Below are 144,179 nucleotides of genomic sequence, written 5' to 3'. Positions count from 1 at the left end.
TTTTGAGGGAAACAAATTAAGAAGGAACTCCACCACCACTAGCATAGCTAAAAATTAAACTGATAATAGCAATTGCTGGCGAGGATGTCAAGCGACATTACTGATGAGAAAGCAAATGGCATGGCCCCTTAGGAAGACTCTCTGGCAGTTTCTCACAAAGCAGAACATAGTCCTACTGTATGACCCGGCCATCTTGCTCCTGGGTATTTACCCAATGGATTTGAAGACAGCCTACTAGAAAAACCTGCAGGCAAATACGTTCATAGCAGCTTTACTCGAAATCACCAAGAAACTGGAAGTAACAGAAATGTCCTTCCATAGAATAAACTGCGATACATCTGTATGATGGGATATCAACCTGTAATCAAGAATGAACCATGAAGGAGCACCAAGACAGATAAATCTTAAGTAAATATTGCAAAAGACATCAGTCTGTGAAGGCCACATACTACCAGATTCCAACCATTTGACTTTCTGGAAGAGACAAAATTGTGGAGCCAGTCAACAGATGGGTGGTTGCCAGGGGGTTGTGGGAAGTTTGAGGGAAGGGGGTAGTATTCAACAAGAGAAGCAGAGAGGTATTTTGCCAGCAACACTCTTCTGTATGATCCTGCAAAGTCAAATGCGTGACACTAAGTTTGTCCAATGCTATAGCAATTAACCTCGCAAAGAGTAACCTTTAATGGACTGTTAGAGAAAATGAGGCACACTAAAATTTACCAGTTTATCTGTGCAGCCATGGGTTCAAACTGGGCAGCATCTCACTGGGAGTGGCTGCGAGCCCTCCACCAACAGAAACCACCGGAAAGGTTTTTACAGAGGAGACGCGGAAGCGAGTCAAGGAAATTATTCGATTGCTTATAGCTTAAGGGGAAGTGATGCTTTCCTCCATTATTGCTAAGGGAACTTAGCTATGTCCCCTGCATGTGACAGGTATCAAATGCGAGTAAAAATCCACTGCAAAGTGGAAGGGCGGGCTAATAAAGTAATGAAATAAATGCGGAGATACTTTATTTTTACTTCGGCATTAGACCAACTCTTGGGAGCAGGATGCGGCCAAGGCCATAGCTGGAAAGACGTCTGTGTGACTGCACCCCGGGCAGAGCCCGCTGGCAACGCTTTGGGAGGAGAGGTGCTACCTCGTACAGGGCAGGGCAGGGCAGGGGCAGGACGGGCTGCATGGAGAGACTGGAGAAACGTCCACGTGGGAAAACAAATGGAAAAGTTATTACCCTGCAAAGGAAGTTCCTCCTGTGCTGTGCTCCTCGATTCACCTCACTGGAGTCGGGCAATCTTTTTTTCTTTTCCAAGAGGAGAGAAACTGGCTCTGTTCCGTCCTAAACCGTCTTGATAATGTTCTGTTGTGATGGACCCCAAGCGAGGGAGTGGGAAGAGGGTCTCTGCCTCCGCAAATCAGCCTGTCAGCTCCAGCGGGTGAGGTGTGGAGGGGATCTGCAGCTCGGGGCAGTTTTCTAGGGTAGCCAAGTGGGAGGCTGGCAGCAGAGCACCTGAAATCCTATCATCAGGCTCTCGCCAGCCGACAGTCAATGTCCCACACATTCTCTCTAGGTGTCAACACAAGTTGGAATTAGTTAGTTCAGTATCATCTCCCGTTTTGCAGCAAAATCTAGCCAGAGCTGGTTTTAAATTGGATTTTCCGTCTCTTCCGTTGAGACAGGAATTCATAGTGTCCTCTCGTCTCGTCAGGTCACTGGCACCGCCAGAAGCCAGAGTCTTGCTCCCTGGAAGTCAGCCTCTCCTTTCTTCTTCTGTGTGGACCACTACATCATCCTCTGCAGGCAAAGGCACACAGGCTCTTTTCCGCGATCAACACCCACTGCTTCTACCGACCTTTCTCGTGCGTTAGGGTCATGCAAAGAGGGGAACGGGGCTCAGTGAGGCCCAGAATGAGAAAGGAAAGCAGACGAATGGGCATGACCTGTTCTCTAAGATCAAAATAAATAATTTAGGATACGATTAATTACCGATAGGCCGGCTGCTGAGAAAAGGAGCTTATTTTTAGTTTACAACGTAACCCTGCAAGACAATTATTGGAACCCCTGACTGGGTGTGTGTATGCTACATGCTCTTCTGGCGACTTTTGGACACTTACATTAATTTTCATAATAACCACAATGTAGGTATTGTCAGGGTCAGCACAGCATAGTGCAGGGGTGAGCAAAAGCGGAAAGGGCCGGATACTGAAGTATTTTAGGTTTTGTGAGCTACAGGGCCCCTGTTGCAGCTACTCAACTGTGACCTTAGAGCGCAAAAGCTCTCTTAGTCAAGAAATTGACATAGGTGGTACGTCCATGAGTGGTTCCAGTTGTGTTCCGATACAACTTTACAAAAACAGGACATGGGCCAGATTTGGCCCAGATCAGTCCTTTGAGAATCCCTCGTGTAGTAGCGAAAAGCTTAGATCCATGAGCCAGACACTCTGGATTTGATTTGTTAGTCTACCTCTTACTAACTCTAGTATTTCCTCTCTCTTTGCCTCCATTTTCTCATCCGGAAAAACAGAACTTAACTCGCACAGTAAGTGCCTCGTACATTGGTGGTACTCCATCAACATTTGATACCCGATTCCCAATGAGGCTAAATTTTTCTATTTTCAAGTAAATTCTGTTTTTCAACTAAAAATGGGAATACAGAGATGGGATTGGGATTCAGACACGTTAACACAGATCTAGTGAAATCTCTTTCCAAGTGTTGCTCCACCATCGTAATTCTCGTCGAGGACAAAAATCTCCCTGAAATATATTCAACTATATTCAGAGGAAAAGTAAACAAGCCATTTTTAACACAGAAGATGACGAATCAGGCGTCTGCTTTCATAGGCCATCAGAACGGGTAGTTGGATAGTCAAGAAGTTTATTAAAGGGAAACCAAACAAAAGGTTGCTTGCACGACCACTGCATTTGTTGGAGAGAAAGCTAAACAAAAGCAAGCAACAAGGAGGAAAAGAACAGACCTAGAGCAGAAATAAATAAAGAGAAAAATAAAAGGATCAACAAAAGTATTTATTTGAAAATATCAATCAAACCAACAAGCCATTAGGGCAACAAGAAAAAAAGTGAAAAACTCAAGTTACTAAAATCAGGACTGAGAGAGGAAACATCACTACCAATCTTACAGACCAAAAAAAAAAAAAAAAAAAGATTATAATGGAATACTATGAACTATAGGCAACAAACTAAATAATAGAAGATATGGACAAATTCCCAGAAAGATATAAAGTACTGAAATTGACTCAAGAAGAAATGGATAATCTTAACAGACCTCTAAATCAAGGCATCAGCAGTTTATTTTTATTTTTATTTTTTTAATGTTCTTAATGTTTGTTATTTTTGAGAGAGACAGAGCTTGAGTGGGGGAAGGGCACAGAAAGAGGGAGACACAGAATCCCAAGCAGGTTCCAGGCTCCAAGCCATCAGCACAGAGCCTGATGTGGGGCTTGAACTCATGGACCAAGAGATCATGACCTGAGCCAAAGTCAGACGCTCAACCGATTGGGCCACCCAGGTGCCCCAAGGCATCAGCAATTCTTAAACTTTGACAAAACCCAAAGCAAGCTACAGATTCAATACAATCTCTATCAAAATTCCAATGGCATTTTTTCCACAGAAATAGAATAATCCTAAAATTTTGTACGGAACCACAGAGGATCCCAAATAGCCAAAGCCATCTTGAGAGAGAACAAAGCTAAAGGCGTACAAACCTACAGTCATCAAAATAGTGTCATGTTGGCACAAAAACAGACACACAAATCAAGGGAACAGAATAGAAACCCAAAATAAACCCACATACACAGTCAATTTATAACAAAGGAGCCAAGAACATACAATGGGGAAACAATAGCCTCTTAAATAAATGGTGTTGGGAGAAGTGGACAGTCACATGCAAAAGAATAAAACTGGACCTGTATCCTACACCATACACAAAAATTAACTCAAAATAAAGACTTAAATATAAGACCTGAAACCATAAAACTTTTTTCTAGAAAACATAGGCAGTAAGCTCCTTGTTATCAGTCTTGGTGATGCTTTTTTGGATTTGACACCAAAAGAAAAGGCAACAAAAGCTAAAATAAGTAAATGGGACTACATCAAACTAAAGCGTTTGCATAGCAAAAGAAACCATCAACAAAGTGAAAAGGCAACCTGTAGAGTGGGAGAAAATATTTGCAAATCACATATCTGATCACGGGCATTAACAGCCAAAATATATAAAGAACTCCTAGAAGATGGCCAGCGTAGGAGGACGCTGGTCTCACCGCGCGTCCTGCTGATCACTTAGATTCCACCTACACCTGCCTAAAGAACCCAGAAAACCGCCAGAGGATTAGCAGAACGGAGTCTCCGGAGCCAAGCGCAGACGAGAGGCCCACGGAAGAGGGTAGGAAGGGCGGCGAGGCAGTGCGCACTCCACGGACTGGCGGGAGGGAGCCGGGGCGGAGGGGCAGCCCGCAGGCCAAGCAGAGCCCCCGAGTCTGGCTGGCAAAAGTGGAGGGGCCAGATGGAGTGTGTTCGGACAGCGAGCGGGACTTAACATCTGGAAGGTTATAAGCTAACAGCTCTGCTTGGAGAAGGGAGGGCTGGAGGACAACGGGAGGGAGAGTTGTTGAGCCCAGGATAACAGAGCTCAGCTGGGCGGGGAACAAAGGCGCTAGGAAGCACCATCTCCCTCGCCCATCCCCCAGCCAAAATCCCAAAGGGAACCAGTTCCTGCCAAGGAACTTGCCTGCACTGCACAAATACCCAAAGCTGTGCCTCTGCAGATCCATCCCTCCAGCGGGTCTGATTCCCTCCCGGTGCCACAGGGCCCCTCCCGAAGCGGATCTCTGAAGAAAAAGCGAGCTGAGCCTGCCCCTCCTGCCCCCGTGCACCTTGCCGATCCACCCCAGCTAATATGCCAGATCCCCAGCACCACAAGCCTGGCAGTGTGCGAGTAGCCCAGACGGGCCATGCCACCCCACAGTGAATCCCGCCCCTAGGAGAGGGGAAGAGAAGGCACACACCAGTCTGACTGTGGCCCCAGCGGTGGGTTGGGGACAGACATCAGGTCTGACTGTGGCCCCGCCCACCAACTCCAGTTATACACCACAGCACGGGGGAAGTGCCCTGCAGGTTCTCACCACTCCAGGGACTTATCCAAAATGACCAAACGGAAGAATTCCCCTCAGAAAAATGTCCAGGAAATAACAACAGCTAACGAACTGATCAAAAATGATTTAAACAATGTAACAGAAAGTGAATTTAGAATAATAGTCATAAAATTAATTGCTGGGCTTGAAAACAGTATAGAGGACAGCAGAGAATCTCTTGCTACAGAGATCAAGGGACTAAGGAACAGCCAGGAGGAGCTAAAAAATGCTATCAATGAGTTGCAAAATAAAATGGAGACAACTACAGCTCCGATTGAAGAGGCAGAGGAGAGAATAGGTGAACTAGAAGATAAAATTATGGAAAAAGAAGAAGCTGAGAAAAAGAGAGATAAAAAAATCCAGGAGTATGAGGGGAAAATTAGAGAACTAAGTGATGCACTAAAGAGAAATAATATACACATAATTGGCATTCCAGAGGAGTAAGAGAGAGTAAAAGGGGATGAAGGTATACTTGAAGAAATAATAGCTGAGAACTTCCCTGAACTGGGGAAGGAAAAAGGCACTGAAATCCAAGAGGCACAGAGAACTCCCTTCAGACGTAACTTGAATCGATCTTCTGCATGACATATCATAGTGAAACTGGCAAAATACAAGGATAAAGAGAAAATTGTGAAAGCAGCTAGGGATAAACACGCTCTAACATATAAAGGGAGACCGATAAGACTTGTGAACCATCTCTCTACTGAAACTTGGCAGGCCAGAAAGGAATGGCAGGAGATCTTCAATGTGCTGAACAGAAAAAATATGCAGCCGAGAATCCTTTATCCAGCAAGTCTGTCATTTAGAATAGAAGGAGAGATAAAGGTCTTCCCAAACAAAAACTGAAGGAATTCGTCACCACTAAACCAGCCCTACAAGAGATCCTAAGGGGGATCCTGTAAGACAAAGTACCAGAGACATCGTAACAAGCATGAAACCCATGGACATCACAATGACTCTAAACCCGTATCTTTCTATAATAACACCGAATGTAAATGGACTAAATGCTCCAACCAAAAGACATAGGGTATCAGAATGGATAAAAAAAAACAAGACCCATCTATTTGCTGTCTACAAGAGACTCATTTTAGACCTGAGGACACCTTCAGAGTGAGAGTGAGGGGATGGAGAACTATTTATCATGCCACTGGAAGTTAAAAGAAAGCTGGAGTAGCCATATGTGTATCAGACAAACTAGACTTTAAATTAAAGGCTGTAACAAGAGATGAAGAAGGGCATTATATAATAATCACAGGGTCTATCCATCAGGAAGAGCTAACAATTATAAATGTCTACGTGCCGAATACGGGAGCCCCCAAATATATAAAACAATTAATCACCAACATAAGCAACCTTATTGATAAGAATGTGGTAATTGCAGGGGACTTTAACACTCCACTTACAGAAATGGATAGATCATCTAACACATGGTCAATAAAGAAACAATGGCCCTGAATGATACATTGGCTCAGATGGACTTGACAGATATATTTAGAACTCTGCATCCCAAAGCAACAGAATATACTTTCTTCTGGGGTGCACATGGAACATTCTCCAAGATAGATCACATACTGGGTCACAAAACAGCCCTTCATAAGTATACAAGAATTGAAATCATACCATGCATACTTTCAGACCACAATGCTATGAAGCTTGAAATCAACCACAGGAAAAAGTCTGGAAAACCTCCAAAAGCATGGAGGTTAAAAAACACCCTACTAACGAATGAGTGGGTCAACCAGACAATTAGAGAAGAAATCAAAAAATATATGGAAACAAATGAAAATGAAAATACAACAATCCAAATGTTTTGGGATGCAGCGAAGGCAGTCCTGAGAGGAAAATACATTGCAATCCAGGCCTATCTCAAGAAACAAGAAAAATCCCAAATACAAAATCTAACAGCACACCTAAAGGAAATAGAAGCAGAACAGCAAAGGCAGCCTAAACCCAGCAGAAGAAGAGACATAATAAAGATCAGAGCAGAAATAAACAATATAGAATCTAAAAAAACTGTAGAGCAGATCAACGAAACCAAGAATTGGTTTTTTGAAAAAATAAACAAAATTGATAAACCTCTAGCCAGGCTTCTCAAAAAGAAAAGGGAGATGACCCAAATAGATAAAATCATGAATGAAAATGGAATTATTACAACCAATCACTCAGAGATACAAGCAATTATCAGGGAATACGATGAAAAATTATATGCCAACAAACTGGACAACCTGGAAGAAATGGACAAATTCCTAAACATCCACATGCTTCCAAAACTCAATCGGGAGGAAATAGAAAGCTTGAACAGACCCATAACCAGCAAAGAAATTGAGTCAGTCATGAAAAATCTCCCAACAAATAAGAGTCCAGGACCAGATGGCTTCCCAGGGGAGTTCTACCAGATGTTTAAAGCAGAGATAATACCTATCTTTCTCAAGCTATTCCAAGAAATAGAAAGGGAAGGAAAACTTCCAGACTCATTCTATGAAGCCAGTATTACTTTGATTCCTAAACCAGAGACCCAGTAAAAAAAGAGAACTACAGGCCAATATCCCTGATGAATATGGATGCAAAAATTCTCAATAAGATACTAGCAAATCGAATTCAATAGCATATAAAAAGAATTATTCACCATCATCAAGTGGGATTCATTCCTGGGATGCAGGGCTGGTTCAACATTCACAAATCAATGTGATACATCACATTAATAAAAGAAAAGATAAGAACCATATAATCCTGTCAATCGATGCAGAAAAGGCCTTTGACAAAATTCAGCAATGTTTCTTAATAAAAACCCTTGAGAAAGTCGGGATAGAAGGAACATACTTAAAGATCATAAAAGCCATTTATGAAAAGCCCACAGCTAACATCATCCTCAATGGGGAAAAACTGAGAGCTTTTTCCCTGAGATCAGGAACACGACAGGGATGCCCACTCTCACCACTGTTGTTTAACATAGTGTTGGATGTTCTAGCATCAGCAATCAGACAACAAAAGGAAATCAAAGGCATCAAAATTGGCAAAGATGAAGTCAAGCTTTCACTTTTTTCAGATGACATGATATTATACATGGAAAATCCGATAGACTCTACCAAAAGTCTGCTAGAACTGGAGGACAACGGGAGGGACTGATACATGAATTCAGCAAAGTTGCAGGATACAAAATCAATGTACAGAAATCAGTTGCATTCTTATACACTAACAATGAAGCAACAGAAAGACAAATAAAGGAACTGATCCCATTCACAATTGCACCAAGAAGCATAAAATACCTAGGAATAAATCTAACCAAAGATGTAAAAGATCTGTATGCTGCAAACTATAGAAAGCTTATGAAGGAAATTGAAGAAGATATAAAGAAATGGAAAAACATTCCCTGCTCATAGATTGGAAGAATAAATATTGTCAAAATGTCAATACTACCCAAAGCTATCTACACATTCAATGCAATCCTAATCAAAATTGTACCGGCCTTCTTCTCGAAACTAGAACAAGCAATCCTAAAATTCACATGGAACCACATAAGACCCCGAATAGCCAAAGTAATTTTGAAGAAGAAGACCAAAGCAGGAGGCATCACAATCCCAGACTTTAGCCTCTATTACAAAGCTGTAATCATCAAGACAGCATGGTATTGGCACAAAAACAGACACATAGACCAATGGAATAGAATAGAAACCCCAGAACTAGACCCACAAACCTATGGCCAAATAAACTTTGACAAAGCAAGAAAGAACATCCAATGGAAAAAAGACAGTCTCTTTAACAAATGGTGCTGGGAGAACTGGACAGCAACATGCAGAAGGCTGAAACTAGACCACTTTCTCACACCATTCACAAGAATAAACTCAAAATGGATAAAGGACCTGAATGTGAGACAGGAAACCATCAAAACCTTAGAGGAGAAAGCAGGAAAAAACCTCTCTGACCTCAGCCATAGCAATTTCTTACTTGACACATCCCCAAAGGCTAGGGAATTAAAAGCAAAAATGAATTACTGGGACCTTATGAAGATAAACAGCTTCTGCACAGCAAAGGAAACAACGACAAAACTAAAAGGCAACCAACGGAATGGGAGAAGATATTTGCAAATGACCTATCGGACAAAGGGCTAGTATCCAAAATCTATAAAGAGCTCACCAAACTCCACACCCAAAAAACAAATAACCCAGTGAAGAAATGGGCAGAAAACATGAATAGACACTTCTCTAAAGAAGACATCCGGATGGCCAACAGGCACATGAAAAGATGCTCAACGTCGCTCCTCATCAGGGAAATACAAATCAAAACCACACTCAGATATCACCTCACGCCAGTCAGAGTGGCCAAAATGAACAAATCAGGAGACTATAGATGCTGGAGAGGATGTGGAGAAACGGGAACCCTCTTGCACTGTTGGTGGGAATGCAAATTGGTGCAGCCACTCTGGAAAACAGTGCGGAGGTTCCTCAAAAAATTAAAAATAGACCTACCCTATTGACCCAGCAATAGCACTGTTAGAAATTTACCCAAGGGATACAGGAGTACTGATGCATAGGGGCACTTGTACCCCAATGTTTATAGCAGCACTCTCAACAATAGCCAAATTATGGAAAGAGCCTAAATGTCCATCAACTGATGAACGGATAAAGAAATTGTGGTTTATATACACAATGGAGTACTACGTGGCAATGAGAAAGAATGAAATATGGCCCTTTGTAGCAACGTGGATGGAACTGGAGAGTGTGATGCTAAGTGAAATAAGCCATACAGAGAAAGAGAGATACCATAGGTTTTCACTCTTATGTGGATCCTGAGAAACTTAACAGAAACCCATGGGGAAGGGGAAGGAAAAAAAAAAAAGAGGCTAGAGTGGGAGAGAGCCAAAGCCTAAGAGACTCTTAAAAACTGAGAACAAACTGAGGGTTGATGGGGGTGGGAAGGAGGGGAGGGTGGGTGATGGGTACTGAGGAGGGCACCTTTTGGGATGAGCACTGGATGTTGTCTGGAAACCAATTTGACAATAAACTTCATATATTGAAAAAAATAAAAATTAAAAAAGTAAAAAAATTAAACAAAAATAAAAAATGCATAATTATGTTGCCCCCAAATTATAACAACTCTATGCCCAATGACAGTTATTTAGTTTGATCCCTCTCCTTTTTCTTAGTGTTATTCTGTAGGTAATTCAGTAGACTTCCCCATTGTTGACTTTCACAGTATTTTTAAATTTATTTTGTATATATTGAATAAATATTGGTAAGAGAGGCAGATTGTAATTTCTAGTTTAACTTTTTTATTAGATACCTCCAGTATGTAATAAATTAAAAAGATTAGGAAATTAAAAAAAAAAAAGAACTCCTAAATTTGAATAGAGAGAAATCTGATTTTTAGAATGGGCAGATAATCTGAATGGATCTTTTTTTAGAGAAGACACACGGATGGCCAACAGGTACATGAAATACTCAATATCACTAATCATCAGGGAAATGCAAATCAAAACCACAATGAGATATCACCTCACACTTACTAGAATATTATGAGAAAGACAAGAAATAACAAGTGTTGATGGAAATACGGAGAAAAGGGAACCTTTATGCTGATAGCAATGTAAATTGGTGCAGCCACTGTGGTAAACAGTATGGAATGGAAGTTTCTAAAAAAATAAAAATAGAAAAACCGTATGATCCAGCAATTCCATTTCTGGATATTCAAAGGAAAAAAAGGCATCAATTCAAGAAGATATCTGTACTCCCACATTTATTGCATTATTTATGGAAGTCAAGTATGGAAGCAACCTAGGTGTCCATTGAAAGACGAATGGGTAATAATGTGGTATATATACACAGTGGAGTATTATTCAGCCATAAAGAAGAATTCCTGCCATTTAAAACATGGGTGGATCATGAAGTCATTATACTAAATGAAATCAGATGAAGACAAATACTGTATGAGCTGACTCCTATATGGAGTCTAAAATAAAAAGAAACCCATAAAACAAAAAAACTAAACTCATGGATTCAGAGAACAGATTGGTGGTTGCCAGAGGAAAAAAATGGTGGTTTAGGGGGTGGGAAGTTGGCAAAATGGGGGAAGGTGGTCAAAAGGTACCAACTTTTCACTGCAATACAGACAAGTCATGGGGATGTAACATACAGCATGGTGACTATAGCTAAGTAACACCATATTGTTTATTTGTAAGTTGCTAACGGAGATCTTAAAAGTTCTTAACACACACACACACACACACACACACACACACACACACACACACACACACAATTTGCAGTTATGTGTGGTGATGGATGTGAACTAGATCTATCGTGGTGATCATTTCACAATATATATAAATTTTAAATTGCTACACTGTACACTTGAAAATAACACAATGTTATAGGTCAATTATATTTAGATTTAAAAAATTTGTCAGTTCTTCAAAAACATTCAACATACTTTTACTGTATAACCCAGCTATTCCACTTCTAGGTATACATCTAAGAGAAAGAGAAACGTACATCAGCACAAAATCTTCTACACAAATATTAATAGCAGCATTATTCGTGGTAGCTAAAATGTGGAAGCAATCCAAATTTCATCCACTGATGTATAAACAAAATGCACATCTATACAGTGGAATATTATTCAGTCATAAAAAGTAACCAAGTACTGATACATGCTGCAACATGGATGAAACTTGAAAACACTGTGGCAAGTGAATGAAGCCAGGCACAAAAAATTTACATATCGTAGGATTCCATTTATGTGAAATGCTCAGAACAGGCAAACATATAGGGATTGAAAGTACATTAGTGGTTGCCTCGGGCTAGGGTAGATGGGGAGACCAGAGGTGGGATGGTAAATGGCTGCTAATAGGTATGAGGTTTCTTTTTTAGAGTGATGAAAACGTTCAGAAATTATATTGATGGCTGGACTACCCTGTGGATATACTAATCATCACTGAAATGTACACTTTAAATGGGTGTATTCTGTGAATTATCTCTCAAATTTTTTTTCTTAAAGAATCCATACTGTCACTGATGACTTATTAAGAGGACCCATCACCGATGATGATAAACTCATTCACCTGGCTGGTTTTGAACTGTGAAACTACCTTCTCATTCCTCTCCATACTCTACCCACCAGAAGCAATTTCCATGACAGGAGGAGTAGCTCCATAAGTTATCTGGAATTCTTTTGTGTAGGAGATTTGCCTCTTCTCATTTTTATATTTATTCAACAATTTTTTTTAATCATTCTGAACTCATGAATAGGTTTTTTTTTGCTTTGGGATATAATCCAATACTATATGATTCATTTCATTACTCAAATTGTTTCAGCTTCGGTCATGGGAACTCTTTTGGTTGGGGCGTATGGAATTGTAAGTAAATGACTTCTTTACGATAACTAGTTAAAGTGATCTGGACATGAAAACAAACAGCCGATTCAGAAGCTGCCATTCAACTGAACGGAATAGAATCTCATGTGTGCACTAGAAAGTAGCCTGGAAGCCATGAGCATTTCATGCGTGGCGGAATCAGTGAGGGATGTTTTACAGTAGGTGTGGGGAGTGCTTGATGTGAGTCTGAAAGTCATTTAAGAACTTCAACTCAGGGAGGGGCCAACATGGCAGAGCAACATGGAAGTTTTCTGCTTCTCTCATCCCTGAAATGCAGCTAGATCAACACCAAACCGTTCTGCACACCTAGAATATGAATCTGAGGATTAACACACCCATCTGCATAACTTGACCCACAGAACTCGGCAGGTATGGGCGTGGAGAAGGGAACTGGAGGAGAGAGAAGTCGTGGAGGGCGGGGCACTGTTTTTGGGCAAAGAGGACAAGAAAGGGGGCAGAGTGCAGGAAAAGCGCTCCTCCCAAAAGTCGCTGGAGAGAAAGAGTGGAAACACCCGCAAGTGACTGAACAAGAAAGAGGAGAAGGACAAAGGAGAGGGTTTTAATACCACTAGGATTCTATAAACAGGGCAGAGAAGCATTGGAAATTCCACAGCCCAATACCTGGCAGCGTTCTGGTGGGAAGGGTGAATTCCCAGGAGAAGGCAGCAAGGTCTGAGGGGTCTGCAAGCCATACAGGGAGAAGCAGTGTCCCTGTTAGGAGGGCATTTTGTAGAGGACCTATGGCCTCCCCACACACAAAATTCCCAGCACACCCTAGATAACAGCCATGTTTTCTGGTATTGGAACAAAGACACCAGGGTGCGGTGAAACCCGGCACCAGCTCTGTGTTGTGATTCACCTTAATCCCAGAACTGCTGCTGCTATGCAGTCTCATGAACTTTTTCTGGGGCAAACTGGCCCCCAACCACAACCTCTGAGCCTCTGTGGTAGTACGATTGCAAGAATATTCCCGGGGGGCAAGCTGGCACCTGGCCAATGCTTGGGAAGACCCTCCCCCAGAGGGTCAGAGTGGGTCCAAGCCACAGGGCCCTCAGAAGTGAGAGATCTGGAAACACAGCCCCATCTGAGATAAAATTTGGGAGGGAGGTACCACCTGGCAGGCTGATGGCTTGGACACGGACAGTGTAGAAGCAGGAGGTGGACAGAAACCTGAGACAAAGGAGAGGTGCTTGACTGCTGGTTGGTGAGAGCACAGGGTTCTGGCACTAGAGACTGGGAAGCTGGCTGATGCCATTTGGACCTTTCCCAAACATGCACATACGTATGAATGCACATCGCAATGGTCCACCCTAGTAACCTAAGCAGTACCTAAGCATTAACCTGGTGGAGAATGAAGCCCTTACACCAAGCCATGTCCAACTGCACCAACCAAGTCCTAGAGGACCACAAGTGTCTCCATCTGCAAAGTATACAGACTATAAAGTGCTTCATAGTTATATTCAGCTTCCTCTAGACGTCAAACTTCATTCAGACTTCATTCTGTTCACTTGTCCATCTACTAGTTCTTTTTTTCTTATTCTTAGATACAGGAAAAGAAAAAAAATTTATTTTTATTTTCCATTTTTTATAAAAATGTTTTTAATTTTTACTATATTTTATTCTTTCTCTTTTCTGTACATTTTTTATTCTATTTTACTTTCTTCTTTGCATTTTATTCTATTTTATTGTATACTTTTTAATTTTTACATGTTTTCTTTTTTCTTTTCTTTCTTTCCCTTTCTTCTCTATTCTATCAACCTTCTTTCAACAACCAGACCAAAACTCATCTAGGATCTAGCTTCCTTTATTTTATCTTGCGTGTGTTGTTTTTAATTTTTTATTTTATTAATTCGTTTTCCTCCAAAATGAGGAAATGCAGGAATTCACCCCAAAAGCAAAAACAAGAAGAAATGACAACCAGGGACTTAATCAGCACAGATATTAGCAAGATGTCTGAAGTAGAATTTAGAATCACAATGAGAATACTAGCTGGGATTGAAAGAAGCATACAATCCCTTTCTACAGAGATAAAAGAAGTAAAACCTAGTCAGGACAAAATTAAAAATGCTATAACTGAGATACAATCTCGAAAGGATGCCACAGCAGCAAGGATGGATGAAGCAGTCAATCAGCGGTATAGGAGACAAAATCATGGAGAATAATAAAGCAGGAAAAAGAGAGGGAAACTAAGGCAAAAGAGCACAATATAAGAATTAGAGAACTCAGTGATTCATTAAAAAAGGAATAACATCTGAATCATAGGAGTCCCAGAAGATGAAGAGGAATAAAAAGGGGTAGAAGGTTTATGTGAGTAAATCATAGCAGGGAAAACTTTCCTAACCTGTGAAAAGACATATATATCAAAATCCAAGAAGCACAGAAAACTCCTGTTAAATTCAACAAAAACCAACCATCAACAAGGCATATCCTCGTCAAATTCACAAAATAGACAAGAAAGAATTATGAAAGCAGCAAGGGAAAAATGTCCTTAACCTATAAGGGAAGACAGAGCAGGTTCATAGCAGACTATCCACAGTAAACTTGGCAGGATATATTCAACATGCTGCATCAGAAAATTATGCCGTCAAGAATTCTTTATCCAGCAAAGCTGTCAATCAAAATAAAAGGAGAGATTACAAGTTTCCTAGACAAACAAAAAGTAAAGGAGTTCAGACCACTAAACCAGCGCTGCAAGAAATTTTAAGGGGGACTCTCTGAGGGGAGAAAGGACAGGGAAAAAGGGAAAAAAAAAGACCAGAGAACACCACCAGAAACTCCAATTCTACAAGCAACATAATGGCAATAAACTCTATCTTTCAGTACTCATTCTAAACATCAATGGACTAAATTCCCCAATCAGAAGGCATAGGGTATCAGAATGGATAAGAAAATAAGATCCATCTATATGCTGTCTACAAGAGACCCACTTTAGACCTAAAGACACCTTCAGATTGCAAGTAAGAGGATGGAGAACCATCTATGATGCTAATGGTCAACGAAAGAAAGCCGGAGTAGCCATACTTATATTGGACAATCTAGACTTTAAAGACTGTAACAAGAAATGAAGAAGGGCATTATATCATAATTAAGGGGTCTATCCACCAAGAGTACCTAACAATTATAAACATTTATGCCCCCAACGTGAAAGAACCCGAATATATAAATTGATTAATCAAAAACATACAGAAACTCAACAATACCATAATAGTAAAGGACTTCAACACCCCACTTACAACAATGGACAGATCATCTAACAGAAAATCAACAAGGAAACAATGGCTTTGAATGACACTGGACTGGATGGACTTAACATATATTCAGAACATTTCATCCTAAAGAAGAACACACAGTCTTCTCGAGTCCACATGGAACATTCTCCAGATCAGATCACATATTGGGACACAAATCAGCCCTCAACAAGTACAGTAAGATCGAGATTATACCATGCATATTTTCAGACCACAATGCTATGAAACTTGAAATTAACCACAAGAAAAAATTTAGAAAGACAACAAATACTTGGAGATTGAATAACATCCTACTAAAGAATGAATAGGTTAACCAAGAAGTTAAAGAGGAGATTAAAAAGTACATGGAAGCCAACAAAAATGATAACACCACAGCCCAAAACCTCAGGGATGCAGCAAAGGTGGTCATAAGAGGAAAGTATATAGCAATCCAGGCCTTCCTAAAGAAGGAAGATCTCAGATACACAAAGTAACCTTATACTTTAAAGAGCAGGGAAAAAAAATGGCAAATAAAACTCAAAACCAGCAGAAGACAGGAAAGAGTAAGATTACAGCAGATATCAATGCTAACAAAACAAAACAAAAACAGAAGAGATCAATGAAACCAGGAGCTGGTTCTTAGACAGAATTAACAAAATTGATAAACCCCTAGTCAGTTTGATCAAAAAGAAAAAGGAAAGGACCCAAATAAATAAAATCAAGAATGAAAGAGGAGAAATACAAACAATATTAAGAGGATATTATGAGCAATTATATGCCAATAAATTGGGAAATCTGAAAGAGAGGGATTAACTACCAAAACTAAAACAGGGAGAAATAGAAAATTTGAACAGACCCATAACCAATGAAGAAATTCAATTAGTAATCAAAAACCTCCCAAAAAACAAGAGTCCAGGGCTGGATGGTTTTCCAGGGGAATTCTACCAGACACTTCAACATGAGTTAACTCCTCTTCTTTTGAAGCTGTTCCAAAAAAAATAGAAATGGAAGGAAAGCCAAACTCATTCTATGAAACCAGCATTACCTTGATTCCAAAACCAGACAAAGACCCCACTAAAAAAGAGAACTATGGACCAATTTCCCTGATGAACATGGATGCAAAAATTCTCAACAAAATACTAACCAACCAGATCCAACAATACATTAAACGAAGTATTCCCCACAATCAAGTGGGATTTATACCTGAGATGCAGAGCTGGTTCAATATCCACAAATCAATCGATGGGGTACATTACATTAAGAGAAGAACAGATAAGAACCACATGATCCTCTCAACAGAGGCAGAAAAAGCTTTAGACAAAATACAGCATCCTTTCTTGATAAATACCCTCAAGAAAGTAGGGATAGAAGGATCATACCTCAAGATCATAAAAGCCATATACAAAAGATCCACCACTAATATCATCCTCAATGGGGAAAAACAGACCTTTCCCCCTAAGGTCAGGAAGAGGACAGGGATGTCCACTCTCACCACTGTTATTCAACATAGTATTGGAAGTCCTAGCCTCAGCAACCAGACAACACAAAGAAATAAAAGGCATCCAAATCGGCCAGGAGGAGGTCAAACTTTTTCTCTTCACAGATGACATGATACTCTACATGGAAAACCCAAAAGATTCCACATGAAAACTGTTAGAACCAATCCATGAATTCAGTAAAAGAGCAGGATATAAAATTAATGCACAGAAATTGGTTGTATTCCAATATACCAATAATGAAGCAGCAGAAATCAAGGAATCGGTCCCATTTATAGTTGCACCAAAAACCATAAAATACCTAGGAATAAACCTAACCAAAGAAGTAAAAAACCTGTATGTTAAAGACCATAGAAAGCTCATGAAAGAAATTGGAGACACAAAAAAATGGAAAAGCATTCCATGCTCCTGATAGGAAGAACAAATATTGTTAAAATATCTGTACTATCCAAAGCAATCTACATATTCAACACAATCCCTATCAAAATGCCACCATCATTCTTCACCCCACTGGAACCAACCATCCTAAAATTTGTATGGAACCACAAAAGACCCCAAATAGCCAAAGCAATCCCGAAAACAGAAAACCAAAGCTGCAGGCATCCCAATTCCAGACTCAAGCTGTATTACAAAGCTGTAATCATCAAGACAGTATATGGTACTGGCACAAAAACAGACACTTAGATCAATGGAACAGAGTCGAGAACCCAGAAATGGACCCACAAACATACGGCCAACTCATCTTTGACCAAGCAGGAAAGAATATCCAATGGAATAAAGACGGTCTCTTCAGCAAGTGGTGCTGGGAAAACTAGAGAACATGCAGAAGAATGAACCTGGACCACTTTCTTACACCGTACACAAAATAAACTCAAAACGGATGAAAGATCTAAATGTAAGACAGGAAACCATCAAAATCCTCGAGGAGAAAGCAGGCAAAAACCTCTTTAATCTTGGCCACACCAACTTCTTACTCAACACATCTCTGGAGGCAAGGGAAACAAAGCAAAAACTATGGGGACTTCATCAAAATAAAGAGCTTCTGCACAGTGAAGGAAACAATCAGCAAAACTAAAAGGCAACCGACGCAATAGAAGATATTTGCAAACGACATATCAGATAAAGGGTTAATACCCCAAATCTATAAAGAACGTATCAAACTCAACACCCAAAAAACAAATAATGCAGTGAAGAAATGGGCAAAAGACATGAATAGACACTTTTCCAATAGACACATGAAAAGACGGTCACATCACTCATCATCAGGGAAATATAAAGCAAAACCACAACGAGATACCACCTCACACCTGTCAGAATGGCTCACATTAACAACTCAGGCAACAACAGATGTTGGTGAGGATGTGCAGAGAGAGGAACACTTTTGCTCCGCCGATGGGAATGCCATCTAGTGCAGCCACTCTGGAAAACAGTATGGAGGTTCCTCAAAAAATTAAAAATAGAACTACCCTACGATCCAACAACCGCATTACTAGGCATTTATCCATGGGATACAGGTGTGCTGTTTCGAAGGGACCCATGCACCCCAATGTTTATAGCAGCACTATTGACAATAGCCAAAGTATGTAAAGGGCCCAAGTGTCCACTGACAGATGAATGGATAAAGAAGACGTGGTGTATATTTACAATGGAGTATTATTCAGTGATCAAAAAGAATGAAATCTTGCCATTTGCGACACTGTGGATAAACTAGACTGTATTATGCGAAGCTAAATTAATCAGACAAAGACAAATGTCCCATGACTTCACTCGCATGTGGAATTTAAGATACAAAACAGATGAACATAAGGGAAGGCAAGCAAAATAATCTAAAAACGGGGGGCGGGGACAAAACAAATTCTTAAATATATAGAACTGAGGGCTGCTGGAGGGGTTGTGGTGGGGATGGGTTAAAAGGGCAAGGGGCATGTAGGAATACACTTGTTGGGATGAGCACGGGGTGTTAGAAATAGGGGATGAATCACTGGATTCTACTCCTGAAATCACTATTGCACTACAGGCTAAGTAACTTGGATGTAAATTAAAAAATAATTTTTAAAAAAGAGCTTCCCCTCAAATGTTACTCATAAAACAAGGTCTACCATGCAGAGAAAAAGTACTAATGCCCCCAAATGCAATTGTCCAATTCTCCCCTGACATGATTGGTTACTACCCAGGCAAAGTATCCTAGGCTTTCACACCACACCTCCTTTTCTCCCCTCCACTGGACAGCAAAGGACTCAGATCTTCAACAATCCAGACAAACTAACGAGACTTTTGCATTAACGCAACCTCTTTCTAGAACTACAGATATTATCTTGGGTGAAGAGCACAGCCTGGGCTCCGGAGAGAGTTATTATTCTACTCTGCTTTGTTTCTAAGCACATTTCAGACCCGCCCCAAGCTTTAAACAGCAATTTATTAAAGAATCTAAGTAAATCTCAACATCTGGTTGACCTTTGATAAAGTCCCTCTTGGAGAACAGAAGAACCTATTCAGTTGTTTGTTTACCACGTTAACAGTAATGCTTTCATTTTCGACAGATGCCTGTTCCAGGGGACAGATCTTTCAGGGCGATTATGTTCTATTAGGGAAAATTACACAGAAACTTGAATTTCTGGTACCCAGCATGGGAAAACAGAAGAGCATTGTGAATTAAAATGTTATGTTTCTCTGGTTTTATAAATGTATGTTTATGATAAATCAGCAAGAAGCAATTGGCTTTCTGCATGTTAACTCATTCATGGATTCAGCAGTTATTGAAAATGAACTATATTTTAGATGCAAGTAGGAATTCTAGTCTATGATAGAAAATAAACCCATGTAAAATATATATTTTTAGGTTTATTTAGAGAGCAAGAGAAAGGGAGGGGAGGGACAGAGGGAGAAGGAGAGAATCCCAAGCAGGCTCTGCCCTGTCAGCCCAGGGCCTGATGCGAGGTTCAGACTCCTGAGTCATGAGGTCATTACCTGAGCCAAAATCAAGAGTCAGATGCTTAACTGACTGAGCCACCCAGGTACCCCAACAGAAGATATATATTACCGTGATAAGGTCATGTATCACTGAGGATTCCTGTCATGGTTCAGTTTGTGTGGATGAGCAAGACTTCTCCATAGCCGTGGGTTTGGAGCGGAGACTTAAAATCTTAAGATCCACTCAAGTGAAAACTGAGAATGGTACCTTCCAGAAAGACAAGCCAGTACCCAAGACCTAAGCAAAGTGCACTGCAGTGCGGAGCAGTGACAAGGATGGGGAGTGATAGGTAATGTTCGAGAGGGAGGAGCCCAACACATCAGGCTTTAGAAGTCTCAGGTAATGAGTCGGGATTTAGGTAAAAATCAAAGACCTAGAGGGATTTGATCTAGAAGTCCAATAATCTGCTTTCTATATTGAAAAGCTCTGCTTACTTGCAGAGAACAAACTGTAGGAAATCAAGAAGAGATGGCAAGCACACCCCTTCACAGACTTGCATTCGTTCAGGCAGGAAAGAGGTGATTGCGACTCGGTGTTGTCTGACAGAAAAGATGTACTGAAATTGAAAGCAGAGACCTTGCTGATCAATCAGATGTGAAAAGAAGCTCAGAGCTCCTGATTCCAGGGAATGGACTTGCACCTTCTAAGATTACCATATATTCGACCCAGAGTAGAGAAAATATCAGAAGTGGGTGGCCACACGGACTGCAGGCGAGGTAGGACCACTTTGCCCAGATTTCCTCACTCCCTAAGAGAGAAATTTACAGTTTTACTAAATGTCCACCATATTTTTCTTGCAGGAAGGGAAGAGGCTCTATTTGAAAGAAGTTATTTTTCCTCAGAAGCTGTACATTCATGAATGTGGGAAACAGAGCAAAGCCAAATCTGTCCGGGCCAGCATTGTCTTCCCACAGTTGAGCAAAATCAGCTGTGCACTCACCCGGGTGCATAAATAATGCTAACAAGTGCTTGGGGGACAAAAGCAATGAAGCAACAACATGGCTGACCTTCGCTCCATCAGCTGCCCACAGGATAGTTCAGAGTGGAGGCTGAGCCCTCTCCACTGCCTCCCTTTGCTTACCCTGCACACAGGGGAGCCTCACACAACTTTGACAACATCATTATTCTTGGGGCACTGAAGAAAAATTTGCCAATACAGAGGGTGTCCTTGCATGATAGGGGTTTGGATTCAGGGCAGACTCTTAGCAGCAATAGAAATTTGCCCCCATTAAGCAATTTTTTTTTAATATATGCATTTGCACTTTTAATTATCTTCTACAATAAAGCAGCCATCTCCACCTACAGGGAGGTTCTTCAAACCATTTGCATTAATTTCCTATTGCTGCTCTAACAAATTACCGCAAACTTAGTAGCTTAAGACAACACGAATTTATCATCTAACTTTTCTTGAGGTCAGAAGACTACATTCAGTCTCACCGGATTAAAGTCAAGGCATCAGGAAGGCTGCAGTGTTTCTGGAGGCTCCGAGGGGAATATCCCTTTCCCTGCCTTTTCCAGCTTCTAGAGGCACCTGCACTTCTTGGCTGGTGGCCCTTCTTCAATCTCTCCAACCTGTTGCTTCCAAGGTCACATCTATTACAGGCTCTGGTCCTCCTGTGGTCGTTCTTATGAGGACCTCGTGATTGCATTGGGCCCACTGGGATAATACAGGACAACCTCCACATCACAAGATGCTTAACCACCCCAGCGACATCCCTTTGCTATCTAAGTTAACACAGTAACACGTTCTGACATCTTTAGGAGGCGGAGACATTACCCAGCCCTCCGTACCCCCTACAGTCAAATTTCACATCCTGGTCTCTGCAATGTCCCAGAACTCCGAGAGGTCAGGCAAATACAACTGGAAGTTTCCAACTTAAAAAAACCCCAACTTATCAGAAGTAAAACTAAGTCAACAGACAAGAAATTTTAAAATGTGCTCCTCCTGTGTTTAAATTATCTCCAGATTAATTCAGGAGCCGCTTTAGGGCAGTCGAGAAGTTTTTTCTTCTGCCAATTTATCAAAGCTAGGGAATTAAGAGTATTAGAGAAAGGGGTTAAAAAACAAACTCATCGGGAAATGTAACAAAAACTCTACTATGTTGCCTAGATGGTAGTTTATATTAAAAATCTTTCCATATCCATCGGCTCTTTTGTTCGGTTATTCATACAAAAATATTTGAGTCGTTCCCCCGTGTATGCCGGGTGTGTGATGTTTAGGGTCCGATAGGCCATTACATGATGGCGCCCTGTGCTCGGAGTTTGATGGGGAGAGCCACTGGAGGCTTTGGAGCAAAAAAGTAACATGATTAGATGTAGGTGTTAATGGGGTCACTTTGCCTCTTGGGTTGAGACCGGATAAAGGGCGGGAAAGATTAAATGGAAGAGACTCGTGTCAACGGTGTGATGTATGTGTGACAGGTTACCCTCAACAATAACAGGAGTGCTTACTTAGCATATGATGTACTCTCATCAGAAATCAGTGACCCACATGATCTCATGGTTTGTGAGGTCAAGTCCCACCTCGGGCTCCCGGTTGACAGCACAGAGCCTGCTTGGGATTCTCTCCTTCTGCCTGCTCCCCATTTTCTCTTTCTCAAAATATGTAAAAACTTAAAAAAAAAAATCAGTAACCCAGAGGTAGTTAAATAGCATTTCAAAGGATGCCATCAGAATCTATACCAGAGCGTTTGGTTCCTTAGCAAAATTAACAAAGAAGCAGGATTGTGTTTGTTTAGGATGAGGGAAGGCTAGTTAGAAACATCTGCACAGGCCCCCTTACCCTCGTAGAGCAGAAGGCTGCAGGTCCCACACCTGTGTCTTGTGTTGCCTTCAAGGTCCGGAGCTGGAGCCCCACTGAACCCCAATTCAAGGTTGACTAGTCCTTCTACCAGAATTCTATGTTCCCCTTGCAGTGAACCTAAAGACACCCCAAGACTACAAGGATAGGTTGTGTAACTTTTTGTTCCTGTTTGCTAGTAAACATTCATATGTTTGGTAGAATTTGGTCTAAGACTTGCTTTCTAACAGACCATCTTAATGGGCAGTTATTCAGAGAAGAGAATGTAACACAGCCAACCTTCCACTAAGCAAGGAGAAACTATTTACTAAAAGCACGTGGCATTTTTGGAGCGGTCAAGTCAGTTTAGATCCATTTCCATCTAATAAAATGATTCACCTTGTTTTTTTTTTTAAAGCCAAATCTGGATTCTGAGGGCTTGTGTTCCACATTGGAAATTTCTGTCTATATTCAAATACAACAATGCTCTGAAGTTTCCCTTTCAAGCCATCTTTACTAGGTTCTAGAAATATAAAAATGACTGATAGAGTTCAGTCCGAGTGTGAACAGTGCATTGGGATGATGGGTGAGTTTTATTCGTATCTCTGTATTTTGATTTTACAAATTTCCTTCAATAAACAGATCTTAAGTTTATGGTCATAAAATACCACTGCCAATTCTTAAACATTTTAAAGAGCAGTAAGTCATTGTTTGTGGAGGTGCCTGGGTAGCTCAGTCGGTTCAGCATCACACTTCAGCTCAGGTCATGATCACGGGGTTCATGAGTTCGAGCCCCACAGCAGCCTGCTGCTGTCCGCCCAGAGCCTGCTTGGGATCCTCTGTTCCCCCACCTCTCTGTGCCCCTCCCCCGCTCACACTTTCTCTCTTAAAAATGAGTTTTTAAAAATAAAAAATAATTCATTTTTGGTCACTTGAAAGTGAACTTAGGCCAAAAGCTTCCATTAGAAGATGACAGAGCTTTTCAGATAACATAGTATTTAACAGAAAGTTTAGATGATTTTACTTAACTACTTTTTTAGATATAGAAAATCAACAAAACATCTTTAAAGAATTATTTTAATATTAGTTATATTTTAAATCCATCCATTGATTTTTAGAGAAAAAAATATAAATATATGAAAGCATTTTCAATTAGTTCTCCCGATAAAACACCATTTAACATTTCTCATAAAATTACCAATTGTGTCTTACAAGTTTCTTTCCCACCTCCCACCCTCCATAATAGGTCACTTCCTATTAAATCATTTTTAATTTTTAATTAAAATTTTTAATTTTAATAACCATTTAAATCAATTTTAATGACTCTTGTTGGAGGAATTGGATAATGGGTGAGACAGTTTTGTTAGTTTTTCTCTGAGAATTTGAATACTTTTGATGTTTGCATCTTTGAGTCCTCATCCCTTAAGTTTAGAAAGAAATGGTTGAGGTGAAATTTACTCCAAGATAAAACTTATGTGTAGAAGTGGGCTCTTTATGCTGATAGAGACTATGATCTCTTCTTTAGGTACACAATTTAAAGGTTACGTTTGAATAAAGTAGGACTTCTTTTTTTTTTTAACATTTATTTATTTTTGGGACAGAGAGAGACAGAGCATGAAGGGGGGAGGGTCAGAAAGAGGGAGACACAGAATCCGAAACAGGCTCCAGGCTCTGAGCTGTCAGCACGGAACCCGACGCGGGGCTAGAACCCACGGACCGTGAGATCATGACCTGAGCCGAAGTCGGCCGCCCAACCGACTGAGCCACCCAGGCGCCCCTAAAGTAGGACTTCTAAAGCTTTATTTCCCGTCCCTTTCCCCCCCCCCCCCCCCCCCCAACCCCACACACAAATTATGTGGCTCTCCAACAACTCTCTGCCCATCAGGCACCTTTTACCAGAGGGGCATCACCTGAACTCACTTTCCGAAGGGGCCTTAAAAAAAAAAAAAAAAAGATTCCACAGGTGATTTTAACTTAATGGCTTAATGGTTGAACTGGGGAGGCGTTTCAAGCACATTCCAGCAATGGCCAGGCGTGGCAGGATTCTCTCACCAGGCTTCACGGGGGCCAGATGAAAACGCATGGGATCTGCAAATTTTCAGGGGCTCTGCACGTGACCTCCCGCAACACCTAGATATCTCCGGGGGTAGCGCTGAATTATCATCTTGTTGTTGGGAGTCCAAGGCGAGCCCTTGTGGTGAAAGCATGAGGGCCACAGACTGAAGACCTGGTCAGGTGGGACTGAGCGGGGATGTGATTTTGAGGCTACCAGCAATTTCTCACGCTCTGGAAGCTCTAGAGCCCGGCGTTGGTCTGCAGTTCACGGGGTAACTGCACCCTCTGCTGGGCCCCTTTGGAAGCTATGAAGATTTCACACTGAGCCCCTTCAAGAACTGCATCCTTTTTTGCGGTTCTTGTTTATTCTGCGAGTTTGCATGCACGAGTTGGGGTGGGGAGGGGACAAAGAGAGAGGGAGACTCCCAAGCGGGCTCCAAGGTGGGACACGACCCGAGCAGGTATCCAGAGACTGTGGCCCAACCAACCGAACCCCCCAGGCGCCCCTCAAGAGCTGCATCCTTAATCCCCCTTGCCCGCACTCTTTCCACTGGTTTTTCATTTTTTCTTTTTTACTTTTATTTTTTTCAAGCTCCCAAGCCGGCTAGCCAGTACCTTAGACATTGTGCCCGAGGCAGGGAAGAGCCACACCTCGGGCCTTTGCTCCCTTCCCACGAAGGGGACCAACCCAATACAGATGAACGTTCTGGCCCCAGGAGGCTTTCTGGGGCACACAGTCGTATCCCCAACCGCGGGGGTCATTGCCACACCTCCAGGGGACGCCTGAAACCGCAGCTGGTACCAAACCCTCTGTATACTATGTTTTTTCCTGTACGTGCCTACCTGCGATCAAGTTTGCTTTACAGACGAGGCACAGGAAGAGACCAACAGTAAACCAATAAGCTACGACGACGATAACAACATACTGAAATAAACGTTACGTGACCGTGGCCTCCCTCTCTCTAGACATATCGCCCGCGGGTACTCACCCTTCTGCCTGGGATGCCGCGAGAGGATAAAATGCAGACCAGAGCGGAGGACGTGAGGTGAATAAATACCTGAGGCTTCCTGACCGAACGCAGCGTCGTGACGCAGAGTCAAACGAGGGGCACCTGCTTCCAGGCCAAGGGTAACCGCGGGTAATGGGACTACTGCGGTCCCGGAGCAGTATACGCTTCTGCCCCACAAAAGCTGGTTCTGATCCCAGGGGCTCTGTGGTTGGGGTGTCCTTAAGCCGGGCCTTGCAACACACAGCCAGTAGGGAAGCCTCCATGAAGGAACTTGACCAGTGGAGAAAATGATAGCGTCCTTGTCTACTTGGGAATGGGGGGGGGGGGGGGGGGGGGAGGGTGCCTGTATGTGTGCTTGTGTGTGTTTGTGGAGGTGGCATTCTGTTTTCTCCTGTTATCATCAAGCCTCTAGTATTCAAAGACTTTGTTTTAAATATTGCCACTTGATGGTAACAGCCCGAGCAATCAAGGGAGGAGATTCCCTTCAGGTGTTCAGCAGCGCAGGGGTGAGGGAGAGGCAGGGGGTGACCGGAGGGTTGGTGAGTGGTGGAAAGGTGGGGAGGCAGGAGGGGCTTGGAGGAATCCACAAAGAAATGGCAACAAGCGGTGCTGAGCCATGTGACTCAGCAGGGAGTGACCCTGCTAAACGACAGCAGGGATGGGTTGGTGGGACCCAGAGAGGACCCCACCCTGCAGTCGTAGAGGTGCCCGAGGAGGACACCTGGTACGCTTGGACCCCACTGTTGGGGACTCACAATAGCCACTAAAAGGAAGCGAGGTCCCCAAAGCTGAGGAGCCTGGGACATATTGCTTTAGGGACAACTACTGTCTATAGACAAGCGATTTATAACAGTTCTACTGGAAAACACAAGCATATTTGAACGGAAGCAGTTGAAGTGATCTAATGTTTCCAGATATTGTATATACATAGAATTTGTTTAGATAAATTAAGTGCATTCGGTCTGGATGCTATGGTTTAAAACGTGAACAAAAAGAGGTAAAAAGGGCCATCTAGTGGGGCAATGGAGAATTAACCTGAAAATATTTACAAGTTGATGTTTCTCTCCCCCCGCCCCCCGCGTGAATACACAAAAAACACGATATTCTGTTGTAACGGAGATAATAATACCTTATCATACATGGTGGTGATAAGGCCAATGAGGTGATACCAGGGGTAGAGCAGACAGGACCCTCTACAACAGGTAGATCTTGTAATTTCTTATTTGTATTCTTGTTTTTGTTGATCAAAATGATATTACTATGACTAATATGACAGATCACTGAATGTTGGCCTACTGAATTTCGTGTTCATGATATCCATTGACAATAAGCCGTTCGCTTAACTCTAGAACGTCAGTTTTGACTCTGGGGATAGGCTGAAATGATAATGATGTGATAGCCTTCCATGGGATTGTTTAAAAGTCTGCTCAAGAAGCTCCGAATTTATTTTAACACACACTTTTCCCCAACACTGAACTAGGAGGTGGACTTTGGAGGAAAGAGGGAGAAGAACATACACCTCCTGAGAAAGGCAGCCTACCCTCGAGGCCGATGGTGTGGGTACGGGCTCATTAGCGCCTGGGTGTAAAATGCCTGTGGGTAACGTGGAACACCTCAGAAGTGTTTCTAATATGTATGTAGCAGCAGAAGGACATGCTGAGACCAAGGGACCGCCTTCCCATCTGTTATCTGACTTCCTTTCGCGTCTGAAATGGCACCGGGAGAACCAGGCCTTGAAGTTAGAAGATCTGGGTTTTCCAGGCTCCGCTCTTGCTGTAACTCGCCGTGTCAGCCAAGGGAGATCTCTTGACACTCTGGGCTTCACTTCTGCGCGTATGATCACCAGCCCTCCGCCCTCACTATTGTGGGCCCCCAAGAGTTTGTGTGCCAGATGTGACCCTCCACTGGGCTCAAGCATACAGACCCTAGAGCGACGTTGAACTTGATCTTCTGATCCCGCAAGGCAGCAGAGATCGTGCTCTTCACGTGAGGTTTAGTAGGCTGAGCAGCTTGGGGAGGGGGTGAGGCGGGACTGGAAACATAGATATCGACGTAAAAATGCTCGGAATTCGGATAAATTGGAAGAATGAGCAAACTGAGCGCCTGAGCCTGGAATGGAGCTGGACACCGTTTTTATAACCTCCAGCACGGCCGTCAATATGCTGCTCAACTCACGTGCTGGTGGCAGGAGGTGAAAGCGGCCGGTCATACCTCTGATTTTTCATTTCGTTTCTCATCTATGAGGTAGAATCTGAATAAATAAAAATTAACTTTCAAGTCTGAAAAATAGACCTACCCGGATTACTGCCACTTTATAGACACATTGAAATATATATATATATAACGCAGTAATATCATTCTTTAATTTTTTTTTTTTTTTTGAGAGAGAGAGAGTGCACAAGTGGGGGAGGGTCAGAGACAGGGAGGGAAACACAGAATCCGAAGCAGGCTCCAGGCTCCGAGCGGCCAGCACAGAGCCCGACACTGGGCTCGAACTCACAGACCACAAGATCGTGACCTGAGCCGAAGTCGGACGCTTAACCGACAGAACCACTCAGGCGCCCCCAGAAATATCATTTTAAAATAGCTTCATTAGGGGCGCCTGGGTGGCTCAGTCGGTTAAGCGTCCGACTTCGGCTCGGGTCATGATCTCACAGTTTGTGAGTTCGAGCCCCGCGTCGGACTCTGTGCTGACGGGTCGGAGCCTGGAGCCTGCTTCGGATTCTGTGTCTCCCTCTCTCTTTCTGCCCCTTCCCCACTCATGCTGTCTCTCTCTCTCTCTCTCTCTCTCTCTCAAAAATAAATAAACATTAAAAAAAAATAAAATAAAATAGCTTCATTAATCCTTCCTTCAACTAAGTGAAGTAATGACTTGAAAAATACATCCAAGTCCACTAAGCCAAGTGCAAATCAATAGTTTGGTCATACAGATATTACTGAGGAAGGAATTCTTTGTCTTGATTTCTCTTCACTGTTTGACCATTCTTATCATGGGGAAAATTATTTTAAGTAGTGGCAGCAGAGACCTGTCAGGAAACCCCTCCTACATGGTGGTTGATGCTGTTTTCCACGTAATGACGAAGGTTTCGTATTTTGTATACTTTGTTAAGGTATCTTGCCAAGCAAGATCGTGATCGTGAGCGCCACCCTGGCTGTTCGGACAACCTCCAAGCATTGACCTTACCTACAAATCCTCACAAACGTTACAAATTCCTGCCTGGGTAGAGCACAGCGTGCTTTGAGAGTTTCAGTGTGGTTACAAAGCGTGTGCACGGTCGCTGGGGAAGGGCGTGTCGGGAGAGGTGGGAAATCGGCCTCGGGGAATAAAAGACAACACCGTGTTAGGTAAAACACACACACACACACTTGGACAATTATCATCTCCATCTGGAAAGCCCACCGTATAGTAATACATTCGTGACAAAATTGCCCGGTACAAGGGAAAAGGGGAGGGAACTACTGAGTAATGATTGGGGTGAGTATCTGTTCACTGAGTATCTGTTTGGTGCCAGTTACTGTAGGACTCATCTGAATACAGTCTCTCCTCTGAACGTTTGGATGAAATGGATACTGACAGTAAACGATACACTATTCGCGGTATATACTCAACCCGGGAGGCGGGCTCCTAATGCGACAGGACTGGTGTCCTTATGAGAAGAGGGGAAGAGACACGGGGGGAGGAGGCCACGTGAGGACGGAGGCAGAGATTGGAGGGGTGCAGCCAGAGGCCGGGGGCCACCTGGGGCCACCAGCGGCTGGAAGAGGCAAGGAAGGAGCCGCCCCTGATGGCCTCAGAGAGAGTGAGGCCCTGCCGACACCTTCATTGTAGGTTTCCAGTCTTCAGAACCATGAGGGAAGACATTTCTGCTGTTTTACAACAGTTTGTGGCAATTTGTTACAGAAGCCCTGGGAAACAAAAGCCACATGTGAAGAAGGGGAAGCTTGGAGACGCAGAGAGGCAGTGAGGCTGAAGGGAGTGTTAAATATTCATTACATTCTCTCTCTCTCTCTCTCTCTCTCACACACACACACACACACAGAGGTACATCCCTATGGGATGGCTTTGGAAATGGCAGAAATGTTCTCCCAGGAGGGAAGAGAAAGAAGCTGGGACTGCTCTGGTTAACGGGCATTGCACGCACACCCGAGTCAGAGTTGGGAAGAGCCCGCGGACCACCTGTTCCTGACACAGAGAGAAGCCCTCCCGAGGGCAACAGGCAGGCCCACAGACGTCACGTAGGAAGGCCCACTGACAGAGGAACCTACTCTGATGACACACGGTCACCATTAAGCGCGGCTGGAACGTCAGTGTGGCTGGTGAACTCTCTGAAGGTGACCTTCGAGTCACTGTTAACCAGGATGTGGAAAATCCTCGGGGCGGCCGGGTGGCTCCATCCGTCAGGGGTCCGACTCTTGGTTTCGGCTCAGGTCACGATCTCATGGTTCGTGGGGTCGAGCCCCGCATCAGGCTCGGTGCCGCCGGTGGGGAGCCTGCCTGGGATTCTCTCTCCCTCCCTCTCGGCCCCTCCCTCACTCACGCTGTCTCTCTCTCAAAATAAGTGAATAAACTTGCAGATATAAATTAATTTATTAAATGTTTAAAAAATTGTGGAAAATCCTCTCACAGAAGGAAAGGGGAAGGCCCGTTCTAACCCAGGCTGGTAGAGGGTGTGGAAAAGCACACAGGCAAGGGATGTCAGCACAACAGAGAGCCCAGAGAATGAACAGAGAAAAGGGACTGAACAGGACCAGAGGGAGAAATGCCTCCTTATCAAAATGGATCAATTTCCCCGATGCTTTAATGCGGCTGAACAACAGGTAAGGCCATAAGTGGGTCATATATAATTAGTTTTTGTAAAATCTTTCGTAAATCAAGACCTTAATATTATACATGATCCTCATTCCAAAGTAGGGGTTCACGTCCCAGAGTCTGTGACAATGGCAGCCTATGGCCGCCTGTGAGAGCCACAGTAGGCCTGGCCGGGTGTGGCCTCATTATTGGCTGTGCAGGAGAGCCACTCATCTGAGAAAGCCAGACAGCTCTAACAAGAGTCGCAACCAACCTTTCTTTGAATGTTGACAATCAAAATTATTCAAGAAAACAGAACTTTTAAAATTAGAAGGAATGCACCGAACTGTTTTCCACAGAAGAGTACAGCTCCACATGCTTAATATCTGTGGGCTAAACCGAACTGAGTCAGGGTAACACTGCTACTTTAGGTCATTAAGGGCCAGTGCATTCCAGCGTTTCCATTGCAAGTAATAGAAAACCCAATTTGAAGCGGCTTAAACATGCAAGGGGATTTATTGCTATAAAACAGGAAAGCCCAGAGCTCGGTCAGGCCTCAGGCCTTCTTTCTCCGCGTCTCCGTGGGCCCCAGGCTGGCTTTTCAAGAGTGCTTGACCACAACCGAGATCAGTGCCTCCTCATTCACGTGGAGGGGAAGGAGAAAGGCATCCTCTGGACAAAGTCTTTTTTTTTTTTTTTTTTAATTTTTTTAAGTTTATTTATTTACTTTGAGAGAGAAAGAGTGTGAGCTGGTGAGAGGCAGAGAGAAAGAGAGAATCTCAGGCAGGCTCTGCAGAGTCAGCTCGGAGCCCGACGTGGGGCTCGAACCCACGAAACCACGAGATCGTGACCTAAGCCGAAATCAAGAGTCGGACCCTTCACCAACTGAGCCTCCCAGGTGCCCCTGGACAAAGTCTTAAATGTTGCTCAGAGTGACATCTCTGAGCCAATCACAGTAGCGGGGGGGACGTCACGTGCCAGCTGTCTGGAACCTGCTCACTAGTAGACTAATTCCCAAGGCAAGGATACCTCGCCAGAGGCACCCAAATCAGGATCCATACCTGGAACTGAGTTAATTCTACCCCCAAATTAATGTCTGTAACATGCAGGGAGGATAGGCAACCAATATTTTCACAGCACGAAGTCACTGTCCAGTTTGAGCCAGAGAAGCTCTGGAACTTTTATTTTCTTGCAAGAATTCTTAACATGTTTATAAAACCGCAAGGATCATGCTCTATTTTTGTCAACATGGTAACGACTAATTTTAACAGTTAAATAAGAAATTAAGCTGTTAGTAAGTTGACAGCCTTATACATGTGATGTTTAGTGACTTTCATATCAAGAAAATTGCAAAAATAAAACTACAATGAGACACCTTTTTCCACCTGTTGGGCTCCCAAGTTTGAGCATCCAACTTTGAGTCAGGTAATGGCCTCACAGTTCGTGAGTTTGAGCCCCACATTGGGTGAGCTCAAGCCCCACTCGGGATTTTCTCTCTCTCCCTCTTTCTCTGCTCCTTGTGGAATTCTCTCTCTCTCTCTCTCTCTCTCAAGAATAACAAAATCAAAAAATTAAAAAGCAAATTCCCAAGTGTAATGTCATAACGTTAGCCAAAGCGTGACCCTCTCTTACATGGCTAATGGCGGAGACAATTGCCGCAAGTTTTTGGAGAAAAATTGGATAATAGGTATCAAAATTACAAATGCAGTCATGCTTTTTGTTTTGTTTTCAGAAATTCTACTTCTGGGATACATGCTGTAAATTTACCTGCATGCATGTGGATGAGTGAAGAAAAAACTGGAAACCACCCAAGTGTCCATCTGGAGGGGCTGGTGTGTGGAATCCCCGCCCTGGGATACCATATTTTTGTAAAATCACAGACTCAGGAAGCCCTGTCCGTCCCGATCAGAACTATTTCCAAGGCAAAACATTACATGGAAAAGAGAGCAGTGCTGAACAGTATACAGAGCGTGTCATCTTTTGGTGCGGACCAGGGGACCTTCTCACTGTATTTTTTTATACCTTCTTTCCATGATTTCATTTGTGAACCGTGGGCATATACTCACTGCTCAAAAACTGAGGTCTTTTGCAACGTTAAGTCTGACAAAACTAACGTGTGTGCTTTTCTCAAATACTTTTCAGGAAAGACTTTGCAGAAAGCTCTTTCCTCTCTGTCTCTCTTTTAAAGAACACCAAACGTGTATTCAGAAATGGATCAGTGACACGTGTTCCCCTCCAACTTGAAGGCTTCTTCCTCTCCTTTGGAACAACAAAAAGACACAAATGGGGAATATAAAGGAAAGATGTCTTCTTCCGAGGAATTATATCCTAACGTTTTTTTTTTTTTCTTTACTGTGAAGTGTTACATCAAGACTACTAAGGTAAATAAACAGATACTGAGACGATTATTAGTGCTGTTTGGTAATCTCAATGGCATTCGAGTTTCCGTTCCAGTCCTGTTTGAATCTGCAAGTGTTTCAGATCTGGCCCCCTTATACCACCCCAGCCTTTTTGACGTGGGGTTTTGTTTGCCCTTGGTTGTGTTTTGTCTTCCTCAGCACAAACTCCTTCTTGTCCCAATCTTTGAACCTGCCCCCAAATGCTCTTTCTCTCTCGTCATAGAGCCCTGTGCATCCCTCTCGTTCAAGTGTAAAATCATTTTATACTTGTGTAATTGGCTTATTCGCATTGTTCATGCTAACTAGACTGAGGCTCCGTGAAAGTAGGGACATAGTTACATATGCTAACCACGGCGTCCTCATCGTTCAGTGTGCTCAATAGATATTTTTCATCTTGGACGAGACGTATAGTTGTTGACACAGGGTGAAAATTGCAGTGGAGACAGTGCAGATTCTAGTCAATGCACCTCATCAGAAACCATAACCGGGCAAATACTCACACTAAAGGGAAAACCCCAGTACTTAGTATACAGGGAGCTGTTTTGAAGGTAATGAGGGCTCTGTGATAACCATCCACTTGTTCCCAAAGTGGTTTTTCCCTGTAGTATGGATGTATTTTGTATTGAATTCTGTCCAATCCCTTTGTTATCTGTAAAGGTCAATTTGTAAACTTACACCCACAGTGGCAGCTTCTCTTAGGAAGGTTCTAGCTTACTCCCTTCATTTCTATCAGCCTCCCTGACCCAGAATCACACTGACTAAGTATACAATCTACACACCTATAATTTTCTAGGCAAGTACAACTTTTAAGATCCGTCCCCTAAGACGGGGTGGCTGGGTTACTCAGTTGGTTGAATGACCAACTTCGGCTCGGGTCATGACCTCACGGTTCGTGAGTCTGAGCCCCTCGTCGGGCTCTGGGCTGACAGCTCAGACCCTGGAGCCTGCTTCGGATTCTGTGTCTCCCTCTCTCTCTGCCCCTCCCCCACTCATGCTCTGTCTCTCGAAAACGAATAAATGTTTTAAGAAATTAAAAAAAAAGATCCTTCCCCTAAGCTACCACTTCCAGGTAAACTACTATCTTTAATCCTTTCCCATACAGAAATTCTGGAGTCCACATTCATGCTCGCTGATGGCTTATGTCTACCCAAACTAATTCAGAAACATATTAAAAGTTGAAATGACAAAGATTCCTGATCATTCTGAAAACATGCCATTGAATCTCATCAAGTTCCTCCTTTACAGAAGGAGGATACTCAATTAGGCAGAGTACGGATTCTTGCAAGTTGATGGTGACGGTCCTTGTCCCCATTCTCTCCAGCCCCCATTTCTCACCTAACAAATCTCTTTATGGTGGTTGCTTTGGCCGTTCTACCCAAGCCTCCGGTGACACAACTCGCTTCTTTCCTGGTATATCTGGCAATCCTTTAATCTTAAAAAATACCACCGTCTCGGATTTCTTTGGCTCAGTAAGGTGTGATCAAAAGGCAAGAGACTGGATGCTGAAAACAAACTATGATTAGCATACAATGGGAATTGTGGAAATGACAGCTTGTGTCTTTTGACGTGTGGCTCACAAATACCAAGGCCCCTCAACGCCTTACTGTCTTGACCCTGGATCGCGCGGAGGAACATGGCGGCTCGGTGTCTGTCTTCTTCAGTCAAATCAAAACCCTCCTCCCGGGAAGACTCTGGTTTGCCTTTCAGGGGTCAAATGACATCTGGGGACTCTTTCACACCGCTTGAGTTTTCTCCAAAATCCAGTCCACGTACTCAACCACATTGGTGTAAACCCCGGGCCGTTCCCTCTGACCGCAGCCTTCTCCCCAGCTGGTGATGCCCACCAAGTGCCAGACGTCGTTGTGTTTACAGGACAGGGGGCCCCCCGAGTCTCCCTGTGATGGGGGGGGGGCAGAAAAAAAAAGGTGCACGGATCGGTTCAGATGCTTCTCGTCTTAGATGCATGGGTCTCAGAGTGATTTCATTTAAAATTCTGTTCTTGGCCCTTTGATAAACTTCACTGTAAGCAAAACAAATTGGCCGTGGTTCCCTGCTCTGGGAACCATTTAAGAAGACTCCTTCTTAAATGCATTAAACATTCTCATGTGAATATATTCAATGGCCGAAAACACTCTTACCTTACAAGCATCCTTCCCTCCTTCTCGGTAGCCTGCACAGAGCATCTTATTGGTTATTTTGTGCCCTCTGTATCTTGTCTGGCACTCTTCGGTTGTCACCAAGGGTACGTTGGCTTTCTGGAGAGTATTTTGTATTTTGTCTGAAAAAAATTTTTGGTTTGTGACTGGAATAATCACATATATAATATAAACACGTATGTTTAAAATCAAAAGCGTACCGATACAAAAATCTAGAAAGAAAAAAAAAATACTAGGTTTACCTCCTAGACCTTTTATAACTACAGAGTTATAGAGAATATATTGTTTCTTAACATTCAGTTTAAAACTAAGCATGGGTCTGACTGGAATTACCTCCCAGAGAAAATAATTGGATAACAGGCTATGACATTTAATAAAAAAGTGCTAGGTTTCACACTAAACTTCATTACAAAAAATTAGTCATTAAAGAGATTGTCATATTTAAAATTTCCAATCAAACAGACAGGGGATCCTCCTCACTTGGGTAATTTTGTCTCTTCATTCTTCATTAGCATGCTTTCTGTAGCTGAAGAATGTGATTATTTTACTCACATTTTAGCTGTGGGACTTGACAGAGCAGAAAAGGTTAAGACGAGACCATGTTCTTTATCTTTAGGGTGGAACACACACAGAAACATGGTTTCTTACCTCCTAGTTTTCTGTACCCCCATCCAGTCACCCAGCACTCAGCGTATATTATACTTCGATCTCCTTTGGAAGGTAGACATATGGGTCTCTGAGCATCTAAATTTTAAAAGTCATAGTTTAGTCATCAGAAACAAAATACATCTTCTCTCCCAGGAGAGACTCCCTTCTTTCACTTTCTACTATTCAGTGTGTTCTCTATTATATTCGGGCTGTGCCTCATCGTCATTCACTTTCTCTCCTTGTGTTCGGCGTTCTACATCACGTATCCTGGGAGGAGGGAACAAGGAAGAGAAAAGGCACAGCCCTCCCTCCTAACTTCGTCTCTTTAACCAGGTCTGTTGACCCTGTAGAAATTGCCTACTCATTCTGACCCTTGCCCCTAAAAGGGAGATATAGGTCATTTTAATATTCCAATATATTATAGAGTTGGGTCATTCTGTGAACCTGAAGAATCCTGGAGAAAACTCAGCGCTTCACCCACACCCCATAGTAAGATTTAACGATCAGGGAACAGCACCGGTCTTAGCAGACTAAAAGAGTAGCTTAGTAGCCCCTCTCTCATGATCATACCACCTGGAGATTGTGGGGCTCAGGCCATGAACCTGGCAGTGTTAAACAATACATCTAGGCCATCATTGTAGACAACTTTCCATTTAAAATTCGACACACCTGTATAATTCATTGCCGTTTCCAGTTTCAACAAGGCAATATCATACCCACTTTCTGCCATTTCATATTGATCATGAATTATTATTTCTTGAACCCCAAAGAAAGCTGTGTCCTTTTTAACTTCTGATTGATTTAAAATGCCACTATAGACACGCAAGATTTTAGGTGACTCTAACCTAAGGAATAAACAATAGAGGAAAAGAAATTTTCATTACCAAATGATTCCCAAACATTTGAGCTATACTGTTATTTACCTAGCTATTACTAATATTTTCTGCCGGCGGCAGACTTTTTGTCGGAAAGAAGTGATTTCATGCTAAAATTTTTCACTCACATATTCCTCCTGTAGAAGGTCCTGGGTGAGCATTTACTATATTAAACACATAAAAATGAATGAATGCTCTTTTCACCCTGCAACACACACACACACACACACACACACACAAACACACTCACGCTCTTTCTCTCTCCTCCTCCCTTCCGCCCCCTGACTCCCCCCGTCCCCCACCATGAAGAGTTCCGGGTGTTAGTTTCAACCCTACCATTGATTACCTATCAACCTGAGAAATTCACTTGGATTTTCTTGTACTCCATTTTCCCATATGGAAAAGGTAAAAGGTAAAGGAGGCTATTGACTTCAAACATATCTTTGAGTTATAACATAAGTATAAACAAAAACAAACACACAAAACCATGTCTGGAAACTCAGAGAATACCAAAGTGCAAAGAGGAAGTTTGGCCAACTAAAATTCCCTGGAATACATATACTCTCCTGATGGAGCTTTTAGGTTTGGCCAATATTAAAATTGACCTAAGTAGGGAATCCAATCTGAGGATACGTAATGAACTCTTCCTTCTGTATTTGGAAACGTGGCAGTGGGGTTGGGGGGTGGAGAGAGAGAGAGGAGAGAGGAGAGAGGAGAGAGGAGAGAGGAGAGAGGAGAGAGGAGAGAGGAGAGAGGAGGAGGGGGAGGGCAAGAAGGAGAAGGAGGGGAGGGGAAGGGAGCAGAGGGAGAGGGGAGAGGAGAGGAGTGGAAAGATGGAGAGAGAGAACGACAAATTTAGAGAAGGGGAAATTTTCATTGTGTTTGGCTCTGGACCTGATGCCAAGACAAGCACAGATGATATGTTCTGATGGGAAATAACAAGAACACCCCTGGGCATGTGGATGCATTTAAATGGGAAAGCAGAATAATATGCCATCATATTCCTACACCTAATCTGATGCTGGTAGACCATAACTGTTCTTTCTTTTTGCCTTTTTTTTTTTTTAACTACAGAGATTTAATGTAGCAAATAGGGTAATTTACATTTTTAAAATATTTACTAAAATGCTAATGACAGATTTCAGTATACGGGCGATCCCCGGGGAACTAATAAAATCGGTAATGGTACTGACCCAATCAAACAGTGGGCAGCTGTTAGTATCCACTGGTTTCCAATGATGGAGCCTCCACACAGGTGTCTCTGGGCAGGTGATGTGATATGCAGAGTTATCTGCCATGGCCACTCACCATGAACAGATGCCTCTCCTCCAACAATTCTGGGCTTGATTTTGGTCGTACACACTACAACAGAAGGGTTGCAATGAGTGGCTTCCTAAGTCTTCCTTTTCCATCAGCAGTTATGTCCCTTCAGGCAGAAAGAGAAGAAAACCTGCCCTCGATTCAGTACCTTATCACGACCTTGACTTGAAGAAATTTTATAATCAACTCAGCAAGCAAAGCTTGCACAGGAAAATTGCATGACTAAGTCACCTCCTAATGACATGCTCCCAAAGAATGTCTCATCCGGTCCTGCGTGGCAGTCTTCTCCTCCCTCATCTGCTAACCCTGATGGTTCTCTTAAAGCAGTTGTCAAGTGTGGCCCTTGGACCCATCGCAGCACTCGGGAATTTCTTAGAGATGCAACTTCTTGAGCTCCCCTCAGACCCAGTAGATCAGAAACTTGGACAATGGAGCCTAGAAATCTGAATGTCAACCCGCCTTGCTGAAGTTGAAGAAATACTGTCATAAAGAAAAGTGAGCACCCTCCTCTCAGTTTACAGCTTTTGTCCAATTCTTATCTTCTGCTCAGGCTGACCTTTGGTCCCAGAGTCTCCTGCTCCAGCTGGGCACCATCCAAGCATGGGCTGCTCTTCTGTCTGTGAACTGCTTCTCCTTTTGGCTTTGTTGACAGTTTGGGGTTCTCCCGGTTCAACCCTTGATACTTTCCAAGCACTTTGATTCACCTTTACCCCCTCTGTTTCCTCCTGTCTTAGCTGCCCTGGGCAGGATGGTCCTTTTTGCTCCTACTTCCTGGCACGCCAAATGAGAACCCACCCTGCCAATGGGAGCCCTGGCCAGATCTGCCCCAGTAACCTAGATGGAATTGGAATGAGGTGTTCCGGGACGATAGTATTCTAGAGCAATGCTTCTCATACTTTAATGTGCATATGGATCACCTGGTTATCTTTTAAAATGCTGATTCTGATCCAGTGTGGGGGCGGGAGGTTGCTGAAATTCTTTCTAGCAGGCTCACTGCTGATGTCAACATGCTACACCCAGACCACACTTAGACTAGCATGGCTCAGAGGACCAGGGAGGCTTCATGTCCTTAGCTACAGGAGGAGGAGTGTGAAGTTAGCAAAAGGGTCAGCAGTCAAAAGCCAAGTCCTTGGGGCGCCTGGGTGGCTCAGTCGGTTAAGCGTCCGACTTCGGCTCAGGTCATGATCTCACAGTTCGTGAGTTTGAGCCCCGTGTCGGGCTCTGTGCTGACAGCTCAGAGCCTGGAGCCTGCTTCAGCTTCTGTGCCTCCCTCTCTCTCTGCCTCTCCCCTGCTCATGCTCTGTCTCTCTCTGTCTCAAAAATAAATAAACTTAAAAAAAAATTAAAAAAAAAAGCCAAGTCCTTGATGGTCTGTTCCCTGGTTTTGTGTGGGTGTAGAACAATCTCTCTAGGACTTTCTTTTCTGAACAGGAAAATAGACATATAATCCTGGGGCAAACTTCAGATAGGAAGAGAGGAGTCTTGAAGAAAACTCCAGTTGGTAGCAAGCAGAGGCAGAAACAAGCTGGGTGTGTTTGTGAAAGCTTAAACAGGCTGGCACACTGAGAAAAGTGTTCTCACCTGAGGGTGGATAGGGTGAGATTCGTTTCAGAGAAACATTTTGAAGATTTTGACTAGATTCTGGAATTACAGGGAAGCCCTTGTGATTTACGAGGAAAGGCAAAGTTTAGGAAAATGAATGGGTATACAGTAACTAAAATATGTTATAAACAATTCAATAGTGCCTTTCTTAGGGACAAATGATAGGTCTTGATGTTCATTCTATTTTGTCTCTCAGTTCAAACAAAATGCTGCAAATATCTGTGTTTAGCATTAGATTTTGTGTTAGGAAACATTTCTTTTGATAGCAATTCCTCTGTATCTTCAGAAAGTTACGTTGAAGGCCAATGATAGTGTAAGATATGAGAGTCACCTCAGTTATATATCCCCTCCCATTAGGGTATTATTTCATCGGATGTAGTGCAGGAAAACCTAATTATCTAGTTTCAGAAGGTGCACTAAAAAGTCTTAAGATTTTCTTTTCCTTTATCTTGTATTCTCTGCCTCAGCTATCAATCTCCACCTGATATATTCTGTAGCCTTCATACGCCAGAATCCATACATTCATCAGAGAAGAACATAATGAAAGGAAAGTGGGGGATGGGTTCAAGTGTTGAGTGTTGGTTCCCATTTTAGAAACTACGTCAACATCACTGACAACAACATCTGCCAAGCGTCCCTTCTCGTGCTTAGCAGAACGAAGACAACAGAATTATCATAAATGCACCTTCTTAGATAAATATATTGTAAGGAAAACAAAATATAGGAGATACACCTTAATTGACTGGCTTTTTAAAGGAGTTTGGGCCATCAGATCCCTCTGTACTCCAGGAAGGCATGGTTTCCTCGTTAGGACGTTAGATTGGACACAATATTGTACATGTTACAAAACAAGTTCTCAGAAGTTAAGGATTTACTCTCCTCTCAGTAGAGAAATAATTCTGGCATTTTAAAGGAGTTTGGGCCATCAGATCCCTCTGTACTCCAGGAAGACATGGTTTCCTTGTTAGGATGTTAGATTGAACACAATATTGTACATGTTACAAAACAAGTTCTCAGAAGTTAAGGATTTACTCTCCTCTCAGTAGAGAAATAATTCTGACACAGAAGATTTTTATACTCTGAAAACTGTTACAAATTATAATCTTCACTTCTATTTTACTCATTAAATCTCAGTTGAATCTTAAATTGATAGTACATTATAATATCGGACATTAAGCAAGAAAAAAGTCTAAAACATGTAGTTTTATGTGAATTAGTAAGCACTAAAGCCATCATAGGTTATTATGGTAATTTAGAGAAAAGTGCGATAATGTTGTTTCCTGTTGGAGATTCTGTCTGGAGATCATTCTGTTTGCCCACAAACCATCCCTCAGTACTATGCTCAGAAATTAGCCCCTAGAATTGGCCACAGCTGATCTTATTTTCAGTGTAATTTGTATCACATTTTACACATATTGTAGGTCTTGTTTAATCTAGAGAATCTTTTTATTTTCTTTCCACCCTGTGACAATCATTGTTCGAAATAAATAGAGTTTTACTGTAAATTTTTGCCAATATTCATAAGTATGCAGAATACTTGCAGGGGATCTGAAACAATGAAGACCCCTGAAGGGGAGCTACTTTATTTCTAGAATACATACAAATTTTTTCAAACATATGGTAGTTATTTATGTTTCAACTAAATACCAAGTAATGGCCAATGGACAGAAAATAAATAATCTGATTAACCAAATTCCTGACCGATACTCAATCTTCAAGGATAATAAGAAAGATAGTTAGCCTTCATAGTAGGAATTGAACATAAAAGTGTTGACTGAGCCTGAGTCTCACCATAAACTGTATACATGTGTCCAATTAAAACCCATACTCACTTAATATTAGGTAATGCAGAGTTTAGTTGAGGCCCAATATTTACCACTAAAACATGGTCAGCCTGGATGACAGGAGTAAAACTAACAGAAAATTGTATCTAAGTTGGTTATTGTACTAATTTTCTCCCCTTTGCGGTTACTATTGACGCTGAGAGTCATGATACATTTGTTATAAAATAACTTCTTCAGATGTATTTTCTCGCGTGCCATTAAACTCACCATTATCCATTTTACATAACCTTAACGTATATCCAGAGATGCCTCCTCTCCCATGAAGTATTTTCGTTGGAGATCCATTTGAAGAGAGTTTTAAGTAACATTTACCCCTGCAGGTGGGAAACAGAAGAGTATAAACATAACACCCCCCTCGAGGAGATGGGACGGGAGTATCTGTGCAACTCTTTGTACGTCTTACTTCCCTCCGTTGCAAGATTCTGGAGATGGCGAATAGGTAAAAAACTGGCAGCGGATCGAGTCGGTACACATTTTCTGGCAGACTTCGTGCCCTTTCACGTCAACAATGTCCAGTTCTTCTCCCAAGAAATCAGTGTCGTGGTAAAATGAGGAATGACAGAACACTAGGCAGGAAATCACACATCAGGTACAAGACACCAAACTTACCACGAGTCGACCTAGGTTTTGTTGGTCTTGATCAGGAGAGAGTGGCTCCATTGTTTACCTGGGACACTGTGCCTGCAGGTTTGCAGACTGAAACCAGAAAGAGCTTTGTCCTTCTTAATGCGTGTACTTGGCAATCCACTTTCAGATGTTTTTAGGAGACAAAGATTTCTAACAGAAAAAAAAGGGGGGGGAGGAGGGAATATAAATGGATCATGTAACACATATCAAAGAAAAGAACCGTTTTTATAACACGTACAAAAGTCAACTCATGTTGGTGTGTTTAAGAGTGAACAATTTCTCATTTTGTAAGTACTCTTCATACATCACTGAGTCAGACCCCATGATCCATAGGTTGTAGACAGGTCTTCAACAGGATACCACTTGCCTCCACAAAAGTTTTCTGAGCTGTTTCTATCGCCAGTGTTCCTACCATTTTCCTTCTTTCTCTCCTCTTTTTCAACACTCCTCGCCCATTTCAAAGATTCCGTAACTTTCATGCTCTGGAGAAATCTGCTATCCAGAGTTGCTTCAGGCTCAGACGCGGATAAATGGCATTCATCACAGGCTCCGTACAAGCAGCCTCTTCTTGGAACAAAACAACTTTTCCTGATTAGCCCCAAATCACAGTCTAGAGCAGTGCTGTCCAATAGAGTTTTCTGCAATGATGGACACGGTCCATGCTCGTTCCACCCAATTCGATAGCCCCTAATCACATGTGGCTACTGAGCACTTGAAATGTGGCTGATACAGCTGAGGAGATGAACATTTAGTTCTATTTAATTTTAATTAATTTCAATTTAAAAAGCCAAGTCTTGGCTTCTAGCACTCATGTTCCCCTCTCACCCTGTATTGAGGATCCAGTGTTTTACCCCTCTTACAGGTATTGACCGGGAATGTTATAAAAGGAGTAAAAAAAGAAAATGAGCAGTGATTAGGCATCTTTCTAATTTATGCCATTTATAATGCAGTCTTTGAACCCCCTTTCTTCTCTGACTGCATTCAGTCCCTTCAATTACCAGCGGTTATGCTAGTGACACCCAGACACAGATCCAGAACACAAACCTCTCCTCTTAGTTCAAGATTTCCCTTTACAACTTCCAGATCAACATTTCTCTCTGGAGGTCCCCTGGGCATCTCTTCCCTCTTGAAATCTGCGCCTCATGAAATCTGCATCCCAGTCATGGGTATTTTTATCCTTTCGATTCCTTGGGCCAAAAGTCTAAGAGCTCTCACTGACTCTTTCCTTCAGAGCAGACAACCAGTCAACAGATGTTATTGCCTCCCCATTGGACAATACATCCCAACCTGATGACTTCTCTATCACTTCCACTCTTGTCCAAGTAGGGCAGGGTTTTCGTCTCTTTCGTTCACTAGTGGTATCCCTGGTGTTTAGAACAGTGCCTCGTATGCAGTAGGCACCAAATAAATTATATCGTTGAGTAAATGAAAGTAACAGATATATTTTCATGGGACCAAACTAGTGCTTCCAAAAGTCACTCAATGGAAAACCAGGCTTGCTTGACGGACAAGGACCTCAAGGGCCTAACCCAGCTGGATTCTGGGGGACCCATTCCTCACGCAAACAGCCAAGTCAGGCAAATACCGGGGGCTCTGAGAATTCCCATTCAGATAATATAGAGCATCGAGATTCTGAAGCACTCTTAAGTGGGGTTTTTGGTTTCTTGTTTTTGTTTGTTTGTTTGTTTTAGTGAATCTTATTAATGAGGAACGACAACCCCAGCAGACATCCCTGTAATGATCAAAGACCTTTCCCACGTTTCAGCATGGTTTCCTGGATTGATACCCATCGGTAGGAAAACAGCATCTCAATTCTCAAGTACCCCTCCACAATTACCCCCAATTCCATTAATACAGGCCTTCCTTTCCACCTCTCTTCACTTCAGATTTGACATTTCCCCGATACTCCCAGCCCTTTCTACTCTAGGTTCACTGATCTCCAACTGGGCACTGGACTAAGTTGCCCCTTGAGGGTCATCCTTATGTTCTTTACTCCGTTCAGAACGAGGCAACCCTCCCTTTGCTGCAGGCAGAGACCTCCCTCAGCTCAAGAAAACAAGAGTCCTCGGTAACCTCAGGTTTGCGGTCATCAGGTGGCGAATGCAAAGAGAGAGGGGCTAGGCATTCTTCCCGGCAACTTTGGCCTGTCCTCTGCAGACATTTAGATTAAATGTGTAGCTGCTCAGAAGTTTTTAAAGGATGGACCTTAATCGGCCATCTTAAGGCATGAATCTTCATCTTAATTCCTTACCTTTCAGATTCTTTTGGCCATTCTTGAGAAAGGAAGGTAAAAAACAAACAACTGGGGTGGTGAGTACAAATGCGGCGACAGACAAAGACATCCGGAGCCATGACACTGTCGATGTTACTGTCTGCAAATGCCGTACTAGGGAAAATGTCCCTGATACAAGCTGTACGACAGAAGAAACCATGTTTAAGAAATCAACTCCCCAATACAATCAGTAAAATCCCAGCTAGAGTATTTGTAAATTCCATATAAAAAGTTTGTTGCGGGGTGAAGAGGGATGAGTAGGCCAAGCACGGAGGAGGTTTTTAGGGCAGTAGAAATTCTCTGTACGATACCGTGATGATAGATAGATATCATTATACACTTATCCAAACCCATGGAATATACGACACCAAGAGTGAACTGGAATGTAAGCTGCAGGCTCTGGGGCGATTATGATGTGTCAATGTATGTCAATCGATTGTAACAAATGTACCACTCTGGTGGGGGCGGGGGGTGTTGATAATAAGGGAACCTGTGCATGTGCCCCGGGGCAGGGGTCTATGGGACACCCATACTTTCCCCTCCATTTTGCAGGGAACCTAAAGTTGAACCTAAAATCTTAACAACAATTCTTTTCACAGTTTGTTTATCCCAAGCTCTTTAAATTTTTTTCATTCGGAAAACTGGAGTGATTATTTTACACTTTAAATTCAAATATCGCTCTAATTACATGGGACATGATGACATTTTTCACACGAAGAAGGTAAAAGATCATTTGGTCCACTTCACCAGGGAGCGCACATGGGTGTCCTAAGTCAGGCCCCTCATTCCTACCACCCGCACCTACTATTTAATGGTTAAACCACCTCGCCGAGAAAGTAACAGTTACCCAGCTTAGAAAGCGCACAGGATTTTAGTGAAAATCCAGAGACCACTTTAGTGAGCTTCATTATTCTGGTTGGTGTCCCCATGTGGGTGTACTTCAGCAGACAAATGTTTCTGAATGAAAACAAAAATGAGAAAATGTTTTACTCGTCGAAATACATGTAGGAAACAACATGAGACGATACGAAATTCCAGTCTAGAGAGTTCCTGGGCTGACAGCTGAGGATCTGCTCTGAAAAGCATCAAGCTGATGCTGGACAGCAGGACTTGAGTCCTTCCTCTGCCAGGACCTGGGGGGCCCCTGAATTTTGTCAATTCTAGTTTTCATCACTTAAATGACAGCTTTGGAGAGAGGACGGCCTGAAGAATCGGAGGTAGGAAGTAATGAATTCTCAAGCCCTTCTCTACTCCCCATTTCCTGGCGTGCTGTCCCTGTCGTGTTAAGTCTCAGACATGAAATATGTTAAGAAGATGTAGCTTGAGCTGAGCCAAACACAAAACGTGAAAACTTACTTCTAAATCTGAGCATTCGGTTTTATCGTTGTCGTTTTTGGAAGGAGTGACGGATGCTTTATTATTATTTATATTAATCACCTCCTTGTGAATGTGGAGAGTGGCATGGAAAAACCCAAAAGGGAATCCAAATAATGGTCATTTAAACTTAGTTCTCCTTTTTTTGTTGGGTTCTAGATCAGTGTGGTTTCCTATACAACCCTAGAACATCTCAGAAATTTCTAAATATAAAAGTTAGTGATATTTTTTTTCCCTAAAAAAATTTTTTTTTAACGAGAACACCGATTCATCATTAGAGATCAGGTCATTTCTACATTCTCACACATTTATCTCCAGCATATTTCAAAATCCAGTTTGGGGTAGATTTTAAAACACTTCACATGGGCTTCAGTTATTCTGTCTTAGATAAGGAACTCTTACTTAGAGAGGTCTGAGTAGGTTTTCCCTTCGGTTCTATAATCCTTAGGCTGGGAATGACGTAGTCAGATCAACTGTAACTGTCTCAAAACTTCCAGTTAAGAAACGTATCACTTTTTAAATTAGCCAGGCGATGGGTGAAGCAGATACAACAATGTCAGTAAAAAGACAGAGTCCTTAACATAAAGGAAATGCATTTCTGCTGCTTTCTGTGAAGAAAACTATTAGCATTGTACTTATTCTAGAAATGTCGTTTGGGGGCTGAAAACAAAAATTCTGGCATCAAGTCGAGGAGAAATTTTGTTTTCCATCAGACAATGCGACGATCTACTCACTGTCCGCGGGCTCAGCCTACGGCTCACTCACCGATGCTCCGTGCTTGGAAACTGCTTCGTTGCATATGTGAAAAAGTGACAGTGCACATCATTTGTGCATCTCTCTTGGCATTCCTGGGCATCCCTGGTCATCAAGCTCTTATAGTTCATGCCCTTCATGTCCAGGTCCACGTACATATTCCTGTGGCAAGCTGGAGACAAAAGCAGACAACGTGGCGGTCTTCCAGACTCCAGAGCCAACCTGAACGGTGCTACGTTAGCAACTGCCCTTCCTGACTTACTCTTTCCACTCTTCCAGTCACTCTTTCTCAGAAGTCCTTTGTTTTCATCTTCATCTGCTTAACTTCTACGCTCACATGGAAGCAGAAAAAGAATGAAAATGCCCTTCTTATGGCGCAATAGTATTAGACTTGTAAATTGCTGTGTTAACTTTCTGCCCTGGCCTCCCTTGTCTCCTTAACTCCACTGACTGATTGATCCGCTAACCTATTGGAGGATCTTTTGACGGTTAAGTGTCGTCTCAACCTTCCTAGTTGCTCCTTTGATTCGAAATAATACGTTTAGTATGGACTTACAGGGGCGCCTGGGTGGCTCAGCTGGTTAAGCGTCTGACTTTGGCTCAGGTCATGATCTCACAGCACGTGAGTTCGAGCCCCGCGTCGGGCTCTGTGCTGACGGCTCAGAGCCTGCAGCCAGCTTCGGAGTCTGTGTCTCCCTCTCTCCCTGCCCTTCCCCTGCTCAGGCTCCAGGCTCTCTCTCTCTGTCTCACAAATAAATAAACATTACAAGAATATGGACTTCTATATAAAACTTTAAGCTGGGAAGAGAAAGATGAATGATGAGAACTGATACAGTAAGACGTGTCCTTCTAGTTGGGTAAATTTTAATGAAGGGGGGACAGAGTGCGCGTGCTAGCTTTGACTCTTCCCTGAAAGAACTTCATTAGGAGACTCTAAGTCCACACCGCAGGGTTTTGTTTTATAGCCATAAAAGTATATGTGATATAACTATATATATATATATATATCATAGTAACTAAGTGTTTACGAATTCTAATAGGACATCTTACCACTTATTTGATGTGGGCATTGCTTGAAAGAATATCCAGAAATTGCTCCTGTCATATTCACCCTTGGCAGTGTTTCTGTTACACTGTCTTTCAGGATACAAGTAAACCTGCGTGAGAACTTACGTTTTAAAATAGTGGATCTTAAAAGTCAGCACACAGAAAACCAGAGACAAAGAAACAAACTGCTCTATCTGATGCCAAAACAAATATTTTCTTAGCAAAGCTGTTTGTTTGTTTTTTTCCATTCTAACATCCCTTCACTTAAGAGCTCACCTACAGTTTTCCCTACTAACTGGAAACAGGAGTGAACTATGGCCCGTTGGTCAAGCAGCCCTCTGCCTGTTTTTTGCAGCCCATCAGCTGAGAATGGAGTCTTATTGCTAAATGGTTACATTTTAAATAGTTATAGAAGCACTTCTATAATATCTTTGACTTTCTGGATCCATCATTGCTAAAATATTCAACCCCGGCTTTGTCAAGAAAAAGTTTGCCAACCCTTGTTGTAGACTCCAGAGTAGTAATTTTTTAAGTTCAGGATACTATGTAAATATCTATGAATGCAGCAATAATACACAAACATGTTGATTACTTACCTCTGTAGTAAAGCTTCATCATTGAATGTTCAAGTTCAACATGGAAACAAAAGTGGTGGATGGAATGTCCTAAAAGTCTTTTTAATGTTTTTATCTATTTGTTTTGAGAGAGAGAGAGAGAAAGCGGAAGCAGAGGAGGCACAGAGAGAGAGAGAGAGAGAGAGAGGGAGAGAAACCCAAGCAGGCTCCATACTGTCAGCATAGAGCCCAATGTGGGGCTCAGTCTCATGAAAGCATGAGATCATGACGTGAGCCAAAATCAAGAGTCGGACACTTAACCGACCGAGCCAGCCAGGTGTCCCCAAGTGTCCTATACAGATATAGCTATTAACACTGGTTAATAGCTATAAATTATATTTGGGGGACACCTGAGATGTTATAAAAGGGTTCTTGTTACAATCGTTTCCTTTATGTAGGAAAAGGTATGTTGAAAGATTTAGGAGTAAAATGTTATAATGTTTTCAAATTATTTCAAATGGTTAAATAGAAAGATAGACAGATGATAGATAGATATAGATAAGGCACAAATGGCGAACAAAAAACTTGGTGGTGACAGGGGATCACTGTGCTGTTCTTTCAAACTACATTTATAAATATTTAAAAAAAAATTTTTTTTAACATTTATTTATTTTTGAGACAGAGAGAGACAGAGGATGAACAGGGGAGGGTCAGAGAGAGGGAGACACAGAATCTGAAACAGGCTCCAGGCTCTGAGCTGTCGGCACAGAGCCCGATGTGGGGCTCGAACTCACGGACCACGAGATCCTGACCTGAGCCGAAGTCGGCCGCTTAACCGACTGAGCCACCCAGGCGCCCCATAAATATTTATTTCCTAATAAAATAATTGAAGGAAAAGCACCTGTTTGAATAATATCAAATATCAATAATGAATCAAAAAGCAAGGAACAAAACGATTAAGAGGCGTAATAACAGCGGAGAGAAATAAGAGTACCGCTAAAATCTAGACCACAGAGGAGCTAGAAAGTCCACACTGAGAGGCATGTCTGCTCCTCCCTGATCTGCCTGGGCACAATTTTTTTTCCTGCAATACTTAATATTTCAATTGAAGGACCACGTGTTTTCCCATCATTAACCTTCCATTTTCAAAAATGGTAGATGAATACTTATTGGTAAGTAATCATCCCAGAAAGCTACTTCCTCTGTGCAGAAACGCGAACATTTACCATCTGGTAGGATCTTCCGACGACGATTCAGCCATGAAGGTGAAAAGCAGACATCTCGGATGGTGGGTGCAAATAAGCTGACAGTGCTTGGCGCTTGGTGTGAAAATGGTAGTCACGTCTCCTCCTTGAAAGCCGGTATCTGTGAACAGCTTAGTCACACATTCTGTGATGTAATACGTGGCATGAATTATTGGGGGCTTTAGTTGCACGTATCGAATTAGATAATAATCTCACAAAGGCAAGCGAAGTAGGTCTACTTCCCAGGAAATGCGCCTGAACTTGGAAATCAGAGCAATCAACACTTTGAAGTTGGTTGATTGGATGAGCAGCCTCAGACAGAAAAAGAAATCGCAAAATGGCACATTTGCCTCGATGGAACTGTGCTTCTGAGGGATTATCTTGGAGATGAGGGTGCTTTGAGGGTAACTGAATAGTTTCTCAGAGCTTTCCTGGCCAAAGATGTTCCTTAGGGTCACATCCAAGTCTGGAAGGGGCCGCCTGCTTTTCCCTTTCCCTGTTGCTTGTTTGTCAAAACTCCTTGTTTATATGAAACAAAAGATCCGGAGTGATGGTTTTTCAATAGTGTTTGATGGCCCTGGCTGTGATACACTGTATCACCTCACTATTTAAAATGGGCCAGTTTAGGAACAGGAACTGTAGATTCTCAGAAAAATATCTGAATTCCCATTCCAGCTGAAACCACACACAGGTATTTTTTTAAAAGCTAAGTTGGATAAAACCCTCCCTTTTTTTTTTTTTCTGTTTCTACACTTGATCTTAGCCAAAAGGACAAGAAACGATTTTTTTTTTCCGTTTCTAGAAAGAGATATTTAATATTCCAGCTTATGGCTCTTTGGGTCATTATTACTCAGTCACTGAATAAAAGGTTGTAGTTTTTAATCTTAGTACACTGCCATTAAGAAGGCTTCTTGATATCTTTCATATACGTAGCATATGCATGCTATATATATATAAATGTATACATACACTTATAGTAAAAATGAAATACTTTGGGAAGGATAAAATATAACTCAAATATTTATCGTAGTAACAAACATACCAATGAGTATGTGGGAAAGTACGTAGGTACAGAGCAGTGAAAACTATCACTAAAACTATCACTAGATTTAGCCAGGGTCTTGGATGGGGAAAATTCCAACTTTATTTTCACTAACCTCTACCCAAAACGTGATACAGCCTTCCATCATTAATGTAACAAACCACAATGTTCATAGTATCTGCTTTGTCATACTAAGATTACAGATTTAAAAAGAAAACATGACAGCTGCCAATATCCTCAAATAATATCACCAGCTCGGTGGTGATAATTACTTTGCAGTTTTAGACCCACCGCTAAATCTTGTTACATCATGTGTCAATAAGAAGCACATCTATTTTTGTATCAGGTTTTGTTTTGTTTCGTTTTGTTTTTACATTTTCACTAACGATATTGCAATACAATTGATTTTCTCGGCAATCCTTTGTATTTTTACTTTACGCCTTCGAAAACATGACTCTGAGAACGCAGTCCAAAGAGATCTCTGGGGAAAAAGAGAGTCAAGGATCCCTGCCACAGCCTGTGCTCAAAACCCACCACATACGCCTTCTAACTTACCCAACTATAACCTCTGCATGTAGGATAATTTTCTCCAAGATTTGCAGCTACCCAAGAGTGACCCGGAGGTGAACAGAAACCTGCCCCCTCTCCCCAAGCTCCGGGCGGCTTCCTTGGAGTTGCAAGGTGGCCCCTCATTAGTTAAGAGTCTGTTTGCACCTAGAAGTGTTCTCATGGTCCACGGAAATCCCACCATGCAATGCAAAGAAAGTAATAATTACCACCAAATTGTCATGACTGATGCAGATTTGGATATAAACAGAGGTACAGATTTGGATACGACTTATACATATGGACCCAGATTACTACTATTATGACCAATTCCTGTTCTTTAATTGCCCTCCCTGTTTTGAAAACCCCTGGAGCCCTTAAGTGAAAAATAAAATGATTTAATGTCCTTCCATGGAGTAGATGGTGTGGGCCTGTAGATAAGCCCTTCTGTTTTCCAGTCTTCAAAGCAGGAAATTAAGCTGTTTCCAATTCTTATCTGAGCTTAAGCTCTACTTACCACTGGAAACTGAGGCAAATAAAATGAAATGTACCACTCGATATAATAAAATCATCCTACAAAAAGAAAAATGTGTCTGTATTTAGAGCATGCAAAGTGAATTTATAAGCAGTTCACTGACATCAGGGTTCACAAGAAACAGGGAGGGAGAGGAGTGGTGAATTCTACGGTATTTGCAGGTTGTTACGTTAATGCTGAATTTTACCTTCCCCAAATCCTAGGACACTCCCCAGGATGATAGCACGTAGAGTTCAAGACTTTCCTAGTTCTGAAGAACCCAGAGCGGACGGGGGGAGTCCCCCCATCTCTGCTTCCCCAGTGCCTCCAGCTCACCGTTAACCAGATATTTTTCATTGTTGTCATCCGAGCCCTCCCCAACTCGTTTTTCCATTTTTGTGTTCTTTTCCAATTTGTTTCCTTTCTTTCCATCTTTGAAGTCTCTCTCTGTACCTCTCGGAAGCTCTAAATGACTTTCTACTTACGACGTTACCATTTAGAAAAGTCTGCTGCAAGTATATCCATAGACCGTCTTCATTACCTATAAATGTACTTATTCTCACAAAGCATCGAACTAACTGCTCTGTGAAAAACTCACTATCAGTGAGACGCATCAAGACTTGCTATTGTTTTAACCTCGATCTTAAAAATCCTTCTAATTTGTCAAATACTTGTTAGTGATGACAAATTATTCTTTCATTCTGTATCTCCTCTCAAATTGGTTGGGGATAAAAGCTTCCAAAATGTCGAGTCAGATAAATTTTAATAAATCAATCATTATTGTAAAAGATTTTTAAGACCCCCCCCCCCTCCCCGCCCATGGTAGGGAAAGGCACTTCAAGGAAAATTTGCTGGAGAGAAATCAAAGAATTTTTGAAATCGTACCTGAAAATATTTTGTTGGCCTGTTTGCCACCTTCTCAACAAGACGGTTTCTCTTCTTCCAAAATGGTCTTCATCCTCCTCTAAATGAGCTTGGGCAGGACACGTTCACTCAACTTTAATGTTTACTTTTCCCGATTCCCGATGTTGTGTAACGGTGTCTTTTCTTACAGCAGTGCCTGCGAGAGCTCTCAAAAGCTCGGTGTATCTAAAGTGGTCCAGTTGCTCGCTCTTTCAAGACAACACATCTTTTTGTCTTATTTCACCGTGTATTTTTCAAAACTTCCCCCCCCCCCAGAGAGACTGAGAGAGAACTTGAATTTGTGTGGCTTAGCAACTGGCCCCTCACACTGGGATGCCTGGTAACCACAGCTGCTCTTAACCACACTGACAAACATCGGCTGTTAATCATTAATTCTCGCCTAACTCGAGGCTCACAGTCGACAAAGAAAACGGGGAAGGTCTGGTGGCTTCTTGATGCGCGGTGTGGCCCCGGGGAACGTCACCTGTTGGGGGTGGGGACAAAGGAAGGCGCGGACTGTAGGTGCCCAGCGCTCCTAGACTCAGTTTCCCTTTGTATCAAGTCGCCTCCTCCGGGGTTATGTTGATATGGTCAGTTCCAAGACGCCAACCCCTTTTTTATTCATCTTGCAAACACTGAAAGTCTAACTTAATTTTTTTTTTTAAAAAAAACGGAGAAACATGGAGCTTTCCTGTCTTTCCTTAGAGTCCGCAATCGGAGACAAAAGGGGAGCTAGGAAGTCACGTGTCTAGCTTTTGCAAGCAATCAAAAATTAACCCGTCAATTCTCTTTGCCTTTTTTTTTTAAATTTTAATCTTTATTTATTTTTGAGAGAGAGAGAGAGACAGAGCATGAGCAGGGGAGGAACAGAGAGAGAGAGGGAGACACGGAATCTGACGCAGGCTCCAGGCTCTGAGCTGTCAGCCCAGAGCCTGACGCGGGGCTCGAACTCACAATCCTGAGCTCATGACCTGAGGTGAAGGGGGATGCTTAACCTACTGAGCCACCCAGCCCCCCCCCCCAAATCATCTGTTTTAAAAGTCCGATTTACATAAATTTTAGTTCCCTTGCAAAACTAAAACCAAAAAAATACATCAATTTTAGAGAGATAATTTTATGGTTCAGAGAAGACTTCTAATTCTTCATAGGAAAGCAAAGTACGATTTTAGGTTTACAAATGCAGTCATAAATTAAAAAAAAACATTCTTGGGGTACCTGGGTGGCTCAGTCGGTTGGGTGTCCAACTTTGGCTCAGGTCGTGATTTTTTTTTTTAATTTTTTTTTTTTTAACGTTTATTTATTTTTGAGACAGGGAGAGACAGCATGAACGGGGGGAGGGTCAGAGAGAGAGGGAGACACAGAATCCGAAACAGGCTCCAGGCTCTGAGCTGTCAGCACAGAGCCCGACGCGGGGCTCGAACTCACGGACCGCGAGATCATGACCTGAGCCGAAGTCGGACGCTCAACCGACTGAGCCACCCAGGCGCCCCTCAGGTCGTGATTTCACAGCTAGTGAGTGTGAGCCCCATGTCAGTCTCTGTGCTGACAGCTCAGAGCCTGAGCCTGCTTTGGATTCTGTGTCTCCCTCTCTCTGCCTCTCCATCCCTTGTGCTCTCTTTCTCCTTCAAAACTAAATAAACATTAACAAGAAATGAAAAAGGAACATTGTGAAGATGAAAGGAGAAATAAACCTGGAGACAGGTTTGCCTCCATTCGAGATCCTTCTGAAGTTATTGGTATCAGAGGGGATACTAGACTTCGTTCAGTGACAATGCGGTGATAGGAGTGGGATCTTCTGAGCTTAGAAAACGCCACCAGCTTCCTTTGAGCCTTTTAATATTTGGAGACAGAGACCCTCTCATTTCATGTCTGTTACACGTAGGTTGCCATTATCTGAACCGTTTCTGAAAGTGTGGAAGACCTAATCCCCAGTGGCCAAGTGCCTGTGAGGAGAGGTGACCCAGGATTAGGAACGCTGGACACCGTTTTCCAAATTCTTATGGAAATGGAACTATGGAAAAAGAGAACTTACTGAAGGAGACAGTGAGAGAATAGTGAAGTAATGTAGCTTTGAAGTTTAGCTCCATATAAACTAATTGGACACTTTTTGAAAAGAAGAGAGAAGACAGCGTTGTGTCCCGTGGGGCAGAAAATTAAGGGGGATTTGGACTCAGAAGAGGTGTTTACGCAGAGTGCTAAGGACTACTGTGGCATTCTATCAGGAAGGCGGTTCTTCAGCCATTTTTATTTCATCTGTTGCCAAGATTGGGTGACCTGTCTTGGCAGAACGAGTCCTTAGCTGCTTTCTTGAGTTTCCCACTTAAAATGAATTACATTCCAGTTACACAAAAAGTGCATATTTATGACACACTGCTTTCTCTGAAGCTCCAACACAGAAGGGCAATTTTATGCCAAGGCAGGTTTTCATGGAAAACCGATATGTGGAGTTATATAAGGTCCTTACATCTCTGTATTGTTTACTCCATGAAACCCCATCTCTATCCTAAAGCTTCAATGAAAAGACCATAATGATAACCTTCCAACCCTATTCAGAGAAACAGAAAGACTCTAATGAGAGCAATACTTCATTGGGAAACCAAATAACAGCATCCCAAGTTGGGTTTAGCTAGTTAGTGAAATCTCTAAAGCTTTTGAAATGATATAAAAATTCCAAACTATCTCTGTCCATCCAGGTAAAAGTGGAATAAGGGTCTTACTTGCATAGAAATTCTTTGAGATTAAACAGACCTTCCTTTCAAACTAACAGAAAGTATTCTAAAGACTTCTTTCAACTAATGCCGTTGCCGTCTAGAATTTTAATGTCAACTACTTTTGTCTTAAAGGCAAAGGTCCCCCCCCCATAACCCAGTCAAATAAAATGCTTTTGAAGGCTAATGGAAATGGGGAATTACTAGACAAAATCTTAGGAGGAATCCAGAACTTAGTCTGCAGAGACCCAAGTGCAAGTCAGAACTTAGCAGCATTGATGACCTACAATCCCCTGTCTGGGAGAAAGAAAACCACACAGGCGCACTGCAGTGGAGACCCCTCTTCTCAGTCACGGCCACAGTCAGCTTTCTCTCGGAGCTCCTCTCTCATCAAGATTTGCTTTGAAAGAGGGCATAGTTTCCCACGTCCAACAGCCCCATTCTTGCTGTCCCTGAAATATCCCCTTTTCATTATAACGTATCAATGCTGACCTTCGATGGGAGTTTCTCGACCCTGCCATTATCGATATCTGGGCCAGATAATTCTTTGTCGTGAGGGGCTGTCCTGTGCCCTGGCTTCTATCCACTGGATGTCTGTAGCACCCCCTTGCCCAGGTGTGACAACCAAAAATGTCTCTAAACGTTGCCACATGTCCCCTGAGCGGGGGTTGTCTCCAGGTGAGACACTGCTTTAGAGGATAATGAAAATAATGAATGGTGGTTATAATTGCTCCCGTGACCCTTTATGAGGCATCCTGATAGGGGCTGGAGACCCAATCTTGGATCTATGAATGCCACGTGCAGTCTGGCCCTGTCCTCGCCAGTGGCCTTGAGTTCATCTGTTCACCTCCTCAAGTCTCCGCTGCCTCCTCTTTAGAATAAAGATGCATATATTCATTAGACATTTACTGAAAGCCCATTTATATGCTATATGAATGAAAGACAGCCTCCTTCAAATTCGTTCATAATTTGGTGAGGAAATAGTAGTCAACAATAACTAAAAGTTGCAAACTTAAGTTAGAGGTTTTGCACACCTTGGGGAGAACGAGACAGATGCCGGAGGCGTGGGCTGACCCCGGATGAGGCGTGTGCCTGTGCTGTGTGTTCCACACGTGCAAATGCTCGAGTAACGGGGACCATTCCAGCACCTCTGGCTCCGATCAGCAACTTTTAACACAATCATCACACCCCAGGGCAGTCCACATTTCAAAACCCTCTTCCCGGTTTTGCCAAAATGAGGTCATTCCCTGACCAGCGGTTGCCCAGCAAGCATTCCAAAGTCCTATTCAAACACCTGTTAGAATTAATCCTAAAAGCCAGAGGTGAAAGATTCTGGTAGCGAGCCACTTATTTTTCCTTTTAAAGATAAAATGACACCCACACAGAGCGAGGACCACTGTGTTTATTGCACGCCAAAGTAAACGTTGAAGCTGTCTTTATTTTTAATTGTTTCGTGGAACCCAGCCAGCCTTGACAACGTCTAGAACATTTACTTCCGGAGTAAACACTTCCCTATCGGAGGCGGTTGTGAGGAAGGCGCACCTCATGGTTTTCCTCCAGCCCTTCGCCTTTAGCCCTTTCTACTACTTTACGTGTCTTTCGGTGGGGAGGGAAAAAATATTTTTAGAAACGTCACTTTTCCGTCTTTCTACTTGTTTTGCACAATAGTTTGTAAATGGGCAGCTCTCTGTAAGTGTGAAGTCAGTGTAACTGACTTGGATCCCAGCTACCTGGTGCCGGCTGTGGTCATCGCCGGCACGGCTGGAATTTGGGTCTCATACGGACTTAGGTCACATTTTTCCCAGGGTGACTCCCTGCTACCGTGAATTTACGAGACTGGATTTACGAAACGCTGCACACCTCATGCGTCTTGAATTACCACCGCAGAGCCCCATAGCCACGGACACCCCCCCACCCAGCCCCGAACAGCAGATTCCTTGCCCTGCTGGAAGGCTGTGTGATACGCTTGTTATAGGAGCTGCAGGCCTGCGAGCCTCTCCTGCACACCCAGCCCGGGGCCGTGTGCCAGTGCCAGGTAACAAGGTAGGAGGCCCAGATGAAAAGGTGCACTATTCGTGATCTCATGGTTCGCGAGTTCGAGCCCCGCGTCAGGCTCCACGCTGATGTGCCGAGTCTGCTTGCGATTCTCTCGCTCTCTGCCCCTCCCCTGCTCACTCTCTCCAGGTCTCTCTCAAAATAAGTAAATAAACATTAAAAAAAAGAAAAAGAAAAAGAAGAGACGCTCTGTTATTCTCCCAGGTTCAGAAAACTCTTTCTTAGAAAAGTGAGTCTTATACAGGTTCCTTCCCTTCCACTTGGCAGAACAAAATGCAAGCTTGCTGGAACTTCACCCCAAGCGAGGCGACCAGTGGTAGGTTTCAATGACCATGCAGATGGGGAAGAGAGTAGAAATTTCTGTCTCTAAGATATACTGTGATCCAGAGGAGGCAGTAAGACAAGAGTGATGCCAGCACAAGCACTGTGCTAGAATCTGGGGTCCCTTCCCTTCTGTTTCACAGTCCGAAGAAAACACTGCATTTATTTATTTATTTTAATGTTTATTTACTTTTGAGAGAGACAGAGACAGAATGCGAGTGGGTTAGGGGCGGAGAGAGAGGGAGACCCAGAATCCGAAGCGGGCTCCAGGCTCTGAGCCCTCAGCACAGAGCCCGACGCGGGGCTCGAACCCACGAGCTGTGAGATCATGACCTGAGCCGAAGTCGGACGCTCAACCGACTGAGCCACCCAGGCGCCCCAGAAGAAAGCACTTGAAAATCACATTCTTTTGCCATTTTATGGCACAACAAATAATCACGGAAATGTTCATTTGTTATCTCCTGGTACTCGCATTATGACTGAATGCCGAACGCCTACTGGTGCAAGACCTTGTCCTCAGCAGCTGCGTATACATTGTCCCTTTTTACCCTCAGGACAAGGACACGAGGTAGATACCAGTCTCCATGATTTTGCACATGAGGACCCCACGGCTCAGGACTTGAAGTGAACCTAGGATGTAAAAGCGTAGGCTACAAACTGGGCTCTCTCCCGCCTCCAGAAAGCTTCGTCACGCCGGTGACTTCATCAGAGACTGGTGAGCCCATCACCGACCTGTGTTTTCTCTAAAATCCAGTCCACATACTCAGCGACTTTGGTGTAGACACCCGGTTGTTCTCTGCGGCCACAGCCTTCACCCCAACTGGTGATACCGACCAAATGCCATATTCCATTGTGTTTACAAACTAAGGGACCGCCTGAATCGCCCTGTGGCACAGCGGGTGGAAAAATAAAATCACAGAAAGTATGACAGACGTGCCTTTAAAATTCTCTGGTCACACTGCACGCACCCCACACATACGGTTTCTTATACTTTTGTCGTATGTTCCTCATTGGCTGCTGATGGGATGAAAATAATTTAATTCAGTAGCGTATGGGTGCATTTTCCGTTTTTTCCAACAAGGAAATGTTGACATCATAATCTCAATGTCAAATACATCTAATGCTCTATATGTTAGTACAGTTGTTATATGTACAATTGTGCTCCTTAAACATAGTATATATATATATATATATATACACACACTATATTATATTTATATAATATTTATATTATATATATTATATATTATATTTATATTATATATTATATATTATATATTATTTTATATAATTATATAAATTATTAAATTATTAAATATTAAATATTATAAATTAATTTATAATATTTATAATATTATATATTTATATATAATATATAATATATAATATATATAAATATAAATATAATATATTTATATATAATATATAATATAATATATATAATATAATATACATATATTTATAATAATATAAAATAAATATTATAAATATAAATTATTAAATATTATTAAATATTATATAAATTATTTTTATATTATATTTATATTATATATTATATATTATATATTATTATATATTTATATAATAAAAAATATAAATATATATAAATAAAAATATAAATATATATAAATATAAATATAAATAAATATAATAAAAATGATATACGTTCATTAAAGGTTATTTATGAAATTGCCAGATTATGTGGCTCAGAATTTTTTAAGAAAAATATAATGAAACATACTGTGAAAAATGTATTTTGGAGCTAATTTTCTCAAGCAAGTTACTGTGTGTTCTTTGCACAATCAAATGTATTACCTTACAGGCATCTTTGCCTCCTTCTTTATAGCCAGCACAGATCATCTGTTTGGTTACTTCATAATCTCTGTATTTTTTCTGGCATTCTTCACTTGATACCAAAGGAATATTTGCCTTTTGTAGGGTATTTTGGATTTTCCCTAGAAAGTCACCAATATGTAACTTCAGAAGGAAGAAATAAGATAAATAGGAAACATACTAACGTCTTAAAGCAGATCAGAATAATGAGCTTTTCGTTCAGGTCATTTCTTTAGATTAAAAACAGTAGGGTGAGAAAGTAGCGTTAATCACACAAACAGCGAGTAACAGAGAAGGAAAAGTGAGAAACAGAGAGAGAGAGAGAGCGAGCGCACGCCATGTTTTGGCCTCTGACATGCAATATTAGGACAACCCTTCCGTATCCTCTGTCATCTCATCTCAGTCGATGTCTCTCAGAAATTCCCTCTTATCTCCTCCAACCCAAAAGCTGGAAGTTCTTACCTCTCGGTTTTTGTTTTATATATTCAACATGATCATTCTAAAATATATCGTTTCGGGGGGAGGGGACCACCAGACCTCTGACAGCAGAGGAGTATTTTGCTCTTTGAGTAGTCCAAGTATTTTCCACGAAGAACAATTTATTGAAAAATAATTAAATTTCCACCACTCTCCAGGTTCCCCTTGAGCGTACAGTGGGAGCCTTCCTTGTTTAGTTAAGGTTACTTTTACAATTTCTTCCTGTCTTAAGGCACTTATCAAAAATTGGAAAAATTTGAATTCATCGAGTAAAGGAGTAAGTCAGGAAAGAAGGAAAGAGCATGACAAGCTTAAATAGGTAAAGAATGCTGCAAATATTACTCCCTATAGTGTCTATCAGGAACATAGTTTTGGAAAGGGAGAATAGTCTGTTTCCTGGAAAATTCAAGGCCAGTTGAAATACACCAACAACCCATGAACAGGGGCTCTTAAACGGGGCTGCACCGAAAGGAGTCACTTGTTCTATTAACTTGCATTGGAAAATACATCTTTACTTTCACCGATATCCAACTGCAGTCTAACTCCTTTCAATTATGAAGGCAAGCCCCAAGCAAGGGAGTGTTAGCAGAATCTACGACCTTGCCATCAATAGAGAGCCCAGATATTTGCATGTCATGGTCGCAATATTTGCACATTACCGTTGTGGCAGATAACGGTAAATATCACTTGTGCTCATTACAATTTCTAAATTACGGCAGTTACCTGAACAACTTGCTATTTCATATATTAACAAAGTAACTCATGCATTACTATAGCACATCCTTTGAGAAGTATTTTGAGAGCTCATTTGCAATTTCACTGCTGTCCTTCGTGTTTCTGTGTGTTTTAAGTATTTAAAAGTGGTTCATGGGCTACATCAGATTGCAAGAAGGATGTATTTTAAAAAAAACAAAACAAACAAAAAAAACCCCAACAAGATTGACCGCCTGTCAGAAAGAGAGATGGTTTGCCTGCCTGTGCTCCAGGTCCTTAACATCAAGGCACAGAGAGATGGGAACACTATTAATAATGAGGACAGGATGGGCTTGAGCGGTCTTGTTAGCCCTGTATGGGACCAGTCCTTTTATGAAGTCCCACAAGTGATCTTTATTATAAAGTAAGACGCTTAAAAGGTTGCCTGATACATTTCCCCAGACCCAAACAAAAATACAGCTCAAAAATCACCGAGTGGGGCGCCTGGGTGGCTCAGTCGGTTAAGCATCCGACTTCGGCTCAGGTCATGAACTAATGGTTCATGGATTCAAGCCCCACACAGGGCTCTCTGCTGACAGCTCGGAGCCTGGAGCCTGCTTTGGATTCTGTGTCTCCCTCTCTCTCTGCCCCTCCCTGCTCATGCTCTGTCTCTCTCTCTCTCCTTCAAAAATAAATAAAAACATTAAACAAAATTTTCAAAAAATCACTGAGTAAATATTTGAGGCGAGAGAAGACTTCTCGTAAGAACAACATTTAAAATGTCTTGCCGTACCTTTTTCTTTTGTGAAGCCCCATCCAGTTACCCAACAATTAGTATACATTGTGTTTGTATCATCTTTGGAAGGCAGGCATATTGGTTTTTGGAATTCTGAAAGGTAATTTTTAAATTAGAGTTTGGTTAAATAAAGGTATGGATATTGACTTTAAAAATACACACCTTCCTTTTCCTGGATGCTCTTTCTGTAGGGCAGCACCAAGGAAAATGACCCTTTTGCTTTCTGCTCAGTTGCTAAGGGCAACGATTCAAGAAACTTTCTCATCTCCCAAGTCATTTTCCCATGACGTGTTTGGTATCACATCTTCTGGATTCAATCCTAAACCTCAGAACACAAGTTTCTGCCAGAAGCATTAGAAGTTCTCGCGTTTTATCCTGTGTGTGATACTTTGTAGAGTGATAATGGAGAATCTCCAGGCACGATTTTAAGCGCCTTAAGGTATTAACTGACAATTTTTATGACAAACCAATGGGTCATTATCACGCTCATTTTACAGATGAGCAGATTTGAGGTGCAAAGAGGTGAGAGCAACTTGCCCGAGGTCACGGGATCGTTACTGGGCGCAGTGGGCATTCACCAACCGTGGACACTATTCCTCCAAAGGCCACACCTCCAACCGTCACACTACCGGCTTCCCAGAACCTCCTTCTGTGCACATTCAACCTGGAAATCAGGATCTGGCCCCGTCTGCCTTCCTGTATTCCTAATATGCCCCAGGCAGTGGTAATCCCGCTACTTTTGTCAAAGCGAGCCAGGCTTCCCAAATGGCCATTTCCGATGTTGCATTATTTCAATAACGTGTCAGTGGTTGTATTCCTCCCTGAAGAAGCCAATTGATATTTCTTGACCCTTAAGTAGAAGCTATTTATCCAGATCACAGATGTTCCCTTCCTTGGCAATTCTCACCTTTCCTCCAGCCCCACCCACCAGGAAATAAAGACAATCTGTCCACATTCTGCCCTCTCATTCAAACGGGTGTGAAAATTGAAACCGCTGAACTCAGATGTCTAGCTTCTCCTCGATCGAATACGCCGCGTACCTGTGTAATTCAAAGGAGGCTCAAGTCTTATCAAGGCAAGATCATCACCACTGTCTGACATTTTGTAATTTGGGTGAATAATCATCTCCTTTATTCGTGAGAAAGGTGTTTCTGTTGTTATCTCGGACAGATTAAAAATGCCACTATAAACACGCCAAACGTCCTGCAGGGGAAGCCTGGGAGAAAAAAGGAAATACTTATTTGACCCCAGAAAGACTGGCCTTTGATACTGGTCCTTTTTCCTGTCGCTTCACCTTTCAAAAAAAAAAACTGGGAAGAAAATACTACCTACGGGTTATCTTTACTCACCTAATTTCGCTTCCTGGCAATTTGTCATCCCCACCAGCCGCGGTACGGAAACCCTGAAGATTTTAGTTAAAAACACTGAGAATGGACATTTCTGTAGTTATTCCATGCTTACTGTAAGTCAAGATAGAAGAATGTTGCTGTCCCAGTTCTGAGAGAAACTGGTTGGGAGAGACTCACAGGTGATTGTGGGAAAATCCTGCTCAGTTCACCAAACCTGAAAGCAGTTGCTTCCATGAAATCCAGAATCCTCAAGAGGTCGGACCCGTGTTACACAAGCCCCCCTACCCCGGCCGCCCCCGCTGTTGGGCAAATTAGGGAGGCTTCAGTGTTACTTAAAATGTATCTATCTAGGGGCGCCTGGGTGGCTCAGTCGGTTAAGTGTCTGACTTCGGCTCAGGTCATGATCTCACGGCTCGTGAGTTCAAGCCCCGCGTCGGTCTCTGTGCTGACTGCTCAGAGCCTGGAGCCTGTTTCAGATTCTGTGTCTCCCTCTCTCTGCCCCTCCCCTGCTTGTGCCCTCTCTCTTTCCCTCTCTCTGTCTCTCAAAATAAATGCACTTGAAAAATAATTATCTGTCTAGGTCTCTGGCTGCAGTAAGGCGAGTGGGAGCCCCAGGCATGGGGCTCAGAGTGGACCTCCAAGGCGGCTTAAGAAAACGGCAGACAAGCCGGCGGGCTTCCCCAAGGCCAAGCTGGAGAACAGAGGGACGCAGGAGAACACCTGCTCACCCGAGACCACGGAGCAGGAGAGACGGAGTGAAATTTCCTAAGAACCTGAAGGATTCCCCACCCCTGTCATCTTGGAGACACCTCAGTCCTGACTTGGAGGACAGCCTCCTGCCAGGGGAACATGAGCGACAAGCTGCGTCGTGAACCCACACCCGGAGCTGAGGCAACCAGCCTGTGGGGCTCTCAGGGGACCCCCGCTCCTACAGCCAATCCTCCAGCTTGCCCTGGGCTGTCAGAGAAAATTATTTGTAAGATTAATGAAAACAAAGCACACCTTGGGGGCAGGGCCAAAGAAAAACCCCACAAAAATATAATAAAACATAAAAATAAATATAAAATATAAAATAGTAAATTAAAATAGATTTTGAGAAGTATGAACATTTAAATTAACTCTTTAAAATATAAGTATCTACAGGGGCGCCTGGGCGGCTCAGTTGGTTGAGCACTGACGTCGGCTCAGGTCATGATCTCGCGGTCCGTGAGTTCAAGCCCCGCGATGGGCTCTGTGCTGACAGCCCAGAGCCTACAGCCTGCTTCAGATTCTGTGTCTCCCTCTCTGCCCTCTCCCACTTGCGCTCTCTCTCTCTCTCTCTCAAACATAAAATAAACCTAAGAATAATAAATAAAATATGAGTATATACAAAGGAAGTCTAAAACTGTGATCAAAAGCTAAGTCTTATCTTGTGTAAAGACTGGGACATTCTTACCACCATTAAGTGAGAGATACAAGATATATTTGCATAAAACTCTAGAGGAAACCATGCAGATTGGGGCAAAGTGGTTTTCTTTCAATTAAATCAGTGTTTCTGTGGATATTATCTCTTATAAACTTAACAACACTGAGTCTTCAAGAAGGAAGGTTCTTTATTTTTATTGTTTTTAATGTTTATTTATTTTTGAGAGAGAGAGACAGAATGTGAGGGGCTAGCACCCAGAGAAAGAGGGAGACACAGAATTCAAAGCAGGCTCCAGGCTCCAAGCTGTCAGCACAGAGCCCCATGCGGGGCTTGAACTCACGAACCACGAAATCATGACCTGAGAGGAAGTTGGACACTTAACCAGCTGAGCTACCCAGGTGTCCCAAGAATGAAAGTTCTTAATGTAAAGTGCTACAGTCACTGTGGAAGACAGTATGGGGGTTCCTCAAAAATGAAAAAATAGAACTACCTTAAGATCCAACAATTCTGCTTCTGGTTATATATTCAAAGAAAATGAAAATACTACTTTGAGAGATATCTGTACTCCCTTCATAACAGCGTTATTTACAGTAGCCAAAACATGGAAACAACCTAAGTGTCCCTCAGTGGGTGAATGCATAAAGAAAATGTGGCATAATATATGTATTATGTCTCCGTATACACATACATATACATAAATGTATTATACATATGCATGTAAGTGCATATACATATTTAGGCATGTGTTTGTGTCTGTATGTATACGTATACTTATATCTAGATATATGATGGAATATTATGCAGCCATAAAAAAGAAGGAAATCTTGCAATTTGTAACAACATAGATGAGACTTGAGGGTATTATGTTAAATGAAATAAGTCCGAGAAAGACAAATGTTACATGTTTTCACTTGTATGTGGAACCTAAAAAACTGAACTCACAGATGCAGAGAACAGATTGGTGGTTTTCAGGACAGTGTCATGGCAGGAATGAGTGAAAGTGGCCAAAGGGTGCAATCTTCCAGTTATAACACGAATGAAGTCTAGGGACCTAATGTACAGCATGGTGACTAGAGTCAACAATACTTGAAATATTTGAAACCTGCTGAGAGTGTGAATCGTAAAAGTTCTCACCACACACACACACACACACACACACACAAGTATTTCTGCGTGGTGACGGATGGATGGATGTGTTACCTAACCTTAATATGCTAATCCTTTTGCAATACACGCATATGTGAAACCATTACATTGCACACCTTACATTTATACAAGGTTATGTATCAATTATATCTCAGCAAAGCTGGAAAAAAAAAAGACAAAAATTCCTGACCCCCAATTGCATGCATTTAGTAAAAAGGGGACCTACCATTTCCCTTCTCAGGGTCTTTCCTTTCAGGTCAGTAGCTTTCCCCTTAGCAACGCCCATCCTCCGCTAACTGGGGGCCCATGCTGCTAATTGGCAACCATGAAGGAGCCTTGCTCTGCCCATCCCTGCCACTGACCCTTATTTCAGCAACTGTATCTTCAATCCTGATACATGCAACCCTTCCCCCACAGGGGAAGAGGGAGAATTTTACAAAAACAAAACACTTTTTGAGAGAGATCAACTATCTTTTATTTTAGAGCTGTTAGTATTTCTTGCTTATTCCTATGCTTTGTCCATTTTTACATTTCTTATTTAATTATAGCTTATTTTTAAAAAAATATTTATGTTCCAAGTATAGTACTTAGCATTTTAAGTATGTCACTTCATCTAACAACCTTGTGAATTAGATACTATTATTATTCATATTTCACAGATAGGAAAATAAAGCTAAGAGAGATTTACAAATCGCCCAGGGTCATTCCTACTTCTGGTAATTGTGAGAGCTGCCCTGTTCTAACTGCAAAGTCTAAGTGTTTTAAAACTTTAAAACCCTGCCACATGTACAATTTGCCCAATAAAGTAGAAATGTTGCATCAGGTTTTATTCTCTGAAATAGAGAGGTTACAAACTATCGCATTTTTGTTTTCACTATTAATGTTATTTAGTGTATTTGTGAATCAGAGAGCGGAAAGTAAACTCTCTACAGGCCTGAAAACAAAGTCTTTGAAGAATACATTTAGGGAGCGGTAGATGGAGGTAGCAGCAGACAGGGCATTTTTCGTTTTGTTTTAAAGCAGGAGTGACACCCCCCAGGAATGTCAGGCATTCCTGCAAAGAGGCCACACTGCGTGCCGATGGCTCAGATCTTTCAGTGCTCAGACAGGCCCTACCTCGTTGTTCACCATTTTGGATACAAGCCCTCGCTGAAAATGTCTTTTATTCAAGAAGAATAAACTTCGATCGATAAACGGACATGATGATCTAGACCCTGAACTTAGAGTTTTCGAAACAAAAAGGCAAGATAAGACCCTGGATAGGATGCACCCAAAACTTACCCATCAAAGCAATGGGCGGCAGTTAGGACCCACTGGTGTCCAATGATTGACCCGCCACACAGGTGGCTCCGGGCTGTCAGCTTCACTTGCAGGCTAACTTGCCAAGGCCACTCTCCCCAGGAAGAGTTGGTTCCTCCAACAATGCGTGTGTCTGTTTTTGTTGAGCAGACTGAAAAGAGAGTGTTAAAGTTAATGGTTGGAATTAGAGGTGAATCAGAGTTCTCTGAGCCAAGGGAAACAAAGTACACAGTTCTATTGCTTAAGACGAAGCAAGCTATCAAAATAACACAGACAAGCCTTTACAGTTCCATGAAAAAGTAAGGCTTACTCACCAGAACCGTGCCCACTTTTACACAGCCTCAAAGAATAACCAGAGCTCGCTCGCGTCCCGTACGTAATCCTAGTTGGGGATCCATCCAAAGATAATCGTAAGGAACACTTACACCTAGATAAAAGGATCGGTATAAAGATTAAACCTTCACAGAGGAGGATCATTCATGAAACTGGCTTGCCAACTGTCTGTGAAAAATGAATGTTCACTAACTTCTTTCTTCTACAGTCTTCTGGGAGTAAAGAATAAGTAAAAAACTGACAGCGGATCGTCTTAGTACAAGTCTCTTGGCAAACATTCACTCCTTCGACAAAGGTGACATTCAACTCTTCCCCTTCAAAAGCAACTCCTGAGTAAATTTTGGAATGACAGGGCTCTGTGTGAATTAGAGACATAAAAAGACATTAAATGAAAGCAGCAGTTAAGCCACATTTACACAAGTCGTTGGTACACTGAGGATTGTTTCGTTGCTATTACTTGTTAAGAGATCACTATCATTATTGAATCACATTACCAGGCAAAGTTTGCTTGCAGGTTAACAGGCTGTATCCAGATATGGTGTTTTCCTGAGGAGTAGGGGAGCTTGGTGTCCCGCTTTTGGAAGTCTTAAGAAAGCAAACATTTCTATTAACAAAAACAAAAAGCAAAAGACAGAGAAACAAAATTGCGTCAGAGGCAAACACCAAACAAAGCACTTCGCGTTTTGAATAGCACCTCTGCAAAATTTATTCTTCTGAGAAACTCTTCTGTTTAAAAAAAAACAAAACAACAACTTTATGTTTTATTTATTTTTGAGAGAGAGAGTGAGGGAGAGAGCGAGATCAAGTGGGGGAGGGACAGAGAGAGAGGGAGACACAGAATCCAGAGCGGGGTCCAGGTTCTGAGCTGTCAGCACAGAGCTGGACTCAGGGCTCGAACCCATGAGCCGTGAGACCATGATCTGAGGCGAAGTCAGATGCTTAACCGAATGAGCCACGCAGGCGCCCCATAGGACTTTTTTAAGTCCAAGATTTTTGTGCTTTTGTTAATATCCTCAGTGTAGAACCATGAAGCCTGAGTCTCATAAAATTTGAATTGAATAATGGAAAAAAGTAGGCAACATGATTATATTTCAATGTATTTAGTAATTTTTTTAATGTTTTTATTTATTTTTGAGACAGAGAGAGACAGAGCATGAACGGGGGAGGGACAGAGAGAGAGGGAGACACAGAACTCAAAGCAAGCTCCAGGCTCTGAGCCATCAGCCCAGAGCCCGACACGGGGCTGGAACTCACGGAGTGTGAGATCATGACCTGAGCTGAAGTCGGACGCTTAACCGACTGAGCCACCCAGGTGCCCTTTTTCTATGTTTTTTAAAATGAGGGAACACAAAGGCCTTAATTGTCAACAGCCCGACATGGGACTCGAACCCCTGAACCGCGAGATCATAACCTGAGCCGAAGCTGGACACTTAACCAACTGAGTGACCCAGGCGCCCCCAAGTGTCTGACTTTTGGTTTTGAGTTGGTTTCAGCTCACGTCATGCTCTATTGTTTGTGAATTTGAGCCCCACGTCGGGCTCTGGGGAGCCTGCTTGGGATTCTCTATCTCCCAATCTCCTCTCTGCCCCTCCCCCACTTGCACACGCTCTCTCTCTCCGTCTCTCTCAAAAATAAACAAACATTAAAAAAAAGAAAGAAAGAAAGAAAAGAACATAGGTGGAAAAGTCAATGAAGTTCCTAACTAACCTGCACCTGGCGGAGAAGGGCTTGCTGCGGCTTCGAGCGCTCTGCGTGAAATTCCCAGAAGTTTTCAACCACTCAAACTAGAAAATGACAATGGCGATGACCGGACGGTAGCAAACATCGCACATTCTTACCTTTGCGGTTCCAGATGCCATGCCTTTGTGTGGAACGTAAAGAAGAGGCAGTTAGAATGGTAGGTGCAAATGGTTTGGCATACAAAAGCATCCGGGGTAACGACTCGGGCAACGTCCACATCCGAGAACGCGAGATGCTGGAAAAGGTTCCTGTGGCAACCTGGGAACGCACAGAGGGAAGACAGTCCTCAAACCGCACGATGCTCAGGTGACTGTACTTTGTCATCGTAACGAAAGGACATGATGACTCCTTGTGGTACCTCGACCCTGAATTCCAGCCCTTAGGAGCAGCAGGTTTTGTGTGGTATTTTCCCGAATATTATGAAAAAGAGCTTAATAAAAAGCGTTTAACAAAAATATCAGGTGACCAAAAAAATAAAAATAGGAGAAAACCCGCCTTCATTATCCTTATGTAATCTTTGTTTTTTTTTAATGTTTATTTATTTTTGAGAGAGAGACAGAGCGCAAGCAGGGGAGGGCAGAGAGAGAGGGAGACGCATAATCTGAAGCAGGCTCCCGGCTCTGAACTGTCAGCACAGAGCCCGACGTGGGGCTTGAACCCACAAGCTGCGAGATCATGACCTGAGCTGAAGTCCGGCGATTAACCGACTGAGCCACCCAGGTGCCCCAATATAATCTTAATTCTAAATTACGTTTTTTATTTGTGTTTATATTATTTACTAAGTTTACTCAATTTGATAACATAAATTTTATTAAAATGATGGGAGCCTGAAGAATATAGCATTTGCAGGAAGGACAAAAGGAGTCCCAATTTAAATGAATATAGTTGTATTAAGAGAAAGTAACTCCCGTGACATAATACCTACATGTGAGCAGTCTAGGAAATGAGGCTTCAACTAATTAAATCTTTAAAAAAAAAAAAAACAAAACAAAACAAAAAAAAAAAACAACCCAAAACACAGATTCTGGAAGCTGAAAGAAAACTTGTGCCAACCTACAAGTATAGCCCCTGAAGGATGTACGTGACAAGTTGTTCAACTTTTCTTAGATATTTATAGTGATAAGAGCTCACTTCCTCATGACAAGGGCCAATTCTTTCTCTTAAAAAATTTTTTTAATATTTATTTATTTTTGAGAGAGAGAGAGAGAGAGAGAGAGAGAGAGAGCGTGAGTGGGGGATAGGCAGAGAGGGAGAGAGACAGAATTGAAATCAGGTTCCAGGCTCTGAGCTGTCGGCACAGAACCCGACAAAGGGCTCAAATTCATGAACCGTGAGATCATGACCTGAGTCGAAGCTGGGGCGCTTAACTGACTGAGCCACCCAGGCACCCCTGACAAGGCCTAATTCTTTTCTGGACTGTTCTAGGTGTTAGGATTGTTTTTTCTTTCCTTATTTCCTTCATGGTAGCATCTACCTACATCTGCCTAATGGAGCCACACACATTAGTCTAATCCTTTCTCCAAAGACAGCCCTTTATAAACGAAGAATTCAGATAGTCATCCTGACGCTTTTTCAGGTTAAATACCTTTAACCTGTCCCTTTAGCCACTTTTTGTTTTCCATTGCTTCTAGATTTCTTATGGTCCTGGTACCCCCTTTTGAAGTGCCCCGGGCATCCGTCGCTGCAGAGGACATAGGCAACACAGAACTGAATACAATTTCAGTCCCTATCTGACCCATCCAGATGATAACAAGCCAGGGGCTATCTTGTTTGAAAGACCGTTTTCTTTTTCAGAGCTACTTTTCCTGTGTGTTTCATTTGTTTTATCAAAAGCCCTACAGGATGGTAGTGGAAATGGCAGACGAAGGGCCTCTGAAGATCCTCTCTTCCATAAAAGTGATGGGCGCACCGGCCTATTTGTCAAAATCAATGTTTTCAGAACTCTAGAAATTGATCAAATTATAACCGTCCAGGGAGCGTTTGTTCAAGAAGAACAGCTGACTCTCTATACGAACAGTAAGTTTGAGGGCCCCCGGGGCGGGGCTCAGTCGGTTCAGCATCTGACCCTTGATTTCGGCTCACGTCACGATCTCACAGTTCCGAGAGATCGAGCCTCAAGTCAGGCTCTGTGCTGACAGTCCAGAGACTGCTTGGGATTCTCTTTCCCTCTCTCTCTCTCTGCCCCTCCCCTAAAATAAATTAAATAAACATTAAGAAAAAAGAATAGTTGCATAAGGCTTTGGGCTGACAGCTCAGAGCCTGGAGCCTGCTTCGGATTCTGTGTCTCCCTCTCTCTGTGTTCCTCCCCTCCCCCACTAGCATTCTGTCTCTCTCCCTCTCAAAAATAAATAAAAAATAAAAAATAAATTTTTAAATGGGGCGCCTGGGTGGCTCAAGTCAGTGAAGCGTCCAGCTTTGGCTCAGGTCTTGATCTTGCAATTCATGAGTTCAAGACCCGCAGTGGGGGTCTTATGCTGACAGCTCAGAGCTTGGAGCCTGCTTCAGATTCTGTGTTTCCCTCTCTCTTGGTTCCTCTTCCTCTCTCTCTCTCTCTCTCTCAAAAATAAATGAAGGTTAAAAAGAATTTTAAAGAAAGAAGGATGGGTTTTGTGGGGTTTTAGTTTGCCCTGTTCCAGTTCTCCCCTCCCCAGCTCCATGAAAGCCTTGAAAACAGCCTCACAATCATGCGGAAAAGAGACCAGCAGTCCCGCAGCCCTGGAGCGGGCAGAATGGGGCTGGGGCTGCTCCAATGTCCCATCTGCATCCCCAGTCAAACGCCATTATTTGACTTGTCTGGAAATTCTTGGGAAAATCCCACTCGCAAGGACTGAGTTTATTTTCCATGGCTCAGAGCTTCTTCAGTGTTAACTAACAGCCTTTTCTTTGCAAGTGTTTGTCTAGAACAAACAAACAGGGGCGATTATGTAACATTGCAGCTTCCTAGGGCAGCAATCACAGCTGGAACAAACAACAGGCTCATAAAAGATCTTAAAAGGGAAACCAGGGGAAAGAAGGTGGTGGTGAAAATCTTGGACATATTCCCGGGAATCTGGAAGGCCATGTGCAAGTACAGGGCTGTGCGGCATAACCAGGGCTGTACTTGTGCCCCCCAAAGATTTGAGAAAGTCCTAGGCTCTCAGGCTGGCTGATGTTTCGCCCTGCGTCAGCAGAAAGAAAAGGCCCTGGTAAAGTTGTGAAACGCCTGTCTGAACGTTGAAAGCATGCTCCAAAATTCGCAAAAAGCCCCTCCTCAAAGACTGAGAAACTTATTGATTGCAGGCATCTAAGGAAATCCTCGTCCAATCATTAGATAACTATTAAGAAAACTAAGTGGAAACATCAGTCAGTGGTCATAGACTCCAAAGAATAAATACTTTACAGAGTTAGTTCAGAAAAGTCACCAAACAAATAGTAACAACAAAAAGCAGTAACAACAGCAGACTCTAGGGAAGGAGGGAACCTGATTTCCAGGGTGACCATATGCTATTACTTAAAAGGTCTCGGGGCACCTGGGTGGCTCAGTCGGTCAAGCTTCCGACTTCAGCTCAGGTCATGATCTCGAGCCCCAGGTCGGGCTCTGTGCTGACAACTCAGGGCCTGGAGCCTGCTTCGGATTCTGTGTCTCCCTCTCTCTCTCTCCCCTTCCCCACTTGCACTCTGGGTCTCTCTCTCTTAAAAATAAATAAACATTTAAAAAAAGTTGTAAAAAAAAGGTCTCAATTTTTTTCAAAAAATTACAAGCCATGCAAAGAAACAAGAAAGAATGGCCCATATGCAGGAAAAAAAAAAAAAAAAGGCAGTTAATATAAACCCTTGCTGAGGAAGTACAAACTTCCTCTTGTACTGTACAAAGACTTCAAGCCAGCTATTTTAAATATGTTCGAAAAACTAAAGGAAGCCGTGTTTAAAAAACTGAAGAAAGTATGAAAACATTGTCTTGCCAAAGAAAGGATATCAATAAAGAGATAGAAATTATACTTTTTTTAAAAAAAAGGACCGAATATGAATGTTAAAAATGAAATATTCAGTAAATTTGAACTGGAAATCTGGTACACACCATGGAGGGGGGTGTGCCCGAGGGAAAAGGAAACAGAGAAGGAAACAGGAAAAGGAAAAGGGGAAACAGGAAAAGGAAACAGGAAAAGAGATGCGCTGTTGACAAGTTCTTAACCTCCTGCAGAGGGGACCTAGCCCAGCACCTGACGCCGATCCTGTCACAGAGTTGGCACTAGATGCCGTGCGGCACTGGCCATTGGTGATTTGGTTTCAGCAACATCTTATCGTTAACACTCTGATACGCTAAATCTGGTGGAAGGTCATGACGATTTTCTGGATAATTCCATCGAAATTACCTGAATGTCTGAAACTATAGCACTTTGCTGATTCATTATGGTAGAGTGGGTTCACTAGACAGTGGACACTGCCCGGAAATGACCTTCTTGTTTTCCCCGCAATGTAACTGTACTAGTTTTCTATTGCTGCTGTGACCACTTATCACAAGCCCAGTGGCTTCAAACAACCCAAATATATTAGCTCACAGTTCTGGAAATCAGAAGGCCAAAATGGGCCTCACTGGGATAAAATCAAGATGTCGGCAGGATTTTGTTCCTTCGGGAAGCTCTCTAGGAGGAGTTGTTTCCTTGCCTTTTCCAGCTTCTAAAGGTTACCATCATTCCTTGGCTTGTGGATCCTTTCTCTATCTTGAAAGCCAGTGGTACAACATCTTCAAATCTCTCTCCCTCTCTCCGATGCTTCTGTCTTCCTTTTTCTCTTATAGGGACTCCTGTGACTACATTGAGCCCACGCACATAATGTAGAACAATCTCCCATCTCAAAATCACATCTACAAACCTCTTTTGACACGTAAGGGGACATATTCACGTGTTGCAGGAAATAAGTGTGGACATCTTTGGGAGACTCTAAGTCTGCCTACTACAATCACACAGTGAACTAGTAGCCACACACTCGTGAGTTCGAGCCCCGCATCGGGCTCTGTGCTGATGGCTCAGAGCCTGGAACCTGCTTCGGATTCTGTGTCTCCCTCTCTCTCTGCCCCTCTTCCACTCACACTCTGTCTCTCTGTCTCTTAAAAATAAATAAACGTTAAAAAATTTTTTAGAAAAGAAAAAGAAATAGTAGGCATACAATTACCAATTTCTGAGACTGCACAGGGCTTCAGGGAGAATCCAGATGCCACATTAGCCAGGAGCTTTATACTGGTGGGTGTTCCTCCTGCACTGTGCTTTAAAAGGCAGGTGTTCCTGAATGTGAAGAAAAGAGGTTACTTCTCTCCCCAAACTGCAAGATGCACGCAGAAGCCCATTTTGCGTTGAAAGGATCTATGGTCGGTGGGAAATGAAGCAATCAGAACAATGACTTGGAAAATGAGTGGGTTCGGGGTTTGTATTACTAATCAGAGAGACATCTTTCCGCTCTACCCAAGGAAGCTTCGGGTGAGAATGGGGTGGGAGACATTATTCAACCAACGCTCATTCCCCAAGAGATGGAAGTTATTCTCCTTAGAAAAACTGGCAACAAAACTGAGCAAATAAATAAGTGGAGTGGTTAGGTCTAAAAGCCCTGTTTGGTTTTCCACTGGGGGGAAAAAAGTTATGAAGCGTACAATTAAATCTCCAAAGCACCATCAGAAAGGACAGACGCTATGAATTTTACTCACCGGTACTCTGCATTGTAAAACGTGTGAGTGGCGTATGTGAAAAATTGGCAGTGAATGCTGTTGGTGCACTTTTTTTGGCATTCTTCAACACTTTCAACCTTAGAGACGTTAAAATTGACTCCTCTCATATCAATTCCTTTATGAATGTCTCGATGGCAAGCTGTACACACAAGATGCACAGAGCAAATTCAGTCCGTTTCCTTCTAGGAGTAGATCATCAGTTAGGGTAGTTTTGAAGGATGATACTCTGTTTTTCACAACTGCCCCATTCGTTAGGGGATTTGGAGTTTTAGATGATCAAACTCTGCTTGAGATAAACACATTCCAATATGTTTTAGGGCACTACCATGGAGAAGGGGTAACTTTGCTTCCCAAATTGTAAAGTATGTGCAAGACAATACGGGTAATAGTCCACCCTGAAATTAACAATAAGCAGAGGAAGACAAACGAGGCAAATAATGGGGGCCCTGGTGATTGTTCTAGGAATTTGCATTGTTATACTAACTGATGTGTCTTTGACTTCCTGCACTGAATGAAGAAGCTTCTCACTTTGCTTACTTCTTGGCTTTCAACCACTCCTGCCTGATGGCGAATTTCACCCGTAAGCCCTGCCACTGACATCCATGTGTCAAATCGTTATCATAAAAGGTGAACAGTTCTTGTATATTCATGAGGAATCCAATTTTATTCTTGCTTTAAAATTTTCTTAAATTCCACTTAAGCATCCTTTCAGTTGGAATGTATCTTATATACAAAAAATATAGATAATTGTTTTAACAGACAGTGAACCAAATTTATGATTTAGGCTTTTTTTAATTTATTTTTTTATAAAACTTTTTTTTAATGATTACTTATTTTTGAGAGGGAGAGAGAGAGACAGAGTGCAAGCAGGAGAGGGGCAGAGAGGGAGGGAGATACACAATCCGAAGCAGGCGCTAGGCTCTGAGCTGTCAGCACAGAGCCCGACACAGGGCTCAAACCCACAAACCTGTGAGATCATGACCCGAGCCGAAGTCGGCCACTCAATTGACTGAGCCACCCAGGCGCCCCTAGGCCTTTCTTTTTTTTTTTTAAAGCGCTCAAATACGTTAGAACCTTGGATAAAGAAACCAGCAGTATAAACCATAATGTATTGGATGTAATGTTCCACTCCTCAGGGGTGTGGTTAAAAAAGGCATAAAACTACATTTGATGGTGGGAAAGACAGAAAATGTACAAACTAGTAGGAAAACAATATATTGAGGTGGGTGGAGCAGTGGATAATTCACAGTGATTCACGCACACAAGAGTCTGTAGATTCTAGAAATGAAGTCTCTTTCCAGTTCTGGTGCGCATGAGAAAAGAAACTCACTGAGTTGGAATGGGATAATTGCAAACTAAAACTTTTCTTTATGATCAATTGAAAGCTATAAATCTACCAATAACCGTTTTACATGAAAATTGGTCCTGAGCTTAGGGACTTTATGTCCTTGGGAGCAATTATTCACTTTAATTTGAGATGCTCGGGGAGAGTTAGAAGGGAACATTAAATCAAGTTCTATAAGACTAAGTTTGGGAAAAAATTAACAATGACTACTAGTTATTGAGAAAAGCAAAATATTGTTCTTTAAATTTGATTATGATAACATAATGAAAAATAATGCTTAATTGAACAATTTACATTAAGTTGTAGGAGGACATAAATTTGATCTTATAAAATGGGACAAGTACTCGTCCTCAGGTAAGCCACATATTGGCTAAGTCAGATCCCCATGTTTATAACGAAGGACTGGATACTATACAAACTGCAGATGCATATGCATGAGTATTGAGGGAGTGGTTGGTGATAACTGGGGAAGGAAGGATAAAAAAAAAAACCAAAAACTTTAGGGGCCCCTGGGTGGCTCAGTCAGTTAAGCCTCTGACTTCGGCTCAGGTCATGATCTCACCGTTCATGCGTTCCAGCCCCGCCTCGGGCTCTGTACTAATAGCTCAGACCCTGGAGCCTGCTTGGGAGTCTGTGTCTCCCTCTCTCTCTGCCCCTCCCCTGCTCATGTTCTGTCTCTCTGTCTCTCTCAAAAGTAAATAAACATTTAAAAAAAATTTTAAAAACTTTAAAACACCTGAAATATGAAAGTACAAAATTAACTGTAAGCAGTAAAGGTAAAACAGCAGTGATACATAGTCACAACACGGTTATCTGAAGGTTCTGCCAGCCCATCAATTGAGAGATTCTTTTCTGTACCTTTCACTTTCAGATCAGTGATGTCAGGCAAATGGTTCATGTGCCTTAAATTAGGATAGGGTTGGAAATGTTTCACAAGACATTAGTAGGAATAAGTGTTAGAATTTAAATTTCCTGGTCTCTTAGTCCTCACATTTTTTTTTTAAGAAGTCTTTTTCTTTTTTTTTTTTTTTAAGTTTCTTTATTTATTTTGAGAAAGAGAGAGAGAGCACACATACATGAGCAAGTGGGAGGAGAGAGAGAGGTAGAGAGGGAGGGAGGGAGGGAGGGAGGGAGGGAGGGAGGGAGAGAGAGAGAGAGAGAGAATCCCAAGCAGGCTCCACACCATCAGTATAGAGCCTGATGTGGGGCTTGAACCCACAAACCACAAGATCACGACCTGAGCAGAAATCGTGACCTGAGCAGAAATCAAGAATCGGACGCTTAACCGACTGAGCCACCCAGGTACCCTGGAGGTATTATTCTTATTAGCAAGGTTTACAGAGCCCAGGCCTTCAGGTTGGGGGTGGAATGGGGTTTTGTAACCTCTGCATTATTGACATTTGGGACCAGAAAATCTTTGTCATAGGGGGTTTCCCTATGTGGAATCTTTAGCAGCATCTCTGACCTCCATCCACTAGATGCCAGTAGCATCCCCCCACGTTGTGACAAACATCCCTTGGAGGAAGGACAAAGTCACCCCTGGTTGACAACTATTGAGAACCACCGGGGCACAAATTATCTCAAGTAAAACGGGAATAGAGACACTCTTCGTGTTCTCTTAAAGAGCCTTATCTGCAATTGGAGGTGGGGGAAAGGAGGCAATTATTTGAATGTGGTTCACTTTCTGCAAATCTTATACTATAGGGCTAACCTCATAAAGAATAGAGGCTCCTTAAGCACGTAACTGGTAAAGGCAAGAAGGAGGACACATCCAGAACAGTGCCCCATCTCTGTTATCCTTCTGAGTACTCCCTTCCAAAAGTCCAAGGCAGTACAGAGATTGAACAGAAGCTATTTTAAGGTGAACCCCTTACTCATTCAAATAAGAAATCAAGAAGTCAACAGCTTACCACTTATTTGATGGCCGCATTGCTTTAAGGAATGTCCAGAAATCGTACTTGCCCATGACATTTTTGGCAGGGTTCCCGTAACACTGTCTTTCAAGAAGCAACCAAATCTGTTTTTAAAAGTACTGTCAGTTAGAGAGTAGAATAATAAACACACACTGGTGAGATGTCTAACATTTTCTATACACTAATAAATGGGGCCAGGAATAAGGAAAATAATAGAGCTTCCCCGACGCTTGCTAGAAAGAACATTCTTAGAGGCAATTGCATAAAATCTAACAGGCTTTGTAATACCTAACCTCAGCATTATTTCTCTTTAAAAAAAAAAACAACATTTTTAAGTACGGAAAGTCAATCATATTAAAGAGGTAATGATTTTTTTCCCATGTTTCTGAACTTTTGGAGGATTATGTTCTCACCTGGTGACTGTTTTCACGTAAGAAATTAAATCGGTCATGAGAGTTGGATCTCTATAAGGTGTTCATCCTGCTCATTAACTCCTTCTAGTTCACAGGAATGGAACACTTCTGTCTTTGATGTCAATCTTCTTGGTAATCTTTCACAAGGATTCTGGAACCTAACTCAACTTTTTATTTGACAAGTTGATGCCTGTCACATACAGTCTGAGTTTTCTGTACACGCTTAACATGTTGAATCAGGGGATGTTTATCTAGTTTCTAGTTTCTAAATTCAAATGGTGTTAAGATAAAAGGCTTATGGAAATGGAGCAACACAGAAATGTTCATTCTGTATTTTGAACAAAATGAAAACAAATGATTATGAAACCATGGCTGCATGACCTAAGAAGATTTTTAGTGACTATTTTTTCCAGTGTTCTTACTTTTCCAAAATGCCAGTAATATGTATTTTCATGTATGTGCATGCCCCCCTCCACACACACATAATGTATGTACCACAGGTGCCCAAAGTCATTCCCTACAGGCCCCTTCAGTCCAGAACTTTCCTGAGGTCACAAGCTCTGGAACTGCCTCAACTTTATTGTCAACAACATGTTTGCCTTCTGTTATATTTTCTTAAGACCGTGTTTTCCACCAACACGATCACGAGTCAGGCCATAAGTATGTTTCCTTGTTCAGGTGAAATATTCACCTGTTTTTAGACCCTTCCTTGAGACAATCGCTTAACCCAGTGGTTTTCAAGCATTTTCCTCGAGGCCTTGGGTAGGCAATGCCTCGTTTCTACTACTTTAGGCGAAGGCAGCAGTTGTTCTAGCATGTGTATTTCCAGGCCCATGCCACTCTGGTTCAGTAGGCCAAACGGTTTGGGGTCTAAGGCTGTGGCCTAAGACTCTGCTAATATAAGAACCAACCGCTCTAGGTGACTCCAAGGAAGCTGGCCCTCGGACCCCATTTGGGAAACATAACCCTGACATAGCTACACCTTTTTTGCACGTCACTGGCTCTAGTTTGAAAAATGGATGGCTTCTCCAATAATGAAATATCAGCTTTTACCTTTTGTCTGTGTCATTAGTGGAACTTTCGGGAAGAAAGCTGAAGAGCAAGCACCTCGGATGAAATGTGCACATCATCTGACAGTGCTCGGCATTCGGGGTATACATGGCAGTTAGGTCCCCACCTTTGAAGAAGGTATTTTTATATAGTTGAGTCAGGCAGCCTGTGGTATAATCATCAAAAAGAGACATTAACTTGGGAGGAATGCAAATAACTATCTTGATAGAAATACATCTGTGCTGTGAACCTTCTTACTTCCTCCACTAACTATCCAAAGAGCTTCACAACAGGACTTTCATTAGAGAGGTGGAATCACACATATTGAGGTGACTATTTGAACAAGGTGTCGTGTTATTGAAGAGTCACTCGATGGGTACTTCCATATAAAAAAGCTTGGTTGATTTTTATCAAATCAAACAATAATTTTCCCATAAATTGCCCCCAAGAAAATACAATTCTAGCTTGGTTTCTCCCTGTTGCCTAACATGCTATGGAAATACCATGCCTTGAAAATAACAGGCTTCCAGTTACGGAATGAATAATTCACGGGCGTAAAAGACACAGCATAGTTAATACAGTCAATGGTATTGTAATAGTGTTGTACATATGGTGACAGACGGTAGGTAGACTTGTGGTTGAGCCCAGCCTAACTAGAGAGAGGCTGAAGCACTATGTGGGACGCCTGAAACTAAGGTAACATTATGTGTCAACTATAGTCAAATATGAAACGTAAGGGGAAAAAAAACCCCACATCAACGTATGATCTCTTTTTCAAAACCCTTTCATAACAACCGTTCCTGCTAGATTCTCACAACAGCTCTGTAAGGGAAGTTAGGGACAGACCTCATTATATGCCTCTGACTTTAACTGAGTCTCAGAGCAGTACACCCAAGATCCCACGTAGCTAACGAACGTCCAGGAAGAGAAACCGAATTCTTCTCACCACCAGCCCTGTTCCTTTTCCCAGCGTGCAATGTTCAGTGTTGTTCCCCATCTCAGTTTAATGTCAGCAAACTACGAGTCATTGGGTATTTAGTCGGCTCGTACAGAGGACACACTTATTCGCTTGGTTTCTACGAGCAAATGCAAAGGCAGGCCTATGCTACCCTGAAAATCCATTCTGAACTATTTGCTGTCTGCAATTGGTCGCCGTTCTAAAGGACCCCGCATCTCACGTGTTATGAGAATATCAAGGGATACCTTTACTGCTCTACTGTTTCATATATTAAAAGTAAACCTTTAATGCATGAATCTGGGTTTACCTTGAAAGACCCACTTTCTTTTTTTTAATGTTTATTTTTGAGAAAGAGAGAGAGAACAGAGGCAGAGCAAGAGTGGGGGGAGGGGTAGAGAGAGAGAGGGAGACACAGAATCCGAAGCAAGCTCCAGGCTCTGAGCTGCCACACAGAGCCCGACGCGGGGCTCGAACCCATGGACGGGGAGATCGTGACCTGAGCTGAAGTTGGAAGCTTAACTGACTGAGCCACCCAGGCGCACCCACATCCCCCCGGCCTTTTTTTAATGTTTATTTATTTTTGATGAAAGGCTCACTTTAAAGTCAGCTTAATAAACTTTTCCAGCTAGATAGCACACCTGCTTGCCAGTCAATCGTCCGTTAACCACAAGATACGCCAATGATAACTTTGTTCATCCTCCAGGACATCTATTTTCGTACTGCCCTCCAGGGAATGGGCAGCTTAGACACATGTGTTTCATTACGCACTGAAGATTAAAATGCCCTCTTACACTATCCCACCCCTCTGGGGATTGTGGCCCTGAGCTCTATTACGATAACCTAACCCGGCAAGATCGCGTCTCGCTTCTCTTCCTCTCGGTGGTGTGGCTAAGATGACTATCCCTTGGGCAAGTTTTATATTTAGAAAAAGCAGACATCTCTTCAGGTGGAAGCTTATGGGAATGCAAGTTGCCAAGTGTACAGGCCCAGATTTCAGAGACACCCAAAACACTGAGCGGCCAGTCCGGTGACAGTGTTACCTGCAAAGTGACCTGTGCTTCAGAAAACTGGTGCATGTGGCTGATGCACAGTTATCAAGCGGCCATCCTCCCCCTTCGCAGCGCACAAACGTGCATGCGAACAAGGGCCTGTGCCAGCCTGGGAGTTCCCATTCGGCCACGTGACTCGGCTGATGGGAAGGTGCAACTGGAAACAGACCAACATTGGAGCAGACTGGGAGGAAAGTTCTAATAGGTGTTCTTGCTTATCCTCAAAAATTGGTAATGATGATGTTGATAACGGTGATAGGCTTGTTTGTATCGTGTTTTAGAGTTTTAAAGCAGTTACGCAAGTTATCCCGTAACATAAACTATGTCACGCTGTCCTCCGTGTCCGTGGATTTCCGGCGGGTTATTTGGTCTTGTTAAAAAAAAAAACAAAAAAAAAACGCATCATCAATGAGAAGAAAAATACCCTATTCTTAAAAAATTGGGCAAAGGAAATGAGAAGGTAATTTATAAAAGAAACATAAATAGCATATGAAAAATGGTAAGGATCATAAAGATTAGGCAAGTTAAAACAACAGATGCCATTTTACTCACCAGCTTAGCCAAAAAATTTAATTGTCTAAGTTCCCAGTGTTGATGTGCTGATTTTGGCTCCAAATGATGGAAAACCTAGTTCAATGGGACTCAGTATAAATTAAATGTATTGGTTCAGAAGCCGAGTCCATGGCGGATTTGGCTTCCGGAGTAACCGAACAGCGTACTTGGCTGATCCCATCAAGGTGCAATTCCCCTTCATACATGTGCTCTGTTCCATGGCTTTGCTGTCGCTCTCAAGCTCCACATAGTGACAAGGTGGTGCCAGAATCCCAGGCCTTTGTAGTCCCCAGTGGTTCAAGTCCAATTGGAAATAATGGTAAGAAGAAAACTCTTATTTCTAGAAGTGTAAGCAAAGGTCTTGCTCTAGGGCTTTGGCTCTCGTCAGGTCACTGTAGCTAGTAGGATGTGTAGACCTACTTACTGGTCCAGGCCTGCCTGGGTCACAAGTTCATAGACCCAAACTTGGAGGCAGAAGTTTCCCAGAAACAAATTAGGATACTGTTTCCAGAAAGGTGACTACATGTCCAGTCACAAAACAATGGTTCGCTACTGGAGTTGACCTAATTGGGGTATGTGATTACTCTTATCTGTTGGTGGAGAGTCACCCTTGTGAAAGATAATTCCATTACGTATATCACAAAACCTTCTAAAATATTCACACACCCTCGTACCTAACATTGCTTATTTCCAAAATGTTATTCTACAGAAATAACTAAATGTGTATAAGCATGTGCATACAAAAATACCACGAGTAAGGAAGATTACTAGGCTGCAAAAAATGTCATGTATATAAAAAAATAGCTATAAATGGAAAGGTGAGCTATAAGAAAGTATCTATAATTAATAACATCTTCGTTAAAGGTGTAAATAGACGTGTGTAGAAAAATATCTCAAGGACTAAAAAAGATTTTTAACAGTGGCCATTTCTGTAACGTAGGACTTCAGACAATGTGCACTTTCTCGTTTGCTGCTTACCTGCACCTCTAATTTTACTAGAATAATTTTTTTGCCAAAAAGATAAAATTGAAGTGGCCTCAGTCCATAGCATCTCTGGCTTCTTACTCCTCAGTATTCAGTGGATTTGTATATGGTAATGATCATGGTAAAAGCAGTTAGACATGGGGGCAGATTTCCATTTAGAAGGGGGGGTCAGCTTCTTCCTGAAGAAATTATATTCCTTTACAAATGTAACCCTTACCCAAGAGGTATTTATATCTTAGCCATACATCTGGGGGGGAAGTAAATAATCAGTGAGGTGTGGTCTTTTTAAGTGAACATAGACTCAAAATCTACCCATAATGGTGGCTCAGAGAAAACGACATTCTATAACCATGAATGATAAACAGTGTCCAGAACCATCTGTATTCCCTGAACATTTAATGGAATGGATAGAAAGGGAAATAAGTTCAAAACCCGATACTGAAACCAGAACTACTCAAATGGATGATTTACTAATTTAAATTTAAACCAAATACTTTCATTTCTGAAGTAGTTCCCCAGTGGCCTGAGAGTACAAATATTCACCGGGTACTTATGACACGACTTGGGTCGGACCCAGACCCTACAAAATGCCTACCCTGAATATTTAGATAAAGCTGATTTGTAGAATATGGTAATAATAAAAATTGAGGGCTGAGTGTTTAAGACCTGCTTTGTAGAGAGCCATTTACAAATAGAAGTTTCTGTTAACACAGGCCCAAAGACATTCTCACTTCTGGGCTCCCCAGTGCTCATGTGTCTAAGGCATTGCATCTGAAAAGTAGCAGTTGCCTCTGAATATGAAAAGGATTTGTGTCCTGACTTTTGGGGTCTGCCTCCTTCCCGAAGCTGTATGTTCAGTGGTTTCTCTGGGGCTGGCATTCTTGTTAACTACTCCTTTCCCACACACAACCTTAGGTCTTAGAGATAATCCACTCACCACAGGAAACTGTAGCAAACAAGCAAGTGAAGTAAGCAGCTTGCCTGAATGAAATCATCCTAAAAAAGAAAGCAACACAGGCACAATCCTGCTGGTTACAGATCATAGTTGACATGAAGCCTAATTTACGGTGATAGAGATTTTCTTATCAATGTCTGCCTCGCAAATCTAAGCACATAATGACCAGTACAGGGAACAGGAGCTTTCTGTATATTTAATGCCTGGGACTTCGCACAAGATTCCCACTGAGACCTCTAGACTACCGCTGTGTTTGTCCCTCACTTGCCACCTATGTGGCTGATAATTACCGAAAGGGAGTTGGTAGACGGAAACCTCTTGATTGGAGCAAGAGGAAAATTATTGTAAATAATGGCAATAATGTCGGCCCAGAGTCCCTACGTAAAGAAAAGCACTCAACATGATCAAACTCATTTAAATTTTAAAGCTGTCAATATTCTCTTTGCTTTTAAAATGTCCTGAGACTAAAAGGTTTCATGTATAAGAACATCGAGTTTCTTCTACACTCACTAAATAGGCTGGAAATTACAACGTATACTGAGAGCTTCTTCTCAAAGAAGAAATATGCTTATACGCTTAATTAAAAAAATACACACACACACACACACACACACACAAATTATTTGGAAGCAATCAGAATAATAGAAATTCTCTACCTGAAAGCGAAATTGCTTCCGTGGTTCTGGAGGTGAGGATGTCTCTCGCCACTTAAAAATGGATGGTTCAAGGCCTCCTAATGGAGCACTGCAGGCAGTATTTGCTTGGCTCCAATATTGACTTTGGTTTTTGGCCAACAGTTCCAACTTTTTGTCCTGTCAACATATTCTATGAACGTCCATTTCCTGTGTTCAGCTATCTAATATGTTAACTATTTCATGTTAGGGCCACCCTATGCACGCACAGATTTCCGTTTTCAGAAATGTTCATAACAACGCCAGGTATATGGAGTCATGCAGCCTAAATCTCATCTAACTGAACTTTTTCCATCACAGTTACCTGGATGACAGCTGACTAAGGGATGCATAGCTCCTTCTGGAAGGATCTTTTGACCAATGCTATCTATGCTTTTCCAAACTCTAGTCAAAGAAGCGTGCAAAGTAGTAACAAGGAAGTTTTGAGTATGGAAGGGAATTGGTAGATGATCAGGTCCTTCTCCTACCCGATTCAGGAAACGAGATATAGCAGGAGCTGACAAACCACGGTTCACAGACCAAATCTGGCCCAGTGCCTGTGTTTTGCATTTTGTGTGTTTTTTTTAATGTTTATTTATTTTTGAGAGAGAGACAGAGCGTGAGCGGGGGAGGGGCAGAAGGAGAGGAAGACACAGAATCCCAAGCAGGCTCCAGGCTCTGAGCTGTCAGCACAGAGCCCCAGGTGGGGCTCGAACTCACGAATCATGAGACCGACGTTTAACTGACTGAGCCCTCCAGGCGTCCCCCAGGCGCCCCCCAGTGCCTGTTTTTATAAATAAAGTTTTATTGGAACACAGCCACACCCATTCATTCATGTATTGTCTATGCTTGCTTTTACCCTACAACTACAGAGTTAAACAGCACGGTCTGCAGGCAGAAAAAGATTTACTATCTGGTCCTTTTCAGATAAAGTAATCTGAAACCTGCTATAAAGCACTCGTGGCAGAGTTTAGACTTCCCTGTCAGGATGCCTCATCTGGGAAAAAAAAAAAAACAAAAAAAAACCATACTGCTTTTCCCAGACGTCTGCTCCTGCTCAGGGAGTTCTATTTTATTCTTCTATTTAATAAAAATTCTCCTTGTATACGGAGATATACCTTCTTTGCAACCTCTATCCTTCAGTCCTAGATTTACCTACTCGATCTACATAAAATAATTTATTCTTTTTTGTGTGCTTTTTAAACTGCCTAAAGACCATAATCACTTGCCCACTAAATCTCCTTTGTCTTCTAACCCTCCAAGTTACAGTACATCATTCTGGCTAGTAAATTAGATTTTTAGGGAGTTGAGCCTTATGTAAATATTTTATGCATATTACTGCAGTGCAGAGCCGTGTTTATTAAAAATGTAGCATAATGTTGCCGGTAAAATATTTTCTGGCTGTAACGAAGTGGCATATTTCAAATATGCATGCTGTGCTGCCTTGTAGATTCGGGGCATTAACTAGCACACCAGCCGTCAACAGAAAGGAATGTTCTACCCCGTGCAGTATAAAAGAATTTAAATAGGGGATCTCACCTGTTACCAGCCTCAGCAGAAAAACGACGAGTGGAACACATCCACCTTTGCCTCCAAAGCACAGCAGAAACCCTCAGAGGTTGTCTCCCTAAAAGGTGCGATTACAGGTTTTAACCTACTCGCGTCGACTTCAGTGTTCCATTTTAATATCTCTTACAGCAAAACGCAAGTCATGCTCTAGCAAGGCAATAAAACTCAAAAATTTCTTCTTGGAAGAACCAAATGAGAAATAATTCGAAGAGGGGCAGGGGTAGGCCGAATTCTAAAATGTCCCGCAAGATTTCCCAGTCTAATCCCGGGGACCGAATGTAGGAGGAGACGCCCTGTCTGTCCCCGATGACGTTGCCTTACGTGACAGAAACGATTTTGCAGGTGTAATTAGGATCGCTGAACAGTTGATTTGGGGCTAATCAAAACGGAGATGATGCGGGGGCCTAATCCCATCACGGAGGCTCTTTAAAAGCAGAGCTTGCTTCTGTGGTTAGCCTAAGGAGAAGGCAGACACCAAGGGCGAGAGGGACTTCGTTGGCTTTGACACCGATGGGGCCTGCGGCAAGGACCCCAGAGTGGCCTCTACTACTTCCAACAAATGTGTAATGACCTTGATGGAGCCCACACCTTGGTTTGGGGCTTGTGAGACACGAAAAAGGGAACCCAGCTAAGCCCACCTACTGACCCACAGAACACAGAAGGATAAATTAGGGTTGTTTTAAACTGCTAAGATCGCAGTCATTTGTCACATGGCAAAAGGACGCTAATATAGGTTTATTTATCTGAAGTGAAAGTGGCTTGGAGAGAGGGGGGTTTGCAGCGGGACACTTTGGGGAGAGGGGAATGGAGGAGAGTCCCTAGTGGAGCACAGGGTGCTGGATGGGAGGCTGGGCTGCAGACAGGGTGGTGATCTGCCCTGGGAGCTTTCAGAGAACCTGGGTTTTGTTTTGTTTTTTTAATTTTTTTTAGTGTTTGTTTATTTTTAAGAGAGAGAGAGAGAGAAAGAGGACAAGCAGGGGGAGAGCGAGAGAGACAGAGACAGAATCTGAAGCAGGCTCCAGGCTCTGAGCTGTCAGCACAGAGCCCCGACGCAGGGCTGGAATTCGCGGAACCCGAGATCATAAACCCAGCCAAAGTCAGATGCTTAACTGAGCCACCCAGAAGTCCCCCACTCCACACTTTTTTTTTTTTTTTTTTTTTTAAGAGAAAAGGCTTGAATTTCTCATGAAGCTGTTGTGGGGCCAGGAGAAGGGCCGACCAGGAAAGAGGCAGATGAACAAAAGCTACATTGTGCAGCTCGGTAAGAATCTCAGTTCACTGAGAGCTGAGAAAGGTCTTGGGAGGTGCACCTTGGACGCCTGAGAGATTTCTGCGGTCCGCATCGCTGTGGCATTAAGTGTCCCTGAGAAGGGCCTGACTTTAGGCTCTGTCCTTCCCGGTGCACTTCAGTGAGATAGTGTTTTACACATGTAATACCATTATTATAAACACATACGTAAGTAAAAGATATAGGAACAGAATAAATTACAAAATAAATAATTTAACAGAACTGCCGTGACTGCCCTTGTGGTGAGGCTTTAGCTGGAAGGGGAGAGTAATCTGCTCTTTGTAAGGGATCCGGAAGAGGAAAGGGGGCAGTAGCAAACAGGAGAGGCCATCCTTCAGCATCTCATTTAAAAAGAGATCTTCTATCCGTCCTGGGTCTTTACTATGCTTCTTTGTCTCCATAGCACCTACCACTAGCTGACATCGTGCTACCCATTTGCTCATTTTTATGTTGTGTTTCTGCGGCACACCAGCCCCCACCTTGCTGTTAGGCTTGGGTCTCTAGCTCCGGAGCCCTGAGGAGTTCTTGGCAGACAATTATTGAATTGTCTCAATTCAGAGAGTGAAGTGGTGAATAAATAAGAAATTAAATGTTTTTAAAAGAAGGAAGGAAAGAAGGAAGGGAGGGAGGGAGGGAGGGAAGGTGGGAGAGAGAGGAAAGAAGGGAGGGAAAGAAAGAAGGGGGGAGGGAGAAAGGGTAAGGAAGGGGAAAGGAGGCGAAAGGTGGGGAGGGGAGGCGACGGGAGGGGAGGGGAGGGAGGAAGGAAGGGAGGAAGGGAGAAAGAGAAAGAGAGAGAGGAAGGAAGGAGGGAAAAGAAAGAGAGGGGGCAGGAAGGGAAGAGAAGGAAAGAAAAAAGAAAGAAAAGAGAGAAAGAAAAAAACAATTGAGGACAGGGTGGTCCTTTTTACCCACAGTTGTGGACCATCTAAGTCACGTACGAGAGTCACTGTCACTCTTGTAAGCAAAGTTGAGCTGCTGGTCACTGATAACACTGACAATTATTGGACTAAGAGGCAGACTGGCTCTAACTCTGTGAACGGCCCCTGTGGGGACCAGGTGTCCTCTTGAGGCTCCATCCAATTGCTCAGGAGGAGACACTGCCACCCTCGGCTTTCATCAACAACTTTGTTTCTGGTGGTAACGGATCAACAGTAGATACAACGTCGAGCGTCACCAACGGAGTAACAATTAATTATGAAGGCACAGGAGGCCGTGAACCCAGAAGCACGGTCACAGGCTTGCGGAGCTGTGGCCACATGAAAACAATTAGTTGTGCCTGAGCGGATTCAAAGTTTTAATTTTTTTATGTTTATTTAGTTTTGAGACAGAGAGAGACAGAGCATGAGCGGAGGAGGATAGAGAGAGAGAGAGGGAGACACAGAATCTGAGTGGGCTCCAGACTCCGAGCTGTCAGCACAGAGCCCGACACGGGGCTCGAACTCACGAGCTGTGAGATCATGACCTGAGCCGAAGTCGGACGCCCAACCGACTGAGCCACCCAGGCGCCCCGAAAAGTTTTAATTCACTCTATGTCCATAAGAATAAAACTTCAGACCTGAGCAAAAAAAGAGACCGAGAGTACAAATAGGATCAAGGAGTTAGGCCTGCATCCTGGGAGAAGATTCCTGTGCCAGCACACCCTTTACTATTCAACTCAAACATAGAGATTTAAATGATATACAGTATTTAAAAATAAAACATTCTAGAAATAAGATAAATAATGTCTAAATACAGTAATGATTTTTCTTTTGAGGAAAAGGCTGTCCTATGTTTTTTGTATAGGAGTTTGAGCATCTCCTCGATTTCCAAGAGACCTACATTGACTAATACCAGGAAAGATAGGAAGGAGTTCACGTCCACTGTCCACCACAACAACAAGAAAATGCTGGGTAAGAGGAGACAGTAAGTGACGGGAAGGAAAAAGAAAGTGCCAAGGAGTTATCTCCTAGGAGCACGAGAGCAGGAGTAGGGACAGCTACAGGCTGGGAGTTAGTTTAGAGACTGAATTCAGTGCAAAAGGGCCAGAGAAATAACCCATTTGGCGAATTTCTGGACAAGAAGCACAGGAGAGAATACACAGTCCTTTCGTAGTAATCACGGGTGAGAGATTTATCCCTGGAATTTGGAATACAGCTAGCCAGAAGGAAAATGGGGGTGAATCTGGTTTAATGAAAGCAAGAAAAAAAAAAGACAAATTAGCCTGGGCAATACATCAGGATGGGGCTAAGAAACTAGACCCTTGTGTTAGGCTAATCCCAATTTGTTCTAAGATAAAGCAGGGGCCTTTTAATTTTCCTACCATCTAGAAACGATGGGAACTCTGCATTTCCTCAAACGCTATTGCATTTTTCACTTCGTACACATACAAATATCAAATCACTGTTATGCACCTGCAACTAATATAATGTCGATTAAATCTTAATTTTTAAAAATCCTATCACATTTCAATGACTAGCAGACATATGTTATCGGCTGAGGTTATCCAGCCTGGAGGAGAAGTAGTGAACAGCACAAAGGAAAGAGGATGAGGACAGAAGACCACGTCCGAAGAATAGAGCACCTTTCTCCTTCCTGCAGCTGAGCTCACAAACACTAACTGGCTTTGGGTTAGAAATGAAAGACGATCAACCTAAACAAAATGGCAATACCCTGGCGCCTGGGCTCCAGCGTGCAGGTGAACAATTGAACAGTGCACAGGGCGGGCGTGTAGCTGAACTTGCCCATCCCCGGGAATGTGGGACTCAGAGCCTCCAGGATTCTCTCCGTTTCTTTTCTGTGCATCTTCTCTCCCCTGCACCTTCTTCCCAGAGCTTCAACTGCCAACTGATCCCCGGTCTCACAACCTGAAACCTCCATCGATTCCCAAGGGGAGAATCTGAGCGGACCCTGCTTGGGTCAGTCCACTTAAGACGGTGAGATTGCCTGAGAACATGGCGTCATCAACGAGAACTGTGTATTTACAGCGTGTATATATGTTGGGGAAGCAAAAAGGCGAGAAACAGAAGAAAATTGGGGGAGGTATTGATCATGGGACAGTTTCAAAGATAAAGGGGGTACTGTTCCTAAAAAAAGGAGGGAGGTTTCTAGGCAGACTCAAAAATTTGTCATGTTCCTACCAGCACCTCTTTAGATGCTGGAAAGCAAAACGTTTTGATCTTCTAGATACAGTGTGTGTGTGTGTGTGTGTGTGTGTGTGTGTGTGTGCGCGCGCGCGTGTGCGTGTGTGTGTGTGCGCGCGCGTGCCGCACAGGCAGCACCTCTTTCGTTGTAAGACAGGTCGTTTGGTCCAGAAACTGACATTCTTTTGTTGTCTGTGACAATGAACACAGCATCAATCAGTTCACTAGCCCGTCACCTGGAGAGGTTTCCAGCCTGCAATGCTGGGTTCCAATGATGCTTGTGGTTTTGCTGATTCCCAGGCCCCTCTAGGAGATTTCACTTGCTGCTATCAGCCGAGCAAACTGTGCTGGGATCTCTACTTCGTGTCCAGTTAATTCTTCAGACTCAGGAAGACTCAGCATCAGTCTCTGACGGGGCACAAGGAACATTTTGTTGGAACGTCTGCGTAGCAGTGATGACACCAGTTCAAAAGTGCTATTTCCTTTATTACTCATTACGAATCAGTCACCCGCTAATGTGTCCTTTAAAGCTATCTATATTCCAAGATGACATCAATTCTCAGAATAAAATATAGCACCCATGATTAAAATGTAATTTATTTTTCTTGAGATACCTCTTTCAAGCAGCAGTTAGACGAGTAATAGGGTCATAGATACTTGATTATTCTCTTATTAAAAAAAAAAAATCAGCATCTGCATTTTGATACCATAGACCATTCTCCCTCTAACACGGTTACGAGAGTTTCCAACTAAAACACAAATAACAAATTATTCTGGAGCTACATGAAGATCTCAGGCCAAAAGGTAACATTAAGCAATGTTTTACTTTAATTTCACATCCAGGGCAGGGCCACTGAAAGAGAGAGAGAGAGAGAGAGAGAGAGAGAGAGAGAGAGAAAGGAAGAGAAAAAGAGAAAGAAGCAAGTTTTCAATCTAAATGCATAAAATTGAGAAATAATACTAATTTCCATGAATAAAACTTTGATTATCCATAGTCATCTGGAAATAAGATTTTCTACATATATCCACTTTCTAGCTAACAAAGTTAAGCATATGCTATGAACCTTTTTCAACTGTATCATATACTTCCTTGACTTTTTCTCATCAACTAAGCCACTGGGTTGTCCGCACTGGGGTGCCCTGGGATAGTAAAGTGGGTAGAGCTGCTGACCCTGGCCTAAATGACTCAGCCTGAAGCGCTTGCAAATGGCTTTGGTTTGTAATCTCTCCCTGGGACAGCCATCGAAGAAGAGAAATTCCATCCTCTTACTCTGTTGCTTCTATCTGCTATTGCCTTGGGAAAACTGAAGCAACAATGATACTATGTTCATTAAAAGTCACTTTGTAAAGGCACTGACTGAGGGGATACAGGTATTGCCTACGGAATTAGAACTCAGAGAATGTCAGTTATCAGCTTGGTAGGTATGTTCCGGAGGACTGAATTTACTGGAAGTCTAACCCTAAACTAAGTGAGATATTCCTGAGTTACTAAATACAGATGGGTGGCTTCTCTTTTCCTTTAATGGTGGAAGAGCTCTAGAAGAAATATCCCAAAATCGGAGGCAGAAAAAGCTGTGCTCTAGGGACACATCTAGCGACAGACCTGAGTTCCATCAAAAATAAGGGCATAACACAGTGCAGTCTATCACGGTGGGAATGGAGAGATGCACAGACCTCCATTTCCAGCCCTGTCACCCACCAGCGGCGTGACTCTGGGCAGAAACTTACCTTCTCATTGATTTCAGACGCTTCGAATAAAAGGGAGTATAACTAGTTAAGTTCTAAGGTGCTCCCAGCCCCAAAAGCCATTACTCAAACCTCTGAGGCACTGTGGGGGATTGGAAATTACCGAGAGGCATCTTTCCCAACTGTGTATGATATATAAGGCTAGTTGTGATGCTATGGATAATGAAGTCACGGCTATCGGCACCTGGTCAAAAGGGAAACAGGAACAGAACTTATGAGTCAACTTAAAAAATTATCAAGTCCAGGCAATATATCTGAAAAGTGCCATAATAATTCTTCTTCTCATATTTGATGTCACTCATATAATTTTAAAACTTGAGCTTTCTTAGGTCTAAGTACTTAATTACCCACGCTTTTCAAATTAAATACATATGTGTACATGCATATACGTGTTCCCCAGTCAGTAAGAATACCTTTAAAAAATTCTGGAATCTCAATTAAATTATATTCTTTCGGTGTGCCAATTGAATTGAATTGGCCTGTGGATCCCTCTGCTGAGAAACCTATCATATGTTTACTTGGGTGTCATCACTGGTTAACTCTACTTTGGGGATCGAGACCAGGGCTAAGACCTATGGTCGTGATGCAAATATAAAAACTCTTTGGGGAGCTTGATCCCAACGGAAGTGGGGACAAGAAAAAAAAAATAGGTCTAGGGACTGAGAGTATTGAACCCAGATCTAGAAATCGTAAATCCAGTTCCTTTCAAGAAAGACCGTTCACGTGACAAGGGCACAGCCCAGGACTATGGTTAGGACGCATCTCCGTTTCTCCTCGTCAGCTTGATCCAGATGCCATTCGTTGGACGAAGAATCAGCTCTCCCGCCAGACCAAGTTCTTCTCTTTTCTGGTTGGATTCTACCCAAAAGTGTCTCAGGATGCAGGAGAGAACGACCTTTTCTTCCATTGTGGCAAATTTTTGACCTTCAAGTTAATGAAAATGGCATTACTTTAAATATGCATAGATCTCAAAGGTGAGAAATCACCGGTCCTATTAGAGGAAGCAAGCAATTTTATATTTTCACAATAAGGAGAAGCAGAGTTACTTGAGGTGCTGGTTAAAAATGAAGATTCTTAAGCCCCCTTCCCCGCCCCTACCCAGTGCAGCCCAATAGCTGGGGTGGGGCAGGTATCTGTATTTTAGCAGCAATCCCAGATGAATTCTAGGGTCATTGAAGCATGAGAACCACTACTGTAGATGGCTTATTGGGCCTTTAATTTAATTTACTACAGAGTCACCAAATAGGCTTCAGATTCATCCATTTAAATCTGACCTCATTTTACTAACACCTGCATTTACATCCTCATAAAATGCTAGAGATCCTAAAGCCAAAGTGTGTATGATGCATGGTGATGTGCATCCATCCTGTTTAAGTACTTCAGCTGGCCATATGGTAAACATTCTTTGCTTCTGTTTTGCCAAATGCGATTCTCAAAAGCAACAGACATAGATATTAGGTTAAATAAAACTGCTACAAGTACATTTTCTACCATATAAAATACATTCAACATGGACCCCAAATCTATAGTATTTTAAAACTCTACCATGAAACTGATTGTGCTGTATGTTATGAACTGAATTCTGTCCCGGTAAATTTATATGTTGAAGCCCTACCCCACCCTGTACCTCAGAATGTGACTGTGTTTGCAGATAGAGTATTTACAGAGCCTAATTAACTTAAAATGAGGTCATATGGATGGACCCTACTCCAATCTGACTGTTTTCATACAAAGAAGAGATCAGGATACAACACACACAGGAAAGACCGGGAAGATACGGGAGAAGACGGCCATCTATAAGCCAAGGTTTAGAATGATCTCTGAAGAAACCAACCTTGTTGATATCTCAATTTCAGACCTGCAGCCTCCAGAATATGAGAAAATGAGTATCTGTTGTTGAAGCCACCCAGTTGGGAGTACTTTGTTATGGTGGCCCTAGCAAACTATTCTACTTTACGACAATCTTTTTCGAGACAATAATGTAGAGTGAAGTGGAAGAAAAAAGAAACCAATTTTTAAGAGACCGTAGCCTAGGAGACATGACATCTCAAAGAAATTATTGTGAGGGGGCGCCTGGGTGGCTCAGTCGGTTGAGCGTCCGACTTCAGCTCGGGTCACGATCTCGCAGTTTGTGGGTTCGAGCCCCATGTTGGACTCTGTGCTGACACCTCAGAGCCTGGAGCCTGCTTCGGGTTCTGGGTCTCCCTCTCTGCCCCTCCCCCACTTGCGTGTGTGTTCTCTCTCTCAAAAATAAATAAACGTTAAAAATTTTAAAAAAGAAAAAGAAAGTATTGTGAGAAACCCACTACCACGTGGGCTGGAAAGATCAAACCAATTCTGATGGATACAAACCTATACAGTTTCTGGGTCCAGCAGAGAAAGGCACATATGCGAATGGGTGGCGTCCTTGCAAATTCTCGGGAAAGAACCGTTTCGGCTGGAATTCCTCAGGATTTGGGAAGTATCTTGGATCTCTATGCAGTGCATAGGGAACGATGATTGCTTGAGCGCCTTTCACAATTTTGTAACCCGCTGTCAAGAAGTAGGCAATATGCCATAAGAATGGAGCAAGACAGATGTTAAAAAAAAATCCATCTTCCCTATTATTCTAATCATAGAGTTCTTACCAACTTCACAATCTTCAGTAAGATTGCGGGCAAATAAGGGGACAGAAGGAAAAAGGCGGAGGCTCTCCTTAATGACACATTCCAGGTATCTAAGTTTCTTCAGGTCTTCTACGGTAGCAGGACGATCAGACTTCCCTGATCAAAGTAAATACACGAGATGACCATGAAAGAACCATATGGGCTTGGGGAACGGGACATCAACAAGGAATTAATCCAAGCACCGGATGTTAAATACCTACAGCCAAAGTAGGATTTCTCATATTATACATAATCAAAATAAAATTAGACAATGTGTTAAGTGAAAGAAACAAGACACAAAAGGCCACGTACCGCATGATTGAATTTATAGGAAGGGCTCAGAACAGGTATATCCACAGAGACAGAGAGGCTGACAGAGACAGGGGCTGGAGGAAGAGGGAATGGGATGTGGCCGATTAATGGTACAGGGTTTCCTTTTGGGGTGCTGAACATGCTTTGGAATTAGAGTAAAAGTGGTGCAACACTGTGAATGTACGAACTCATATACTTTAAAATGGTTAATTTTGAGTTCTCAGAGCTTCCAGATGTGCATCTTCTCTTGAGCCAGATTCTTGGACTTTCCCCACAACATGGCCCCTAATCGCCTTTTGTTCCTGTGTCAAACAAAGAAACTAAGATGGTCTTGCCTTCCGGCCAGAAGAGACATCAACCTCCCTGGACTTACCAAAGGAAGAATGAGAATAGCAAGGAGCAGCTGTAATGAAATCAGTACAGATGGACTTAAGGAACAAGCCAGTGGAGAGATTTTGAAAGTAGAACAGAAATATAACAAACGCCACTGAGCATGTTTTCAAAGGAAGTTGGAAATGATCGCCAAGATCCCAAATTCTGGGGTAACAACACTTGGGGTAACAGCCATCCACAGATCTGTATTCCTTGGAGAGGAAGACAAAGAGGCATTGCATTATCTGACCAGAGTTGAAGTGACAGATTTGGAAGATATTAAATCAGGTTATGGAACAGATGTTCACTTTGATAAAAACCCTTCCTTCAAAAACAAAGTTCTCTCCAAAGAATTTCATCTAGATGAGAGCGTGATCCATCTTCAAAATCTACTGAAATCAAATGGGAATCGGAAAGGATTTGATAAAGCATTCAAGTCAAATGCAAAATAAAGCCATAGGAAGAGGGAGCATGAGGAACCAGGGAGCTTCTTTCTCTGGCTTACTGGCCATCTTGATGGAGGTACAGATGAGTTAGGAAGGGACATCTAAGATGATGTTTGGTAAAACCCATCACGATACTACTTGGTTCCTGCCATGGATGATGGAGAAGGGGGTGGGGGTGGGGGTGGTGGTGGTGGTGGTGGAGGACGAGGAGAACGCACTAATGAAGAATAGAATGAGGATGATGGATTCCAATCTCCTGTCTTAATTTTCTCCAGCCCCCTTGTCCTCAGCCATGCTGTTCTTGAAGTCTCTTTCTCCTCCTTTACACAACGATTCTCAACTTATTGGGATGGGGGGCGGGGGGCAATACCTTGAGCATAATACAGTGGGAAGAGAAACTCTACCATTTTCTGTTCTTAATTCATTCTTACCTTTTCTGTCTCAACCAAAACTTCATATAAACAACACATGGGGAAAAAAGAAAAACCTTCAGCTATCTTAGCTCTGCTGGAAGCTGGTGGGTGCCCGGTCCCCACGTGGGAGTGCCTAGAATTCTAGCTCTTTTCCTCCTTTTCCTCAGCACTGGGCTCAGAGATTACTTTGTGTCTCTACGTGATTATGGACACAGTTAGCATTTACCAAAATGTATCTGGTTACTTTCTCTTGGTTTTTATTTTAAAAAAAATGCATTTCTAGATCAGGGAAGGGTGGGTTTCAGATGTTTGGGTCGGGGAAGTGGGCATCTTGACAACATGGCTTCTCCTTCAGCCATGTTTAATTGTGATGTTTAATGGAAATCTTTATAGTTTAACATGACACTTTAGAAATAAAATTCTCTCCTAGTGCCTTGAGCCCTACCGCTCCATGGGAGACTCGGCGAGCCTGTAAGACCGTATTTGGGATTGACATTCTCTATTGTAATTTTGTTCCTGTTTATTTTTAAATTTTCTTTTTGTTTCACTGGAGGGAAAAGATGATGCTTGACTTTAAACATGAACAGGGCACAAGTGGCTTTGTTACAATAAAACTAAATACACACAGATAAATGGTTAATTTTATGTGTAACAAGAGGAATTTATACCTGCAACTCAATACCCAAAGATGAGTTGCTCATGAAATTTTAGAACTAATACTGGGGATAAAAGAAAAAGTGAGGGACAATCAGTAGAAAACATGAGAAGCAGCAAAATAAGGCATCTACTAATAATGATGCTTTAATCACATGAGATCAACAGCAAAAAGTACAACAGCAACGAGCTGGACATCGTAGAGGTTACGAAATGTGACCATGTTCTAAAAACACTTGTGAGCTTCTGAAAGACCAAGTTTACTCACCACAGGCAATATGAGAGAATCGAAATCAATCCAGAAAAAAATAAATAAAATGACGATAGAAACAGAGCCAAAAAGTTAAGATTGCCTCCATTCTACAAAATAAAGTCTTCCTTCTTGAGATGTCTAGGCCTCACACAATCCGAACTCAAGACTACTTGTCCAACCTCATCTCTCAATACATTGTACCACATGTGTTAAATTCTAGCTGCCCCTCAGGATTCACTACTGTCCTCCAAACTTTTCCATTTCTGTGCCATTGTCCATCTGGTTCTCCTCTTTCTAGAATGTCTTCCCTCTCCTGCTTTTTCCTTCCCCACTTCTCTTCTCTCTGAAGAGACACGATTTTGTTGGCCGGTTGACCCAATCTTTCATTTTCTCCTTCCAGCTATGGGAGCCATGTGATGTGTGATTCAACAAAGGATAAAGTTGATGGCACAATGCATAGCCTCTGTGTGGTCGGCTGGTAATGGCTCCTATATATGTCAGGTGCTAATCCCTGGAACCTGTAAATATTACCTTATTTGGGGAAAAGGTACCTTTACAGATTTGATTCAGTTAATGATATAAAAACGGGGAGATTATTCTGGATTATTCACCTGGGCTCCGAATGCCATCACAAATGTCTTTATAGGAGAGGATGAGAGAGATTACACAGACACACAGACACAGACAGACACACACACACACACACACACACACACACACAGAGTGAAGAGAAGGGGGTGTGAAAATAGAAGCTGAGATTTGAGTGATGTGGCCATAAACCAAGGGAGAGGCTGGTGGCCACCAGAAGTGGGAAGGAACAGATTCTCTCCTAGAGCTTCCAGGAGGAGTACAACCCCACCGACACATTGACTTCGGCTCAGCAATACTGATCTTGGATTTCTGGTGTTCAGAAACGTGAAAAAAATAAATTTCTGTTGTTTTAAGCCACCCAGCTTGTAGAGTGTATTACAGAAGGCACAGGAAACTAATACATCCTTCATCCCCTCCTCCCCTTCCTCTTCATCTTGAAGATACACACGAGACCTCGAACAACAATCAAGGGCACAAAAGCCAAGATGGTGAAGAACAGAGAGAAAAAAAGAGCAAGACTGAGACTCTGTGACATCCCTATTGACCTCAGCCTAGGACTCCTCACCTGTTGATTGCTGGTTGTGTAATAGAAATAATGGCCTCGGAACTGGAGAGTGTGATGCTAAGTGAAATAAGTCCTACAGAGAAAGACAGATACCGTATGTTTTCACTCTTATGTGGATCCTGAGAAACTTAACAGAAGTCCATGGGGAGGGGAAGAAAAAAAAAAGGTTAGAGAGGGAGGGAGCAAAGCATAAGAGACTCTTATAAACTGAGAACAAACTGAGGGTTGATGGGGGGTGGGGGGGAGGGGGATGGGTATTGAGGAGGGCTCCTTTTGGGACGAGCACTGGGTGTTGTATGGAAACCAATTTGACAATAAATTTCATATTTAAAAAAATAATAATAATAAATTAAAAAAAAAAAAAAAAAAAGGATGGCCTCTCCGCTTCACCCAACTTCCCTCTCATTTGTGGCCAGACGCAATCCTATGGGAAACAGCTCTCCCGGATTCCCTCTCACTAACATCACCTGCTCCCCACTGCTCCCAAATATCACCTTCTTCTTATCACTCAAGTGCACAGCCAGGACTCCATACTTTATGGACAATAGCTGGTTCATCTAGTAAGCAGTGAGGTCCTTGGAGACAGTAGCATTTATCTATGCACCCCCAGTGTCTAGCCTAGGGCAGTCACACGCCAGGTGGTTGGCCAATGCCTGTAAGTGAACAGGGGAAGCCTTGCAAAGGAGACAGTACTGGAAGGGATCCCATAAGGGAGGCTTCCTGCTTATTACACTGTCTTTACAACAGGTCCTACAGCACATCCTGAATGAGCATGAATGGCGTCTGTTTCGGCGGACGTGGGACCCACAGAGCAGCTGATGTTGGGGCCAAACATACCAAACACTTCCTCCAGTTCACTGTCCACGTGTTTCTGGACTTCTGGGTAAGAACCCAATAGATATAAGGACCAGTTTATTGCTGCTGCAGTCGTGTCATGGCCCTACAAAGGTGAGAAGAAACAATGGCTTAAAGAGCAGAGCTATATCGAGAAGATCGGACAGGATGACTCCATTTTGAATTGGATCTGACAGTTGCAATCTGACTCCAGAACATAACAAATTAATCCCATACAGCATCTCACCTTGGTGACAAACAAACATATAAAACAATCCCTTCCTGCATAGACGGACGCTTGACCATGACATGCAGCTGTCTACTTGGTAAGAAGTGGCTCAGCTGTGCTGATAAGGGGGCGGGCGTTCCAAGGAACGGGGTAGGCCAGACAGTTTTGAAGTGGGGGGCGGGGGGAGGAAGTCTGGCTTTTCTGAGCCAACTTGCCAGAACTGTACTTCTCCACTTCCCCTATTTGCAAGGTAGGCTTTACCCATTGAGTATGGGTATGTACCCAGGGAGTACATATGCAGTTCTGAGTAATTCTCCAGGGCAAGAAGTTGATTAACAGCTTCATTTAATTTTGCCAAGTTCTAGGCAAAACACTAAGCACTAACTAGGTGCAGAAACTAACGTGATTGTTCTTCCCCAGAGCTTCATGAAATACTTGCTACTATAATTCACATTTTAGAGATCAAATACCGAGACAGAGCTTCCCATTTTGTTTTATCTGCTACCCAGAGCGAAACTAAGCATGGAATTCACAGGAGCGTGCTGCTGGGAGAGGGTAGGGGTAAAAACCTTCATATGTAATGACTGGCTCCCAGGCAGTTAAAGGCACGGCCCCAAGAGCCTGCATCCACGTTATGGAGGATGTCACGTTAGGTCACGACGTGATAGTTTGTGGTATGCCTATTTGATGCAAAGGAGAAAAAAAAATGTAGCATTTCAGACTGTTAAAACTGGAAGAAAGAGATCATCAGGCTGGTTGTCTTCACGAAGGTGAGAGGGATGTTTGCATGCCCTACACTCGTATGTATGTGTACGTGTAGGTGCATGCATGACAATGCATGTGTGTGCACTTGTATGCATGTGTGTGCACTTGTATGCATGTACGTGTGTGTGCGCATGTGTGTGCATACAGGGTGGAGATGTGAGAAGGTCTCTCCACTTCAACATCAAATAATAATAGCCAAGATCTACGGTATGCTTCCTGGGCACAATTGTTGGTACACTTGAAAACATCATTCATCTAATCCGTGAGGCCCGTGCTCAAACAATGAGGACACCGAGGCCCAGAAAGGCTCGATGAGGTGCCCAAGGTTACACCTCTAGGACAGCTTATGGCGGGGGATCTGGCCCCAGAGCCTACGTGCTTAACACCTCTCCACTTTTTAGCTCCGTGGGTGTCCATTTTCCACATAAAATTTCTTTTCGGTAAAGCGCTCTGCTTAAAAAAAGAAGTTTAAATATCACTGTCCTAGCCCATCTCTCTGTTGTACACATAGGAAAGCGATGACAGAGATCGGGGAAGATTGGAAGCATCTCACAGGGCCAGTGAGCACAGAGCCAGGCGGAGAGCTCAAGCCTACAGATGCTTAACGCGACCTGCTTTCAGCTACAGGACACAGACCGACCTCCCTCGGGACGAAAGGACGGATGTGCTCTAGCATTGCATCTAGACGGCCCCGGGGGGTGCAGCTAACACACCCGTGAGCATGTGCTGAGCCATCGGAAATGGTGGATGCCTTTTGCTCACCTCCGCTTCCAATATATTACCACGCGGTGCTTAAAAAAAACCATTTCTTTATCTCTATCTGGCAATCCACATATGTTGAGAGACTCACCCCTTGTGATACTTAATACAGTTACAATTCTCTTTGTCAAAAACTGCATCTTTTATTATTACTATTATTACTGGAAGACCGGAGATCTTTTTTTTTTTTTAGAATCTCAAACTGGTTAAATTGTCCATGGGGCGGCTCTTGTTCTCTTTCTAAGGTAGGGCAGCTCAGGGCAGTAGCTAAGGACTCATTGGTAGAGGCAGGAAGCAAACGGGCTTCTTTCAAAGGAAGTAGTGAAGAAACAGACTAGTGGGTTTCACAGACTAAAAAGAACATAGCAATTGTTGGCCGCTCTTCTTCTTGGAAAAGTCTGACAGACCTTAGATTTTCTTGAGGGGAAAAAAAAATGTGTCTATGCCGTACCCACCATGACTCAAAGATTTTTCTGAACACAGAAGTTGACCTGATACTTAATCAGGTTCTTAAATTGTGTAAATTTTAATGCTAATCTGATGACCCTTCCTTAGCTCTATGAAGCTACTTAAAAATTTCACTACACTTTAAAAAAATAATGTTGTAGATTCTAAAAAAATAGCTGGAATTTATTTAATGATACCTGAAAATAACATGATGATATACAATACCTCAAACATGAAAGTGTCCACTTCTTCTCGAACCTCTTCGTGACTTAGCTTGTTCCCTTCATCATCAGTCACATTTAAAAGCAAGTCAAGAAAAGCCCTGCGTTTATTTTTGGAGGGGGAAGAATCCTTGTCACCACTTCTATGTTCTTCGTCTCTCTTCAGTTCCTTGGCCCGTTCAGAGATGACCTGTGATTTAAACCATCATATGCTTTGATTTGGAATTTGTTATAATCTAACAATACACTCTCCTGTGCAAATATCCCAGCTCCTTTAACTTATTTTTTCTAAACCTTTCCTATCCTCAATCACCACTTAGGCTCTTGTAAAAATATAGTCAAGCTGCCTGTTAACATTTTATGGCATTCTTTGATAAGACTTGTAAACATGAATTTCATTGTCGGACAGCTTCAGAATTTTCAAGTGCCGTTTTTACAGACTTTCCAGTGGGGTGTAACGGTCTACTAGATGGTACCCTAGAGTTCTCCTACAGCCTGGTTGATTGCCCTATATGCATCGTTAACACAGACTGGCAACCTATATCCAAAACAACATCATGATCGCTTTGTGATTTTTGTTAATATTATTATATATAATAATATATATATATATATATAATATAATAATATTATGTAACAATATTATTGTTAATAAATATTCATAGCTCATACCTCATTTTGCCATTTTAATAAACTCCCTTACTAAACTAACCTACTTTAGAGTAGGGAACATACGTGTCTTATTATTATATCTCTAACACTTGGCAAAGTTTTAGCACTTAGCAACTGCTTAATTAATATTTACTAAAGCGCGCCTGGGTAGCTCAGTCAGTTAAGCATCCGACTTCAGCTCAGGTCACGATCTCACACTCTGTGAGTTCGAGCCCCGCGTCGGGCTCCGTGCTGACAGCTCGGAACCTGGAGCGGCTTCGGATTCTGTGTCTCCCTCTCTCTCTCTGCCCCTCCCCTGTTCATGTTCTGTCTCTCTCTGTCTCAAAAATAAATAAAAACATTAAAAAATTACTAAATACATTGAAATGTAATCAGGTTGCCTACTTTTTTCCATTATTCAATTCAAATTTTATGAGACTCAGGCTTCATGGTCCTACACTGAGGATATTAACAAAAGCACAAAAATCTTGGACTTAAAAAAGTCCTATGGGGCGCCTGGGTGGCTCATTCGGTTAAGGATCTGACTTTGCCTCAGGTCATGGTCTCACGGCTCATGGGTTCGAGCCCCGCATCAGGCTCTGTGCTGAGTGCTCAGAGCCTGGAGCCTGCTTCAGATTCTGTGACTCCCTCTCTCTCGTGCTCTGTTTGTATCTCTCTCAAAACTAAATAAACATTAAAACAAAATTTTTTTAAGTCCTAGAAATGGATAGTAGCAATGGTTGCATAGCAATTTCAATGTACTTAAAGCCCCCCAAATTGGACATTGAAAACGGCTATAAGGGCAAATTTTTATATTATATCACACTAAAAAAAATGAACTGAGGACTTACCTTATTGGTAAAATTATGTAGGATCTTCAGGTTCCTTTTGTGTTCCCATCCTTCTTTATACATAAGAAACAAAAAGTCAAGCCAGAGCCACGGCATCCTCATTCTTCGAGATATCAAATCACTCATCCTGTAAATGGGATAAAAATACGGTAGCCGATACACCAGAAGTGTCTCTTTCCTCGGCACCTATTCAATGCCTGCTCTTAACGAGGGAAATATACGGGAATGAGGAGGACTTATCCGAAAGGCTACTAAGAGCCCTGTGCTTCATGCTCAACAATGGATGCACGGGCTTTTACACGTCCAGTGAAGCTTAACATTTTAATGGTTTCATTAGCAGAAGGAAGAATTTGTTATAACACATCTGGACTAGATGGGCACCTGAGGCCTGCTTCTCCTTCTCCAGAAAGAGTTCCTGACCTCCCAAGGCCGCTGTGGCTCTGGGATCACCCACTGGGATGAAATCTGCCAGTTTTTAATATGCACTTATTCGCTTAATCACGCCTCCGGAGTGACAGAAAAGCAACTGGTCGTCCCCTTCTGCAGAGAAGTGCTCGCCGAATACCCATGTGTCACACAGCTGTCCCGAGTGCCTCCCTTGTCATGTCCAGCAAGATAGCAGCCAGACCTCTGCGTGATCTCCTCCTTCGAGACGGGCTTAGACACCGATTCTTTAGAGAGGCTCTTGCCGACCACTCACCCGTAGGACGTAGCCCTCTTTCCCTCTCTAATGTCAACTTGATCGTTTCTTTCTAAGCAATTATTAGAGTTTATGTTTACATTCATCTGTTTCACTGTGTGTGTCCCTGCTTTCTTCCTATTTGTGTGAGGCGATACAACTAGTCAGGACTAGTGCCGTGGATGGCAGGTTATAGACGCTCAGTACGCATTCATTAAAATAAGGTGAAATGAGCAGTGAACTTCAAGATAGGATATGTCAGATCAAATCCTGGCCCTGACTCTTAATAGCTGAATAACTGCCAGCCAGTTTCAAGGTAAAAATTGATGATTTCCATGAAAAAATAATACATACTCAGCAGAAAACACGGGAAAGGAGAATGAACAGCCACAAAAACAAAACACAGAAAAAGAGACGCACGCACGCAAACAGTAATAACCGTAACTGATATTTTGGTATAGTGCCTTCCAGTGTTTTCTTCCTATAAATCATGTTTTTCAAATGTTTACTCATTTATTTTGAGAGAGGGAGAGAGCAAATGGGGGAGGGGCAGAGAGAGAGGGAGAGAGAGAGAATCCCGAGCAGGCTCTGCTCTGTCAGTGCAGAGCCTGATGCAGGGCTCGAACTCACAAACCGTGAGATCATGACCTGAGCGGAAATCAAGAGTCAGACGCTTAACTGACTGAGCCACCCAGGTGCCCCTCCTTCTATAAATAATTCTTTTTTTTTTTTTTATTTTTTTTTAACGTTTATTTATTTTTGAGACAGAGAGAGACAGAGCATGAATGGGGGAGGGTCAGAGAGAGAGGGAGACACAGAATCGGAAGCAGGCTCCAGGCTCCGAGCTGTCAGCACAGAGCCCGACGCGGGGCTCGAACTCACGGACCGCGAGATCATGACCTGAGCCGAAGTCGGACGCTTAACTGACCAAGCCACCCAGGCGCCCCTATAAATAATTCTTTATACCTGGTGGTTATTATACCAAAAATCTGGTTTTGCCTATATCACTTAGTGTCATAATGTAATCCCTCAACATATTATAAAATAATCGTTTTAACTTATGGCATCATCTGGGTGTGTTATCATTTACAAAACCGTTCCTCTACTGCTCAAATACATGCTTAAATGACTGGGTTAATTTCAGTATAAAGTTTCATTTTGAAACAATGAAAAAGACACTCACAAATTATCAGCAATCCTTTTCAAAGCCCTAATCAAGAACCATTTTAAAGACAATCCAAAGGACTTCATTTACCTATAAATTGCACGGACGTACTCGGAATCATCATTACTTTGAGCGCCAACGTTCTTCCCCATGGCTGTTTCTGTAAAATAGAGGCACGAAGCAACCATTCAATTCCATCACCTATCCTGCGTTCATTTTCCAGGGACCACCCCTTAAAAAGAAGACGTAGGTCCTGCTCAGCTCTTATAGGTTTTGAAATTGTTCTCTCCCCCTTTTCTCTTGTACCTTCTATTCCCTGTTCCTGCTGCTGCTGCTTCCTTCCCTCTGACCTTCCTGGCATGTTGGCTTTGTGACAATCCTGCCCAAAGCCTTAGCAGGGGCTGCTTCTTCTCAGGCGGCTGAGCAACGGGACCATCCTGAACAATCCAGGAGCCTTTCCAATCCCCTCCTTGGCCTTCCCAATGGAATGTTAGTTTCTGTGTGGGCCAGTCTACACTACACCGTACCTTTAGAAACAAATCACTGAGACTTACCACAAATTATATCTAAGGCACAAAGAGTGATGTAAAAAAAGCAGTTAAAGGCTTCTTGGTTAACATGTTTTTCAAGCTTATTAACCAATACATTTGCTTGTTCATTCATGACATCTAAGAAATCTTCCAGAATTGTAAAATGGAAAGTGGGTGTTAACAATTTTCTCCTAGATCGCCACTTGTTTCCAGTACTAGAAATAACAATACATGGTTACAAATAAAAGAGAAACAGAGTGTAAATTTAGCCAGTTCAACAAAATTCTCCCGAAACAGCTTAATCTATAGGTTCTCGCGTGCTTTGGTCAGAATGACAAAGACTCATATATAGTCACAGAATGTGGGCATTTTAGATCTTTTTCTAAATTGGGTCGTATTTAAAGGAGCCCTCATAAAACTTGACAAATGGAAGAATTTGTCTCAATTTCTGAGTTTCCAAGTTAGAATATTTTGTCTCCCCTCGATTACTACCTTAGTCCTCAGATGATCCTGATGGTCTGTGCTTCTCCTTTGATCTCTATTCTCTTTAGATTCTTCACAGACCCACAAGGGTCCCGCCTCTCTCTTGGTGGGTCCTCTCCCAGAGGATGGAGTCCTATTTTTGGACACCAGCTCCAGGACTGAGGTTTTTGTGCTCCCTATACTTGGCTGGGGCTGACTGCCCTTTTCACTGGATTTTCAAGATTTGCCTGTTCCAAACGCTCCTTTCCTTTACTCCATTCACACACCAGGACCTGATTCTTCTCAGGACACTGGTCATCACCATTGCTGAGTACCATGGCTACAGGTTACCATACACGCTGGACTCCTGTCCGTCAGAGCCCAGTGTCCTCCAGTCCTTTCCTTCCGGCTTCTCCCCAGCTTCCTGGTAGCACGGTCTCGGGATGGGAAGATTACTTTGTGCCAATTCCCGACATCACAAGTTACCAATAGAAGGAACTGATTCTACGAGACGGCTTTACAAAGCGACAACGACATACCTGGTAAGGAGTCCCAGGCCAAGCCATGGTTCTAGGAACTTGTACACACAGGATTTGTCAATTTGACTCGAACTACTTAAAATTACCTTGGAAAGAGGGGAAAAAAAATGAGAGATATATAGATATCAAAATAGTTTCAATTATAAGAGTACAGGACCACCTTTTAAAAAAATTTAGCATCTTATCTTTTTTTTTCTTGAGGTGTATTTATTTTTGAGAAAGAGAGAAAGCGTGAATACTTTCTCTCTCTCTCTCTCTCACACACACACACACGCACACACACACACACACACACACACACAGAAAAGCAGGGGAGAGGCAGAAAGAGAGGGAGACAGAGGACCTGAAGTGGGCTCTGTGCTGACAGCAGAGAGCCTGATTCGGGACTCGAACTCATGAAGCATGAGATCATGAACCGAGCCGAAGCCAAATGCTTCACCGAGCCATCCAGGCGCCCAGAACACTACTTTTTAAAGTAACGTCTCGTAACTATTTCTCTGCGATTCATTTTTATTCCTGTGCCTCTAAAAAAGTCAAATAGAGTGTTGAACATACAAGTGTCATTCGGTCTTGGGGACCAAATGGAGTTGAGAGAAAGGAAAATGTCCAAGACGATACCCTGGCTCCTACCATGAACTAGGAACCAAGAGGAGTCATTGACTGTGGGTAGGGGGACGGGGGAGAGGAGCTAGGTGAATCCAAGGACGACCATGTCTAGGAAGATAAAAGTCACAAGTTCATTTGTGGGCATGTTGACTTGGAGACATTCAAGTCGCTGTGGTCTGAAAGCAGGTAGGTGAGATGCTCAGGATAGGACTTGAACTAGAAGTGCATATTTGAGTGTCCCCAGCATGTAGGCAACACTGAAGGCCTTGAGTATGATTAGACCCCCCGGAATCCAAGTGAGGTAGAAAGGATGAGCATTTAGGTCTGAGCACAAAGTGCTGCCCGGGCTCCTTGTTCCAGTCCTGCATTCTGGATAGATCTCCACCCACACATACCAAGCCTACTCACACCAAGTCAGCCATGGCCGAAATCCTCTGCCTGTCTCCTCATTATCTACTCGGAACCAGGCTGCTACAGTGCGGTACGAGAGGAAGCGCACATTTTCACGGCAATATCTAAGAAAGACATATCCCAGCGCCATCGCCTAGGAAATTCTGTTTTTAATTTTGTTCCATGCAAAGAAACCCTGCTTACCCCATTTTTACTCCCTGACCCAAATCCTTTGCTCATCAAACCACAAGATAGTCTCCCCAGAGTCATAATGATAAGTAAAACGTATTCTTTGGGAGTACACTCCCAATTTCAATAGCATGGATTAATGGTATCTGCCCTATCAATATCAGATGAGCATTCTTTTTTAAGAAAATTAACTTGGAGTAATACATTTGTAATGGATAGGAGACTCAGAGCATCTTGAGAGAAACACTCATACTTTATTAGTCTTATATTTTGAGACTGAGAAAACAATGTCTGGCAGGTAACATGTGCTCACCTTGTGGAATAACCTATTTGTGGCTCTATAAAACTGCATCCTTGTGTAGACTTTTCAAAAAAGGAGAATGTGTTAGACCTGATATCAGATGGGCACAGACATCTAGAGGCTACTGCCCACCCCCCATATTTACACTATATCTGGAAAGCATTAAATGGCACCCACATAGCCAAAAATATTTAGTGAAATGCTCAATATACTAAATTCAGTGGCTCAGTAGGTTGAGCTCACTCAGTAGGTTGCGCTCAGTAGGCTGAGCATCCGACTTCGGTTCAGGTCATGAGCACATGGTTCGTGAGTTCAAGCCCCGCGTCGGGCTCTGTGCTGATGGCTCAGAGCCTGGAGCCTGCTTCGGATTCTGTGTCTCCTTCTTTCTCTGCTCCTCCCCCACTTGTGCTCTGTCTCTCAAAAATAAATAAATGTTCAAAAAAAGTTTTTTTAATGTAATAACATTTTTGCTATCTTTATTTGGATGAGACCCTCACACCATCGAATATACAGTGGAAAAGTGATCCTATTTCCCACACACTCACCTCCACGTTTTCTGCATTATAAATGGCCAAGAGTGGTACTGGTCCAAGCCAGAGTTTCAGCAGTGGAAAATGCCGATATTCTTCTGTGTAACAAATCAGCTGCTGAAAAAATTCTGGGAGGAGAGATTTAATTTTAAGTGAGTTTCTTATTGTGCCTTTTGGGTTGTTTACTTTGGGCAAGTCATTTAATATTTGCCAAGTCTCTCACATCTTCGAGGTCCACCACACTGTTCCTGTTAAAGGCTATAATGACTGAATTGTGAGGGTAATTTAATTATGAGTAAGATAAGGTACAAGAAACGTGTACCTCCAAAGGACCCAATCCCTACTCTCACGGAGCTGCTAACTATGGGAGATGGTCACTTCTGTAATACCAGACAAAACAAAATGGTTGCTAAGATAGAAGTTTAGGTCTGAGGAGTTACTGGTCCTCATGGACAGGTCTGAAAAAAAAAAAATTCATCAAGGATATGGTATTCGAGCATTAAAACATGAGTTGTATTTTTATAGGCAGAAAAGGGGAAGTAGGAGTCGAGAGAGAATGTAAACCAAGCAGCAGAAACAGCAGAGCAGAAGCATGAAACTCTGAAAATTCCCTGTAGGTGCAGCCACAACATTAGATGGGGTGATAGCATTGGGAGGGGAGATTGGAGTACTGGAGGGTTTGATTTGCTTTTACACACTCATTGGCGGTTTCTGATGAGGATTGGCAAGACTGGAATCGTATTTTAGGACAGTAACACCAGTGTGTGTGAGATCTGTGAATCACCTGGGTATATTGGGGCCACAGGAAGCCGCTGGGCGTGGGGAAAAGGCTGGAGTTCAGTGCAGCCAGGGTTAGGGGCATTGGCTGCGCTTTCTGGCTGGCGTTTGCATCAGGTTTGGGGAAATGGTGACCATCAATCCCAACTCCAGCATCAAAGTAGTGTGGAAAACTCGGGAGTCAACACTTTCCGTGTTGAAATCCACGAAGCCCCTGTCTGGGGAATGCAGCGTGGCCTCAGGAGAGATCAAGCCATTACAAAATTCTCAGTGAAGAAATGCCGTGTCGATGAGTGCCATCTGGGTAGAAACAAACGACAGCAGCCAGTGACCGAAGAATTGAGACACAGGGTCCAGGCCTCAGAGAAAAACCTGGCAAAGGTGAGGCATGTTTTCAGAACACAAGTCAAACAAGATGAGGTTAAGGGAGGATTTGAGTCCCAGCTGGCCAAGTGATTACATGTTAGGAAATGGACCAGAAGCCTCCTTCCACTGCTGGGAAAATCCAGCTAGGGAGGGGTGAGGAGAGGCGGGCTAGCGGGTAGGCAGATGTGGATGCAGGGCTTCTCCTGGGCAGAGGGAATGCCTGATTGACAACAGCAAGGCTAATTTCAACCTCACTGTGAGGCTACTAATACGGTACTTAAGGTATTTTGACAGAGTTGTTTTGACATGGGAATTTGGGCACCAGGGACAAATTGATATGGCATAAAAAACAAACTATTCAACTTTTCAGCACTTTTTCAGTGTCAATAATGTGCGCAGGCTCGGCCCATCCCTGCTCTTCATCCATCATTAAGCTTCACCCAATCCCAGGCTTCACCCAATCCCAGGTCAGGTTGTGCACAGTGCAGCAGGACAGGAGCTCACGGATGTCCACTCCATATAATACTAAATACATAGTAATGACTTTGTTAAGTGTTTGCAGGTTTCAGCACATTGAAACCTAGTAATAATTATCCTCAAAGAGCTAACATCCATTATGTCCTATTCATTTACAGCAGCAAGTTATTCTATGTCTGAGCTAGAGTTAGCGTTTTTGATGCACTGCCTTTTACGCCTCACCATCGTTACATGAAAGGCACGATTACTGTCGCAATTGACGAAACTTGCCCACTATCACAGGGAGTAAATGATGGAACCTGGCTTTGTACTTAAGGCGGTAAGACACTACAGTGCTCTGTCTTGACCATTACGCCATATTGCCTTCAAGTGTCGCCTGGTCTTCAATCCTTAAAATAACTGTCATACAATTAACTTACAAGTTAAGGGTAAAAACTCTAACTTAGAAAATTTTAATATTGGCTTTACACACCTTGGTACTTCTGTGTTGGGTACATTTACATTTATTTAAAAAAAAATTTTTTTTTCAACGTTTTTAATTTATTTTTGGGACAGAGAGAGACAGAGCATGAACGGGGGAGGGGCAGAGAGAGAGGGAGACACAGAATCGGAAACAGGCTCCAGGCTCTGAGCCATCAGCCCAGAGCCTGACGCGGGGCTCGAACTCACGGACCGCGAGATCGTGACCTGGCTGAAGTCGGACGCTTAACCGACTGCGCCACCCAGGCGCCCCGGGTACATTTACATTTATAAATGCCGTATCTTCTTATTGGATTGACCCCTCTATTATCATGAATACCCTGTTTGGTCTTTTATTTCAGTCATCGTTTTAAACTCTATTTTGTCTGGTGTAAGGGTAGCTTCCCAGTTTTCTTTCGGTTTCCATTTGCATGAAACATCGTTTTCCATCCCTTCGCTTTCAGTCTGTGTGTGTCCTTATGTCTGAAGCGAGTCTCTTGTAAGCAGCATAAAAATGGGTCTTGTTTTCCTATCCATGCAGCCACACTGTGTGTTCTTATTGGAGGATGCGGTCTATTTACATTTCAAGAAATTATCAATACTGCCATTTTGTTCAGTGTCTTCTGGCTGTTGCTGTAGTTCTCCTCCTGCTCTTTTCCCTTTAGAGAGTTTTAAACGACTCCTCAAATGAAAACAGCTTGGTCGCAAAGCCGGACACAGAGCAAAGCTTTGCCTGATGCCAAAATCCAGTTACTTGTGGATGGATTAAAAAGTCCCTTCGTCGAAGCGAGGATATTGTCACCCTTTTCACTTAGAAAGTAACTCCAGGGAGAATTGCTTTAACTATTCCAATCAACTCACAAGTTTATTTTGAAACAGGTCTCATTCACTAGAGATTTCAATTTTCAGAATAAATTCCCAAAAGAATCCGATGAGATTTCTCAAGCATGTTATTTCTTGCGGGGAAATGGGAGCCCTATATATCGCCACAGTTACTCTGTAATGCTATAAAGTCTCAGGGTAGAAGGAGAGGTTAGCTCTGCTTTTAGTATCAACCCAGATGAGTTCTACCAACACGGTTCTCAGACCTCTAGATGCGGTATTGGATAACTTGTACCATTAGTCACACTGATGTTTAATTGGTGAAAGGTTAACTTGGATTTCTTCTGCCAGGGAACATTTTCGATATTTTGATAAACACCCCCCCCCCCCAGGTCACTCACGCCCCATGAGGCCTTATCTATTTCTGTGGGGATGCAATGACAGCATGAGGGTCAGGGGTGGGGGGAGGGGAGAGCTAGAAAAGAAATAATACTTCAAGTTTTGGAGTTAATGTTCAACTTGTAAAACTGCTATTTACAAATTAATCTGAGGCGAAACTGGACTGTGCTCCTCGGCTCATTTTAGAACCTGTCATTTGGGGCAAATCTTTTGAACCCTGGGTATCCCCATTTGCACACCCATGAAAACGGAGCGCTAAGATCGAATTCACTGTCTCTGATGGGAGACTGTAAAACCAGGTGCTTCTGAGAACTTTCTCACTCACGGTGATTTTTTTCCCCTCATCCGTGAAACCTAACAAAAACAAGAAACAAAAACAAAAAACAAAAACAATGCACTGTTTCATAAATAAGGCTTTTAAAACCCGGTGTGTTAAGTTTGCCAGATGGCCTTGCCCTCGTATCGTAGTTTACTGTTATTACCTAACCTCCTTAAAAGAACTAAAATAAGAAGGTCAAGAAGGATAGAAAGTTGTGGTCAAATCTTGTGATGCGGGGAGGGAGGGAAGCCTCAGATGAAATCTCTAGTCCCTGATTTTCGGAGGGCAGTGGGTGGGTGGAGGATGATGGGACTGTTTTCAGGTGCATTCCCTGCTCCAGGGGAGTTTCTGCTCTTAGGCTTTAACAGCCAAGAGAGAACACAGGCGGTGTTTAGAGATAGGAACGGCTACCAAGTGGGAAAAGAAGAGAAGAGGAAGAAGGACAGCTTATACATACTGCGTTCCAGCCTATGCATAAAAAAAAAATTGATGTGAAACAGAGGCAGGAGCAGTTTTATCAGGGGTCGTAAGGGCAAACCGGATAGAACTGGGAACCCACTCTCCAGCAGGGGACAGATTCTTGTTTCTCCAAAGCGGCCCTCAAGTCGTGGTGCTCTAGGCTGATGAGAAGGGGGGCTGGCGGGGAGCAGGTGCGGACCGGCTGAGCCCGGGGCGGGTAGGCGGGAGGTGGGGGGGGGGGGGAAGCTCCTGCACCCTGGGCCTTCCTGCTGGCGGGTCCGCGCAGGCTAGGAAGCCCACCGGCCCCCGCGTCTCTTACCTTTCCCTTCTGGCTTCATCATCAGCGCGTGTCCCACCAAGGGGTAGCAGCCGGGCAACGTGGGGAGGCCCCTCAACTGCTGCCATTGCCGCGCGCACCTCGCCACCATCTGCAGGAGGCTCAGGAGAAGAGTGGCTCCCGCCACGGAGACGGCGCCCAGCGCGCCCCACATCAGCAGCTTCTGCCCCAGGCCCACCAGCCACAGCGCCAGCATCGCGCCGGCGGGCCGCTCCGCACTGGGACGGAGCCTGGCAGGACGGCAGGGCGAGGTGCTGGGCCAACTCCCGGAGTTCAAGTGCGCCGGTCCTGGGAGGAGTTCCGGGACTCCGGGAGCCCCCGAGCCGCGGCCGCGAGGATGCCAGCGCCCTCCCCCAAGAGGAAAGAGGTGGCGCCCGGGCCGCTCGCTTCTTCCTCCTCCGGCAGGCCTCCCTACGGCGGGGACCCGGAGACCGGGGCTTCTCCCTGCGGCGGCCGCCCTGGGCCTCGGGACTAGGCTGGAGCCTCCCAGGCTCCCCAAACAGCAGCAGCCGGGTTGTTACTGCGCTGGGCACAAACCTACAGCCATGCACTCGGGCCTGTGTTTGGTCCAGGGGAAACTGACAGACGGGAACACAGCTCCTGGCTTCTATGGGGTGTTGCTGAATGTAAGTGAAGGCACTGGAGTGGGGAGGAGAAGAATGGGGGTGGAATTTGAGGCAGCTGCGTGTGGCCAGGGCGGGGCAGGGCTTTGGGCTTTAGGTCCCCGCTGCTGGTCACGCACGGGAGAACCGCAGCTACAGAGAACCGGCTATTTGAACATTGAAATAAAGAGGCATTTGGTTTGAAACTCAGCCTTTGGGGCTTATTTTTTTCCTGGCTGGGTCCCTGACCTCATGCTTCCTCGCGCAACGGGCAGGGTTCTACCCTTTGGGGCCTGGCTGCCTGCCTGCCTGCGGGGCTGCACCCCGGCTTCTCCATCACGCAGAGCGGCCTTCCGCTTTGATCTTGGTGGCAGCTTTAGGGGCAACATTCTTGGGAGCAGCGGTTTCCAGTTTGCATCCGGTGGCCCACTGAGACGAGGGAAAGCTGAGTAAGGTTGCTGTGATGCAAATATTTTCCACCATATCCTCGGGACCGTGAAAAGTCAGCAGCCAGAAAAACAAGTGAGAGGGGAAGGTCAAGGCCTTGGAAAGAGGCGGAGTAAGAGAAGCTGGGAAAGGTAGGGGGGAGTGGGGCGGTTGTAAGGGGATGGTAGTTGTAGTGAGCTCTTCAAGAGGGAATGAAGGCAAAGCACTGAGCCTGCAGAAGGAAAAGCAAAGTGGGAGGCTGGAATTCTGCCCAAGGACTAAGCTCCCTAACTACCAGTTCCCCTCTTTTCTTCAGGCAGCCTCGGTCCTGCCTTAACCTTAAAAATAAAACTCACTTATCTTAGCAGCAAAATGGGTATATTTGGAAACAGCAGAGAGTTGCAATTTTGAGACACAGCAGACAGCAAAACCATAGACAGGTGTGGAGAACAAAGAAGAAAAAACACTTAAAAAAAAAAAAGTCTATTTATTTTTGAGAGAGTGTGAGTGCTGCAGGGGCAGAGAGAGAGGACAGGGCAGAGGATCCGGAGTGGGTTCTGTGTGGACAGAAGGGAGCCCACTGTGGGGCTCCAACTCACAAATCTTGAGACTGTGGCCTGAGCCGAAGTGGGATACCCAAGGGCCTGAGCCACCCAGGGATCCCCAGAACGTTGTTTTATACAGGAGAGAGGGGATTGGGAGTGGCTGCTAGAAACTAAAACTCCTTTGTCTAAACTGGGAGTTTAAAGCGTAGTGGCTTCTCATTGGCTGAGCTGTGACAGTCTCTCATTGGCTGGGCTGTTGCTAGGGGAGAGAAAAACCTTTCTCCCTCCCCCCCCCCCCCCAGCCCCACACCCTAAGGGTTAGTAAAGTCACCACCTGCAAGTACCTTTGTGTTGGGTCTGCAATTGAGGAAGAGTGGTAGGGTGTGTTAGCTCTCCCGTCTGGCCTCCTCCTTCATTTCACAGGAGGTTTCCATTCATTCATTCATTCATTCGTTCGTTTAATTTTAGAGAGGGAGAGAGAGACGGAGAGAGAGATTCCTAAGCAGGTTCCATGCCCAGGGCAGAGTCCAAGGCGGGGCCAAAATCAAGAGTGGGATGATGCTTAACCCACTGAGTCACCCAGGTGTCCTGGAGGTTTCCTTTTATTAACTTACAAAGGGCCTAGGCTGGAGTGCCCCTCTCCCGGTGGCAGGTCCCCAAGCTATAGCAAAAGTGGCAGGGAAGTTGATACGTTGAGAAATGCCCGGATTCCTACTTTGCTTAATTACATTAGTTTTGTCTGCAGCTATCCTATAGGCTTCACTCAGCCATTTACAGGCCTGTCTGAAGTAGAGAAAAACATTGCCTAGGGCTCCTTTCTCCAACTGATTTTTGTTCAAGCCATCTGTAAGTACCAACATGGAAAGAGGTTCATGAAATATTAAAACACTAACAATAAAACAAGTTGTAGAACATTAAGTCATGTCATGGGATCTTTGGGAGAAGAAGTTTCTCTCCAGCAAGACTAACGTCTGGAAAGAAAACTACTCATCAGTTCTATGGAGTGAGATTGGAGAGCATAGTCTTGGTATTTTATTCACTTCCCTATTGTTCAATCACGTCAAGACTTTAAGAAAATGTATTTATCTAGTACCTTTAATATCATTGAATATATCTCATGATTTTTATTTTCTTTCTCTCTAAAGGATTGAGTCCACATCTCCCTCTGGATCCATTCCTTGGCTTCCCCTTTACAGAAAAATCCCTCAAAAGACTGGCTATGCCTTTGGGCTTGAATTTCTCTCCTCATATTCTCTCCTGAACCCTCTGCAGTCAGGCTTCTGCCTTGTCTATTCCACTAACATAGATCTTGTCGATGTCCCCGATGGCCCCAATACCCTCCCTGTGGCTAAATCTTTAAGTCCTTTCTTGGCTCTTATCTAAATTGACCTATCAACAGCATTCAACATGTTTGAGTCCTTGTCACCTCCTTGGAAAACTTTTTTCCCCTACTTGACTTGGAGCATTCCCCATTCTTTGATTTTTGTTCTCCCTCACCAATCATTCCTTTCGGTCGGCTTTGCTAATTTCTCTTCACATCCCGTTCCTGTAGATGTTAGGGTGCCCACGGCCCAGAACTTTTGTTTTCCCTGCATGTCCACACTCGGTCTCTTGGTTATCTCATCCGTTCCAGCACTTAAATACCATCTGTCTGTTGACCGTTGCCCAATGTATCCCTCCTGTCTGTATTTCTTCTCTAAACCCCAAGTGCAGCTCCCCAAATGCCTCAACGTCCTCACTGAAGCATCTCAAAGACATCTCAAAGGTGACGTGTCCCGACATGCTCCCTAGAGTTAAGCCCAAGCCTAGGAGTCAGTCTTGATTCCTTTGCCTCACACCACACATCAAATGCAACCGCAAATCCTATTGGCTCGAATTTCAAAACATCCAGTCCCTTGACTCTTCAGCATCTGCACCACGACCATCTGATCCCAGCATCCTCTGGGGTCAGATGACGCCACTCTGTGCTCAACACTCTCCAGTGGCTTCCTATTTCAGATAATTTACGATTTCCAAGGCCAGAAAGGATCTTAACCCCTCAGCTCCTACTACTTCGCTGATCTCATCTCCCATTATTCACCCCCTGGCTAATTCCATGTCATGTCCCACTGGTCTCTGTTGTTCCTCAAACCTCCAGGGATGCTCCTGTTCTAGGTCTGTGTGTTTGGCCCTCTGTCTAGAATTTTTTTTCACCATAGATACATGTCTTTTTCCCCATCTTCAAGTCTTTGCTCAAATATAACCTCTGCAATAAAGCCTTTCCTATTTGATTCGAAGCTACAGCTCTTTCCACTGTTACCTTGCCCAGCTATTGCTACCTGAACTTGCTTAGGACACACCCTTACATAAAGAAGGTGCTTGATGGGTATTTGATGAAATAATAAATCCATGATTATCACACAGGAATGTCATCTTCTGTGGAGAAACAAAGGTTAATTGGGAATTCATAAATGAGATAAACCTCTCACAAACAATGTGGTTATGCATTTTTAATTCACTGGTCCAAGTCTGCTTATGCAGTAAAAAATAAAGGAATGAATAACCTGTGTATTAGAAACTGTGGGCAGGTATGCAAATTATATACAAATTGGGAATTGAAAGAAGCTTTCGGAGTATAATGAATTTTTGAAAACTCTTTCAATACTTTTATTAAAAATTATAGAGGTGAGATGAAAAAGAATGAAAACTTGCCATTTGCAACAACGTGGATGGAGCTAGAATGTATTACACTAAGTGAAATAAGTCCATTAAAGACATATATGATTTCTCTCGTATGTGGAATTTAAGAAGCACAACAGACGAACATAGGGGAAGGGAAGGAAAAATAAAATAAAAACAGAGAGGGAGGCAAACCATAAGAAATTCTTAGAGAACAGACTGAGGGTTGCTGGAGGGAGGGGTGGGTGGGGGGATGCGTTAAATGGGTGATGGGCACTGAGGAAGGCACTTATTGGGATGAGCACAGGGTGTTATATGTATCACTGCATATATGAATCACTGCATTCTACCCTGAAACCAATACTACATTGTATGTAAACTAACTTGAACTTAAAAAATAAATTAAAAAAAATTACAGACATAAAAATCCTGAATAAGAAAGATGTACCTCTTAATTGGCATAGAAATTCCATTCTAGTTCAGAATAACAACAGCATGGACACTTCCTTTCATATTATTTTTAAAATTTTTAACATTTATTTTTTAATTCATTTATTCATTTTTTAAATTTACATCCAAGTTAGTTAGCATATAGTGCAACGATGATTTCAGGAGTAGATTCCTTAGTGCCTGTTACCCACTTAGCCCATCCCCCATCTCACAACCCCTCCAGCTACCCTCTGCTTTCTATATTTGAGAGTTTCCTATGTTTTGTCCTCCTCCCTGTTTTTATATTATTTTTGCTTCCCTTCCCTATGTTCATCTGTTTGTATCTTAAATTCCTCATGAGTGAAGTCATGTGATATTTATCTTTCTCTAATTTCACTTAGCATAATACCCTCCAGTTCCATCCACGTAGTTGCAAATGGCAAGATTTCATTCTTTTTGATTGCCAAGTAATACTCCATTGTATATATATACCACATCTTCTTTATCCATTCATCCATCGATGGATATTTGGGCTCTTTCCATACCTTGGCTATTGTTGATAGTGCTGCTATAAACATGGGAGGTGCGTGTGTCCCTTCGAAACAGTCCCGTATCCCTTGGATAAATACCTAATAGTGCAATTGCTGGGTCGTAGGGTAGTTCTATTTTTAAATTTTTGAGGAACCTCCATACTGTTTTCCAGAGTGGCTGAACTAGTTTGCATTCCCACCAGCAACCCACAACAGATCCTCTTTCTCTGCATCCTCGCCAACACCTGTTGTTGCCTGAGTTGTTCATGTTAGCCATTCTGACAGGTGTGAGGTGGTATCTCATTGTGGTTTTAATTTGTATTTCCTTGATGATGAGTGATGTTGAGCATTTTTTCATGTGTCCGTTAGCCATCTGGAAGTCTTCTTTGGAGAAATGTCTGTTCATGTCTTTTGCCCATTTCTTCACTGGATCATTTGTTTTTTGGTTGTTGAGTTTGATAACTTTCTTATAGCTTTAGGATAGTAACCCTTTATCTGGTATGCAAATATATTCTCCCATTCTGTCAGTTGCCTTTTAGTTTTGCTGATTGTTTCCTTCGCTGTGCAGAAGGTTTTTATTTTGATAAGGTCCCAATAGTTGATTTTTGCATTTGTTTCCCTTGCCTCCAGAGACATGTTGAGTAAAAAGTTGCTGTGGCCAAAGTCAAAGAGGTTTTTTGCCTGCTTTCTCTTCTAGGATTTTGATGGCTTCCTGTCTTACGTTTAGGTCTTTCATCCACTTTGAGTTTATCTTTGTGTATGGTGTAAGAAAGTGGTCCAGGTTCATTTTTCTGCATGTCGCTGTCCAGTTTTCCCAGCACCATTTGCTGAAGAGACTGTCTTCATTTCATTGGATATTCTTTCCTGCTTTGTCAAAGATTAGTTGGCCATATGCTTGTGGGTCCATTTCTGGGTTCTCTGGTCTGTTGCATTGGTCTGAGTGTCTGTTCTTGTGCCATTACCATATTGTCTTGATGATTACAGCTTTGTAATGCATCTCGAAGCCCGGAACGGTGATGCCCCCAGTTTTGATTTTCTTTTTCAAGATTGCTTTGGCTATTTGGGGTCTTTTCTGGTTCCATACAAATTTAGGATTGTTTGTTCTAGCTCTGTGAAGAATGCTGGTGTTATTTTGATAGGGATTGCATTGAATATGTATACTGTTTATCTAGCAGTTTTCTATGGTATTCTACATGTTTTTATATTATTTTAAAATTCCTTCATTCCTTCCTTGGTTTTGGATGAATTAACAGACATTTCAATTAACACAGTCATTAACCTTCATTTAAAAATTGACCTCAGGAGTAATTCAATTTGCCTTTTTCAATTTTTAACAAAGAAATTCTAAGACTTACTTATCAAGGTAGAGTATTATGAAAACACGGCCCCAGTTCTTCCCTGATCACTTCAAAAAGCACTATCCTTGATGCAAGCATCATTTGCTAACCTCTAAATCTCATTTAACCTATAAATGAAGTGTACAGGTATAAAAATACATGCTCTAAGCAGGTCTTATTAAAGTCAGTGGCAAAGCCATGCCTCTGTTCTCTCTAAAATTGTACTTTTTCAGGGCACCTGGGTGGCTCAGTTGGTTAAGCTTCTGACTCTTAATTTTGGCTCAGGTCGTGATCTCAGGGTTGTGGGATCCAGCAGGATGCTAGGTTCGATGCTGACAGCACGGAGCCTGCTTGGGATTCTCTCTCTTCCTCTTTCTCTCTGCCCCTCCCCCGCTCATGCTCATTCACAGGCTCTCTCAAAATAGTAATTTTGTCAAAAAAATTAAAAAAGAAATAAAAATAAAATTGTACTGTATGCTCCAGTTGAAAATGATTACTGCACTTGGTTCTGTTTTTTAAAGCGGTTTTAGCAATAAATATACAAATAATAGATTTTCATTTAGAAACCTTTGAAGCCACAGAAAGTAAAGCTACCATAAAATCTATTCAGTGGTTCTCCATGAGAAAATAATTTCTCTTGGATACTCTTCCTTAATGTTAGTTTAGAACGCGTATCAGTCATTTTCCCTTCTAAGAGGTCTGTGCTGACTGGGAAGGAGTTGAATGGGTCCTGGAAATTGACATGAATTCGCTTGAGCCATTCTGAAAGAGCAAGGTGGATAGAAAACCCAACGTTAGCAGGAATTAGGGACCAGAGGGCACCAGGACTAGAGGCCCTTGGGAACAGGGACTCCAGGCTGCTCCCGTGTCCAGGAATCCCTCACATTTGAGAGTGGCTAAATCAAGACTGGTATTTTAAGTGCCTATGGCTAATGTTGAGGGAGAGTTTTGAAACATTTCTAAATGCTTCGGTCTGCTTTGTGTGGGTAACTAAGCATTAAAAATCTAGACTTACGGAGCCGGGGCCAGCCACCTACTCCATAACAGGTTCCATAACTGTGAAAAATAAGTCAGGAGAAATGTAAGGGAGAAACAAAAAAGAGGCAAGGCCCCAGCACCATTTTTGTTCTGTCCTCTGTGATCAAGGGCAACACTAGTTCCCGTCTCAACACACTTTTTAATTTCCAGACATCTCTAAGAAGGCAAAGATCCTCTCTTCTTACAACCAGAAATATGTCTGAAAATAATTTATTATGCATTTAAATAATAGAACAAGTGTCATGGTAGATTAATAAAAAATAAATTGATACAATGTAAGTATCTGATCGGAAAAAAAAAAGAAATTTTGGTGATTTGAGATCTGAGAATAGAAACATCTAAGAACATAAGTCACTATAAAGGAAAACCATGGGGCAGGTGGGAGGCAAACGAAAATGACCCTAGGGGCACCTGGGTGGTTCAGTCGGTTAAGCATCTGACTTCATTTCAGGATATGATCTCGTGGTTCATGAGCTTGAGGCCCAATTTGGATAAAACAGAAGCCTTGCTTCCGGTGAGCTCCAGCCCTGCTTTGGGTGAACACGAGCCCCACTTTGGTTAAAAACAAAACAAAACAAAAGAAAACACACGCCCTGCTTCAATTAAGCCCCACTTCTCTCCTCCTCCCTCCATCTCTCTCTGCCCCTCATGGTTTTCTCTCTCTTTCTCTCTCTCTCTCTCTCTCTCTCTCTCTGCCCTTCACTCACTTTCACCCACCCCCGTCTCTCAAAAAAAAAAAAAAAAAAAAAAAGAAAAAAGGAAAGAAAAGAAAAGAAAATGACCCTAGAGCCTGGCCTCCAACCGATCACCTCCCCTTCGCAATCCCTTTCCATTTTCTGTATGAATGCCAGATAGGGGTACATGGTCAGAAGAGACACACGCAGGGTCAGAAGACAGAGCGGAAAGAACCACTGCCTTTAGAGGGATCAGGGAGGGTTCACAGCAGATGTGACAGCTGAGCAAAGATCAGACTGTGATAAAATAAGCAGGAGGCTGCTTCAGGGCTTCCCTCCAGTGGATGAACACCTTCACCCGCAGGCAGCAAATAGGAAACCATACACGGTATGTGGAAATTAGGTTTCTAGTCAGCTTTAAAAGTCAATAAATTTGGAACACTTTTGGATAGACTGCCTGAGGCCGAGCATGAAAACCAGCAAAATGAAATTGGCTCGGGAGACAGTCGCTGTCATTTCTCAAAGAGGCTCGTGACTCAAGTACTTTTTAAAAAAAGGTATAAGGGGGCACCTGGGTGGCTCAGTCTGTTAAGCGTCCGACTTCGGCTCAGGTCATGATCTCGCGGTTCATGGGTTCGAGCCCCGTGTCAGGCTCTGTGCTGACAGCTCAGAGCGCGGGGCCTGCTTCCGATGCTGTGTCTGCCCCTCCCCCACTCACACTATGTCTCTCAAAAATAAACATTAAAAAAATTTTTAAAAAGGTGTAAGAAAGTCAGCACAACGACCAGAACAATCTGAATCTTAGATAAACTGACGTACTGTACCAAAGATTGCTTTGCTATTTTCTAAAGAAGGGAGTGACATCACATCAATTAGTAACCAGGACTTCGGTGGATTAGTCACAGAATGAGACACAAAACGCATGTCAAGACACAAAGTTACAGAATGGCCCATTCCTAGGCAATATCCTCTCATCTGTTGAGTGTGTAAATACATGCACTGCTTATGTGTGTGTCTGTGTATGTGTGATTGATAAGATGATGGATTATAAACACCTATTAGATCCGAATGCTTCCAGTGAAGAAGGTCGGTGAATTTGACTTGGAGTCTCTTTACAATGCAAGGATTCAAAACTAAGCTGTTTATGTGCTTGCGTTTCTCTCCGACGGGCTCAGGTCCCACTGTCAGACAAACTGATGCGTAGTAGAATACTTGTTCTTCCATTATTCGTGTGATAAATGGCATGCTGAGACTGGCTGCTCCCAGCTCCATCAAGATGCCACTTGGAATCTCTTCCTTGAAGTCAGAGTCGTCCTCTGAAAAGATTTAGGTGGATACTGTGAACCTGAAACACCAACCACAAAGTAACGCCCATTAAACTGCTTCAAACTTCCAGCTCTCAAAAGGATGGCTTTGTACATTCAATGCAGATGATATTTTTTTTTTTAAAAAGAAAACCGAAATACTTTGATGTTGCTTTTACATAAACCGGGAAATATGCAAAAACTGCCATCGATGGTCCTGAGAGGAAGGAAGGGAGGGAGGGAGGGAGGGAGGAGGGAGGGAAGGAAAGGAGGGAGGGGGGAGGGAGGGAGGGAGGAATCGAAGAAGGAAGGAAGGAAGGAACGAAGGAAGGAAGGAAGGAAGGAAGGAAGGAAGGAAGGAAGGAAGGAAGGAAGGATGGATGTTGTTCCCCTTCTCCACTAAGCCTAAGTTCTGGCCCTGTGTCCTCTGAGAGCTGGTGGCTTTGCTAGCACCTTCTACCCTGAGGTGGATCCCAGGAAGCCGAGTAGTGAGTTCTGGTGGCCTACTGGCTTCATGGGGGCAGAAGGAATGTCAGCTGCCTTAAGAGACCCTTGCCACTGTTGGGGATTCCCCTCAGCTTCTCCCTTTCTCTTTTTCTTCTGCCACAGAACAAATGTTAATAAATTAATAGTTCCTGGTGCTTTTTGACCTGGAAGCAAAGGTTAAGATATGACATGCCTGCTTGTCAGAAAGAAAGAAAATAAGTTCTTAGAATTACAGAAATACCTCTTATGTACCTCAGTTATTTCTACAGCCATGAGAAAAGCTCCTGACGGTCGGTAATAATAGTCACAAGACTCCTGATAAGAGAATATACTGACTTAGTATGGGGAGTAAATTAAATGTGCAGATTTCAAACGAATTCAGAACCCAGTTCCCTCTCGGAACCTCTAATCCTGGTGCCCAGGAAACTATTAGACAGCTCCACTTAGCATCCTGCGGTCAAGATCTCCAAAACGAAACTCATCGAAATTCTCTGCGTCCCCTCTGCCGGCACCACTGTCTACTGACCATCCAGGGGATCGGTCTCGTGTACCACGTGATGCTCATCCCGATTTGCGTGGCTCACGGCCCCTCCGGGCCGCCCCTCGACCCTTTACCCATCTGCACAGCCAGCCGGTGGTCCTGCTCACCTCTCTCACGGTCCCCTCATCTTCCCCACTACACTGAGCGTTCCTCGAGAGAATCTGTAAAAGGCTAAAGCATCTGTGACATCACTATGCCACAGAACTACAGAAGGGCTGACGTAAACAGTGATAAAATTAGCGTGTTGTCACAATGCTTCAGTTTTACTAGACTTATGTGTAAACTGTAGCATTTGCCTTAACACAGCAAGTTACCCTGTGCATTTCACATGACCTATAGTCCCAATGACTCCTAATTCTTGAACAAACAACATATGCCTAGAATCTAGCGAGGTCCTCTCTGTACATTTTTCCAGCGATGGCTTGATCAACCCAGACTATTATAAAAAGAAGAAACTGAGGCCCAAGAAGGTTGAGGCTCTCCTAAGATAGCTCAGTGAGTGGGATGGAAACCTGGCATTGGGTTCCAGAGTGGCACAGTTCATGATAATACTATGTTGCCTCCTTAAACAAAAATACTGGTAACAGTTTTGAGAATTAAAACATCACTGGCCTGCGTTCGGACTAGAAACTTTACTCTAAAAATAGCTACTGGGCTGAAAATAAGTATTTATCTGTGAAACTCTCCATTCTAAAATACTTAGAATATTTGTATTAATTTTATGGAGCATTTTTATAAATTAGATCTTTAAAGGGAATTAAGAGGAGGGTGTGATGAGAAAACATGAAAACTGTTATTGTGGAGAGAGACACTGATTTGTCATGAGACTCCTAAGGCAGCATTTTCCTTTTTCTGAGAGTGAGTCCCCAGTTTAATGCAGAGCATCTGGGCATTTTCCCCTTTATGACTAACAGCAGGCAAGGGCTTATCTTTGAAGTTTGGCTCTTTCTAGAGACTTCTGTGTCTGGCCATGGGTGACAAACACTTGTAATTTGCTCTTACATGGTCAAAAGAGTCCTACTTAGGTAGATGATCTTCCATTTCTCTTTCCAAAACTTGAAACTTCACATCACACCTCATTTATTTACATGTGGAGAAAACTGACCTGTCAACAGACTCTGACTTGTCCATGTGTGGCCAGCAAATTCCATCAGAGTCAGTGAACCTTTTCGAGGAGTATCTAACTGTCAGAAGAAAAATAAAATGAGGAGTGAGCTTTATTGTTACACATATTTTTTTTTAAAACAAGATTCTTTTTTTTTTTTAATGTTTATTTTTGAGAGGGAAAGAGAGAGAAAGACTGTGAGAAGGGGCAGAGAGAGAGAGGGAGACACAGAATCAGAAGCAGACTCCAGGCTCTGAGCTGTCAGCACAGAGCCCGACGTGGGGCTCGAACCCACGCGCTGTGAGATCTCCACCTGAGCTGAAGTCAGACACTTAACCGCCTGGGCCACCCAGGCTCCCCGCATTGTTTCAGACATTTTTAAAAGTCAACTTTATGGTTAACAGACAACCTACCCGAAATGTATGGGTTGTGCTGGGTCTTGAAAACTGTTCCACGGTCAGAGATCTTTCTCGAAGAGGCGAGCGTTCCAAACTGTCAGGTACTGCACTAAACACACGGTTCTGTGGATGCCTCCCTCTGTACTAAATAAAGGATAATATGTTTCGGTTTCAGGTAAACGCAATCCTTAAAAAAGACAAAAGAAGATTCCTTTCTTTGTGTTTCAACCATTCACTCATTTATTCATCCATTCACTCCCTTATATTTGAAACTTTTATTTAGATACTGGGAAGTATAACATCTATCAAGCATAAATGTCAAAACACAAGTTGATTATGTCATTTTATTATTTAACCCGATAAAGCAAGTGTCCTAATAGATAAATACGGACTAAAAACCCGAACCGCATAAAGTACTCAATATTAAATTATAATAGAAATGTAATTTTGCATTTATTTCATTTTTTTTTGATGTGATGTCCGCCTTCCTTTATGATTTTACTCTAAGCCACGACATTCTAAGGTTACACACGAAAGCTGTGCAATTCTTGCCTTTCTAGGAATGGATTCTGCCGCTGCACTCAGGGAAGCAAAGGAATGCAAGAGAAAACATTCCATCGGTTTTTCTCCTTAGGCTTTTTAGGTTCCCACGACTGGGGACCTTCTGTGTTTTATGAAATAGAGATGAGTTAGTTACTCGTATGAGAGCGAAGTGGCGCGTCATTGTAACTGTGGGGGGGACATCTGGTGATGCACACCAGCAGCCCCACACCTGCCCCACACCTTTTGCCATCACGTGGCTGCGTTGAGCCTGGGTGAAGAAGACATTCCCTCCGCACTGCAACGGACATGGTGCCCCTGAGCCGTAAACATGAGAGCTGATAAAAATGGCAGGGGCGTTCTACAGAGCTCTTACTTTATGCAGGCGTTATTTCCCATCTATAAATTCATGTCATCCTTATATCAGTCCTTTGAGGAGGGAATCACTGTGGCCCTTCTACGGGTCAGAAAACAAAGGCGCAGGGAGATTAATTTCTACTACGTTAATTTCTACACTACATTTGGGTGGCCGGGTTCAAACACAGATCTCCCTGTCTCCTGACCTAACCTTCATGCTATTTTCTTTGCTATACCATCCTGTCAGATTTTCTTTGACACCTGGACTTTCTGATTCGGTTCAAATCAGGTTTTCATTTCGCACGACAGTGAATTAACCCTCCCACCTCCCGTCAGTTCTCGCATGCCAGTTATTTTCAGGAAGCAGATTATGGAGACATTTTATGTTACTTGAGTTCGTACTTGGCCCCGGAAGGGCCAAAATTATATTGTGGCTGTTTGTTTTGCAGTAGACGATCTAAATGGTGCACTTAAATATAATGAAATGTGTCTTACAGGAACAGGTCGAGATCCAGGAACTGCCACATTCTGCCCACCAGTCTCTGAGCCTATGGGGGGTAACCTGCTCCTTGAGGCCTGAGCCGGTGGGGAGGACCCCCGGTCTATGCCAGTTTGCCTGTAAACACAACAACATGTAACTGAGCACCCAGGTGCAGAGACAGGGGGACAGACCTCACCACAAAGCTCCTCATCGGAACTGGTAATCACAGCTGCCTTTCAAAAGAAATGTTCGAGGAGAATGAGCAGAGTGCGGGAAAGACAAATGTAAAGAGGGGGACTGACCACCAGCTCCGGTCACCTTCTCCTTGCTCGGCAGTGACTGTCGAACTGTATTTACTGACTGCTCTGCGATGCTAGTCCCTGTACAGGATACGGAAATAATTGAAGGTCTGGTTCCTCCTCTTAAGGAGCTTGTAAGTTACTGAAAACCCATGAAGTTATTAGAGAACAATGTAATCAGTTGATGTAATGAAGGGCTATGGTAAACGATTCTAAATAGAAGTGCTGTAGAAATTGAGAGAACGGGGCGATCAATGAAGGATAAAATTAATTACCAAGGTGTAGGGCCTCGATGAGGAAAACTATAAAACTTTATGTAAGGGCATTAAAAGGAGAGCCAAGATACGTTCTCTGATGAGAAAGCTAAATATTGTGAAAGCGTCGGTCATCCCTACATTTGTAATAGATTTAATGCCATCAGGTTCAATGTGATACTTTTCGTTTTTGAATTTGACCACCAGATCATAGACTTTGTCCGGAAGGGTGAGGAAAGGTTCAGATGATAGACATTCCCCACCAGATACTAACATGGAAAGACTGTCTGGTTCATGCACAAGAATAGAAATGGATATTCTACAATAAGATTCCAATTCATTGATTCGTTAATAATCAAGTTATGAAAATTAAAATATGACCATACTGGCTATCAAGTTTTAAAATACACATACTACCCATAGTTTAGAGGCTGCAAGGAAAGAGTTTCACGTCCTGCCAGTGGGACTATAGATTGTTAGAACCATTCTGGGAAGAGCCTTGGAAAAAGATGTGAAGAGTTGTAAAAATATCCATAATCTTTGACCCGGTAGCTTTACTTCTAGGGTTGTACCAACAGGAAAAACAATTTAAAGACATCCTTATTGGGATTTATATGAAATGATACTCTACACCTGAAACTAATATTACACTGTTTGTTAACTGGAATTTAAATAAAAACTTAAAAGATTTACATAAAATGATGTCCCCTGTACATTATAATAGTGAAAATATAGAAGGAAAAGTTCCAGTAATAGCGAAATATTTCACAAATTATCACATACCCATACGTTATCTCTAGTCATTAAAATCACGCTTTCACAAATATTTAACAATGTGGAAAATAGGAATAATGTTAAGTGAAAAAAATATGAAAAAAGCTGTATTAGTAGGAAAACGTAGTATTAGAAAAAAGATAAAGGAAAGAAAAGAAGAAACGTAACCATAGATAAACTTGGTAGTGAATTTATCAACAGGTATCATTTTTACATTTCTAGGTATTAGGCATATGGGTGACCTTTGACACCTACTTGTAGTTTTGGTACTATTCTAATGTTCCACTGTGAACTTGTAGTACTTTGATAGAAAAAAGCAGGTTACTTTGCTAAAAGTGAAAGGGCACGAACAAAATCCCCACAAGGGAAGGACCAGCACAGCTGGCATGGTTGTGGGTCAGACAGAAAAAAAGGCTGAACCCAGTCAAGGCGGGTGATCAGAAGTAATGGAAACAGGTATGCATATCAATGAGGGTGACACTGACCCCCAAGGGGCAAACGCTGGTTATTGGTGGGACAGACAAACCAACCCTTACTTTTTTTATGCATAAAACACAGACATACAGAACAGTACATAGACTGTACGGTATATTTGTGGCATTAAAATTCCACAGGTGAGGGAGGAATTAGGAAAGATCGTCTAAAAGGGCTTCTTAGTATGGCAGTAATATAAAAAAAAAAAAAAACAGTTGAAAAACACGGGTCTATGGTGTACGGATAGGAAGGGGCAGAATATGAAGGGAAGGTATAGTTGGAGGCACAGATTTCAACAGAAAATACAAAAGGTTTCGGATGAAACCTGTTTGTGGAGCCCAGGGGGGCTGGGAGGAGGAGGAAAGGGCCAGCAATGTGCCAGTGACTGGGGCATGGGGTCAGGGGTCCCAAGTGACCACAGTGGAACTGGAGGAGGGGAAGAGCTCTTGAAAAGAACTACCAGAGCAAATAACCCCGGATAACCCAAACACCAGAAATATCAGTTCCAGAGGGTGAAAGACACAGTAATCCATCACAAAGCTGAACATGGCTCTGTGTAATACATCCAGAAAAGTCCAGTTGCTGGTTAAGCACTGGCAGCTGATAATGCACCCCATCCCTGCAGGGGGAGCCTAAGGCAGCCCCCTTAATGACTCCCTCCCTTGCTGCAGGAAGCCTGGGGCCAGTGGTCCGGGGGGTAGGGGGTGGAGGTCTCGGAAGCTGCATAGCACCTCGGGGGAGCCCCAGGCTCTGCCTCTCCTTCCTGGGAGCTTTGGCGAGTTATGCAACTTCTCTCAGCCTCTGTCTCCTCCTCTTGGATCTGGGATCCCATGAGTACTAACTCAAAAGATTTGTGGCAGGGAAAAAGTCAAATAATAAATGTGACTTGTCCCACTGGTGCTGGTAACAGAAAGCTGTCGACAAACACTAGCTGTTATTAATGTAAAGACTGCTGGACACTTGAGTAAGTGATAAAGCTGGGCTGCTCCCCAGTACCTCTGTAATAAAGGAAAAGACAAGTTCCTTTCTAGCAGGGCAATGATTTGATGTCGAACCCTAAGGTCAAAAGCTTTTCTGAAAGTCCCCCACACAGAGTGAAACACAGCCTTAGAGATAAAAAAGAACGAACAGTCATACTACTCCTGAAACCAACGTTACACTACATGTTAACGGACTAGAATTTAAATAAAAACTGGAAAGACACAAACGCAGGTTCTCTGCCTGACTTTACTTTCCAGCACGCAGCTTAACTACACTACCGAAACACATTTCGTGGGAAATATTCAAATTAATGAACTATTTAGAAGGTGTCCACCTGTCTCTATCCTCCGTCACGTGTGGCTTCTGGTTCCCCAGGAGAGAAACGAGACTTACGGCTTTGTTCCCCTTAGAACTTCATCGCTGCACACACTGGGGGTTTTCATCCTCTGGGAGTCTGAAGTGAGAGAAGGCAGCCTCAGATGTGCAGGCGTCTTCCTTGCGGAAGCGTGGAGTCCGCGAGCATCTGAGATTCGTCCCAGACGGTGCCGGGCCAAAGACGGAGCACTGGCCCCCACACCCAGTGATTTGCCTTCTTGTTCATTCCTGGGGGCGGGAGGGGTGGGGGGGGAAGCCAAATTAATTACTCAGCTTGTAAGCATTAGGTGAACAGGGCATAGATAGATGTGCCCATTACGAGGCACTGTCTAGAAGAGTGCCCGCCTCAAGCAGATACTTCTGAATATTGGCTGAACGAATGGACAGACTATCATTTCCAATTCAACTTCCATCCCACTGAAGAATCGTCCACAGGAACATAAGGTCTAAGGTCCTCCCTGACTGCAATCACACAGTATAGCCCAGAAGATTAAGAATTCACAGCTATCTTCCCCTTATCTATTGACCCTCACCTAACGGTAAGTCACTTTTGTGGCTGCTATTGGAGCAGTGCGTTTTCATTCTCACACATGGCTGTATCCTTCCCTGAGTGTGCTCAGACACGCCTAGCACGCGGACTTCTGCAGGCCTCATGCTCAGGTGCATGCAGCCTAGAGTGCAGGCTGCATCGTTATTTCGCATACGTACTGCGTTCTATCCGCAAAACAGGTAGGTCTCTGCTGAAGTGGTTTTGCTTGAATTGTCATCACACAACTCAAATCACTATAAAAGTTGTTGGAGAAGCGATGAACCTGAGAAGAGTAAAAACAGTGAAAGTTAAAAGGCAGCCAGTGCCAATGCAAGAAGTGGCAAGAAGGGAGGGAGAAGTTTCTGGAATCCGGCAAGGGGAGCTGCAGGGAGAAACGCCACCAACCACTGCGACCTGGCAGAGAGGCCAGGAGTGAACAACGTCCCACGTTCTGCTCCCGTGTTGAGCTCCGAGAGCTACTTGGGGTGAAGGAGACCTCCAGACAGCCAGAATGTACCAGCGGCCAGGGCATACCAGGGTGAAGAACGTAGAGAGAGAATCTGGAGAAGCAAAGATAGGGCACCCCAGCTCCTATCTGGCCTGCTCCCAGAGGAAGTCCTTCACAGCTTGAGGAAGGTAGCTGCCAGGAAGGGCACAAGAGCCTAGGAAGAAACCCGAACACGAGACGTCAGACCCTTAAATTTGAATCCCAATTCTAACCGCTTCCGGACTGGTGGTCTTGGGAAGCTTACTTGGTTCCTGAAGGTTTAATTCCCTAATCTTTAAGTCCAGAATACTGATACATACTTTGTATGAGAATTAAGTTGAATAACACTGGGAAAGCACAAAGAGCTAAATAATCCCGAATTCCCTATTTGGTCCCGCAATATGACCAGCTAGGATGTAAAACAACATTTGATTCAGGCAAACAGGATTTCTGAACTGGAATCATATTCTAGTTCGAGAATAGATGTAGCAAGCACAAGCACATTTTCCCCCATGCTGAACATGTAAAAACAAAAAAATGTTAGCGGAATAAATTAAGACCCATTGTCATTACTGCTAGAACACTTTGACTATTTCAAAACAGGCTCTAATAATATTTTATTTTCAACTTTGTCATCCATTCATTTCCTTTTAACGTTGATCCAAATGAAAACAATGAATCAGCTGTAAAAAAAAATTTTTTTGAAGCCCATTAAAGCTATAAAAAGAGGGTGGCCTGGATGACTCAGTCAGTTAAGTGTCCAACTCTTGATTTCAGCTCAGGTCATGATCTCATGGTTTGTGAGTTCAAGCCCCACATCGGGCTCTATGTTGACAGCCGGAGCCTGATCAAGATTCTCCCTCTCTCACTGCCCCTCTCCTGCTTGCACCCTCTCTGTCCTTCTCAAAAATAAAAAAATAAAAGCCACAAAAAGAAAATACTTGTAAAAAAAACTCCTTAGATTGAAAACTTTCCATATTTTTCGAGCTTAGTTACATTTTGCCTAATACTTATAGATTCTTTTCTATGTTGTCATCAGCCACCCATTTTTATGCGATTCATACTGCGTATGTGAACATGCAAAGTGGGAACCAATGCTGATCCTGCCAGAGCAGTTTAAAAAGCCCAGAGAAAAATACAATTAGCGGAAGCATTCTGAAAGTGTATTTTGAACAGCAAAAGCAAAGAAGTCTTACTGCAAAGCCCTTACACTACAGAGTAAAACAACCCTATTAGATATTTCTATTTTATTTGTTTTTTTTTTAATGTTTATTTATTTTTGAGAGAGAGAGAGACAGAGTGTGAGCAGGGGAGGGGCAGAGAACGAGAGGGAGGCACAGAATCTGAAGGCTCTGAGCTGTCAGCACAGAGCCCCACACGGGGCTCGAACCCACGAACAGTGAGATCATGACCTGAGCTGAAGTTGGACACTTAACCAACTGGACACTTAACCAACCTAGATATTTCTATTTTAAACTACCACTCCCTGACGGTACATCCTATTCAGACCTGTGTTCTTCTACACTTTGCAAAGGTAGTCTGTTCGTGTGCTCCTATGCTAGATGCATAGTTTTGCCTCTGCCTTGAATATCTTCCCTTTTCCTTTCAGCCTGACCAAATCTAATGTATCATTTAGGATTTGATTCAGGTATTACTCTACTTTATGGAGGGTATGCTATTTTTTTCTCCAGGGCATTTATGAGCTAAAGGATATCAAATTACAATATACAATGTGATGTGATGTGCTATGATATGATACGATACACAATTCGCATCTGGTTACAATGAAAGCTAACGCTGATCGAGTGCCTCCTCTACCCTACACGTTGTACTCAGCATCTTATCTCTTTTGCCTCTCACAGCCTCCTGACCCACAGATCCCATCGATTATGAGACTGAGGCTTTGAGGGACTGATTCAAGATCACAGAGCTCGTAAATTGTGCCATCGGGCCCGACACTTGTAGTTCTGTGGCTCAAACGCTCATCCACCCTACTGTCTACTGGCCGCCTCACCTTGCCTGTGTGCCTGTGTGCGTGTGTGCAGTCTTGTTTGGCCTGGCTCGACTCCCTCCAGCTAAACTGCATGTACCTCAAGACCAGGAAACCCCTCCTGTCCTTTTTCTCTGCTCCCCACCCGCACAAGATAAGCTGTGCAAAACATAAAGTCCAAACTCTTTAGTGTTACTGAAGGTCTCCCATGGGCAAGATCAGCCTTTCCAGCCCCACCCGCCACTAGATCTTTGATTAAGGAAGCAATTCAAGAAAAATGTCCTGAATGCCTAGAACGCACTAGGCTTTGCATTAGGAACTCTCACCTGTTTACAGAATTTTATCCTCACAGCAATACCTTGGACAACGTCTTATCATCATTCCCTAGGTAAAGGAAACTCAACTTTGGAACAGTTAAGTGACACGTCCCAAATAGTTCCTCCATAGTTTCTTGACTCTCACTACCCTGGTCTTGACCCAATGCCCCCGGTGGTCCAAGCATCCCCACCTTTAACCCTGCCCCGTCCAATCACTGTTCTCCAAACACACCCTCCCACTCCCCCATGCCTCTGCTTGGCCTGAAATGACCCACACAGACCTCCTGCCCGTGCAAGCCCTACTTGCTTCTTCGTGGTTCTGTTCAAATTTCACCTCCAACCTAAAACATCAAGGCTCGAGCTCAGGTCAGGATGAATCATTCTCTCCTTTATTCTCCTGAGGCCTTGTTTTGCACAGAACTGACCCAATGTATTGCATCTGACGTGCATTATGCTTTTCTTTCTACTTGATCAGGGACTATGCTTCGTTCATGTATATGATTGATACAACTGAATACACCTAATACAGTGCACTTAACGTAAACTCAATAAATGTTGAATGGATCCAACATATTCTCAGTGACTTTTTTTTTTTTATCATTTTGGAGGGAAGACAGGAGAACATCTGGATTCTTCATATTGGCTAGAAATGCTGGGGAAAAGCATTTTTTCTCTTTCAAAATATGGATGGGCATCTGGGTGGCTCAGTCGGTTAAGCCTCTGACTTCAGCTCGGGTCATGATCTCGTGGTTCGTTGAGTTCAAACCCTGCGTCGGGCTCTGGGCTGACAGCTCAGAGCCTAGAGCCTGAATCAGATTCTGTGTCTCCCTCTCTCTGCCCTTCCCCGCTCTCTCTCTGTCTCTCTCTCTCTCAAAAATAAACAAACATTAAAAAAAATTTTTTAAATAAAAATAAAAATATGTAAACAGTTCTACAGCTCAATGCAGGTGGGAAGTCTCAAATCTGAGTGTCTCTATTCAAGAATATGGTGATGCTACTAAACTCTATACACAAATTATTTTTATTTTTATTTTATTTTTTTTCCACAAATTATTTTTAAAGTAGTCCAATTGACAGACCCAAATACTCGATATAGAAAGGCAGGCACTCTGACGTAAAGGCCATAAAATACTGAAGGAAAGAGAGAGACTGGTAGAAAAACACCTACCTGAGGTGGATTAAGATGAGAAGCCAGGGATATACTTCGGGCTTCAGAGCTTCTGGATGGGGGAACACTCGACGCATCAGTGTTCGTACGAGATATGAGCGTAAGTGGAGATTTATTCTCAGCTACTTTCAATTTTTCTTTCTGTTTCTTTCCTTCCAAGTCAACGACAAAAAAAAAAAAACACCAGTATTATTAGGAAACATATTATCTAACATAGGTACTTAACATTCTCTGTTCTAAGAGAATATTTGTTCTGGAGTTACCGTGAGTCTACGATGGCCACTGAGCCTTGTATAACACGGAGATCCCACAAGGCAATTGCCTGATGTGATGCTTCCCACACACACGTTCTATCATTTCGGTGGTAGGTAGAAAACTAGGGATTATACGCTGGGGCAAGAAAAATTCTTGGTTTTGTATAATATCCCAACTAATCTTTTGGTTGGAAAAGAATATATTTAAATTAACATGACCACTACCCTACTGATCACACAACATTAGCCAGTGTTGTCCATTACTGGCATTTCTAGGATTTATTTCTTCTCGATCTCAAGTAGCTTCTAGAACATTTTACTAGGTTAAATGAAGTAACTGTACAATTATCTGTGTTTCCATTTTACTTTACAAAAACATGCCATAAACACTTAAAAACCAACATCCCAGTATTAGAGAGGTTATCCTATTATTAGAGATTTTTAAAGGGACTTTTAGCTCCTTTCTTGTGTATTTCTAGGTTACCGTTCCAAAAGTGCACACATATTATTTTTAGAACTCAAAAAATGATGATGTCCCCTTTGAAGGGATTAAAGATCACGTGTGAACGAGGGTGGAAAACTCACTTCTCTTCTCACCCAAACATATCCCAGGTGTGGCCATGCTGGGTGGGGCCACCAAGCTGGGCAACAGGGGTCATTTTTCTTTTCACTGGGGACACACGCTTCAGATAAGTACCTGGGAGTGTAACTTCCCAATTTTTTCTAACCAGCTCTTCCAATAGTTCTACCACATTTGTCCAGACATGATCAAACACTTCCGCAGCCACCGAATCTTTGATACAGTCGTGAGGAGAAACGGGAGGAAGTCCGTGTTTATGCCACATCCTATGACGATGAACTGATTTCTGTTCAAGACATTCATCACCCCTAAGAACAAAACCCACTCTAATTACTAAAAGTATCAGTGGTTCAAGTTAAAACAGTGCTATCTATCTATCTCTCTATCCATCCATCCATCCATCCATCCACTATGCATGCATGCATATATTATGCATATATAAATAAACATAACATCCTGTTTTAAACAGTACATTGTTACTTTTTAATGCTACCAATTTTCAATCACAAGGCCAATTTTTATTATTCCATCTTTGTAGCTTTTATCTAGGAACCAATTTAAGCCTCTGTATCTAGTGCAGAGACGGGGCCTTCCCTTGTGCCCTTCTGGGCAGCCTGGAGCCCTCAGGTGGCCTTGTCCACTTCCGCCAGAATGCCAAACACACTTCTTGTTTCCTATCTGTGCCATATGGTCAAAACACAAAGGGGAGCACTGATCTAGCACAGACACATCCTGTTAGGAATCTAAAAACTTTTCGGGCACCTGGGTGGCTCAGTCGGTTAAGCGTCCGACTTCAGCTCAGGTCATGACCTCACAGTCCATGAGTTCGAGCCCCGTGTCGGGCTCTGTGCTGGCAGCTCAGAGCCTGGAGCCTGCTTTGGATTCTGTGTCTCCCTCTCTCTCTGCCCCTCCCCTGCTCATGCTCTGTCTCTCTCTGTCTCTCAAAAACGAGTAAACGTTAAAATTTTTTTTTTAATTAAAAAAAACAAAGGAATCTAAACACTTTGGGGAGTATATTACTCTCAAAAGAATGGAAAATCGTTTGGACAAGAAAAACTACGCAAAACACCAAATGAGCAGATAATCAAAATAAATGCCAAAAAAGTTAACATTATACTAAGTCAATGTCAAATAAATTCTATTTACTCTTCTTTTCTGTCAAAAGCAAAATATTCTTCCATCTTTCCATCCGCATCGTAAACCTCTTCTTCCAGGGGTGAACCTGCTGAACAGGCAGCAGGCCGCGTGCAAGCGGGGCCTGGCAGTGCCGGGGAAGAGCATGCCCCTGGGAGTATCTGAGAGCCGGAGATGCACAGCCTGTGGGGAAAGAGCAGAGCCTCCGTGAGGGCGTGTAGAGCGTCAAGAATTCGATGCTTGCAGGATCTGGGCGAGTCTTTATCCATAAAGTACAGAATCCCAAACAAACAAACAAACAAACAAAATCATTGATTATCACATTCGATAAAAGTCGTATCCTTAAAAGCAACATTTTAACACGGGCATCAGTCAACATTTAAGGGCCTCTTAAAAGCTTAACTTACTCTATGAGTTTGCATCCCTTTTGCCGTAGTGAAAGGACGTCCTGGCACAGTCCCAACTATGTGTGACTGGCATGGAGAGATTTATCAAAATCTGTTGGTGAGCCAGAGAAGACGGGATAGAGCTTTATTCCTTCTGCTGTTGTGATGGAGCTTGGGATCCATCACAAGGGGTCAGTTTTGGGTTTGGCATTTAGCAAAAGGTTTCCCATCTAACCTTCAAAAGTTAACTCCCTTGATATCGTCATCCTCCTCATCACCATCAATTTATTTATTTTTCTAACTATAATTTATTGTCAAGGTAGCTAACATAACAGTGTATACAGTGTGCTCTTGGTTTGGGGGGTAGATTCCCACGATTCATCACTTACATACACCCAGTGCTCATCCCAACGGGTGCCCTCCTCGATGCCCATCACCCATTTTCCCCTCTCCCCCTCCCACCCTATCAACCTCAGTTTGTTCTCTGTATTTAAGAGTCTCTTACGGTTTGCCTCCCTCACTGTTGTAAACTATTTTTTCCCCTTCCCTTCCCTTCCCTCATGGTCTTCTGTTAAGTTTCTCAAGTTCCACATATGAGTGAAAACATATGTATCTGTCTTTCTCTGCCTGGCTTATTTCACTTAGCATAATACCCTCCAGTTCCATCCAGGTTGCTGCAAATGGCCAGATTTCATTCTTTCTCATTGCCAAGTAGTATTCCATTGGATATATAAACCACATCTTCTTTATCCATTCTTCAGTTGATGGACATTTAGGCCCTTTCCATAATTTGGCTCTTGTTGAAAGTGCTGCTATAAACATTGGGGTACATGTGCCCCTATGTATCAGCACTCCTGTATCCCTTGGGTAAATTCCTAGCAGTGCTATTGCTGGGCCCTAGGGTAGATCTATTTGTAATTTTTTGAGGAACCTCCACATTGTTTTCCAGAGCGGCTGCACCAGTTTGCATTCCCACCAGCAGCGTAAGAGGGTTCCATTTCTCCACACGTTCGCCAACATCTGTTGTTTCCTGAGTTAATTTTAGCCACTCTGACTGGTGCATCACCATCAACTTAGAATGAGAAGCATCCTGTGAAAAAATGCTCTGCCCCTGCCCTTCCCTAAAATCTAAGCTTCCAAAATCAGTGGGGCCAAAGCTCACGGCTAAGACAGACATGGGAAGAGTATAACTAACAGGAAATTAAAAATGAAAACAAAAGGGGGCGCCTGGGTGGCTCAGTCGGTTAAACTTCTGACTCATGGTTTCGGCTCAGGTCGTGATCCCAAGGTGTGTGAGTTTGAGCCCTGCCTGGGGCTTCATGCTGGCAGTCAGTGCAGAGCCTGCTTGGGGTTCTCTCCCTCTAATTCTCTCTCTCTGCCCCTCCCCAGCTCGCTCTCTCTCAAAATAAATAGACCTAAAAAATAAATAAGTAAATAAGTAAATAAGAAAAAAGTATCACTAAAATGAAATTAAAAATACTTTCGAAAGTAACTCATAGGAACCTACTCTCTGCTGTTGTGCTTGTGCCCGCAGGCATCCAGGAAGGGTGTGTGGACCGTGGAACTAGGCTCATCGCCCTGGAAATGTTGGAATCCTTCATCAGTCGGCACTACGAGCTGTCTTCCTAATACTCTGCGCCGGGGGGAGAAAAAAAGAAAGAAAGAAAGAAAGAAAGAAAAAAGAAAAAAGATGGGAAATTACTAACACTTTTGATTCGGAAAAAGGCAAACACGTTTTGCAGTGTTCCAAGTCAGATGAAATGATGCTTTGAAGGCGTGTGTATGAAGTGACGAGGCACATGCCGGTCCATGAGAAGCACGATGGTGTCACGGAAAAAGCACAGGCTTCGAGGGAGCAGGACGGGCTGTTCTCGCCACTGACGCAAAGATCGGAGGCAAAGTTCTCGGGCTCTCTGAGCCACTGATTTCACTGGTTTGTTTTTTGTATGAAAGCGATACTAATAGTTACCTCTAGGGCTGAGGGGTGGCTTAGAGATGCCAGAGCCAGACATCTAGGGTAAGGCTGGGCACACAGGGGCTCTCTATGCATGTTAACTAATATCCACGTAATGAATAAACCTGTATAAATATACGTACCAGGCTTATATTCCTTGCAGTCTTTCCTTTTTCCACCCTCCCCTCCTTCGTTTTCGTCTGAACTATTTAAGACAGGAGTGGTGGGGGCAGGTCTGAGCTCCTGGCTCTTGGGTGACTGCCCTGTGCTAGAAAAGTCAGCACCCACAATGAGTACCGGTGGGCGTACTATGCCCTTCAAGACAGAGGGCTGATGAAGGACGGAATAGAGAAGACTTAAAAACTACTGAGTCAAGATTTCTTTTAAGTTACCTACTTGAGGTAACCAGAAAATCCCTCAACATTTGTAGGGGTGTTCTATCTAATCTATTCTCTCCAGATGTAATACAAAGGAACTTCAGATAACGGAGATGGATTTTTCTCCTAAGTGCATCTGGCTGAATAATTGAAGGAAGAAAACCTTTTCTCCATACCCAGTCTATATTCTCCAGCTTTGCTATTGCAAACTAAGCTATCCTTGGGGCACCTGGGTGGCTCATCAGTTGAGCATCTGACTTCGGCTCAGGTCATGATCTCACGGTTCATGGGTTCGAGCCCCACGTTGGGTTCTGTGCTGACGGCTCAGAGCCTGGAGCCCGCTTCGGATTCTGTGTCTCCCTCTCTCTCTGTTCCTCCCCACCCTGTACTCTCTCTGTCTCTCAAAAATAAATAAACGTTAAAACAAATTAAAAAAAAAAATAAGCTATCCTCTCTCATAAGGAATCTGGATGAGTTAGTAAAATTCAGCTATTCAATCACTTGGCAAATAATTACTCTGTTCCTCCCCGACCCCGACTCCAAAGACTGTTCTCAGCTCTGAAGACTGACGTGTTGCTCACAAACTAGTGAAGGTGAAAGGTAAAGGCTCGTTTCGACCCATTCCTGTAGTTGTCACGTATGCAAGGCCTTTCTGAAAATGAGCGAGATTTGCTTCTCGCAAATTAGGCATTGGAATGTCCCAACATTCCCTCAGACACCATTGCAAAGACTATGCGTTCTCAGTAAAGACATGTGTTCTGGATACAAATTTTGATCAGGCAATTGCTTTCAGTCAAAATATACGAACTGTATTAAACAGGTCAGGAGTAAGCAGGTGGACCCAAAACCCATTCCAGAGGATTACTGTGGAACAACTTCCCTACCTCAGATGGAGGGATCTTCTTGCCCACTCGCCGCACTCGGCCACTAGATTCTGAGTCTGAGGGCTTACTTTCCCTTCGAACAACATTTCTTCCACCTCCCAGAATAGCTGCTGTACTTTCTGCGCATTGGCTTTGTCAAACTCCTAGAACAGAAATGCACATTCAGTAGCAAGACTAAAAGTTGCAGAACTACGACGGGAGCCCGGGTGGCTCAGCCGGTTAAGTGAATGACTTTGGCTCGGGCCATGTTCTCGCAGTTCATGAGTTCAAACCCCGCATCGGGCTCTGTGCTGAGAGCCTGGAGCCTGCTTCAGATTCTGTGTCTCCCTCTCTCTCTGCCCCTCCTCTGATTGCACTCTGTCTCTCTCGCGCGCTCTCAAAAATAAATAAATTTTAAAAAATAAAAATGAAACTAAAAATAAAAAATAAAAGTTGCAGACGTGAGGCCTTCATAATCAGTAACACACATTTAAAGTGCTCCTTATTTTTTTTTTGTTTAAAAAAAAATTTTTTTTAACGTTTATTTATTTTTGAGACAGAGAGAGAGAGAGCATGAACAGGGGAGGGGCAGAGAGAGAGGGAGACACAGAATCTGAAACAGGCTCCAGGCTCTGAGCAGTCAGCACAGAGCCCGACGCGGGGCTCGAACTCACGGGCCGCGAGATCATGACCTGAGCCGAAGTCGGACGCTTAACCGACCAAGCCACCCAGGCGCCCCTAAAGTGCTCCTTATTTAGAAGGAGTACAACATGACAACAAGAATGTGGACTTTGCAGTCATTATAGAAAGGGCCATGTACCCTCTAGGGGTGATGGAACCTGAAATCGAACCCACAACTCAGCAGCAGGTGCACATTCACTTTGATACACCTGACCCAAGATGGTCAGGTCTGGTTGATTTTCACAGAACGCTGTTCAGTGTTTTCTGTTGTGCTTCCTCCCTTAAACTGATAACAAACTACATTCCCGCTACAGCAGGGGAGCTAAATTCTTTTAAAAAGCAAATAGGATAAAAAAACTACTAATATTCTCCTCCCAGGAGGGGACTGGGGGACCGAGGCACGGAGAAAGGCTTACTTTCAATTTTCTCTTTTGGCTTTTGTTGCTTATTGCAAATATTACCTACCAAAAAAGTAAGTTAAAATTTTTTTCATTATTATTTTTTTAATGTTTATTTATTTCTGAGAGAGAGAGAGAGAGAGAGACAGAGTGTAAGCGGGGAGGGGCGGAGAGAGAGCCACACACACACAGAACCTGAAGGCTCCAAGTTGTCAGCACACAGCCCAGCGTGGGGCTTGAACTCACGGAACCGTGAGATAATGATCTGAGCCGAAGTTGGACGCTCGACCAACCGGGCCACGCAGGTGCCCCGGTACATTAAAGTTTTTAAACAAAGAGCAACCAGGGGCGCCTGGGTGGCTCAGTCGGTTGGGCGTCCACTTCGGCTCAGGTCATGATCTCACGGACCGTGAGTTCAAGCCCCGCGTCGGGCTCTGTGCTGACCGCTCAGAGCCTGGAGCCTGTTTCAGATTCTGTGTCTCCCTCTCTCTCTGATCCTCCCCTGTTCATGCTCTGTCTCTCTCTGTCTCAAAAATAAATAAATGTTAAAAAAAAAAAAATTTAAACAAAGAGCAACTGTAGGGCCTGATGTAATTTCAACTCTTGAAACGGAAGCCCCAAGAATCTCTCTGGATAATTACACGAAAACATGTGCCGAAAAGAATTGCGGAACTTGGACACTATGAAGCAAGGGTCCTCAGCCTTCTTCCCACCTGCAGAGGCACAAGAGCGAGGGCAGGGGCTGTTCATCGCAGGTGCAGGAGTCCCGCCTTGTCTGAAAAGTCCTGAGTGATTGGGAGCTGACTCTTTTCCGTGTCCCTCTCACCAATGTGGGAGGCCCAGCTATGCCCCCGGCCAAGGAAGTGGACCCACGTGTGCCTGTCGAGTGGCCAACTGCTTCGAAAGAAAGCAAAGGAAGCCGGAACGCAAACCAAAAAAAAGAGCAGGAGCCAGCACTGGAGGCTCTTCCGCAGCCATTGCCCCCGTCCCCTATTCTTGGGGTCCTGGGGGGGAGAAAGGGGTGGGAGACCGTGGTGGGCAGAGCACCCAACGAAAGCCAGAGCTGGAGACTCACGTTCACACAGCTAAGAATCCCACTCCCGAAGAGAGCCAAAAGAGGGTTAAAGTTACCAGCTTCTGCCAGGATTGGAGGTGAGAGTAAAAGATGTGGTTTAGAATACTGGGGGGGGGGGGGGGGGGCGGTGCCTGGGTAGCTCAGTGGGTTGAGCGTCTGACTTCAGCTCAGGTCATGATCTCACAGTCCATGAGTTCAAGCCCCGCGTCGGGCTCTGTGCTGACAGCTCAGAGCCTGGAGCCTGCTTCGGATCCTGTGTCTCCCTCTCTCTGCCCCTCCTCTACTCACGCTCTGTCTCTCTCTCTCTCTCAAAAATAAGTAAATGTTAAAAATAAACATAAAAATTTAGAATGCTGGTGGGAAATTCCCTCATCATCGATGATTTTGTACAGTCTTTACTTCTCCACATTTTTCTAGTATTTAAGTTCCTGATTGTCAAAGCCTGTCCTGAATTTCCAGCCATAGAGAGGATACAAGAGATCATTTATAACATGGAGGGGGACGGTTGGGAAGTGGAAAACAAAACCAAAATTCTCAACAGCTAAGATTCTGGGTTATGAGATTATGAGTGATTTTTATTTTTCCTAATATTTTCTGTATTTTTAAGTTTTTCCATGTGACATGTAAATAGGTGCATATGGATGTATGTGTATCTTTCAAAGTTGGTAAAAAGTTTATTTAAAAGTAAGAAAATGAGGCACCTGGGTGGCTCAGTCAGTTGAGCGTCTGACTTTGGCTCAGGTCGTGATCTCACAGTTTGTGGGTTCAAGCCCCACGTCAGGCTCTGTGCTGACAACTCGGAGACTGGAGCCTGCTTTGGATTCTGGGTCTCCTCCTCTCTCTGCCCCTCCCCTGCTCTGTCTCTCTCTCTCTCAAAATAACTTAAAAAAAAAAAAAAAAACAACTCTTGGGGCACCTGGATGGTTCAGTCGCTTAAGCATCCGACTTCGGCTCAGGTCACGATCTCACGGTTTGTGGGTTCGGGCCCCGCGTCAGGCTCTGTGCTGACAGTTCAGAGCCCGGAGCCTGCTTCGGATTCTGTGTCTCCCTCTCTCTCTCTGCCCCTCCCCTGCTCATGCTCTCTGTCTCTCAAGAATAAATAAACATTAAAAAATTTTTTTCCAAAGTCAAGAAAGCAATTCTTCATTATAAATTGTAAGCACAGAATTGCACAAAAGATTCTGAAACCTACGTCATCTCTCCAGGAGTAAATGGAGCTCCTCTCCGTTGATAAGCCAGTGGTGGAAGTCTGTGTGCCAGACCCAGACCAAGAGTTGTGGGCACCTGCAGGCATGGGCCTTCCACTCGATGGCAACGATGATACGGATCCACTGCAGAGACACATGCAAGCAAAGTGGAAAGAGGTTATACGGGACGTGGTTCTCCTTCTCTGAGCTGCTTTTAAAACTGATTCTAAAACATTCATGCAGTGTCGCATCTCCCGACACTACAAACAAAACTGCTTTTTTGTTTTGTTTTTTTTTTTTACTTTTAGAAATGCATGGCCAATCACTGATTCTGCTTCCTGTATTCATTATGGGAACGTTTCGATTTTGCAATCAGAAGCATTGAACAAGTTAATTCTTACCAGGCATATTTATCAATGGCTTTCTGCACATTTCTTGTAAAATGTGTAGGTAAAGGATCTTCGCTTTTCACAATGGAACTGTGCTTTCCAGATCCTTCTGCCAGTCCTCTTCTGAAAAATAAAATAGGAAAACCATCTCTGATGTAATAATCGAATTTTATCCATTGAGACTTTTAAAATGTCCTTTGGCATAAAGTCGCTTCTTTCCTCCTGCTGCGTCCCCCAAACACACAAAGCGTGCATGCTTACACACGTGCTCACACACACCATATTTCCTCAAGAAACTGAAGGTCTAGGATCTTACCATCTCTATTTTTCTTAGAACAAGGTTGACATTAACCTATATGCCCCTTTATGTAAATGGGGGGGGGGGGGGGAGAAAACACAACTTTTTGTGACTTAGCCAGACCGGTAAACGTTGCCCCCAACTCTGCGCAGACACGGCCTCACTCCAAGGCAAGTGGACCATGAGCTAGATTTCACTTCCAACTTGTCCCTTGACTGGGTGCCCTTGTGATTACAAAAGCCAACCAGCCTTTCGGGAAAAACTTGATAGTTCTGTATTAACTCTGAAATGTATTAAATTCTGTTGAATCGCTAAACACATGAATGAACAGAAGAAATGATCGAAACCCGCAGACAATAGCTCATTTTAGCATGGCACCGTTGTCTGCCTAACGTGTGGCGAGTTTTAAAACATTAAAGTTAATGAAAAACAACAACAAAGGAAGAAATCTCTAAACTTTAAATAAGGTACTAAACCTGACTGGTGTAGGAGAGTTAATCATTAAAATGCCCTTTCAATGAACCTCTTAAAACATTTACTTCCCTCTTAGTCAAAGCAGCTTCCTAACATTTAACAGTAAACAACTTTCATTCTTTTATAGAAATAATAGTTTCCGATACAAATAACTCATATTCTATATCAACTGAAGATATGGCAGTGATT

The 144,179-nt window shown here is 43.0% G+C and overlaps 4 protein-coding genes and 1 pseudogene across 5 annotated transcripts; 1 reads left to right on the top strand and 4 right to left on the bottom strand.

Moving 5' to 3' along the window:
- Nucleotides 1-34,653: 34,653 nt before the first annotated feature.
- F11 (coagulation factor XI) lies at nt 34,654-51,717 on the bottom strand. The gene is made up of 14 exons (XM_007098988.3): nt 51,663-51,717; nt 49,540-49,702; nt 47,763-47,869; nt 46,725-46,884; nt 45,433-45,542; nt 44,565-44,724; nt 42,354-42,463; nt 42,090-42,252; nt 41,894-42,000; nt 38,114-38,282; nt 36,715-36,890; nt 36,046-36,141; nt 35,380-35,519; nt 34,654-35,136 (listed from the first exon to the last, which is right to left on the bottom strand). Exons 1-14 carry the CDS (start codon nt 51,715-51,717, stop codon nt 34,975-34,977), a joined length of 1,878 nt encoding a protein of 625 aa, XP_007099050.2. The 3' UTR covers nt 34,654-34,974.
- A 6,255-nt stretch (nt 51,718-57,972) lies between these two features.
- KLKB1 (kallikrein B1) lies at nt 57,973-83,674 on the bottom strand. 2 transcript variants are annotated; one of them, XM_015545144.2, is made up of 15 exons: nt 83,617-83,674; nt 79,140-79,302; nt 77,671-77,777; nt 74,395-74,554; nt 73,869-73,978; nt 68,816-68,975; nt 67,472-67,581; nt 67,171-67,333; nt 66,959-67,071; nt 66,627-66,795; nt 62,486-62,661; nt 61,443-61,538; nt 59,462-59,601; nt 58,379-58,531; nt 57,973-58,276 (listed from the first exon to the last, which is right to left on the bottom strand). In XM_015545144.2, exons 1-15 carry the CDS (start codon nt 83,672-83,674, stop codon nt 58,259-58,261), a joined length of 1,896 nt encoding a protein of 631 aa, XP_015400630.2. In that variant the 3' UTR covers nt 57,973-58,258. The 2 variants fall into 2 exon arrangements, with proteins under 2 accessions (XP_015400630.2, XP_015400629.2); XM_015545143.2 differs by lacking the exon at nt 57,973-58,276 and having other exon boundaries at nt 58,319-58,531.
- A 7,487-nt stretch (nt 83,675-91,161) lies between these two features.
- LOC102960154 (cytochrome P450 4V2) lies at nt 91,162-113,037 on the bottom strand. The gene is made up of 11 exons (XM_042983007.1): nt 112,824-113,037; nt 108,442-108,554; nt 106,411-106,496; nt 105,434-105,624; nt 104,970-105,039; nt 103,036-103,162; nt 101,538-101,723; nt 99,116-99,218; nt 94,655-94,789; nt 94,380-94,559; nt 91,162-92,951 (listed from the first exon to the last, which is right to left on the bottom strand). Exons 1-11 carry the CDS (start codon nt 113,035-113,037, stop codon nt 92,779-92,781), a joined length of 1,578 nt encoding a protein of 525 aa, XP_042838941.1. The 3' UTR covers nt 91,162-92,778.
- Nucleotides 95,263-96,033, top strand: LOC122237747 (annotated as a pseudogene).
- An 8,968-nt stretch (nt 113,038-122,005) lies between the features above and the next one.
- FAM149A (family with sequence similarity 149 member A) lies at nt 122,006-143,335 on the bottom strand. The gene is made up of 13 exons (XM_042983006.1): nt 143,231-143,335; nt 142,835-142,973; nt 139,510-139,652; nt 137,802-137,927; nt 135,921-136,091; nt 134,892-135,082; nt 133,941-134,092; nt 130,158-130,261; nt 129,468-129,677; nt 126,307-126,427; nt 124,930-125,058; nt 124,517-124,595; nt 122,006-122,425 (listed from the first exon to the last, which is right to left on the bottom strand). Exons 2-13 carry the CDS (start codon nt 142,934-142,936, stop codon nt 122,352-122,354), a joined length of 1,602 nt encoding a protein of 533 aa, XP_042838940.1. The 5' UTR covers nt 142,937-142,973; nt 143,231-143,335; the 3' UTR covers nt 122,006-122,351.
- Between the last annotated feature and the right edge of the window lie 844 nt (nt 143,336-144,179).

Source organism: Panthera tigris, chromosome B1 (genome assembly GCF_018350195.1).
Source record: "Panthera tigris isolate Pti1 chromosome B1, P.tigris_Pti1_mat1.1, whole genome shotgun sequence".
Classification (NCBI taxonomy): Eukaryota; Metazoa; Chordata; class Mammalia; order Carnivora; family Felidae; genus Panthera; species Panthera tigris.
Note: the sequence above shows the minus strand (reverse complement) of the source record. Positions and strands in the feature narration are given on the sequence as shown.

What these genes read in the sequence shown, in the direction of transcription:
- KLKB1 (XM_015545143.2), bottom strand. Translation starts at nt 83,674, where the DNA reads ATGATTTCATTCAGGCAAGCTGCTTACTTCACTTGCTTGTTTGCTACA. An exon ending in CTGTGCAGTCTCAGAAATTG is followed by an intron (nt 68,976 to 73,868) that starts GTAATTGTATGC and finishes GTGCGTTCCCAG; the next exon opens with GTTGCCACAGGAACCTTTTC. An exon ending in TGGCATCTGGAACCGCAAAG is followed by an intron (nt 67,582 to 68,815) that starts GTAAGAATGTGC and finishes TTTTGTTAATAG; the next exon opens with AAATGTTTGCTTTCTTAAGA.
- FAM149A (XM_042983006.1), bottom strand. Translation starts at nt 142,936, where the DNA reads ATGCCTGCAGGTGCCCACAACTCTTGGTCTGGGTCTGGCACACAGACT. An exon ending in TTTACTCCTGGAGAGATGAC is followed by an intron (nt 139,653 to 142,834) that starts GTAGGTTTCAGA and finishes TTTCTGTTCTAG; the next exon opens with GAGTTTGACAAAGCCAATGC. An exon ending in AAGTCAGAGTCTGTTGACAG is followed by an intron (nt 122,426 to 124,516) that starts GTCAGTTTTCTC and finishes TTGGTGTTTCAG; the next exon opens with GTTCACAGTATCCACCTAAA.
- F11 (XM_007098988.3), bottom strand. Translation starts at nt 51,717, where the DNA reads ATGATTTTATTATATCGAGTGGTACATTTCATTTTATTTGCCTCAGTT. An exon ending in ATTTGCCTCAGTTTCCAGTG is followed by an intron (nt 49,703 to 51,662) that starts GTAAGTAGAGCT and finishes ATTACATCACAG; the next exon opens with AATGTGTGACTAAGCTGTTC. An exon ending in TGGCCAAAAGAATCTGAAAG is followed by an intron (nt 42,464 to 44,564) that starts GTAAGGAATTAA and finishes TTTTTCTGTTAG; the next exon opens with AAATCTTTGTCTCCTAAAAA.
- LOC102960154 (XM_042983007.1), bottom strand. Translation starts at nt 113,037, where the DNA reads ATGCTGGCGCTGTGGCTGGTGGGCCTGGGGCAGAAGCTGCTGATGTGG. An exon ending in ATAATGCAGAAAACGTGGAG is followed by an intron (nt 106,497 to 108,441) that starts GTGAGTGTGTGG and finishes CCTCTTTCCAAG; the next exon opens with GTAATTTTAAGTAGTTCGAG. An exon ending in TACGTCCGTGCAATTTATAG is followed by an intron (nt 103,163 to 104,969) that starts GTAAATGAAGTC and finishes TCCCATTTACAG; the next exon opens with GATGAGTGATTTGATATCTC.